The 130633-nt window shown below is 50.2% G+C and overlaps 4 protein-coding genes across 14 annotated transcripts in view; 3 read left to right on the top strand and 1 right to left on the bottom strand.

Moving 5' to 3' along the window:
• The first annotated feature begins 9926 nt into the window (after positions 1-9926).
• RPS14 (ribosomal protein S14) lies at positions 9927-17248 on the top strand. Its single transcript, XM_075009530.1, has 5 exons — positions 9927-10071; positions 12747-12897; positions 14327-14488; positions 15479-15555; positions 17138-17248. The coding sequence occupies exons 2-5, from the start codon at positions 12749-12751 to the stop codon at positions 17203-17205; spliced, it is 456 nt and encodes a 151-aa protein (XP_074865631.1). The 5' UTR covers positions 9927-10071; positions 12747-12748; the 3' UTR covers positions 17206-17248.
• Positions 17249-26657: 9409 nt separating this feature from the next.
• Positions 26658-41588, top strand: CD74 (CD74 molecule). Its single transcript, XM_075009823.1, has 9 exons — positions 26658-26929; positions 32470-32645; positions 33698-33789; positions 34865-34927; positions 35273-35368; positions 35841-35931; positions 37909-38097; positions 39365-39439; positions 40139-41588. Exons 1-9 carry the CDS (start codon positions 26844-26846, stop codon positions 40147-40149), a joined length of 879 nt encoding a protein of 292 aa, XP_074865924.1. The 5' UTR covers positions 26658-26843; the 3' UTR covers positions 40150-41588.
• A 1779-nt stretch (positions 41589-43367) lies between these two features.
• On the bottom strand, positions 43368-81424 carry TCOF1 (treacle ribosome biogenesis factor 1). Of its 10 annotated transcripts, XM_075009898.1 has the most exons (19): positions 81219-81424; positions 80416-80471; positions 76376-76503; positions 74948-75051; positions 73898-73976; positions 73616-73798; positions 72415-72509; positions 71314-71580; positions 70320-70580; positions 64260-64434; positions 62328-62464; positions 60657-60854; positions 59679-59931; positions 59311-59396; positions 57811-58030; positions 55564-56091; positions 53767-53879; positions 52977-53016; positions 43368-43961 (listed from the first exon to the last, which is right to left on the bottom strand). In XM_075009898.1, exons 1-18 carry the CDS (start codon positions 81327-81329, stop codon positions 52981-52983), a joined length of 3030 nt encoding a protein of 1009 aa, XP_074865999.1. In that variant the 5' UTR covers positions 81330-81424; the 3' UTR covers positions 43368-43961; positions 52977-52980. The 10 variants fall into 10 exon arrangements, with proteins under 10 accessions (XP_074865999.1, XP_074865991.1, XP_074865994.1 ...); XM_075009890.1 differs by having other exon boundaries at positions 73616-73976; XM_075009893.1 differs by having other exon boundaries at positions 52977-53013; positions 73616-73976.
• A 41202-nt stretch (positions 81425-122626) lies between these two features.
• ARSI (arylsulfatase family member I) overlaps positions 122627-130633 on the top strand; it is an 11353-nt gene continuing 3346 nt past the window's right edge. Inside the window, exons 1-2 of one of the 2 annotated variants that reach the window (XM_075009842.1) lie at positions 122627-123756; positions 126685-130633. The exon at positions 126685-130633 is cut by the window's right edge and continues 3346 nt beyond it. In XM_075009842.1, coding sequence (XP_074865943.1) covers positions 123437-123756; positions 126685-128086 — 1722 coding nt within the window. In that variant the 5' untranslated portion in view covers positions 122627-123436 and the 3' untranslated portion in view covers positions 128087-130633. Of the gene's footprint in view, positions 123757-126517; positions 126561-126684 lie in introns of those variants that run through there. The other variant, XM_075009843.1, reaches the window with a different exon arrangement.

The following is a 130633-nucleotide window of genomic DNA, read 5'->3' as shown; positions in this document are numbered from 1 at the left end:
GTTTTAAGATCCTTCCCTGCTCTGCGTCTTCTCTCTTTGCGGATGATGCTGTGTGGGGGCCCACTGCCATCAAGCAATTCAGGAGGGCTCCCAGCATATGAACTCATGATGATTTAGGGGTAGACCTCTTCCAGCTGAGAGACAGCACAAAGGACATGAGCTCCCCCTGGCCCACAGCCAGTTGCCATAGCTAGGGCTCAAGCTCCTGGCCCCATGGTAGTTTCCCAACCCCTGTGCTGCGGCAGAGCAAGCAGGGGGCTCCGGCTCCCAGCCCCACACTGCAGTGGGGCTGGCAGAGGCTCCTGCTCCTAGGCCCACAGCAGCCTCCTGGTCCCCGCACAGCTGCGGAGCCAGTGGGGTCCCTGGCAGCCCCACAGCTGGGAGCTGGCTGGGGTGTGGAGCCCTGACAGCAGCTCCAGACATGGGAACCCGAGATGAGAGGTGATAGGGACCCCACAGCCCCGTGGCTGTGAGCCAGCTAAGGTGCAGAGCCCTGCTGGCAGCCCCAGCTGTGGGATCCCGGCTGGGGGAAACATGAGGGAGGAGCTGCCAGTTTGCAGTATCAGCACATACTGCCACAAAAGAGCCCTGGGAATTAAACAATAGCAGTACAAATTGAACCCTTCTAATCCAGCACTCTCTTGTCTGGCAACACCCCTGGTCCGGCATGATTTTAGTTAATGGATGACCACTTACCAGTGGTGTGGTCAAGTTTCGCACAGTCCCATAAAGGTAGTCCACAACCATCAGTCCTGGCTTTCAGTGTTCTGTGTTATTTAGCTGTAATTTACTCCTACATATCTTCTAAATGGCCAGTAAGCAGGAGATGTCTTGGTGATGCTGCTAGACAATACTGACCTCCCGTGATTCATCAAATTATCTGGTTTGGCACTGGTCACGCACCAAGGGTGCCAGAGTAGAGAGGTTCAACCTGTAGTATGAGCGAACCATAACAGGGGCCAAAAAATTAATTTCTTTCTGTAAGCTTTTGAACCCTTCTATAGCAGAATTTTAATCCTCTACTCAGTTCTACAGGCTGAGATCCCCTACTCCGTTCTCTTTTGTGAAGAGACACACAACAGTCTATAGGAAAGTTTGCATTTTCTATTATTGTTTTTCCATAATATGCACTGGACCATGGATGATTTCTCTGAACGTTAAATTGGATGAGATCTCAGAGCTGTTCCCAAGGCCTGTATAAACTAGTGATTTCACATCTCAAGGGTGCTGTGCCTTACAGCTACATGGAGGTAACCTTGATTTTGCACAGCAGTCAATGGGTATGAAATACCTCCTTCTAGTGGCTGGTCTACGTAAAAAGAAAAGCTCCTAATGCTTCTACTAGCTACCCTTTAACTCAAGTGGTAAAGATCCTAGGCCTTAAGGATTCATGGTCCTGGGCTCTCCCCACTGACTGACAGTGAGTGGGTATGAGTCTCTTATGGGAAAAAAACAAGGACTCCTGGGGCAACTTAAAGATCAATAGATTTATTCACACACAAGCTTTCAGGGACAAAAACCTGCCTGTTAGGCTTTAAGGTGCCACAGGACTCCTCGCTTTTTTTTGTGGATACAAACACAGCTACCCCTCCAGCTCTCATTTTAAGGGACCTATCAAGTGTTCCCTGTAAGCTGAGTACTTGGGCAGCCACCCAGGAGAGATTTAGGTGCCACCCAGCTGATTACCAGAGTGCCCATGGCCAGCAGCATGGGTTTCTAATGGCCGTGCACGTCTGCACATCCCTTGATGCATGTAAAGTTTATTCCACACATGGACGGAAAAAATTAGAGGGGACGCTGGACCCCACCCGCTTGTTTGTTTTTGCATATCCCTGACAACGTGGTGCAACTCGCCACCCTTGATTTTAAAACCAGTAAATACCATTTTAAACATTCAACTGAACCTTATGCTAGTTGCAGTATATAATTGAGGGCAGCAGAGTCGCAGGCAGGCCCCACCTACCCCGTGGATTCGCTCAAGAATTATCCAGGTAAGGCTTGGAGGAACCAAAAGAACCATAACGAATTTAATGAGCCATTCACAGTTTCAGTGTAATGCCTGTGTGTACTTAGCCATGCATGGCTTAATCTCTGAGACAAGCATGTGCTACTGGCAGGATCAACCATGTAGCCGCACTCCCTCATGAGGAGGAGAGTGGTGGAGCGGGGGGAACTGGCGGCAAGGGAATGGGGGCACCCCATATTCAACAGACCCCACCAGCCTCCCCCCTGTGGGGAAGGCACAGGGGCCCCTGGTGCAGTGAGAGGAGGACTGACAGGTATGGAGAAGCCCCTCGAGATTGCGGGGGGGGTGATGGAAGGGTCGCCGGGGGCCTAGAGACACCCACCCTCCTGACTTCCCTGGGCTTTTCACTTGGAAGCCACCTGAGAGGGATGGCAGAAGAGATGGAGTGAGCCTCTGAAGAGAGCCTCCCATCCCCACACTTTCCCAGGTGGCCTGGGTAACACCCAGGTACAGGCCACAGAAGAGAGTCGGGAACAGAGAGAGATGTGGTGCAGGAGGCCTTGGCGAGACCCCTGCTCACCTGCAAATCACCTCCCTTACAGCCTTAATTCCTCTCTCTCCATTCCGCGGTGCACTCAGGACAGTCCTGGCAGACTCACAGCCCAGTGCTACAGAGTGACACTGAGGAATGAGTATGGGAGCCAGGGGCAGGCAGACGCCTGCCCCTCCTTGAGCTCTCCTTCTTCTTTCCCACCGTTGCACCTTTTTCCCCCATGTTGCCTTTTTGAGGCATGGTGGCCTCACGGCCTTTCCAGGCAACCTGCTGGAGAAGACAGCGACCCGGACTTGGGAGGAAAGCGAGGGTAGGGTTACCATATAAAAGAGAGGACACCCCTAAGCAGGAGTGTGTCTGTATCAGTATCTACTAACTCATGTGGCATTAATGTGCTCTAGCAGGGCTATTTTTCTGGCAGAATGCCCCAGAATGGCACTCTGCCCCCTTTTCCCTCCTGCCGCCATTTTTAAAAGGCAGCTGGGCAGCTCTGAGCCACATGTGGCCCTTTAAGCCATTTGTGGCTCCCTGCCTGCTGTGCAGCATCAGTGTAAATGGGGCATTATCCTACCCGAAGCTCCCCAGGAGCAAGGGAGAGCGGGAGGAACAGTGCCCCCTCCCACAGGGCATGCCGCAGGGCCTGACTGGGTAGCCGCCACGTCACTCAGCAGGCAGAGCCATCCCCAGGGCTCAGAACGTAGCCAGTGGCACAGTGGGGAGGCAGTCATGTGGGTAGAAGTGTGGCCCAGGATGCTGAGGCAGGGGGAGTTCGGCCCCGCAGATGAACGCCTGGCGGGGGGGACCAGGAGGTGCTGGGCAAGCAGTGCCCACCAGGTTACCCAGCCTTTGTTTGCTTGCAGGAGGCAAGAAGCCTGTGTCTGGCACTGCTCTTCCCACTGCTGCACAGCATGGACTTTGGCTACCATGTCAGCGAACAGCTGGACTCCTTCCTGCAGGAGCAACACTGGAGGTTCCCCTCCATCACCGCCCTGCACAGCCTTGGATGCTCCACAGCAGGTAGGAGGTGGCCAGCCCAGCCCCAGGGGTGCCCGAAGTCCCGGCAGGAGGGGTGGAGAGGTGTGAAGTATATGCGGAGTTATTAACAGTGGTTTGTAACCTATCCTTTAAATCCACTTTGGTACCAAATGACTGGAAGACGGCCAATATAACACCAATATTTAAAAAAGGCTCTAGAGGAGATCCTGGCAATTATAGACCGATAAGTTTAACATCAGTACCAGGCAAATTAGTAGAAACACTAGTAAAGAGTAAAATTGCAAGGCACATAGAAGAGCACGAATTGTTGGGCAAAAGTCAGCATGGTTTCTGCAGAGGGAAGTCGTGTCTGTCTAATCTATTAGAATTCTTTGAAGGGGTTAATAAACATGCGGACAAGGGGCACCCAGTGGACATAATATACCTAGATTTCCAGAAAGCCTTTGACACGGTCCCACACCAAAGGCTTTTATGTAAATTAGGTGGTCATGGGATAGGAGGAAAGGTCCTTTCATGGATCGGGAATTGGTTAAAAGACAGAAAACAAAGGGTTGGAATAAATGGTAAATTTTCACAATGGAGGGGGGTAACTAGTGGTGTTCCCCAGGGGTCAGTCCTGGGACCGATCCTGTTCAACTTGTTCATCAATGATCTAGAAAATGAGGTAAGCAGTGAGGTGGCAAAGTTTGCAGATGACACCAAGTTGTTCAGGACAGTCAAAAGCAAAAGGGATTGTGAAGAACTACAAAACGATCTCAGCAAACTGAGTGATTGGGCAGCAAAATGGCAAATGAAATTTAATGTGGGTAAGTGTAAGGTAATGCATGTTGGAAAAAATAACCCAAATTACACGTACTACATGATGGGGTCAAATTTAGCTACGACAGATCAGGAAAGGGATCTTGGAGTTATAGTGGATAGTTCTCTGAAGACATCCACGCAGTGTGCAGCGGCAGTTAGTAAGGCAAATAGGATGTTAGGAATTATTAAAAAAGGGATCGATAATAAGACAAAAGATATCATACTTCCCCTATATAAAACTATGGTACGCCCACATCTCGAGTACTGCGTGCAGATGTGGTCTCCTCACCTCAAAAAAGATATATTGGCATTAGAAAAGGTTCAGAAAAGGGCGACTAAGATGATTAGGGGCTTGGAAAGGGTCCCATATGGGGAGAGGCTAGAGAGACTGGGACTTTTCAGTTTGGAAAAAAGGCGATTGAGGGGCGATATGATAGAGGTATATAAAATCATGAATGGTGTGGAGAAAGTGAATATAGAAAAATTATTTACCTTTTCCCATAATACAAGAACTAGGGGACACCAAATGAAATTGATGGGTAGTAGGTTCAAAACTAATAAAAGGAAATTTTTCTTCACACAGCGCACAGTCAACCTGTGGAACTCCTTGCCCGAGGAGGCTGTGAAGGCCAGGACTCTATTAGGGTTTAAAAAAGAGCTTGATAAATTTTTGCAGGTCAGGTCCATAAATGGCTATTAGCCAGGGATAAAGTATGGTGCCCTAGCCTTCATAACAAGGGCAGGAGATGGATGGCAGGAGATAAATCACTTGTCTTCTGTTCTCCTTCTCTGGGGCACCTGGCATTGGCCACCGTCGGCAGATGGGATGCTGGGCTTGATGGACCTTTGGTCTGACCCAGTATGGCCATTCTTATGTTCTTATGTTCTTATGTTCTTATGCTGAGCAGCCGAAACCACCCCTCACGCTGCATGTGGAGATGAGATCCATAGTTTCCTTGTTACCCTCCGAGGATACATCCCAGCAGACTGCCCCTCACCCAGGGACTTCTAGCCAAACACAGCCTCCTGAACTCTGCGCCTGGTGCCTAGGAGCTGCTGATTTGGTATCTGACACCTGCGCGACATTTACAGACAGTTCCCATATCAAAGGGTAGCAGCAAGCTTTGTCCATGTAATATGTCCTATAGTGGATGTAAAAACCCTGTGTAACACTAACCCTCAAACTCCTTGGGAAAACATAGCTAGTTATAGTCTGAAGTTTCCCCCTTTGTTTAGCTTAATTTATCTTTTAGATTTTAACACTTTCTAAGAGACATAGAGATGTTTTATTTTTATTTTAGTATAGATTTTTATTAAAGAAATGTAAAAACTCAGTTTAATAAGGACAGAGCACACTGACATTTCTGTATGTCTTGTGAAGTGTTATGAAATGAAATTTTTGTACAATACTTTTCCCTTGATCAAGGAACAATCAAATAATTATAAGAAATGCAGTATAGAGATGAGGAATTACATTCTTGAGAAACATCTGTTCACATAATCCTGATTAATCTGTTTTTGCTTAAGCAATGGCAATTATAACAATGGTCAAATTTATGATTGTATTCCAGATAAAGCTGCATCTTTATTAGCATATTAGCATGGAGTGCTATAGTAGATAAGGTTGCTCCTTCGAGTAGGATGAAAAATAAATGTGTAGGGAATGTGGCAGAAGGAATGCAGTGCTGCTGAAGGCTGGGAAGAATGAGTCTCCCAGAGGTCATCTGCATGAGAATGCAAAAGGTGTGCATGTGTGATACCTTTTCAGGCAAAGCCTAATGGGTAGCAAGTAAGCCATGAGATTTGGTCTATTGTAAACATGTAGTTGTAAAATCACAATTTAAGCTGACACTTAATGTGGGAGTTGTGAGATCTCACCAATGCTCTGGGTTGTTGTGGGGGACAGGGCAGTCGCCTTAGCTGTGTAAGACATTGATTACACAGGGCTCCCTGGTTTAAAGTATTGTGAGGGAAGCAAGGGGAGGGGTACTGGTTGAGTCAGCTTGCTGAGTGCCTTGGCCCTATAGCTATAAGCCTGGCTTAACTAACCCTCCCCACCTGTTAAAAGATAGAACTGGATACTAGGGTGTTTGTGAAACCCCACACTAGAGATACCAAGAGCTGAAATCAGAGTGGTAGCTGAGGCCACACAGAGCTGAAATCACTAGGTTCTGCCTTAGGGCAGTCCCAAGCAGTGGGGTTAGGACCGGCGGACAACAGCAGGACCAGTGGGTGGCCAGTAGGAGCGGTGGCGGACGACGGCTGGTGACAGCAAGGGGAGGCTACAGACAAGTGGACAGCTAGTATTGCCCTGGTGATGTATCTGTGGGCTTTAAGTTTAGGACTGCACCACAGAGGGTACACCCTGTAACTGTGTGTGTGTGGAAAAGGGCCAAGAGCCCCAGCAAGAGACTGGGTTCTACTGCATATAGGGATGGTATCTGGGTAAAAGGGGTTTTGTCTCTTCTGTGCTGAGATATACTGCATCTGTCGCTGTAACCTTGGGGTAGGTTACGGTCATTAAACAAGCCATTTCTATCTCAGACTCCGTGCTTGCGAGGCGGGGGGAGAACCGCCTTACAGGCACCCAGCACGGGGGTAAAATTGTCCCAGGCCACTGGGTGGGGGCTCGAGCCGGTTGATTGTATCCTTGATAGGAAAACCCCACAAGAGTTGAACCCGGCCCTTCTGGCAGGCATCTGGCGTTAACAAAAGGGTTACAAATGTAAATGTGTGACTTCACATTTTGCAAATACAACAGTACTTGTCTGAAAGAGAATTTGATTTGGATTGGCATAGTCTGGCAGATGCTTTCACAGTTAATACCAATGATGATTGATATCTAGACAAAAGAGAAGAGCCTGAACTTAGAGGCTACGTCTACACTGGCCCCTTCCTTTTGAAAGGGGCATGCAAAACTGGCAGATCAAAAATACAAATGAGGAACCGGTTTGCATAGTCAATGCATCAGTTACATAAGTACAGCCACTCGCCCATCGAGAAGTGCTGTTTTCAAAAGCCAAAACAGCCATTTAGATGGGGTTCCTTTGAAAGGAAGCCCCACTTTCAAAAGCACCCTTTTTCCTAATTTTTTTCAGAAGAAGAGTGCTTTCCATAGGAGGGCTTCCTTTTGAAGGAACCCCCTCTACATGGCTGTTTTGGCTTTCGAAAACAGCACTTCTAAAAGGGCAGGTCGCTGTCATTGTGCAAATCACCTCCTTTGCATTTTCAAACAGCCATTTTTGCATGCCCCTTTCAAAAAGAAGGAGCCAGTATAGACACAGCCAAAACATCAAATTCTCTTTCAGACAAGTACTTCACAAGGGGCGGGGGTAAAAGCACTGGAATGAATTACTTACAGAGGTGGGAAAACCTCAGTCCTTAAGAGATTTTAAGGCAGGGCTTGACGAAGCCTTGGCTGGAATAATTTAGTTGGGGTTGGGCCTGCTTTGAGTAGGGGGTTGGATTAGTGACCTCCTGGGGTCTCCTCCATCCCTCATATTCTGTGATATTGCAAGTCCCTTTCAATTCTGAAGACTGAACTCCCTTCTAAACTCCCTGGTCTGTGTACATAGATGCACCCTGGCAAGATCTCAGGATGCTCTGCAGGATGCTCTGCTGTGGTGCTACAGCTAAATACTGCATGATCTGGCCTGCTGTAGCACCATAGCGTAGGTGCTTCTGTCACTGATGAGAGTGTTTTTTTTCTCCCCGGTGCCACCATTTTTAAAAGGTGGCTGGGCAGCTCACAGCCATTTGTGGCTCTTTAAGGAGCTCCCACCACTCACACCTCCAGCTCCTTGCCGACTGTGCTGAAAGAGCAGGACTCAATTTAATCAGTTTAACAGCCAGCAGGAGGTGCCAGCAGGAGGTGGGGGTTAAGCCTGGGGGTGGTTTGGGGCTGTAGGGGGGTTAAGCCTGGGGTGGGCAGTTTGAGGCTGCAGTGGGTGGGGTTAAGCCTGGGGCAGTTTGGAGCTGCAGGGAGAAGGTAAGCCTGGGGGCTGGTGTGGGAGCGGTGGTTTGGGGCTTGAGTTCCAGCCCCTTTTTTCCCCTAGATAAAAGCATTGTGTTATAGTATCTTAGACTGAGCTGTTGATCAACGGATCTCATCTTCTATGATACCACTGGCTGAATGACTAAACCAATCCTTCATCAGCAGAGCCAAATATAAATGTCAACATAATAAAACACCAACTGTGGGTGCTGTACATTCTTTTCAGATCCTATGCTTTTCCCACAGTGCCTGGATATGTCAACTCTCAAACCAGTTAAGAGCACGTATAATGGTTTGAAGCCAGGACAATCTGTCCTGCACTAGAATTTCCAGATTGCTGGGAGATGTGATGCATGACTTCATATTGGCCTTGAAGATGTCTTTATAGTGCTTATACTTATACAAACCGCAAACTAACACGGCTACCTCTCTGTTACTTGCCACCAATAGAGTACTTTCCATGAGCAAGCTGGCCATAGAAGACCATCTTTGGTATCCCTGAATCATCCATCCTCAGATCTACAAGTTAAACCTTCCAAAACCAGAATTTTATTGTCTGACAACATCATCTGGAAGGACTATGGATGTTACTGGACCAGAGACCCTGGGCTGGGATGTACTAAGGAGAGCCCAGTCGCCTTGGGCAGGGGAGCATCCCTCCCCAAAAGGCGATAGCTCTCTAGAGCTGGCCTCTGCAGGGCCAGGGCTGCACCAGGTGCCCTCAGGGCTAGGACCATGCAGGCAACCTGGCTGGAGCTGCTCAGCAACCCACAGAGCCAGGAGTGCACCAGGCACCCAGCAGGGGCCAGGACCATACCAGAAGCCCAGCCGGGGCTGCACCAGGAACCCACAAGGCCAGACTATGTTGGCAGCCCGGCTGAGGCTGCACAAAGCACCTGCAAGTTGGGGCTGTGCCAGCAACCTGGCCGGTCCAGAGCCAGCCTCTGGGCTAGGGCTGGGGCAGCCCTGGCCTGGGCTAGAGCTGATCTCTGTAGGGCCCAGGCCATGCCTACAGTTCTGGGACCACAGCAGCAGCTCAGTCAGGGCAAAGCTGGCATCTGCTTGTCCGGGGTTGGGCCACGTCCAGCACGGGGCTAGAACCAGCCTCCGCAGCTGGCAGCCAGAGGGGACCGAGCCGGTGTCAGCCCAGCAGGAAGTAAGGGGTCCCCAGGGCTGGAGGAGCGGGCAGCAGACTGGGTGGCTGGGCACGGCACCTCCTTTCACAGCGCGCGCTGGGAGACGCTGACACGGCCACGCTCACTCCCGGGGGAGTCCACTGGGCGGGGGGGGCTGACGCGCCAGCCACAGGATCCCACCCCGCCCTGACAGGCACCAGCCGACCGGAAGTCACACAGGGGCGGAGCCAAGGGGGACACAACCCTGCGCTCACCGCAAAGCACGCAGCCATCAGGCCGGGCACCTGCGCCATCGCTGTGAGGGGCAAGGAGGCCTGCCAGTAGCGTGCCGCCATCTTTGTGCGGGGCAACTGTCGTGTTCCCTCGGGCGCCGCCATCTTTGTGCGGGGCACCCGGCGCCTGGACGGAGTGGAGCGCGGCATTAACCGCTACATCGCGAAGCGCCCACGACTCACAACGCTCGCCGCGCGGGTGGGATTTTTAACACACCCGTCTCGCACCGGTGGAAGTCCAGGGGGGCGCTCGTGGCCCCCTTCCCTGAGGTAGCACTTCCGGTGAATCTGACCTCTGCCCCCGTGACCTCTGCCTCTTCCTTTCCGGCTTGGGCGCCCGAAGAGACGCGCAAGTAGGTGGTCGGGCTCGGGGTTGGTGTTATCCGCTTCCATCCTCCTGCCGTCGGCTCCGCTGCGGCCTGTGGTGCCTGCAGCCCGCCGGCACGGGCCCTTCCTTACTGATAGGGAGCGGCTGCCTGGTGGCTGGGGAGGAGGGCGGGGAAAGGGGCACTAGGCCGCGAGGAAGCCGGCGGCTGGAGTGGCCGAGCCGACCGGCGGGTGCCGGGGAGCTGGAGTGGCTGAGCCGCTTGGCGGTTTGGGGTGCGGGAGACAAGGGCCGGTAAGGGATGGGGTATTTATGTTTCGCCGCTATTGTGCCACGGGTCAGTCTAGTGCTGGCTCCCGAACCGCTCCGGGGCAGTGTCTCCGTACTTGGCAGGAGACTGGGGATGGAGGCGGGCTGGGGAGCTGTTTCCTAGAGGGAAGAAGCTCGGAGGCACGTCTCCATGAAGCATGATAGGTGAGGGAATCCGTCCCTTGTGTGATTTGGGGTATGCGGCTTGTGTGGTGCGGTAGGGGCAGTGAGTCCTGGACTCAGAGGAGACTCGAGGAGTACAGGTATCCTTCAGTGAAGCACGTAAGTAATTTCCAAGCACCTCAGTCACTCACATGTTCGTTCACGGTTAGAATCCCGAGTTTGCAGGGAGGAGAGAGTATCACAGTAATGTGTAAGTAACACATTTTGAAACTCCACTAATAAGCATTAAACAGTTGATTGATCAAACAGCTCTGCTAAACCCAATTACAGTTTCGTTTTTCTTTAAGTGCCTGGAGGAGGGGGAATAAATCTGTCCAGGAAGAAATACTGCAGAAAGGGATTTAGGGATCATAGTGGACCACAAGCTAAATATGAGTCAATAATTTGATGCTGTTGTAAAAAAGCAAACGTGATTCTGGAATGCTTTAAGAGGAGTGTTGAGAGGAAGGCAAAGGAAGTCATTCTTCTGCTCTACTCAGCACTCATTAGGCCTCAATTGGAGTATTGTCCAGTTCTGGGTACCACATTTCAAGAACGATTTGGAGACAGGCCACAGAAGAGCAACAAGCATGGTAAAAAGTCTGGAGAACTTGAGCTATGAGGGAAGACTGAAAGAACTGGGCTGATTTAGTTTAGAAATGAGAAGACTTAGAGGGGATATGACAGTGGTTTTCAAGTATCTAAAAGAGAGTTACAGAGGGGAGGGACAATAATTGTTCTCCTTGGCCTCTGAGGATAGGACATGGAGCAATGGGCTTAAAGTGCAGCATAGGATGTTTAGGTTTGACATTAGGAAAATCTTCCTAACCGTCAGGTTGGTTAAAAACTGGAGAAACTACCTAAAGAGGTTGTGGCAACTCAATCAGTGAAGTTATTTAAGAGCAAGCTAGATAAACATCTAGCGGGGTGGTCTAGATAGTGCTTGATTCTGTTGTGAGGGCCCAGGACTGGACTCTGACCTCTCAGAGGTGCCTTCCATTTCTAGTATTCTGTGAAATCAGAAGTGCTGTCTTTAGGCACAGATACCTGTGCCAAATTAACATTATAGGTAGCTAAAGCCAGATTTGTCTCTGCTGTAAATTCATATATTAATAGGTTTTCACCATGAAAAGTCTTGGTCTTTTGAATCTAATCTCCCCTAATATATATTAGGGATAGACAACAATTATTTCTACATTTAGTTAAAACTTAAGGAGATCTCAATTAATAAACTAAGTTTTATACCAATTTTAGGCATCGGAGAGCTGCTATTCAGAGAATAAATGGGTTAGTCTTAACACATCAGGGTCACATCAGACAGGACACCTGGCTCCAGGTTGTTGTTTTTTTTTTTTTTTAAATAGTGCCCACAAAGCTATGCTTCTTAATGAAACATCACACTTACTGAAGGTGAAAGTAGCTTAGTGCTGTACTGCTCACATCCCAGGTTCCCAAAGTGGTCTGTTGATTGGTCACATAATGCTAGTGTTCATTTCATCTCCATTCGCTGAAAATACGAAATAATGTTTTTCAATGAAAGCAGTTTCTGCAGCGGCTATAGATACTTGATTGTAAATGGGAGAGGAGACGGTGGCTCATAAAGTTGCAAAGGGGAGAGGAGGTGACCATGAGGCAATTTGCCCCACACAACAACAAAAAATTCTGCCATGTTGCTTGGTTGCCTAGGATAGTTGCAAGTTTTCTGTTAGCACAGAGAATTTCCTGCACCCCCTATGATTGTTCTGCCTTTAGAAAAGGTAGTGGAGATGCTGCTGATAAACACAGGACCAGGAGTCAGATTCCTAAATTCTATTCCTGGCTGAGCTTCCAGTTCTTTAACTGTAGGCAGGTCAGAAGTATCACTGCTTTAACTTACCACTCTGTTTACAGAATAATGCCATACAAATCTGAGAACCCCCTGAAATTGCTTCTGGTAGAGAGGTTGAGTGACAGATGATAAAGTCAGTCTGATCTCCAGGTTGTTTAATAGACTAAAATATTCTTCTGAAGGGTTAAGCGAGACAGTTTTACTGATGAATGGGTTGCTTGGTCCTCTTCAGTTGTTGATTTAAGTATCTTTATAAAGCAACTTCTGATTCTTAGGAATACAAAGGACTAGAGGTACATAGGGTGCTTTGTAACTTGAGGGGGGAAAATCATCTTTATGGCTTCTGCTCATGACAGCATATGTGCATGCTCCTCCATCATTCACACTCTTATTTCCCCTTTTAGAAATGGCACCACGTAAGGGGAAGGAGAAGAAGGAAGAGCAGGTCATCAGCTTGGGACCTCAGGTTGCCGAAGGAGAAAACGTGTTTGGTGTCTGCCATATCTTTGCTTCCTTCAATGATACTTTTGTCCATGTAACTGATCTATCTGGCAAGTGAGTACTGAGTGTTGGTACATATTAATATTATACAAGGCTCTATAGTACTTATGTTCTCTTGGTATCCTCCTTGCAGGTTTTTAAAATTGGAATTGGGCATGTGTGACAGCTATACAGGTAGCTAAAGCCAGATTTGTGTCAGCTGTAAATTCATATATTAGTAGGTTTTCACCATGAAGAGTCGTGGTCTTTTGAATCTAATCTCCCCTAATATACATTGGGGTAGACAGCAATTAGTTCTACATTTAGTTAAACTTAAGGAAACCTAAATTAATAAACTAAGTTTTATACCAATTTTCGACATAAGAGCGCTGCTACACAGAGAATACAAGTTTTCACTCACCTTTATCTGAATTGTAATTTAAGGATTAAGTCTGCACAGTGTCTGGGGGTAAGTATATCACATAGATTTACGTATTGAACTTGCTGAGTTACTGTCTGTCTGAATCTTCTAGGCTGTGACTACAGGAGAGGATTGTACTGCTTTAATTGAAATTGTAGTTAAACTAGAAGAAAAATCCATACAGGACACCTTGTTTTGATTTGAGTGGCTTATTTCAGTATCGCTTAAGGAAGCAGCTTAAGCTAAATTGATGCAAGTTGCTCTTGACCTGAACTGTGCGTGGCTTTGCATCCTAATCTTCTGAGCAGATGGCAGTCTAATACTCAGAGGAGTCAAAGGGGGCATGTATCTGAAGCTTCTAATGGAGTTGCTCATGAAAAGACAGATGAGCATGCCATCACATAAAATGTCCAATGTACTGAAATGATTGCTTAGAAAAAGATGCATTAGTATTGGTACCGAACAAAAAAACATAACTGTAAACAGGAAAGCTCTTTCGAAAAGCTATCCTCTAGTTCAGCCACAGGACATTGGACACCTGTTACTCTGTAAACTTATTTGACACTCAGCTGACACAATACAAAAGACTTGTAACAGGGCTTTTAAATGAAACGTATTGGGCTAAGTATAGTTTTATTGAGATATGTGTAACGGCTGCATGGTTAGTCAAACCTGTGTTAAAGGCTCTGTGGAGATGCTTGTTTTGGATTAGCGTTAAGTCCATTAGGAACACCACAAACCAGAATAAAATACTGTTTAAACACCATAAATGCCTACACAGGCTTGTGCCCCTGTTTTAACAAGTTCTGTTAGTAATATATACATTTAACCAGTGCAAACTCTGTATGTGAAAAGGACCTTGTTTCCTTCAGAAGCGACTTTAGAGAAAGTAAGACAGATTCATATTCACGGTTGTCACATGGCAACTTCTGAACTGGTTAATACAAGAAATGAAATTTTGTGTTTTGAATCACCTGCCTCAAGGCCTGTGGGCTGTGATCAGGCTTTTTCCTGAGTATTGCTTTTGGCTGTGTACAAAGTAGTATTCAAAGAAGTATTGTTGTTTTTTTTTCCGCCCCCCAGAGAAACCATCTGCCGAGTGACTGGTGGTATGAAGGTGAAGGCCGACAGAGACGAGTCTTCCCCCTATGCTGCTATGTTGGCAGCCCAGGATGTTGCCCAGAGGTGCAAGGAGCTGGGCATCACTGCCCTTCACATCAAGCTGCGAGCTACAGGTGGAAATAGGTGCGTGTGGCAAGCTCTGCTTTGACGTACATGAGTGTTGTGTACTGTGAGGTAGAGCTTGGGGCCTGTTGGTGACAGAATGCTAGGTTATGCTCATCAGGTGGCCTAGAGTGAAATCGTCTTGCAGCTTTCACACAATCTCATTTCAGTTCTTGCTATCAGTTTTAATTTGGATGAGCAACTGTTCTTCTACAGTACTGCTATTGAGTGCAGCAGTGAGTTAACCTGTCTCTTAGGTACACTCTAGCATTATTTTGTTCCATGCATCTTTGCAAACTTAGTGCATTTTTGTGTGTAGGTGGGGCTTGCTGTTACGAGTAACAACTCTGTGTTTAGAGGTGTACATTTTCAGTTTTTCAAACAAGTGAAAGCCCTGGTCCGCTCACGCATGGCACTATTATTCACGTGGCTAACATTTGTTCAGTGCAGCTCTGACCTGAAGGAGCCATGGTTTTAATGGCCTGTGTTTTAATTATGTTAAGAATCAGCTTCATTAGAAAAATATTGTTCTTTGTGTAGTAATGACGTTATCTTGTGAATTCATTTATAATTAGATGAATACCTGGCAAAGATGGGTTGCAGAATGTGTTTTTCCTAAAATAGGTCTGTACTGCTTTTCAACAGGCTTATAGGAGTCTTGCTTCTTGATGTTCTTGAAAAGGAATCCCCTTGTATCTGTGTAATGGCAGGAAAGATATTTGACAGTCAACATTGTTAACATCTTTTCTGTTCCATTGTCAGGGTGTAGCTATCATGTAAATTCAGAATTGCATCACGCTGTATTCTGCTGTTACTGTTTTTCCACGTAAATGAGACCAAAATTAGGGGAGATTCAGCATTGTCAAATTCTAGATCAAGGGTAAAATGATATAAGTTCTGTGACTTGAAATCTTAATATTTCAGCCAGTCTTTCCTTTCGCACTGTGTGTGTTTAGCTATTTGGTGAACACTTCTCTGATTGGATCTGTTGCCTGGTTTTGTTTTTTCCAGGACCAAGACTCCTGGACCTGGTGCCCAATCAGCCCTCCGAGCTCTGGCTCGTTCCGGAATGAAGATTGGGCGTATTGGTAAGCGTGGCGTGCACATGGGGTATTTTAGATAAATAATGGGAAATGAATACAGGTTGTACCTCCCTGGTTTGGCGTCCTCAAAATCTGACTGGTCCCAAACCGGGGAAGCTGATGGACCAGGGGAGGTCAGTGCAGGCCTCTCTGCTGCTAGCTGCAGGACTCTGCTCTGGGGCAGCAGAGGAACTGGCATTGATTTTGCAGGAATGTGGAGGAGGGTGCTAAGGGAGGTGAGGGAAGGTGACTGGAGCCCTGGAGTGCAGCCCTGCAGCTTGCTGGGCTGTGCTCCTGGCCCCTGTCTGTGAGGCTCAGCCACTCTTCCTTTTCCCCCAAGCATCCCCTTCTCTGCTCCTCTCTCCCCCTCCCTGACCATTGCAAATGAGCTGTTTGTGGTGCTCCGGAAGCTCTGGGATGCAGGGGAAGGAGTAGCTGAGTGAAGGGCCTGGCTTTTCCCACTGAGTGCTCCAGCCTGGGACCATCCATGGGCCACAGATGTTGCTGGACTATGCAAGTTCAGACTATAGAGGTCAAACCTGTACCAGTCCATTGCTTCAAAAACCTTGTCACTAAGAACTCTGCACAGATGCGTCCATTGTTGTTTAATACCCTGAGCTACATGAAGGCCAGGTCCTAGAGAACCCAACCTTGACCATCAGACTTAATTGCAATCCACCTGGTTGCTTGTGCTTTTTTGCCTGAGGGTGCTGAGTTTCTTCTAATTTGATGTGTATGTGCCTAGAGGAACTGGAGCACAGTCAAACTGAGAACTCTGCAAGTAGCATGAGTGTTGCGTGTGGGATAAGGGTTGGTAGCTAACCACAAGTTATATGCACTCAACTGCACTTGTGTAGCAGAGAATTGATGGGCCTCTGGTTTAGAGTCACTGACTCTGCGGTAGCTGGAAATTCACTGGCTGTTATTTACTGGGGTGTGGGAGTCCCAAAAGCTGCTGCCCCAAAATGCCTTCCTAGTCCTCAAAGAAACACATGGAAGGACTATGATGTACCTTTCAGGCAGTGGCTGCTTGTTGCTGCTGTGGAATTCAGGTAACCTGCAGTCTGTTGCTTTCCTGTGATGCTTCATTTCAGTGTGGACTTACCATAGTCCAAATGCTACCATTGTGCAAACCTGCCACACACACTAGTCAACAGGCAAGTGAAATATTGTACCTCCTGCACATCATTTCCCAGGCTGCCTCTGAGAGGAAGTGAGGTGGGGGATTTGAGGGGGATATTCTCCTTGGAAGAAGACTGGGGTTTTGCGTGAGGAGAGGTGGCCACTGGGAAGTAGATGTTGCTTTGGCATGATAATGCTCCTTGTGTACTCAGAGCAGAATAAAAAGTTTTTGTCTTTTGTACCAAATTCTCTTATTTTTAAAGGTCCTGCTAAGGGGTGGTCACTGTGAGAGGATAAACTGTTAGCGTGTGAAGCCAATGCAGTTCTTCACTGCTGAGGTGTGGGATGTGCAAGGAGTTAGGTGTTTCAGTTATCTAAGAGTTGGTGGGTCCATTTTCTGTATGTCGGAAAGCTGTTTGAAGCAATCTGCAACCATGAATGGTAATGTGTGACTTTCTTTCCACAGAGGACGTGACCCCCATCCCCTCCGATAGCACTCGCAGAAAGGGTGGTCGCCGTGGTCGTCGTCTGTAGACAGTGTCTGGGTTTTGTTTCATCATTAAACCTTTTGAAGAAATTTCTCTTTCCATTGTGATCTTTTAACACAAGCTATGCTCAAGAGGCTAGTGTTCTGTGTCTTGTGTCCTTTGGTTATCATTTGAAAGCCCCATGGCTGTAATTCATTGTTTTCATGGAAATGTTCAGAAGTCTGAATTATATGCACAGATAGGTTTCCTGTTTGTTTGTAGGGCTCCTGTTAACACAGCTACACTAGGGGAGCCATATTTTTGTGTAAATGTGAGCAGTTTAAAAGCACTCTTAAAATTACAGCCTCCCCCCCGCCCAACAATCTAAGGCATGTTACACTGCCAGTTACATTTCCTTCGTAATTTTGTGCTCCCTACTGTAATACTTACTCTTCACTAATTCCTACCATGATTGTATTGAATATGCTAAATGTATATCCCAGGTACCTGGCAAGGGAGGTATAAAAACAGAGAATACAAATGCCTGCTGTCTGAGACTGGGGAGCCCCACTCCATGTGGAAAAGTGATACTTTTTTTTTTTTTTTGCATAGCTCTGTATTTTAAGCTTGAAGATAATCTTCCTAAAATCATCAAAGTCATGCTGCTTTGTTCTACCAGTGTTATGGTGATTCCAAAATGGTTTTTGATACTCTGGTGACTTTTGTCCTTGTATGTGCTGTAATGCAGGAACCCTAGTATCACACTGCCATTTATTCCTGTTGCCTTTATTTTATGCTATCCTAAGCATGCTGCAGGTTGTTGTTGAAGAGTCAGGGAGACAATGGGTGTGTTGCAGGGATCTAGTGGGTTTGACATGTTGATGTACCAGTTGGAACTTTTCAGTTCCGAAGAGACAGTTACAGCCTCTAATACTGTGTAAACGATGTCTCCTTTTCCTCCCTCTCAAGCAGGTGTAGACTCAGATTTGAAGGAGCTGGGTTTGAATTTAAAGTTCTTAGCAAATCTTAACAATAACTTCATTCGCTACTGAACAGACACTTCCTGTTTTTTGCCACCAGCATTTACAGAAAAACATATTAACCTGCTGAAATGATCAGCAGTGAAGTAGCATCGCAATTTTAAAGTTTCATTAGACTTGAGACTCAATGCCTCAGTTAAAAAAAAAAAAAGGGTCAGTTTGTGAGTCTGAGCGCTGTAGTTGAAAGTTTTCCTTCTGAAGTACTAATAGCAATCAACTTGAGTAGCTGAGGCTCGTGTTATGCGAGTTCCTACATCAGCAGTGGGCAACCTAGGTCAGTGAGTGGCCCCGCTTCATCTCAGTGGTGCACAAGATTGTCGCAGGTGATATGGTCTTCCAGGGTAGGGGAGATTTGCTAACTGGTTTTGTGTACCCTGAAGAGGCGTCTGCAACCGAAATAGAGAGAAGAGCTGTTTTTTTCAAATTCAGTTACAAAATCAATACAGTAAACCCTCGATTTAGTGGAACCTGATAAAACAGACTTTGGAAGCAATGGGTGCTGTCTGAGCCCCCCAGCCCTCCCTCCCAAATAAATGTCGGAGACTCACCAGAGTTGTTGCCAGGGCTGGAGGAGCTGCAGGAATGACTGAGGCTGCAGGGGTTGGGGCCAGAGGAGCCGGGGCAAGGGGGCTCTGGCAGGGCTCAGGAGCTCTCCTCCCTCAGCCCTGTGTGGGTGTAGCATGTTGCCATCTGGCCACCGCTGCCTGCAATGGCACTGAGCAGCAGCCATGGTGTCAAAGGCTGCTGCCTGCTGGCAGCCTGGGGACAGACAGGCTCCAACTTCTCGGAGGCAGGGGCTGGAGGAGCTGCAGGGCTGAGAGCTGCAGGAGGTGGAAGGAGCCGGGCCGGCATTCAGCTTCTCTCCTGGTAATTGGGAGAGGGAGATGGAGGTGTGAGGGGAAGAATGGGGCAGGAGTTGGGAAGGGAAGAAGGGGGCAGAGGACAGGAGTGAGTGATGGACTGGAAGGGTCAGTGCATCATCATACAGTAGAACCATTTGGCTGTAACGGACTTTCGGCATTAACGTACACCCCTTCCCTGCATTAGTCCATTAAATCGAGGGTTTACTGTACTTCCAGAGCTGCAATGCATCTGAATACGACAGTCCTTAATAAGTAAAATCAAACTAATTTTCACCACCCCTATTTTAAGAACAGGGCACACACAATTATTTGTATCGGTTAGAAAGTTAAGCTACCTCTATGTCCCAGCTTTACGTGCCTCAAATCCCAAATCCTCTCTCTTATCCCCAAGCTTTACCCCACATCCCACAAACCGCTCCCTGCCCCCAGATTTAACCCCTTCAGCCCCAGGATGTACCTGCCTCAGCCAATGAGCTCTGCGCACTGTTGCTGCTCCCCACCTTTCCTCTGCTGCTCTCCCCTGCCACCTCCTGCTTGTAGCTGCGCCACTCTGGCAGGGCAGGCTCAGATGCCCCTCTCCTCTGGCTCTCCTGCAGACATCTCCCTCACGTGGAGCAGGTCCCTGCTGGCTTCCTCTTCTGGGGCTCCTAGCCTTGATGGCTTCCCCCAGGGTGCACTTGGTTGCTCAGCTGCTCCGGAGGCTTTTGCCGCTTAAACAAAAAACCTAAATTCTGTTTGAGCGGCAGCAGCTTCCAGAGCTGCAAGCGGAGTCAGTGGTGGCAGCGCTCGGAGCCTCATGTGGCTTCTTAGAGAGCCACGTCCAGCTCCAGAGCCACAGGTTGTCAACCCCAACCTAGAATTTGCAGGGTGTGCCGACTGACCCATAGCAGCACTTCGACTGGATGGAAAGGGAGTGGATGGCTCTCATGGCAGTCAGCGCACACCTCACTTCGCTTGCTTTACATGTGTGTCCCCTTGGTAATACTGGTTTGGAAAAAAGTCTGTGAGGAGGGAAACCAAAAGAATCTGACAACCCTGTAGCGGGGGAACAGCAAATGTTCTGTGAGTTGCACATAGAACCCCCATTGGCCACACGTGGCAGCAGGTTGCCCACCACTACCCTATCTATTGTAGATATGTTTGAAAATTGTGTGATGATCTCAGGGGCCCTTACCCGTGATCCAGGCCTGCCTTTGAATCTTTATCTTTTGAAAGTGAATGTAGAAAGATGGAGCTGCTTTCACATATGCCCTTGCCAGTTTTGGCTCTAAAATCAACAGTCTCCTTCAGGGTTTGTCTGTGGCCTCTCCCCTTTCTTTGGTTACTGGAGAGGACCATTGGCTGCAGGCAAACATGTTTTGTTCAGTTCTCAAATTGAACCCCATTGCCAACTAATCGGTTAGGGTGTAATTCTCAGTCCGAACCAGCATAGCCAACACCTTGACTCCCACTCTCTGCATGTCTCTTTATGCTGCAGGGACTGAGACTTAGTTGTCGGAGACGCTTGGAACTGAAGCCACAGCAGGCTTTTATATTTGTTACTAGCCTCTTCAAAACTAGTTCCCACTCTGCTGCTTGCAAACCTTTCGTCTTGATTTTGTGGAGACATGCCTGGTTTGGGAATTATTTGCTTACATGGCACTTTATCTAGTCCAGCCTTTTTTCTGTGGATTGTTACTTTAATAGCTAATGTTCTTGGAATTTCCCTTTGCATGAAACATCGCTTGTACAGATACTAGCGTCTTTCTGACAGGCCCGACTGTCTCATTTGTAGTTTTATTTGTATTGTTGTTAAACTTAAAGGCTTTTAGAAATAAAGGTTTTGTCTTGTTTTTTTTTAGAGGGTTTTATTTGTAGGAGCAATGACTAATTGGCAGCATTTGAAGTTCACAAACTGATTTCTGCTGTTGGGAACCAGCCAAGAAATAAAGCCAAACATTGGCCCTGTTCTAGCCAGTGAGAAATGAGGCCTGGCTTGAGGTCAGACGTTACCAGGCAAACGGGGCTTCAGAAAGAACAGATCAGTAGATGTGTTCAAAGGAAGTTCAGAGAGCTGGGTGTGTTACAGCGTGAAAGAGAAAACGGTATAAGCCAATTAATATTTCAAACAGCCTAAGCTTGCTGCCATTACTGAAGTGAGACAGTCTATTGGAATCTTCATTCCTATTGGGTGATAGTCCCTTCTTGGGGGAAAAACAACAATCCCACCCACATACATTGCGACAGATGGATGCTGGGCTTTGGAATTTAAATACATATGATATGCAGCTGTTCTGAAATTCACTGTGCAAATTTTTTCCCCCTTTTTTCAATCATTTCCATATGCCAGTTAGTGAGAAACTGTTCCCAGCTGACAAAGCATTACTGCTATTTGGAATGAGAGGTTCTGTGAAGTGTCTTAATAAGGCATGGTTAAGACTCTCGGATTCTTCAGTGATCCGGTTGGCCCCTTCATTCTACTGCCAAAGATGTGTTGGATTTTAAGTGTGCTTTTTATTTGGATACTCAAACTTTTGGAGCTAAATGAGTGTGTCTGATGGGGTCTGGCAGTTTGTTTCTAATGAGTTATTCAGTGCACGTACACAGCAACATGAAAGGTGAGTAGGAATTGTTGCCATTTAATAACTGGGGGACCAAAGTCATGAGATGCTTAAAGCCACTTGCCTGTAATGACTTGGGGTGTCATTGTAGTGTCAATCTTAAACTGAATCCAAATATCTTGAGTTAGAGTTGGTAGGATGTGCTGCTTGGTGCAGTCTCTGGTGTCAAGTGGTTAAATGCAGTGTGTTGATAATCATCCTTGTTTTTCCTGTAGTAAGACGTGAGAGAGATTTCAAAGGAGCCCAGTCCCTGAGTTGAATGTATGTTTTGGGGTATGTTGTTTTGACTTGTTGACTTGAGTTGCATGTCAAGCCAGCCATGACGTAGCTACCAGCACGTGCTTCAAAGTGCGGGTGGGGCTCAGCTGAGAGCGTGCATCCTTTGTGGCAGTCACTGCAATCCTAAGAGTAGAGCTTGCTTTTTCTTCCGTTTACTGATGGTAAATGGGAGTACTCCAGCACAGCAGGGTCTCAGTGGTATTGTTATTTATTACCTGAATCCCCAAGTCAGAGGTCAGCTCTGCCCTTTGTGCCAGGTGCTCCAATGACAGTTTTTTCTCCAGAACTCCCAAGTCTACAGCTAAATAATGAGGGGCCAACTGGCAGTGGTGTGCCTTGGTTCTGCCTCAGTCCTCGCAAAGGGAGAATTCCCATTCTCTTGCATGTGTCTGGGTGAGCAAAGAACTTAGTATTTGGCTTCATAAGCATGACTCTTCAGAAAGGAAGTCAGAACTTGGCCTGGCCTGCAAAATATTTCCTTGTGGGGATATGGGCCAAGAAGCACTTATAACTGCATCTGCAATAGGAGAGACCGCACATCTCGCATGTCACGTGTCAGACACTCCTGCCTTTCACTGTCCTTGTGCCCTCTGGTTCCACTCACACCTTGAGTTAATAGTATTGGGACAGGGAATTCTGTTCGTAGCCTGGTCTCTTGTGCTGCCTTGGCACTGCAACTAGCTATTCCGAGGACAGCTTTCATTTTCCGGCATGACCAGGGTCCGCCTGCCACAGAACTATAGAAACCCCAGTGAGTGGAAGCAACTCATGAGGAAGAGGAACCGAGATTCATGGGGTTCTTGTTTCTGTAAAAATGTTGAGCAGAAATCTGGGCTGCTCCTAACTGGATGTCTGGTCCCTGAAATGGCGATTGGTAGGCAAGGCCATCCATGACTCTGGGAGCACGAGCTTTACCTTGAGGGCAACCAGGCCTGGTCTTAAGGCAAGCAGACCAAGGCAGTTGCCTTGGGCCCTATGCCTGCAGGACCACACACTCCCGCCAGCCAGGCCCTGCTGTCAGTGTCCCGCCGTGGACCCTGCAAGCTCTTTGATCAGACGTGATGACAACTAGTCCCCTCAGCAGTAATCAGATGATACCTGCAGCTGAGAAGAAGTGAGGTGACTACACAGCCTGAGGAGAACTCTGGAAAACATGTTGGCTCTACCTACAGTAGTAGCAATATCCCCATCTATGGCCCTGTCAAAATTTACAGGCTGAACAGCCTTAGGGCCTGGGTCTTTTTACACAGGAGACCTGTGTGACACAGCAAAATCTGTGGCGATACAGTAGGTGTCACCAAAGCACCATGTTATGGGCATGATGGAGTGCAACTGTGGGTGAGGCGTTTGGTCTTGAGGTGTAAATTAGAAGTAAAGATCCCCAAACCATAGAATGGCTATTAACTCTGTCCTCCTGCCTCCCTAAATTTCCCCCTTGTGTCAGTTGGGCACAATTCCAAACACGTCATTGGCAGCAGAAGCCGTGCAAGCAGTGTGAAGAATTCTTCTGTCTGAGGAAGACACACAAAATGAGCTCCTGCTCCACACAGATGTTTGGGGATTCAACCCCCCAGTTCAGTTATCATTACTGGCCATTCTTGCTTCCGCCGCAAACTCTTCTCTGCCTGCAATCCTGAGTCCTCTTGTCCCTCATTAGCTGCTGTCTGACGTGGCACCTTGGACTTTTAGTGCCACTCTGAGTGGGACTGACTCCTTAGCTGCTATCTTCCACCTTCCGGATAGCTGCATGTCATAGGTGGGTGAAGTGGACTCACTCCATCCCGTATCTCTGAGGTGCCATGTGCTTTCATAATTGCAGAGGGGCAGCCGTGTTAGTCTGTAGTTTCACAAAGAACAAGCAGCCCTGTAGCACATTAGAGACCCACAAAAGCTCATGACTGAACAAATTTATTCATCTCTGAGGTGCTCCAGGACTGCTCATTGTGTGTATGCCTTACTGTTCATTCCTGCTGGAATTGCACTTAAAAGTAAACCTGTCATCATGTCGAATTTCTGGATATATGGCTTTGCCAAGGCTGATTAAATGCTGATATCTTGGGTACCTAACTGCTTGGCTAGATTCCTCTGTGCCTTTTGTCCAAAAACTCCTGACAGCCAGGGAGTTCAATGGTTTCCCCACTTCTCTTGGGGAAGTGTAAAGAGCTTCTTTAGTCAATGTAAAGTCCTCTCTAAGGGGTGTCTCATGAATGGGTTTGACAATAATGATGAATTGAAATCTTCTGATGAAGGCTGTTGTAGAAGCACAAAATATTATAATCAGTGTAAATTAAAATAAAACTGACAATGCAACATTGTGAGGGAGATTTTAAATGCTCAGTGTAATTGCTCCTTCAGCAGCTAGTAGTCAGCACCCATACACATATGGCATATTTTCTTCTTATTCCTTAATTCTAGAGACCTGCCTTCACAACCTACAAAATGCATTTGCCCCAAACTTTGGGGAAGTTTGGATTTTGATCCAAGCTCTGCAGTGCAGGTCCTTTTCCATATTTAATGTGCCCAAGTAATGATTTCTGAGAGGATTATAAAAGAATGTCTTGGCTTTCATGTAGCTGAAATCATATAAATATTCTTACTGTAATGTTTTGATTTAATTTTCTACGTTTTTAGAAAGGCTCCAGTTATTCTTATTTGAATGTATAATCCCTGTATAAATACCACTGCATTGTTCAGAGCCTGAGACTCACTCATACAATAGTTGTATTGCCATATCTCAGTTTTTTAAAAAGTTAATAGAAAATACTGTTCTGCATGTACAGAAAACACAGCTTAGAAACACGGATAATTTAGGATTCAGTGTTGTTAAGACTGATTTAAATGAGTAATCCTTACTCCCACGACCAGTTCTATCAGCTTCTGGGGAACTTCGCATGTATGGCGTGCTTATCCCTGTGAGTAAGGGTTTGCAGAATTGGGCTCTGACCAAATCAAACCTTTTCAGACAAATTTATTTCTGGTCCAGATGCTCAGCACCGACCTGTTTCCATAGCTGGTCTGGGGAGCTCCAGGGTGCTTTCCGCACTTCCTCAAGTCATTTTTGTCATTTGTAATTTCTGATCCTAAATCTCAGGCAAACTGAAGTCTGGAAAAGAAGCTGTTTTAAGTGATATGGTTGCAAAAAGATATTTGTACCCAGCATTCCCTGTAAGCCGTGCAGTTGTGTGGCCTTTCAGGACAGATTCAGATTCTGCCCAGCTGAATAGCAGAGTGCCCAGAGCTGGGCTTTTGGGTTTTTTTTTTTTTCTTGGTGGTACACATTTGCACATGCCTCAGCGCACACACAATTATTCATTCTGCATGTGGATGGACAAGATTAGAGGGAAGGTTGCTTGTACAGCTTTAAATATTTTTCCCCACCTTTGGCAGACAGAAATGTTTGCCAAAAAGAACACTGCTGGCAGCAAACCTGGGAGGCTTGCCCCTAAGGTTAGCATTTATTTTAAAAGTACTTATTTGAAAAGTAAAACCCTTTCCCCCTTAAGTAAAAAGTGACTAGCATGTCTAGTCCAACCTAATCATATGTAACTGATCTCAAGAGTGACAGGGTATAGCTTTGGTCCGGGGCTGTTTGCATTCCCCCAGTAACCATTTGGCAGGTGATAGGATGAAAATAAGTAGAAGCTAAGGGCCATATCCTCTGCTGGTGAAACAGCACAATGTCACTGGAGTGATACCAGTTTACACAGGCTGAGGGTATGATCCTCAAACAGGGTCATCCTTAGGCTGTAAGGGGCCTTACACAGTATTGTTAAAGGCGTTCCCGTATGCCCAAGGGCAGCTGGGGGGTGATTTATTAGAGATGTGATTTTTTTTCTTGTCAGCAACATGCTAATGAGATATTTTTAAGCTGAGGTCCTGTTGACTGACGCAGTAAATTCAGAACTTGACAGAATATACCTGAGCTTGACAAATGCCTGTTAAATGGTTTCATTAGCACTTAAAGGGCTCTCACAGGTTCAGTGTGCTGCTAATAGCTCTGGCAGGCTTTGTCACTTAATTAGATCCTCTCCAGAGAAAGGAGAGTCACAGAACAGGGGTAGGAAGAGGCACAAGGGTGGACGTTCAGATCCTGTGGTGCCCCAAATTCTCTGGTGCCCTATGGATCTGTGTATTCTGCAAATGGGAAGGGACGGCCCTATCCCCAAAAGTTAGTCTACCTCAACTGCTCGTGCAGGGCCCTCACTCTGTAGCTGAAAAGGCAAAGGCCACCCTGCAGCCATTGCAAATGTATGTGTCTGTGTTAAGTATTGCAGGGTTCACAATTTGTCCTGCTTTCAGGCCAGACCTCTGGCTTCAAAACTGCACTGGGAGAGGGAACTGTTGGCTCTTTCCTCTCAAATGGCTTCTTGCAACACATGCTAACTTGTTACCCTAAACAATCTGTTCCACCTTGTATTTAGCTGGGACATTGGGAGCACCTTTCCCAGAGCCAGAGGAGAGCTTTGTGTCACTTGAAAACTCTCTCTCACCTCCAGACAAAGAGATCCCCGACCCCTTGTCCCTCTTATATTTCCCTTGCGGATTTTGTATTATGAACAGGGAGAGCTCTGTGGCATTTCATCAGCTCACACAACTCTGCAATGAGGACTGTGAATTCAAAGTCTTGCCTAGAAACAAGTGATGCCCTCCGAGTGGCCAATAGGATTATTCCTAATGCCACCTCTGAAACCTTAGCCCAGGCCGATCACAGTCTGTGGCTGGATTGGGGGTGGGCAGGCTTTGGTGGGGTATTTCCAACCACTGATATTCTGTAACTTTCACTTCCTAGTTTTCATATTTCGAGAAGGTTCAAAGGAACAGGATCTAGTTTCCTTTGCAGAATCAGGTTAGAGCCAGTGCTAGGTGCAGGCGGAGCCCAGAACATCGCTGGCTGCAGAGCAGAGAGGGAAAGAAAGAGGCACCATGGAAGATGAAGACAACCGAGACCTGATCTCCACCCATGAGCGACCCTCTGAAGGTGTCACAGCCCCAGACTCCAGAGCACAGCGGTATTTCTCTTCTGGGTTTCTGATCGCCTTGTAGAGGTGTATGTCTTTGGGGTGGAGAAGCAGGGTGGGCTTTTGAAGCAGGAGAAGAAATGTGGGCTCAGCTAATGGGTGGAAGGGGTGATTGATTAAGGAAAGCCTGAGCTGATGCAGGTGAGCTCTTTAGTGATTGACTTGACCAGACTCCCAAGCAGGGCTTGAATGTTGAACTGAGTCCTGAGGTGGGGCTTGTGGCCTTATTTTCAGAGGTGGGTGAGTACAGAAAGACCAGCATTAGAGCCCAGCTGTGCGACCTCTTGTGAGGTGTGTGCAAAAATCTCCCACTCCGCTGGAGGAGCTTTATACCCACCCGGGGGATTGGGAAGCCATCTGCCCTTCCTTGCCCCATGCGGAACAACTCACGCTGGAATCTTTGGCCCTATTTGTGAATTGGCCCTGTGGTAACCAAAGCCTGACATGGAAATGGTGCTGAGCTATTTCTTACCCTTGGCTGGTGGCATCTGTGCCCTCTTTAGCCAGGTTCATCCTCTCCCTGGAATGTCCCAGTTGGAATGCGCTGTTCAGACGTGAGTCTGTGTGGTCCACAGGTTCTTCTCCTTGTTTGACCAGCATGTGCCTTAAACACCTGTGCAGGTGACGTGGCCACGTCACCCCTGTCTGTGGTGTGCGCACAGATGGTGGGACAGATCTGAACTGTGGGCTATGTTTTTAAATCAGTGACTTTATTCGCTGCCCTCGGCTCCTCCTTTCTGGAAACATTCCCCTAGAGAACATGATCTAGGTGCGTATGTCCCAGAGCTTGGGCAATGCAACTGTGAGGTGTGCCCCATCTTCTGCTCAGAGTGCCGCTGAGGCTGTTGTTTACTATCCAGGGTTTCCGGAATTCCTCTGCGCCTGAATCACTGGTGGGCTCAAACTTCCTGAGAGATACGGACCCTCGTCCCGGCTGTATCCCCCTCTGTCCCTAGCATTTGTGCCAGTCTATCGGACTCCCTATTGGAAAGGCTTTGAGAAGGAAGGGCTTTCAACTCTGGTTATCGGCTGCATTTGTACAAATCAGTCACCATTCCTTTAGCACCAGGAAATGCTCTATTGGGTGACAGCCAGTCTGTCTCCCCAGGCCCGACCCAAGAGCCACAGCCAATGAGAAATCAGATGTGTAATGAGATCAGGAGTTGCCAGGCAGGATGGTTTGCAGGTTGCTCAGATCAGGAGCATAGGACTGACATAGTGCTGCTCCTGCCTCTGATGAAGAGGGTCTTTGCCCACGAAAGCTTATGCTCCAAAATATCTGGTAGTTTATAAGGCGCCACAGGAGTTCTTGTTGTTTTTGAAGATACAGACTGACAGGGCTGTCTCTCTGATACTTTTTACAATGCAGAATAGTAACAGAGAGAAAGCCGTGCTAGTCTATATACTATCAAAACAAAAACCAGTCCGGTAGCTCTTTAAAGACTAACAAAATAGTTTGTTAGGTGAGCTTTCGTGGGACAGACCCACCTGTTCAGCCCATAGCCAGACCAGAACAGACTCAGTATTTAAGGCACAGAGAACCAAAAACAGTAATCGAGGTTGACAAATCCGAAAAATATTATCAAGGTGAGCAAATCAGAGAGCACAGGGCAGAAGAGTGGGGGGAGTTAAGAATTAGATAAAGCTAAATATGCAAAAGAGCTCCTATAGTGAGCTAGAAAATTCCCATCTGGGTTCAAACCACGTGTTAATGAGTCGAGGCTGCTGAATTCTCTTTTATATTCAAATTCGACACATTAACGCGTGGTTTGAACCGGGATGGGAATTTTCTAGCTCATTATAGGGGCTTTTTTGCACACTTGGCTTTATCCAATTCTTGACTCCCCCCACCCTTCTGCCCCTGTGCTCTCTGATTTGCTCACCTTGATGATAATTTTTGGATTTGTCAACCTTGATTACTGTTTTTGGTTCTCTGTGCCTTAAATATTGAGTCTGTTCTGGTCTGGCTATGGTCTGAAGAAGTGGGTCTGTCCCACAAAAGCTCATCACCTAATAAATTATTTTGTTAGTCTTTAAAGTGCTACTGGACTGCTTTTTTGTTTTTACACTGCAGTGTGTGTGTCTGTCACAGAGAGAGGGTGCTCACAAATTGTGTGGTCTCCAAGCGATGGGCCTGATCCCATGCACCCTCCCTGCTCTGAGTAGCCCTTACTTATGCGAGTAGTTCCATTGATGCCAGTGGGGCTGCTCCCTGTGAGTTCACAGGACCTGCTCCAGCAGTGAAAGTGTCTGTCTTACACAAAGCTTTTTGGAATATTTATGCTGCGCTTTGATTTCTCAGTGCCTCAGGCCCATCAGCAATTTGCAGGTCTTGTCAGCTCGTTACCAAACGAGGGCCACTCGAATCCCTAGCAGATCAATCTAGCAGCCTTTCCAAAACACACTCCCCCGCCTCCCAGCGTCGGGGAGGAATGAGGGCTGTGTGCAAAAATAAAAAAAAAAAAAAGGTTGTCTGCAGAACTTGGCACTTCTTTCTGATAGGTGACCTCATCAGTTGCAAGGCAGAAGTGTGATCAGGAGTCTCTTGAAAGAGAGATGTAATTCTGGTTGCTGATGAAATCTGAGTGGGGCAAGCTGAACGTTAAGCGGAACCAATCCCCAGCTACATACGCAGCTTACCTGCTGCTATCAGTGGGAATTGTGCATGCCTAGCTAAGGACAGAGCAGGCCGTGTGCGGTAGGACACCACGCCCACCTCTGGTGTTTAGCATATTCCCTTCTGGGATGGGTTTGTTTCTGGACAGCTTTTCAGTCCATTAGTCTCCTAATTATTTCCCTTGCTAGATAATGCGGATATGCTCCCTATGTGAAAATTTCACCAGGGAGAGAAAGAAAATAGGAGTGTGTGTAAGAGCACATCAGAGTCTCTCTAAAAAGGGATATTTTATTAGTGTTTTTCAAAGCTGGGCATATAGGTTAGGCCACTGCAACTGTCAGTAAGTGTGTGAAATGAACTTGAAAAAGAACTATAATCAGTGACTATGGCTGTGTCTACACTTAGGAAGAACTTCGAAATGGCCATGCTAATGACCAAATCGAAGAATACTAATGAGGCGCTGAAATGAATATTCAGCGCCTCATTAGCATGCCACCAGCCACGGCACTTCGAAAGTGCTGCATTTCGCTTGCGCTTGACTCTTCTACCCCGGGGGTCCTTTTCAAAAGGACCCTGCAAACATCAAAATCCCCTTATTCCTTGTTCAGCTGATAGGATTAAGGAGATTTCAGTGTTTGCAGGGTCCTTTCGAAAAGGACCCCTGTGTAGACGAACCACGTGCAAGCGAAACGCGGCACTTTTGAAGTGCTGTGGCCAGCAGCATGCTAATCAGGCACTGAATATTCATTTCAGCACCTCATTAGTATTCTTCAATTTGGCCATTTGCATGGCAATTTTGAAGTTTTTCCCAAGTGTAGACATAGCCGATGTGTTTGGGAGAAAACAGGAAAAAGGAGAGATGAACGCAAAGCAAGAAGTGTAGCAGTGTGATGAGAGTACTTTATCCATTCCTGTACCCTAAAACAGAAATAGTCTTTGCAGACAATCCAATAGTTCTTTGTTGACCAGTAATCGCTATATTCCTTTGTCCTCATGAACAAAGCTGTGACCATTACTCAGGAGTTCCACTCTTTTTTGTTCAGTTTTGAATCTGATTTTCCAGAGTCTCCGAATGACACATGCATTTTCAATTGTGATGCCTGACAACTCTTTTCTCTCTCTCAAGCACGCCACATGCCATAAATGTGCTGTGGGAACAATAGGAGCAGTTGCATGACCAGTTTTCTCCAGATTTTCTTATGCCAAATAGTGGCTGCTGCCTATGTATCTGCTCCAATACCCACTGGGAGCAGTGGGAGTTTAACCCTTAGCTTCAGCGGGCGTTGGATCATACCCTAACATGAGAGAATGTGGAAAATCTGGAGGCAAAAAGCATTTAACAATTGTGTACATACACTACCCTAACCCTACATGCTCACAACTGTACCAGGTATTGCTTTGGCCCCTCTTCATCACCTTACTCCATGTGAACTCTCTCAAGAGTTCTTTTCCTTCCCAGCCCTGGATGGTTGATGTTTTTTTTCCCCAGTGGCCAGCCCACTGCACTCCTACCCCAATAAGCATTCATGCACTTTCTCTCTCTCTCTCTCTCTCACTCACTCACTCTCACACACACACACACACACACACACACACTCTTTGCCTTTCAGAAAACTGGAAGGAGGATCCCTGAGCTCTTGCATTGCCGCTGTGTGACAAACGACATCTGTGAGAGCTTTTGGTCTGTGAAATCATCTCCCAAGGAAAGCCTTGGAAATTCCCATGCTCATGCCGATTCAGTGTACAGTAAACTCTTGCATATCCAGCATTCTGTCATCTGGAGCTCTCAAATAACTGGCATTTTAACCACAAGTAAATTTTAGTTACCTTTTCCATAAGTATAGTGAAAGTAACTACAAATAAATACAGCAGTTACAGTATGACGGTGTCTACACTTGCATTCCTCTTTAGAAAGAAGAATGCAAATAAGGGGAAGAGAAAATGCAAATGAGGTGCATATTTACATATCTGGCACCTCATTTTCATATTCTTCTTTCGAAAGAACTTCTTTTGAAAGAAGAAAAACAGTGTAGCCGCAGCTCTTTCGAAAGTAAACCCTATGTTTGAAAGAATCCTTCCCTTTTATTATGGGAAAAAGGGTTCTTTTGAAGATGGGATTTACTTTGAAAGAGCTGCGTCTGCACTGTTTCTTCTTTCGAAACAAGAATATGCAAATGAGATATGTAAATATGCACCTTATTTACATTTTCAATTTCCCTTATTTGCATGACTCTTTTGAAAGACCAATACAAATGTAGACACAGCCTATTAGTTTACAATGTACAATACTACTGTTGTTGGTACATAAAGTACTTGGCATACATTTTTGTTTATTTCTTAATATCTTATTTTGTTTTTCTTTAGTGTTACGGATTACTAGGTACACCTTTCTATTATCCAGCATATTTGAATATCCAGCAGCCTCCTGGTCCTGGGGCTGCTGAATATGAGTTTCCTGTCATTTGGAAGTTGCATTGGAAATGCAGCTGATCTATCCAATCTAATCCAAATCTCCATGGCCTTAATGTGGGGACGACAATGGAGGAGTGACAGCTGCTCTCTGATGGGCTGGAACTTGACATGGCAGAATACATGGGGACTGAGGATGGGCTGTCCTGACAACAATCACTTTAGCACCAAAGAAAAGGACCAAAATGACACCCTCCACTGCTCATGCTGATGCACATCTCCTGGGAGAGCATGAGAACAAACTCTCAAACTCTGCTGTTCCACAGCGCTCTCTGCTGGAAGGTGCTCACATGCAACGGTGGTGTGGGTGGGGTAAGAGCCCCTGGAGAAGAGCAGGTCTGCTTACAGTACCAGTGTACTGTTCCCCAAGAGGCCGATGACTCGTGCAGGTATCTGCAGCTCATGTTTGCCATGCCCTAGCCTCCCCCTCTCTTCTGTCTTGCAGGAATCCCTGCAGCCATGTAGCCGTTTACTCTGCTGTCTCCATCCTGGTGGCCCTGCTGATTGTCGGCCAGGCCGTCACTGTCTACTTCGTGTATCAGCAGAACGGCCAGATCACCAAGCTGACCAAGACTTCCCAGACTCTGCAGCTGGAGGCTCTGAGCCGGAAACTCCCCCAAAGTGAGTAGTTCCCCAGCACGATTGCTCTGTCTGGACACAAGCCTAGGCCGGTTGGGTGACGTGATGGCTGGACTTCGCAGTCCCAGAGCCACAGTACCCCTGGTTCCCTTGGCCAGTGGAGATCAGCACCCCAGAAAGATGGAGGAAAGAGTTCTGGGGAGAGCTACTGGAATCTTGCTCCCCTCCCGGAGGTGGTGGTTTCATGCCATCTTAGCCTGCTGAGTCTCTTTGTGTTTCCTTCCCCCTCACTTCGGTGCAGAGAGGGGGAAGTGAAGCTTATAGTAGTGAACCTTTGATCAGTTTGGAGGCCATGTGAGCACTGCTTTGTCCTTGCACCTGTTTGTTCTGTTGCTCAGCAGCGTGTGGGAGAAGGGTGCCTGGGGTGTTACTCCTGCCCATTGTGCTGGAGCTCTGGGTAGAACCTAGTTGAGACACCAGTACCTACCAAGGAACCATTTACCACCTCTGCCCCTAACGTTAGGGTCTGGGAAACTATCTGGAGCACTGGCCACAGCGTCAGCGACTCATGGTAGGGCTACCATGTCCTGCCCAGCCTGGTACGACTAAAGACCATGTGGCTTTGGCTCTTCAGCTCCTTGTCCTGCAGAGGAAGTGTTTCCAAGCCTGGGTGGACAGAATCACCCTAGCTCTGCTGCAACTAGCCTGCTAAAAATAGGAGCATGAACACATGCCTCCTAGAGGTGGAAGGGACCTTGAGAGGTCATCTAGTCAAGCCTCCTGCCCTTGTAGCAGGCCCAAGCACCACCCCAACATCTATTTGCCCCAATCTCTAAATGGCCCCCTGAAGGATTGAACTCATAATGCTGAGTTTAGTAGGCCAATGCGCAAACCATTAAGCTATCCCTCCCCCCATATCTTGTTGCATATCCCATGTGTTCTGGGCTTTCTCTATGTGCTGATTCACCTTAAGCTAAAACTCAGGGACCCTGATGCTGATTGGACTCGTGCTGATGGAGACGCTGGCCCTAGAATGGACTTTGGGGTCTATTCCTCTCTCTCGCCTTTATTTTATATCACCCGTTCCGCTGCAGGTGCCAAGCCAGTTTCCAAGATGAGGATGGCAAAGTTCAGCATGCCCATGGTCATGAGGGAGCTGCCACTCGCCCCGAAGGTGGACATGACGGTAAGAGATGTTCCCCGGATCTCTATGCATGTGGCTTGGCACGCTGCTCTGGCAGCAGTTTTGAAGTCTCTTGGGGAACATTTCACGTGGTTTCTTCTGAGCCTCGTGTCAGAGCTGCTCTGTGGTCAGCAGTGAGAGAAGCAGAAAGCAGCCCCAGCCAGCCTGGCTGTGACACCTCAGCCAGAGCCTGGCAGTGCATCCTTTTCTTTCACAGTGTGGGCTTCTGTCCTGTGGCTGGGTCTCCTGGTGCTGGTTCCTGGCTCCCAGCTCCTAGGGGTCCCCCCAGTTCTTTGATCCTCTGCCAATGGAAACTTGCCCATTTGTATAGGGATTGGGACCATCAGCTCTGCCACTGACAGAGGGTGAAAGTTCTGTGTCCCGTTCCCCGGCCTGTTGATCCCCTAGAACAAGCAGTGGAGCCTTGTTCTTTCTCTGGAGTGTGTTGCACTGTGGGTGGAGTTTGTGTTCTGAGCCTCTCTCGGACGCTAAGTGAGAAAGGGCTGGGAAAGTGGAGCTGTAGGAGGTGGCCAGCTTTGTACTTCCCCAAGCACAGCTGTTCTTCTTCTGTGTGCCATAGACAGGGCAGGGTTCCCGCTAATTTCTTCCGTCCATGGGGAGAGTAAATTTTATTCTGTGCACCAAGGGCTGTGAAGATGTGCACCACAAATGGAAACACACACTGCTGGCTGCTGTCAGCTGTGGGCGTTCTGCTAATCAGCTGAGCGGCCCCAGAATCTCTCCTGGGTGACCGCCCTAGAGCTCAGCTTACAGGGAGCTCTGATCACAGGCTCTGAGAAAGGTTCTCCTTCCCGGGGGTGTTGGGTATGTCCAGGAATTTGCCTGCCCTGGGGTGAAGGAAAAATTCTGCTGAAGGTTCTTGTGGCGCAGCGTTCACCCTCCCCAGCCCGGCTGCTTGGTAGCCAAGCGACTCCATAGTTGCAAAAAGAGCCCCCCACCCACTGACTGGGTCCTGCCCCGCCCATTCCAGTTAAAGGCCATGTGGTTTAAGTCTCTGGCTCGTTGGCTCCTCGTCCTGACCATCCCAACCCCACTTGTCTCTCTGTCCCCCTTCTAGCCCTTGGAGGACACAGCTATGCTTAGCAACAACACCGAGGATCAAGTCAAACACCTGCTGCTGGTAAGAGCCTCCTTGCTGGCCCTGTGGCGGCCTCTGTCACGCTCGTGTCAGCCACACTCCGATACAGTCAGGCCCCAGATGGCACAGACCCGCTTCCTGTCAGCCCCCTTCGCCTGTGGGGTCCCCAAGATGGTGGCAGATGGATTATAAGCAGACATTGGATTAGGAGCAGCCCTGCTTTTCTCTCTCTGTCCCTTCAACAGCTGCTCTCAGTACCACCCACCAGTGGCTCAGCCATCCCTTGCTCCCCAGGAGCTGGCTTGAGCCAGGGCAGGTGAGTTGTCTCTGGCAGCTAAGTGTCAGCTTGCTGTTAACGCTGTCCTATCCCCTTTGGCTCCCCGGCAGCGGGCAGACCCCAGCAAGATGTTTCCTGAGTTAAAAAAGAACCTGGCAGAGAATCTGAACCTACTGAAGAGGACCATGACGGCCCAGGACTGGCAGGTCAGTGCTCTTGGCAGGTCCCGTGGCTAGTGGACTTGCTGCAGCTCCATCTCCTCCTGTGCACCCTGCCCCGCTCCGGGGAGTGGCTGGAATGGGGCTGGTGCGGGAGTGGGACTCTCCTGTGGGGAGGACAGCTGCACTCCACCAGAAAGCACAGCCGCAACCAGGTGCCATTGCGGTTGTGTTCATAGAACACTAGAGCTGGAAGGGACCGCGAGGGGTCACCAGGTCCAGTCCCCTGCCCCCACAGCAGAACCAAACGTGACCAGTTTTGCTTGGGAGGCTGGGGGTTTCCAGGGGTGCCCAGATCTCAAGCTCGTGACTTTATGCTGCAGATGTGAGAGCACAAAAGCAGGGCGGCCTCCGGTGTCACCCTGGTCAGATGGGGGAAGAGGGGCTGTGCCCATTGGGGCATTTGTTTTGGCTGGGTGCATTTTATTAATGCCGCCTTCCCCTGGTTGGTTTCTTGCAGTCGTTTGAATCCTGGCTGCACAAGTGGCTGCTGTTTGAAATGGCCAAAAAACCTCAAACTGTGCAGCCTACTGAGATCCCGGCGGACGAAGGTATGAGGGTGATGGGTCAGTGAACGCCTTTAGGTTAGGAGTGGGCCTCAGGCAGTAAGTGGGCCCGTGCTCTCCTGGGTTGCAAGGCTCAGACCTTGTTGGAGGCAGTGGAAGCACATACCCTATTGCAAAGGCTTTGCTCGTCGATAGCTAGGAATTGGTTCTTTCTCCCCTTCAAACCCTGAGTTTTGCCATACTTGCTGTCCCCAGCGCATCCTTGATGCTACCCATTACAGCTGCTGCTTCGGTCCTGAGGGCCTTTTGGGGCCCACTGGCCTGAGGAGTTGAGATACGCCAGGGAAAATCCCCCCGGAACAAGGGTTGAGCTTTGCTGGAGGCAGTACAAGTCCTGGTATGAGGGACCCGCTTGCCCAGATCCCAGAGGCCGTGTGTGCTGTGGGCCTGCTGGGTTTCCAAAACTGCCTCCCTGCTGGGAGCTGAGTGGGCCCAGGCCAATTGCCGCCTTCAGAAAAGCTGGGAGTAGATCAGTTGACATTTTGGCTCCCCACAAAGCCATGCGGTGGGCCTGGGGAGGCTGCCTGCCTGGAATTCTGCCCACTGACTCTGTCACAACAGAAGCAAAGCTCATTCCGCTTCCAGGATGGTGCGACCTTGGTGGGCCCACGCCAGGTGTCTACAAAGAGCAAATCCCGACTGCTGCAGCCAAACGGGGCCTCCTCATGGAAGAGCCCAGCGCCCCGAGCAAGCCCCACCCCAGCAATGCTGTGCCTGTGGCAAGATCCTAGGGGCTGGGGGGCTGACAGCTTCTGTGCGCCCCAGCTCCAAGTCCCCAGGAGGGACAGTGCCTCAAGCACAAGGGCTGGGGACAGAGCAGCCAGCTCACCGTGGAGTGTGACACCCCTGCCCCAGCATTCAGAGCCACACGGAGCATGTGATGCAGCACTCTGGCACAGTGCTCTGGCAGTGATCTAAAGGGCCGTGGGCTCCAGCAGTCACTGCTGCTCCCTTTCATAGGCTCGGCGAACACTAGAACTGGAAGGGACCTTGAGAGGTTGTCGGGTCCAGTCCCCGGCCCTCACGGCAGGACCAGGCACCATCTAGACGATCCCTGAGAGGTGTCTGTCTAACCTGCTCTGACATATCTCCAGTGATGGAGATTCCACAGCCTCCCTGGGCAATTTCTTCCAGTGTTTACCCAACCTGACAGTAAGCCCATTGCTTCTTGTCAGATCCTCAGAGGCCAAGGAGAACAATCTTTCTCCCTCCTAACACTCTTTTAGGTACTTGAAACTTGAATGTTCCTGTTTCTAAACCAAACAAGCCCAGTTCCTTCAGCCTTCCCTCATAGCTCCTGTTCTTTAGACCTTTAATCGTTCTTGTTGCTCTTCTCTGGACCCTTTCGAGTTTTTCCACATCGTTATTGAAATGTGGTGCCCACAACTGGACATAGTACTCCAATTGTGGCCTAATCAGTGCAGAAAGCTGCCCCCCCACAACTCCCCACCAGCAGTTGGTAGGCCTGCCTATGGGGAATAGACAGGAACCCATTTTAAAACAAGGCCGTAAAGCCATCTAATCCAATACCGCCATGGATTGGATGCAGAGGTGACACCAGTTTTCCCAAGCTACTTCCAAGTTCCTCATCCAGCTGCTGTTGTATGAAGGGCTCCAAGCCTGGACTTCCAAGCCACCAGCAGACTCGTCTCCACTCAGCAGCAGCCCATCACACTTTATCGTGAGGCTAAACGGGTTTCCTGGCAGCAGTCCCAATAAAGCGGTTGCCCCACTGAAGTCAGTCTGTTTTTGCACAATGGTACAAGGCCCCGTCCCTTCCCCCGGTCCTCCTGAGGTGGTGCTAATGGGACGGCCCAGTGCTCAGACGTCCTTTCTACGATGTGTCCCACGGCCTCTTCCCTGCTCATGTGAGCAAGCAATTGATAAGACCCCAGCGAAGGTCAAGGGGGAGGGGAACCAATAAAATACACTCATGGGTCTTTCCTGTGCTTGTTGCTTTAGTGCAATCTCAGTGCCAGGCGGAGTCCAGTGTTAGTGGCATCTACCCGGGTCGGTTCCGCCCGCAGTGTGACGAAAAGGGTGACTATCTTCCCAAGCAGTGCCATGCCAGCACCGGCTACTGTTGGTGTGTCTACAAAAATGGCACCAAGGTGGAAGGCACTGAGACCCGTGGAAAGCTGGACTGCCCTGGTAGGAACTTTTTTCCCATTGGCCGGGAAGGGGAGAGGAGAACATGTGCCTGCAGACACTGCCTGAGATCTCATGTGTTTGAGCTCAGCTGTGCCTGGGAGCGCTGTGTGTTGTCAGTGAAGGGCCGTTCGTCTGGCTTGTGAGTGACTAATCCTAGGCACGCTGAATTCACAGCAGTGTGTGCATTGGGAAACAGGGTTCAGAGTGCTGCTGACCCTGATCCTGAGAACTCCTGAGCAAGTTCCAGGGTCATGGAAGTCAGGGGGCCTGTTTTTAGCTATGCTGGGCACCCACAACTCCAGTGGCACCAAGGAGAACTGGAACTCCTCAGCAACTGACCCTGTGGGAGATGAGGCTGTTCACCACCAACCAGCAGGTGCTCCAGCACCTGGCAGGATCAGACACTTGGTCATCAATAGGGAGAAGAATCCAGATAACACCATAGGAAGTGTATAAGGGTTATCATATTTGACCTTTCAAAAAAGAGGAGACCCCTGACAGGGAGTGTATCTACATCAGTATCTACCAGCTCAGGCTGTGATGTAGACACGCTCCCTCTCAAGGGTGTCCTCTTGTTCTATACAGGAGCCCTAGAAATGTGGCCGTTTCGGAGCACACGTAAGGTGGAAGATCATAGATGTGAGCTAGCGATAAGAGGGGGAGCATGTCCTGCCTGTGTCTGCCCAGAGCTGGCTGAAGAACGGTGTACCAGCAAAGGGAACGGTTCCCAGAGGTCTCACTACTCCACACCATTGGTTCCCCGCCACGGGGCACCATTATGTTGTTACCATCTTTTCTGAGTGGAGCCCTCTGAAAATGTAGGACTGGGAGATTCTGCCCCGTTGGCTCAGTCACACCAGGCAGCTGTCACCACCCCAACCCACCCGTTGCGTGTCGAGGAGCCAGAGCAGTAGGACTCTCTCAGCTGTGTGCAGACACCAGTTTGGGCCCCACAAGACCTTCCCTGAAGAAATGCGGGGTCTTTTACCTCAGTCAGGGGTCTGAATCCGTGAGTTGCCCATTTTCATCCCACTGCTGGGCATTGCCGCTGAGGGTTTGAGCCCAAATACAGCATGATGTGTTTGGGCAGGTTCCAACATGACTATGCACCTATCACAATGATCCAGGCAAATATTGGTGTGATTCGAAGGGACTAGCCTTGGCACAGGTTAGCACCAAGTGTCCTAGGTGTGCCGGTAGCCGAGACGGCTGTGCCTGTCTCAGGCATGCTGTAAACAGCCCAATCTCTTGCTGTGTCTTGCTGCAGTCACTCCAGCTGGTGTGGACGCTGAGGAGTTCTTGTACTCGGGTGTGGATCTGCTGAAGCTGGATTCTGGGAAAGGTAAGAGCCGGAGGCAGACAAGGATTGGGGCCGGGAGGCAAAGCTGACAGCAAGGTGATGGGGAGGGTTGGCTGGAAGGTGACGACAAATCTCGTAATTAGAATCCTGGGCCCAGTGGCCTGGTGACACACTGTGTGAATAAGCTGTGCCGATGAAGGATCTTTGTTGTTTGGGCTAGAGTGGGATTTTGGTGTATCCCCACCCCTCTCGAGCTAATGGCCCCCAAATGAAGGGCACAAAAACACATAGCACAGGCAGCTAACCGTAGTGTGGACTCTTTCAAATGGACTGTGCGCTTTGCCCCAGTCAGCCTGGAAGCTCCCTCATCACCCTGCAGTAAATCAGTGCTGCTGTAACGCCTGGTAGATCTGGACTGGGGGGTAACTCCCAGAAGCAGGGAGGCAAAGGCCTTGGAGCAGGAATAGGAGCAGCCAGGAAAAGGCCTGTTTTGTATTTTTATTTTGTTGCGGTGCAGGCGCTTTATAGCTGGCACCAGTGTTCAGGCCCAGGGGTGTGGATTCTGGTGGGGGTGAAATCTACTCCTCACCTGTCATATCACATCCTCTCCTGGCAGTCCAGGTGGAGCAGTGCCTCCCTGGGACAGTGATTGGAGCAGAACAAAGGATACAGCCGGGTGCAGCAAGCATTACTTCCTGGCTTTGGGATTAGTTAATTTCCTCTCTTCTTCCTCTACCCTAGATGCCAAGTAGAAGAGGACTCAGAGGCCTGCCACCCGCTCTCTCCACCTGCAGAGTCACGGCTCACATTCTAGCTTGATTTCACTCGTGCTTTTATATTGCTTTCCTGCATTACAGCCACAGTTCAGGCATTTATTAATATTTCTCGCCCTAGCAGGCGATCCAAATGGCTAGCTTATGTGTTTTTGTCTGCCGAACCCAGTGCCTCTAAGATGTGTGCAACAGAATAGGAGGAGGAATTTTGGTGGAGAAAGGATGCAGTGGCCTCTGGACACCATCCCGAAGAACTATTTGACTGCGTAAAGCATAATCAGGCCACATTAGCAGCTGCATGTAAAACCACAGGTGTCTGAATAGAGATGGAGTTTGCCTAGCACCTGTAATATCAGCATTGGCCAATGGGAAGAGGAGAACCAGGTCCAACACATGGTCAAGTTCAATTAATTAGCTCAGTGGTTTATTTTTTGTTTTTTTTTTTAATTAGACACGCTGGATATGATCCTTTCCTCCCTTACAGCAGTGTAACTCCATTGACTTCAGCTGAGTTATTTCAGATTTACACCCAAGAATGTGATGAGAATCAGGCCCCACGTTTGCATATAAATGGTTCTCGAACCACAGTCTGTGCCTGAGCAGCCACTGGTGCAACCATGTCTCCTTGTGCCAAGAAAAAGAAATGGGTACATGGGAATGGCGGGGTGGTGTTTGTCCAGAAGGCCCTGACTGCTGCATTACTGAACGGTAATGCTGGCAGAGGACTGTATCTGTCCAAAGTGACCGAACCTCCCCCCAACTCTTAAATGGCTATTCAGTGCTGAAAAGTAACTCAGGCCTTTCTCATTTCCTAAAGGCCCAAGCTGTTTGCAGGCAGCATCCCACTCCATGAGCTACACAAAATTCCTGCTGAGATGGGCAAGGATGTTCAGCCTCCTAACACTCCCCTTCCCCCAGTTGCTTGAGCAATGCTTTGGGCTTCATTAAAGTGTTAAGAGCTCTTTCCTCGTTTGAGACCCTGGCTAGCAGCTGGTCTGAAGCACCTCCTGGGCCATGGGTCACCTGGGGCGGGGTGAGGAAAATCCAAGCAAGACAGCTGTAGGCAAAGTTAGAGATCACTTGTGCTAAGAAATAGGGGAAGGGCTTCTCCTTGGAGTGAACAGCTATTAAATGTGGCAGCAATGACCTCTGATCTTAAAACCAAGTTAAGGGGGCTGCAGAGGAGCACTAGAATAGTAAGAGCTGCAGGCTTCTGTTCTTTAATCAACAGGCAAATAGGTTTATATGGCTGTATTTCCCCTCTCCTGCATAACCCTGGTATTTAGTAGGGTCTTTAACAGGTAACAGAATAGCTAATCTTGGAACTAGACTTTTGAATGTTGGTGATACAGCATAACCAAACTCACAAGGCAGGTGATTTTTAAATAAACTTTTGAATTATAATGACTGCTACTAAATGTTGCCTAGTAGGTTTTTACACCACCATTTCCCTGACAGTCCAGGCTCTTGTTAAAGGAGTTAGCAAATCAGATGTAATTCAAAATAAGTCTCTAGTGTCTCTGTTGTACTGCCTGGTTGACCTTGCATAGGTATGTATATATGCCTATCTACCCCTGGTTTTCCATGGCCTCCAACCCCCAGTGATGATGTGCTACTCACTGCAGGCATGCTGAGCAGGGTTCCCTCCATTTTGCCATCCAGGGTAGAGTAAATTTTGTTGTACTGAGGCATGCATGGATGTGCACCACACAGAGACACAGGCTGCTGGCTGTGGGCACTCGCTCATCAGCTGGGGGACTGCCCCCTGTTCAGCTCACAGGGAACAGTGGTATGGAGTCCCAGCCCATCCATTTAAAGGGAAACCCCTTCTCCTACAGCTAAACTTCCCCACAGACAGAGCAGTGCTGTTCATGCCTCTATTTTCCACAGGTACCAGGGGCTAGTGCTTTCTGGGAGGGAACAAAGAGGGGAGGAAGCCACAGGCAGGAACCACTTATCTCCCCTCCCCCAGCACAGGTGGGGGTGAGCCTTTTCCACTGGTTCAGCTCTTCTTGACCCCCAGGCTGGGCCCATCCCTCCTTTTTTCCCCTGTAGCTTTCAAACACCCATGGGATTCATTTTGCAGCTGGAGACCATTCACTTTAAATGCACAGCCCAGTGAAACGAGGGACAAGGCAGCTGGAGGCTGGTAAGGGCTGAAGAGTTTATGGAGCAGCGCTACCCCCATGGGAAGGATGTTTTCACAGAGCACTCAGCACCCTGGGACACCCCTGTAGCCAGCAGTGCTGAGGGATGAGAGAAATTAGGGAAAATCCCTGACACATGCTGGCTGGGACCAGCCACCACCTTGAGGATTTGCATGTTCACCTACAAAACTTAGTGCACAAGCAAAGGCTGAGACATTCCCGATCCAACCCCTCAGTCCTTCCCTAGAGAGCCCACCTCCTGCTGTGAAGAGGGGCTCTTAAAGCCTCATCTCTGCTGTCTGTAGCTGTGAAGCTGAGGCTTCCCAAGGCACTGGGTTCCACAAAGTCAGTCTGGACCCAAGTTACTTACAAACTCTTCATGCTGGCCAGATCCGTGATCAGGAGCTTGTAATCCCTGGCCATGGGCTGCTTCTGAGCCTTTCCCCTCCAGCTCCCATTAAGCCTGCCTGGCCCCAGAGCCTTTCCTTGTCCTCTAAGACAGCACCTTTCCATCATAGATGCACACACTACCTCTTCCTGCACATAGGGCCTAAGGCTCCTGCACTGCCCAAGCAGGAAGATGGCCCCTACCTGGCCATTTCTAATAGCTCAGGCCCCAGCCCATCCTCAGCCCTTGTCCTCACAACACAAGAGGCCCGTTCCCACCTCAGACTGATATTCTAAAGACAACAAGGCAGGTTATGGGCTGCAGCCAGGCCAGCAGGGTGTATGGGAAATAGAAAAGCCTTGCCTTTAACTGGACACATAAGCATGTGCATGCCCGCCCCCCATTAACATGAGCTAAGAAAGCCTCAGTTCATCACCATGAAGACAAGGCCTCACTGTGGTTCAGTCAGATGGAGGGATGAGACCTAAAGCCAGTCCCTCCCACCCTGCCCAGCTAAGCCTTCCTTGCTTTGAACCATTAGTGAAACACCCCAGCTCTGCTTCCAGGAGCAGCTAACTCCTTCCAGCTGTAAGCCTCTCCTCCACACAGTTGCTTCCCCCCTTAAGCACGCTGCCCTCCCTGGAACCCAGGCAGGAACACACTTCCACTCAAAATCAGTTTTATTTGTGTGTTCCATCAAAACCATAACCCCAAGAACACAGCCCAGGCCAACACGGCCATGCACAGACCGCAGCTGAACCTGGCTTCGGAAGAGACCTAGGAGGTAACACCCATCAACCCTGGTTTTAAAGTTATATTATAAAGTGAACCCAAGAGCTGTTAGGTCAGTAGCAAAAAGACAGACGCTGCGATCACAGAAAGATTGGAAGTTTCTCTTAAAAAATATAGCTCTGGAGAGAGATCGCTGCATATCACTTGAGAGGACACATCATGCTGCACTCCCTCCGGCCAGGGGCTGCTCCATTTCCTGCTCATGTTGTCCCCCCTTTGGTTACAGTGCAATGGCTAGGGGCTTTCAGGAGGAAGCAATATACACTTAAGTCCATTCCCTGCCAAGGGGCACTGGCCGATGAGACAGCAAAGTACACAGCCAGGCTCTAAAAGTCACAGTTAAAAGAAAGTTATAAATTAAGATTTTTAGGAGTATTTTTTTTTCTTAGAAAAAAAAGTTGTAATCAGCCTTCTGAGGAGCTTCAGGGGCCACTGGTTTGTTGTTGGTAGTCTGAGGTGCTGCTCTGTAGGGGAAACAAAATGGTTAGTTATTTCTAGAAACAGCCTCCTGCAGGCCCCATGGGGTTTTGCTAACTCTCCTCAGCAAGAGCCCCACTTCACAACAGCAGGGGAACTGCTTTTACACCTCTCCTGCCTCAACTTTGGCTTATTAATTCTAGTTCTGTCACCTACAGCCAGCCAGGACAAATTTGCCTCCCTGGCACTTGTACCCAAAGTTCTGGATACCAGATTCTCACCCCTAGGTCTCAAGTGGGGAGGTGGGGAGGGGGGCGTGTACAGGGACCCTTGGAACTACAAGGTCTTCCAGGTACCTGCCTAGTTTTACAACAGGCTACATAAAAACACTAGTAAAGTTGGCACAATATAGTTCATTCAGATGATGATTTGCTTCTCCTGCTTCATGTGCCTTATACTGAAATGTAAGTAAAATATTTCTATTCCAATTCACTCATTTGATAAGATGGCAGAAAGCCAGCAAGTTCTCAGGAGTAGTCTGGGACATTTCTGTAAGTAGTTTGTATGTGAGGAATAACTTGGTGGGATGCAAAACAAACTGACTCCTGGAAAGGGGACAGTAGTCTAGAAAGGTTGAACAGCACTTGCTTCAGGACCTCAGATTACCTTAGACTATGTTTCTTGTTGTAGGAATAGCAGATCTGGGTGTCGAAAAAGCCTGTTGTTACACCTCCCCCCTCCTGTCTCAATGAATGCCTGTGAGATGGCTTTCCCTCCCACCCTCTCCTGGAATGCGTGTTGAGATGAATGAGCAGCACCCAGCTAAAGAGAGCATCTGGGACCCAGATCAGGCAGTAATCACATGCCCCAGACAGGGACGCCACCTGAAGTGGGGTTTGACCAACCGAACAAGGCCAAATGAGCTCCAGCCCCAGACCAGAAGGAGCAGGTCCTTCACTGTGGGAAGCTTACCTCAGAGAGCCCAACCATCCCTACTGCTGTGCCTGTCCTGGGAGTGTGAATATGAGTGTAAATATGACCCCCTTCCTGGAGCTGAGTTAGCAGCCTAGTAAGCGTGCTGCTTTCTGCCAGACTGTGGTAGGTTATCAGTTTACCCTAAGCTTAGTAGCTGGCCCCATTCCAGACAACATTTCTCAGCTGGTGGTAGGTGTAGCTGAGAAACACCGGGCTAGAGCAGGGGTCCTCCAACCTCTGAATGCATTTAAGGGCCCAAGGCAAGAGCATCAGATTGGAGCATGAGCTAGGCACCTCCACTCCCAGCAGCCCCATTCACGTGCCTGGGACCCAGGCCGTACAGCAGGGAGTAAAGATCCCCAAAGGTCCGTGGCAATGAGGGGGTGAGAAAACGCCACTGACGGGCAAGCAAGAGAAGCCAAGGAACAAAGGTGTGAGGGGAGCTGGGGGCAGAGACCAAAGATGGTTGAGTAGGGCCATTAACACCAGGGGTGCAGAGGCCTGACTACAGAGACAGAGCATGGGCAGCTGGGGGAGTGACGGACCCAAATGCTGCCTACAGCAGTGCTAGTGGTTGGGGGAAGTGCCCTTTTGGCTGGCACCAGGGCCAGGCCACTGGCTTTAAGAGAAGCTCCACCCTGCTAGCCAATCTGAGCCCTTGGATTGGTTGTCTGGCCCCTGTGCCTTCCTTCAGGGGCCGAACAGCCTATCAGAGTGATCCAAGCTGGAGCCGCTCTCAGCAGGGAGCAAAGGGCACAGCCCAGCACCTGCGCGGAGTGGGCAGGGTGGAGGGAGGAGGGTAAAACAGATCAAACGAGGAACAAAAATCACCATATAGTCAACCCCCAGCCCCACCACCTCCACCAGCCCACCTCGCCCAGTCCCTCGAGGCCAGCAGGGCTGGGACCGGCTGGTGACAATTCAGAACCAGCTGGAAGGTTCTGGGGCGGGTGGTTAAGCCGAGGGGCTGGTGCCTGGCCAGCCAGCCAATCGGGAGACACGTTCCTAGGTCCCGGCTCTACTGCTGCCTCTGGGGCCAAAACCGTTAAGGCTCGGGGAGCTCTGCCTCTGGTACTGGGAACCATGGCCAAGAGGCGAGTTCTTCACAGAAGACTGATGGGGCATCACCAGCTGTCCCAGCCCCAGTGCTGCTCTGTGGCTGTTTCTACACCAGCCACTTCCTCTGAAAGTGGCATGGTAATACATGGCCTGAAATATGCTAATGAGGCACAAATGCAAATTCCCTATGCCTCATTAGCATACGGTCACATGATTTGGAGTCCAGAAGACAGTTCTTCCGGACTCCGAAACGCCATTTTGAAGCACGGCCCTGGGGAAGCTTCCAGAAGGAAGTCCTTCTAGACGCCCCTTCCCGAAAATTTTTGGGAAGGGGCCTCTGGAAAGAAGTTACTCACCGTAGTAACGGTGGTTCTTCGAGATGTGTCCCCGTGGGTGCTCCACAATAGGTGACGGCTTGGCCGGCGCCGCAGATTGGATCTTCCAAGCAGTTTCTGCCGGACCGCGCATGCGCCGGCGCGCGCCGCTCCCTGGCGCGCTCCTGGCCATGTGCGCGATCCGGTCCCCGCCAGTTCCTCGACCAACCGCCTCGGGTGCCCCTGCAAAACACTAACAGAGATCCGAAGCGGGGAGGATGGGCGGGAAGTGGAGCACCCACGGGGACACATCTCGAAGAACCACCGTTACTACGGTGAGTAACTTCTCTTTCTTCTTCGAGTGTCCCCGTGGGTGCTCCACAATAGGTGACTGCCCAGCAGTAACCCAAGATAGGTGGTGGGTAATCGGATTAAGTGCAGCTGGTCCCCGAGAGGACTGCTGCGGAGAGACGGGTATCCTCTTGGAATACCCTGTGAAGGGCGTAATGTTTGGCGAAGGTGTCGTAGGATGACCAGGTCGCCGCTCTGCAAATGTCTTTCAATGCAACGCCCTTGAAAAAGGCTGTTGATGCTGCCACCGCCCTGGTGGAATGAGCCCTGGGAGTGGCCGACAAAGGAGTCTTTTTGAGCTCGTAGCACATTTTTTTATGCAGGATACAATGTGCTTTGAAATTCTCTGCGATGAGAGACCTTCTCCTTTTGATTTGGGAGCGAGGGAGACTAGGAGTCTATCCGTTTTCCGGAAGGACTTGGTCCTGTCTACGTAGAAGGCTAGCGCCCTCCTCACGTCCAGGAGGTGTAGGCGCGCCTCTTCGCTGGAGGTATGAGGCTTTGGATAAAACGAGGGTAGAACAATAGGTTCATTGATGTGAAACTCGGAAGAAACTTTGGGAACAAAGGCTGGATGCAGCCGTATGGTTACCGCCTCCTTGGAAAAGACAGTGCAGGGTGGCGTTGCCATGACTGCCGCAAGCTCGCTCACCCGACGAGCCGACGTAATTGCAAGAAGAAAGGTCGTCTTTATTGTAAGGAGGCGAAGGGGAACCGTGGCCAAGGGCTCGAACGGTGGTCCCATGAGTGTGGTAAGCACCAGGTCCAAGCTCCACGAGGGGGGAAATCGGTTTCCGAGGGGGGTAGAGGTTTACCAACCCTTTGAGGAACCTGGTAACCATAGGGTGGGCGAACACCATGTGCCCCCCATCCTCATGTCTGAACGCCGAGATGGCGGCAAGGTGGACCTTTAACGAGGATAGCGAGAGTCCTGCTCTCTTGAGGTCCAGTAAATACTCTAGAATTGTAGGTATAGGCACTGAAAGGGGGGGCCAGCTGCTTGGTAGAACACCAAGCCATGAAGCGAGTCCATTTTTGTTTGTAGGTTTTCCTAGTGGAAGTCCTCCTGCTACTTTCTAGGACTTGCTGTACTTCCACTGTGCATGTGCTCTCTAGGGAGCTGAGCCATGGATTAGCCACGCTTGCAGTCGCAGGCTTTGGGGGTGCGGATGCACTATGGACCCCTGGGCTTGCGTAAGCAGATCCAGCGCCACCGGAAGAGGCATCGGTGGGCGGTCCGACATGCGCAGGAGTAGGAGGAACCATTGTTGGCGATCCCACGTTGGGACTATCAGGATCATCCGAGCCTTTTCTCTCCTGGCTTTTTGCAGAACCTTGTGGATCAGCACTGCGGGGGGAAACGCATAAAGCAGGGGGCCTCCCCACGGGATCGCGAACGCATCCCCCAGGGATCCCCGGCCCAGCCCTGCTCTGGAGGAGAATCGTGGGCACTGTTTGTTGTGCTGAGTGGCAAACAGATCTATTTGGGGAAACCCCCATGCGTGGAAAATCGGCCGTAGTAGATCGGGACGGATCTGCCACTCGTGAGTGAGCGCAAAACGCCTGCTCGACTGGTCTGCCTTCACGTTGTGCGCGCCCGGCAAGTATGAGGCTCTCAGGATTATATCGTGGGCGATGCACCAGTTCCATAGGCGGATTGCTTCCGCGCATAAGGTATGGGATCGAGCTCCTCCTTGCCTGTTTATGTAAAACATGGTGGAGGTATTGTCCGTACTGATCCCGACGACTTTGCCTTGTATACGGTCTCGAAAGTGTTTGCAGGCGTTGAACACTGCTCTGAGCTCTAGAACATTGATATGTAGAGACTGTTCCGTGGGTGACCACAGTCCTTGAGCCACCTCTTCGCCCATGTGCGCTCCCCACCCTATGAGGGAGGCATCCGTAGTGAGGAAAACCGATATTTGCGGCTGATGGAAGGGTACCCCTGTTAGCAAGTTCCCGGGGTTTACCACCATTGCAGGGATTCGCACACCCCAGGTGAGGGCGACACCACCCTGTGAACGGTGTGTACTGCCGGCTTGTATACACTTGCCAGCCAGTGTTGCATGCTGCGCATGTGCAACCTGGCGTTCTGTACCACAAACGTCGTCGCTGCCATGTGGCCCAGCAGCTGCAAGCACGTCAAGACCGGCACTGTAGGGCTGAAGGTGATGACCTGCACGAGGGAACCGATGGCTCGAAAGCGAGCCTCTGGTAGGTATACTCTCGCCGAGACCGAGTTTATGCGAGCCCCTATGAACTCTATGTCCTGTGAGGGGTCTATCTTTGATTTTGCCAGATTGATAACCAGGCCAAGTGAGGAGAACGTGTTTGCTGTGACGCGTATCATGCGGAGGACCTCCCTTTTCGAGGTCCCTTTGAGCAGGCAGTCGTCCAGATACGGGAAGATAAACACCCCGTCTGTGCAGGTAGGCTGACACCACTGCCAAGGTCTTGGTGAAGACTCTGGGGGCCGAGGAAAGGCCAAACGGTAGGACCTTGTATTGGAAGTGTTCGTTGCCCACCGTGAACCGGAGAAAATGCCGGTGAGCCGGATGGATGGTTATGTGGAAGTACGCGTCTTGTAGATCGAGGGCTGCGAACCAGTCTCCATCGTCCAGTGCTGTAAGGATGGAGGCAATCGTGATCATCCGAAAACGTTGCTTGCGTAGATACCTGTTGAGGCCACGAAGGTCTAAGATGGGCCTCCAGCCTCCTGTCTTTTTCTCCGTCAGGAAATACCGAGAGTAGAACCCTTTCCCTTGCAGTTGCTCCGGCACCTTCTCCACCGCCCCTAAGAACTCGAGGTGGGCCACCTCCTGCCTGAGCCTGGCTACATGGGAGGCCTCCTGAGGGTGGGGCTTGGGCGGGGGTCGCGGCGGTGGGAGCGACTGGAAGGGGATGGCGTACCCCGTGGCTATGATCTCCAGCACTCATTTGTCTGTGGTGATCCTTTGCCACTGGTCGTAGAATGGTCGGAGGCGATGGTGAAAAAGCCGTTTCGGATGATCTTGTGCAATGGTGGTGATGGCGCAGCCCTGGATCTGTATGTCAAACTTGTGGCCTTTGGCCCCGCCCCGAGGACGGACAGCCCTGTTGTGAGCGTTGCCTGGGGGTTCTGTACTGCTGGTGCTGCTGATGCCGCCCTTGCTCGTAACCCCTGTGATACTGGGGGCGCTGTTGCTGGTACTGGTACCGCCTTTGCTGTGGGTAGTACCTTTTCTTTGATTATGGAGGGGTGTAAATCCCCAGGGTCCTGAGTGTGGCTCTTGAATCTTTACTGGAATGAAGGACCGAGTCAGTTGATTCAGCGAACAGCTTCTGCAAGTCGAAGGGAAGGTCGACTATCTTCGCTTGCAGATCTCTCGGTATACCCGAGGTCTGGAGCCAGGACTCCCGTCGCATCACCACTGCAGTTGCTGTGGAACGTGCTGCCGTGTCCGCAACATCCAAAGCAATCTGGACTTCCATCCTCGCAGCCGTGTAGCCCTCTTGCACTATGGCCTTGAGGACCGGCTTTTTGTCCTCTGGAAGCGAGTCCATGAGGGAAGTTAATCTGGCATAGTTGTCAAAATTATGGTTCGCCAAGTGCGCTGCGTAATTTGCCATGCGCAACATTAAGGTGGAGGAGGAGTAGACCTTTCTGCCGAACAGCTCTAGCTTCTTGGCATCTCTGTCCGTTCCCCCTGTTTTAAATTGAGATGTTTTTAGTCTTTGTTGCGAGGACTCCACCACCAAGGAGTTTGGCTGGGGGTGGCTAAACAAGAACTCCATGCCCTTCGCCGGCACGAAGTATTTCTTATCCGCTTTCTTTTGAACAGGCGGAATAGTTGCAGGGGTCTGCCATATGGTAGTGGCGGACTCCAAGATCGCTTCATCAAGCGGTATTGCTACTCTGGAGGAGGCCGGGGAGCTCAAATTTTTAAGGAGCTTATGATGTTTCTCTTGCACTTGTGCTGTCTGGATGCCTTGCGTGAAAGCTACCCTCTTAAACAGCTCCTGAAACTGAGATCGTCCTTAGGATGGACGTCCCCTAAGGCCGTGGCCTCATCCGGGGAGGAAAACGAGGAACCGCTGGGGTACATTTCTTTGGACCCTTCCGGTTCTTGATGGTGATAGTGCGCCCTCTCGCTGGAGGTATGCGAGGGAAAATCTCGTGGGTCTACGGCCAGTCCCCCCTGGGACGTTTGAGTCTCTGTCCCCGATCGCGATTGCCCTCGGGGGTACGAGGTAGTATGTGGGGATCTTTCCCTGGTAGATTGCCGATGGTGTCCATGCCCCGCGTGGTAGGGACGACCATGGCAGTATAGGCACTGTTCCTGGGAAGGTGACCTTGACCATTCCCTTTGCACGTACCCTGTGTGTCTGGGAGAGGGGGGATCGTCGAGACACTGGAGAGAGCGATTTTGCATAATAGTCCAGCGTTTCAAATCCCAGGAAGGGTGAGGGTGGTGCCAGCCATGGGGAGGCTGATTGCAGGAAAGGAGAAGGGGGCTCCGGGTAGGCTAGGGGGGACCCCTGCCTTCTGGTTGGAGTCTGCAACATGAGCGGAGGGCTGTGAGAAAAGAGCTCCACAGCCCTGTCTGGAGAGGGGCTGCAGTGCCTCCTCTTGTGTGCAGCCTTTCCCCTCCCTAAGGGAGGTAACTCCGCCCCCTGATGGGCGGGGGATCCCGGCCCCGTCAGCACCATGCTAGGCACGCTCGAAGGCGGTGCCGCACGTGCGGAGTGCTTCTGTGCCTGCAGGCTACGTGCCTGCGCGCTCTGCACCGCCGGTTCCCCGGGGGTCGGTGCCGCTGCCTGCGGTGCCGCCGGTACCGGTGCTTGCTTAGCCGCCGCCCTGCCTGCGGTGCGGGGCGGCTGGCTGATCATCGGAGGCTGAGCCGCTTCCACGTGGCTCTCCGTGCCGCCGCCGATCAGCTGTTGCTGCGGCTGGGGGCTGCTTGCTCCTCCCGTCCCGCTCACCGTTGCTGCCGGCAGGGATCGGGTTGGAGAAACTCTCCTCCGTTTTTGCGCTGATGGAGTGAGGGAGGCAGCTTTCCTTCTAAGGGCCCCGGAGGGTCCCTCCTGCTGCGGCCGCTCCGGCACGTCTGGCTGGAGGGCCTTGTCAAGAAGCAGCAGTTTAATCCTCATCTCCCTGTCTCTCCGTGCTCTTGTTGTTAATTTTGCACAGAAGGCACATTTTTGTGCCACATGGGACTCCCCCAGGCACCTTATGCAGAGACTGTGCCCATCGGACACTGGCATCGCCTCTCGGCAGGACTCACATTTTTTAAAGCCTGAGGAAGACATTGTTGGTGAGTCTTTGAGTTTGTTTATGGGTACTTAGCACCCTCTTTGTGCTGTTTCCCTGTCCGATGGCCTGCCTCCGCAGGAGGGCTGATGGCCCTAGCTCCCGGCCTCCGGCGCTTGTTACTGGGACTGGCTTGAGCTGTCCCTCCGAAGCTTGTTTGTTGTTTGTTTGTTTTTTTTTCCACAAAACAACAACCGGCTACTTATGGTAGCCTAAATAACTGAAAACTTTAAAGAGAAAACAATTAAAGTCGCTGAATACGCTATGTGGCTTTAGCCTAGTCAGATTCCGTCTGCAGCCGACGGCGGTTGAGAGGAACTGGCGGGGACCGGATTGTGCACATGGCCAGGAGCGCGCCAGGGAGCGGCGCGCGCCGGCGCATGCGCGGTCCGGCAGAAACTGCTTGGAAGATCCGATCTGCAGCGCCGGCCAAGCCGTCACCTATTGTGGAGCACCCATGGGGACACTCGAAGAAGAAGACTGACTTCCTTCCAGAAGACACTCGGGGGGCCACGCTTCTAAAACAGCATTTTGGAGTCCAGAAGAACAGTTCTCCTGACTCCAAATCACATGACTGTATGCTAATGAGGCATGGGGAATTTGCATCCATGCCTCATTAGCATATTTTGGGCCATGTATTACCATGCCACTTTCAGAGAAACTGGCCTGTGTAGAAACGGCCTGTGGGTCCAGTTATGAGGCAGGCTCTGTGGTGACCTGTTCCAGGGGCTCCCTGAAAACCAGTCACGTACATCAGGGGACATGGTCCCATCTCACTCTTCTCCCAGTGAAACCATGGGGGCTTGGGCAGGTCCTCCGGTGGAAGGACTGAGCCTGGGAGGGCAATTCCCCCCCGCCACAACTTCCTTCATATGCACAGGCTTGGCACATCTCCCCCAAGACCGAGGGGCGCTGAATTAGGGGTGCTGGGTCAATGGCTCTCAGCAACCCCCATGTACAAACTCTTCCAGCTCTCTGGCATGTACACGCCTGTTGCTTGTGAGAGGCAGTGCGTTAGACAGTCAGCTGCCACCAATCAGAGCCTCGTCATGGCATCCCCATGGCTCACGTACCTTCTCACAAGGATCCCTGGAGCTCAGCCTCTTTCTTCTTCTAGGGTGAAAAGAACATCCATGAACCCCTGAATGACCTGGGCCCAGCAGAGCCAGTGCTGTAGCACGTAATGACTGCTGGAGGTGTCCCTGCCAGCTCCACAGAAACAATCTGGTGGCCTAGCTCAGTTTTCCCGTTGTCCAGAGGCATGGCTCCCACAGCTTCTCCTCTCTTCCCCACTCCCTTGCTCTCCCCCTCATAACTTCACTGCCATCCCCCCAGAGCACAGAGTTCGTAGCCGCGTGACTCACTGCTCTCTGCAAAGCGACTGCAGAGCCTGCTGGGATGTGCAGCCAGGGATTCCCTCCCACACTCCCCCAGCGCAATCTCTGCTGGGGAGAGGGGAGAGCCCCTGCAGCAAAGCTCTTCCTCCGCAGGAGCAGGGTGGCATAGAGTGCTACCCCCAGGGAGCTGTGGCAGGAGCGAGTGGGTGGGTTGCTAGGAGTTAAACACAGCCAGGGAAAACCTGTCACCTCCACTATGCCAATTGCTGGCCCCTCCCAGCCCCTGCCTACCCTGTGCAGATCAGGGCTTGTCCGAATCAAACCTAGGCCTGTCCATCCTTCCCTTCCCCACTCTGACTCGGCCAAGCCTCGAAGGGAGCAGGTCCAGGGTGCGGCCTGGTGCTGCTGCAGAGATCCCAAGGGCCACAGATGCTGACTGTTCTGCACTCAGGGGACCGGCTCACTAAGGCCAAGAAGGAAGCCAACCCTCTTCCAAACTGCTTCAGGGTCCCTCACCCCCCCACACCTTTTTCTTTTTCTTTTTCTTTTTGTGGGCAGGAGCAGACCCGTCTGCGCTCGGCTCCGCTCCGGAGGCAGCCTTCTTGCTCTTCTTCTTCTTGTCTTTCAGCGTCTTCTTCTCTGGGGGAGGAAAAGGGGACAGAACATGTCAGAAGGGACAGGCCAGATGCCCTGGAGAAGCGGAGAAGAGCAAGGCAAGGGCCGTCTCTGAGCCGTGGGCTCTGCCCATGCTTGCAGCTGCCCTCTCCCGTCAGGCTGGCCACAGTGGGAGTGAAAGCACAGCCCTCCTAGGGGCCCACCCACGACCCCGGGGCACTTGGACAGGAAAGTGGCACACCCCATCCGAGCCCACGCCACGCCAGAGATACAGGCATCGTGTGGGCTGCAGACTGAGGGAGCAGGTTAATAGTTCAGCCCAGTCGCAGAGCAGGACAGGGCAGGGCCCAACCATGTGGTGTCACTGTAGCAAGCTGGGGCTTGTCGAGCTGGGGATGTGAAAGGGGGAGGCAGGAAAGTCGGGCTGGGGTGGGGGCGGACACTGGTGTACAGTGCAACAGAATTAAGAAACTGAAGAGCGATGTAAACAAAACCCCCTTTTTGCAGCCCCACAAAGCCCACCCCGGCCAGCTGGTCCCTCTACCCCACACTGTGGTGCCCAACCCCTCCCCCAGGCGGGGAGCTGGAATCCTGCACACTGGACACCCCAGGAGATCCTGCTCTGTACCCAGCTCCCTTTCCCACTGGCACCCCAGTCTGCAATCACATGCTCTGCCACCGTGGGAAGCTGCAGGGCCTGGCAGGGAGGCAGCGTCTGAGCCAGGGTGGGGCAAGCACTGAGCTCGTGACTGGAAGTGGCAAACAGCAGCCCAGCTCTGTTCTCTCCCGTGCCCACCCGGCAGCGCTAACGGCACCGAGTCAGCGCCAGAGCTCGCCGTGGCAGAATGTCACGGCAACGCGCCACCAGGCAGGGCACGTGGCACTGGCAGGGGTGGAAGTGAAAGCGACTGCGCATTGCAGAGCCCTTCGAACACAGGGAACAGGCTCGTCACAGAGCTGCCACTTTCCAGCTGCATGGAGGAGGAGAACACCCGCTTGTGTACCACGCCCGATGCGTTTCCAACTCAGGAAGCTCGTGCAGAGCACCACTGCACAGCTCCCTGGCTAACCCCTCCTGCCTGGCAGGGAGCTCCAGCCTCCTTGCGTCTTAGAACGTGACTGGGTGGTGCCTGTCCAGAACCCCCTGGGAACTGGCACTGCCAGCCAGCTCAGCTTCAGCCCATTAGGGACAGGAGGGCAGACGCGAAGCCGTCTGCAGAGTAGATCAGCACTCCCCAGAGCTGGTAACAGCTCGCCCCTTGGGCTCGTCAGGTTAGGGCATAGCCTGTGCTGGGCCACCGACTGGCTGCTGCCACTTGAAAGGAAGGGAGGGGCCCCTGAATGATGGGCCAGGCATCAGGGCACTTCTGGAGCAGAGGCAGAAGCAGACAAATTGCCCTTCCAAGTGTTGCTGCAACAGAGCAGCACTGAAGCCCTGCATATGGATACATGCCCAATGCATACATGGGGCAGACAGGCAGGCCGCAGAAAGGAGTGGAGCCACCTATCAACTGACTCAGCTTCATGTTTATTCACTTGCTTAACAGCTCAACCCTGGCCTGGCCTGGCCGGCAGCATCCGAGGCACACTAGCCCTTAGGAGGCAGGCCCCGCATTACCCACAAAGGGATCCGGCAGCTGCGAGCGGCGTCTGCCTGGCTAGAGAGGAGCGGGGGCAGCTGAAAGAGGAGCCGCGTGCAAACTCTTACTTTTACCAGATTTCTTCTTTTTCTCCTTGCTGCTTCCCACTTTGCTTTTTTTCTTTTTGGGCGCCTCGAGGCTGCTTTTCAGCTTCTTCAGCTTGGGCTCTGTCACGCCCGCAGCTCCCACTGCCGCCAGCTTCCTCTTCAGGGAGGATTTCTGCTTCTTGTTCTCTTTGTCCCCCCCCTTGGGTGTTTTCACCGCTTTCAGAGCCTTGGCTGAAGCCACAGTCGTTTTCTTTGTCTTTTTCTCCTTCTTGCCTCCCTCCGGCTCTCCTGGTGTGGGCCCGGCCAGAGCCTTGGCAGCAGTGGTCGTCTCGTCTTCACTCTCACTCGCCGAGCTCTCCTTCGCTGATGGTGCTATGGACAGCAGGGTGTAGGCTGACAGCGGCCCCGGAGCGCCCTTTGAACTGGCGTCATTCTGAGCCAGAGGCAGGCCTGCCTTTACTAGCAAGGCCTTGCCTCCCGCTTTCCCCACCATAGCGCCTTTGCCGGAGGCCACTTTCACTTCTGCTCCAGGAGAGGGCAACTTGCTCCCTATAAAACCATTCAAAAAAGAGGGGATTTAGGGAGGAGATTTAGTTGCAGCCCAAGCAACTCCAGGGAAGCAGACACACCTCCAATGCCCACCCCCAGCCAACGTGATTTGCAGGTATTCATGTCGTACAGAACTAGAAATATGCCAGGGTATTGCGAAAAGCCTCTGGAAGGATTCATGTAGGAAGTGTATTAATTCAGGAGACAAAAGCCAGGTCTGGGCTACAAATGAAGTCCAAAGGGCTAGTAAGAATGGCTGAACTGGCTCAGACCAGATGCTGCAGAGGGAAGCAAGAGAACAGAACAGGGCATTCTGGTGTCCAGTGTGTGGCCCAGAGCAAACCCAAGCCATTGGAGAACGTTAAGTCTCTACTTGAGGGGGGCCCAGACCAGGAGCACTGGCAGGCTCTGCAGGTGCCTAGACAGAACTAGGGTGGGCAGCTTGCACAGTGACTGCATCAAAGCAATGCTCTGAAGTCCCTTGATTTTATGTGCATGATGTGAACAGATCCTAGGTCACAGTGGTCCCTTGCAGATGCCTAGACCAATCGCCACCCCACTCTGTAGAGAGGGGCCAGATCAAATCCAACCGATCTTTAGGTTTTATCTCAGCCCGTCTCTTACAACCATTCACTGGCGGTGGGGAGGAAGGTTTTAAACCACTCATTCTGTTTCCATCATCCAGCCCAACAGCTCTGTTCTCTAGTGTTTCCCGGGGGCCTGCCCTCACCATTTCCCAATGGCACACAACGGGGACAGCTCCACAGATGACGTAGCAGGGAGGGGTTTTGCTGGCAGCGTGCAAACAAGTTATTTTTAAATTGGCATTCGTGGAGCACTGATACATTTTTCCAATTGAAAATGGTTCCCGGAGAAGTGTGGCACGTCTGAAGACAGGTTAGAGAGCTCCCATGGCTATTTGGTCTTTGGCTTTAGAAAGAAGTTTGGTCACAGTCACTAGATGCATTAGTGATACTTCAGGATTCAGAACGACCAGGCACATGGGCAAGGCCTGCAGAACTGAAGAGCTTGCCATGTCCAGCAGGGGGACGCAGAGCGTGACTGCAATGGAGGACAACATGGCCTTCTGATTCACCCTGTTCCCACCGCCTCAAGACTTCAGAGATGGAGAGGACTTATCAGGTCACCTACTCCAGCCCCTGCTAATGCAGCTCTGTCCCCCACCACTTCCCTCAGGAACGTCTCAGGAGTCGGGAGCCCTAATAGGGGTGTCTACAAAGCAGAGTTATTTCAAAATAACCGCCATTATTTGTGAGCGTCTACACAACACACCCGTTACTTCAAAATCAGTTTGAAACAGCAATGGGTCATGTTGAATTGTGAACCTCACAGATGAGGCATAGCACCTATTGCAAAATAGCTATTTCGGGACAGGGGCTGTGTAGACCAGGAATAGGGGTGATTTTGAAATAGGATATTCCAGAACAGCTGATTTGGAAATAATTCTGCTGGGTAGACATGGTATCTTGAAACAGACCTCCTGGAAGCAGGGCTTCCAGGGGCTCTAATCAGAAAGGGGCTCTGTTGTGTGTACACACACCATCTCAGAATAAGTTTTGCTTATTCCGGGGCTTCCCTGTAGACCCATTGTTCTGGAATAACTCTGGAATTGGCTATTCCGGAATAACCTTGCTGTTTAGACATACCCGCAGAGTGCACCTTTAGGAGCGGTTTGTGAGCTAGACTCCTAGGACTCACCTGCCTTCTGGTTGGCTGGCGACTTCTCGGTGTCTGTGTCGGAGTCACTGCTGTCGCTCGCCGAGACGTCTGGCAGCGCTGCTTTCCTAGGTTTCACGAGGGCACTGGCAGTGGCTGCTGCTTTTCTACGGCCGGGTTTGGGTATGGTCAAGGAAGCAGGTTTCTGGGCTTGGGGCCCTGCTGGGGCCTTAGGAAGACCTTGATAACCTGTGAGAAGGGACTGAACAGCACACGCACGCTGAGCGACAGACAGCCACTGGGGCCAGGCCGACTTGCCTCCACCCAGGGCAGTTTAACTGCTACTCCCACTGCCCCTTGAGCAGCCCACCACATTGGCAGGCTCCCCTCAGCTATCCTCTGTGATTTGGGGCCACTGGGGAGCCAGAGGCAAAGTGCATCTGCAAACACAAGGCACGGGGAGGCCAGGGGTGTGTCGTGAGCCTATAGAAATTCTGCCTCTACCCCTCTACTAGCCTCCCTCCTGTACCCCACACCTGACCAGCTCTCTGCAAGTGGCCACAGCAGCATGCAGAGCAGTGGGCCACAAGATTGTCAAAACCAAGACGGTCACCTGGGAGATGGTGGTTTTGCTCACCACACTCATGCACCTAAATTTGCAGGGTGCACCGACTGACCCATAGCAGGGCTCCGATTGGATGCAGGGGGAGCACACAGCTCTCAGCCAGTCAATCCGCACACCCTTCACTTCAGGTGCCCTAGCTTTGATCACATCTCACTTTAGTATTCTCAGTAGGGAAAAATCTACCTGGATGGAAATCTGACAACCCATGTGTGAACAAGGGTAGACAGAACATCTTCCCGGCTCCAGAGAGAACCCGGCTCCAGAGAGAACCCAACGGGCTGCGGGGAGACCCCAGTGCCGTACAGCCAGGTGGTGAGGCGCAGTACCCGGAACAAACCCCCACCAGGCAACGAGCTTATGTATACAGCTGTTTGACGAATTTATGACCTATGCTGTAATCCTCGCTGTGTGTTGGTTTCTTTGTTCTCTCCCTGGTAAGCATGCTGAGGGGACAGACTTAGTGAGACCTGTTCTCTCCCTGGTAAGCATGTTGACTTAGTGCATTACAGATGTACTGTGCTCCCTAAACATTACTAATACGGGGGGGCGGGGGGGGTTAATGGCTCAGATAGGGGTTTTGTTACAAGACAGACATTGCTGCTACAAGGGCGAGTTTCCCTTGTTTAACTATTTCAGTACGGCAGGGCTGCAGGTTCCTGTGTGTGGTTATTTGACGGACACGACAGCACAGCACCAACGCTGTGATCTGCCCGTCCACTTGGTGGGGGGAGCTCCAAAAACCCGGACGTGTCTTGGCTCCTCCAAAGCCCCCCCACAGCTGTATGAGTGGGAGCAGCTCTAAGAATCTGTGGCACCAGCCATTCACCCCAGTGCTGCATCTAGCCCAGTGCCTGTGCTGTCTTACGGCCCAAGGAGCAAGGCAACAGACCCAGCCTGCTGGGCACAGGGCCCCTCACCTGTGAGGGCTGCTGGTCTTCCTCACTGGACTCTGAGGAGGAGCTCTCGGCCTCCTTCGCTGCTCCCTGCTTCTGGGGCACCCCTGCTGGAGAAGCAAAGAGCCAGTGAAGACTGGTGCACACCAGCACAGCCCAGAGCACACCTGAACTGGGAGTGCCTCTCTGGGTGTGTCTGCTAGATACGGGCTGTCCTGGGGCTCCCGAGACCCTGCTGCCTCTTGTCGCTCACAGCCTCGTGTATTAGTGACACTGCCCCACTGGCTAAGCCAGCCCCAAAGGTCCAGTGCACAGCGAATCTTTGTTCCTCACACTGCTCGCTGGCAGCCCTCAACCACTACCGGACATCCCCGCCACACAGCGCGTCTCACCAGGCTTTAGGGGCTGCTTGACCGTTTCCTCCTCTTCCTCCTCGCTGTCCGAGGAACTGCTACTTTCCGGGCTCGGCCCTTTGGCAGGCAGGACGGGCAAAACCGGGCGCTGGGTGCTCCCGCCTGCAGCCTGAAGTCCTGCTTTTCCTGCAATGGGACCTCTGCCCTTGACCGAAAGGCTCTGCAACCTGGGAGCACTGGCTTGCACACCCTTCCCTGCAGGGGTAGTGGCTTTACCTGAGGCAGCCCCTTGCTGCAAGCAGGAAGGAACAAACATTAGACACAGTGGGGGGAGTGGGAGCCATTTCTCAGACCAGACAGCGAACCCGAGAATAGGGGGCTCTCATGGCGAGGTCCTCCTTGATCTGGGGCCTATTTCCCACCAGCCCCCAGCCCTGTCACCTCACAGACTCCGTTTTCCCATGGGCACGAGGAGGAAATGCTCCTGGCCTCACATGGGTGCTGAGGAAGCTGTGCCAACTCTGTAAAAAAGGAGTGAGGACCCTCAAGTCCAAGATGCTGCCAGACTGCAGTTTCCTCTGCAGAATGCCTGGGGGCATAGCTAGTTAGGGCAGCTGCTTGAAACCAGGGCACAGAGGGAGAGGGAGAGAGGGCCAGGTCACCCCAGAGCTTTCGTGTAAAGAGGTGCAGGGGAAGATACAGTGGATCACTGACTCTGGAGCCATGATCTGGCAGGCAGCAGGAGAGAACTGCAGGGAACTCCTGACAGCTTTCAGCACTGCACCTGTACCAGGAAGCAGCTGGAAGGAGTGGGAGAACTGCAGTCTGCCTAGTCAAGGCGACAGGGGATTTCTATTCTGCATTACCAGACCCGTGCTAAGCTGGTGTTAAAAATAGCGCTGCGAGCCCCAGCCAGCCTCGGGAGGTCACTCCACCAGACCTACAGGCTTCAGGCTCCCGCAGCCCTGCCAGTGCCTAGCTCTTCCCGCAGAGCTGCACGTCGTCTGCACTTTTCACCTGTCCTGCAGGCAGCTCGTCGTCCTCGCTCTCGGAGGAACTCGAACTTGAGCTCTCAGACACTGCGGCAGCAGCTGCCTTCCCGGGGCTGATGGCTACTCTGTGTGTCCCTGTCCCAGTGGGCGGCGTGAGCTTTGCTGCGCTGGCTGTTGTGTCCGGAGGTTTCGGGGCAAGGACAAGTTTTGCTGGGGTTGGTTGCTAAACCAGAAAAAAAAAAAAAAAAAAAAAAAGACAGGAGGAAAGTCAGGGCGGCAGAGAGACTTTTCAACAAACAGCACTAGAGGGTAAGAGGGCACCACCCTGTATCTGGCTGTTCCAAACCCCAGTATTAGCCCCCTGCACCAGAGCCGAGGTCCTGGGAAGCCCATGGAATTGGATCCCACTTTGCAGGGGGGACAATGAGTAACCAAGTCAGTCTCTTGCTCTGATCCCAGGCTGAAAGGGGGCATCAGACATATGGGGACAGAAATAGACTCCAGCCTCCTGGAAATGCACATTCAGCATGGCCCAGGCTAACACCTCCCCAAGCGGCCAATGGGGGCTGACAGGACAGCCACCAAAGCAGCACTGTGCGCCAGCGAGGCCGACCACTGGCTGAAGCAAGTGAATACAAAGGGAGGAGGGCAGTGATCAATTTCTTGGTGTTAGGAACAAGCTTGTCTAGGTGAGAGGCCTGCCCCGCCCGTCCCTGCAGACACCCAAGGCTCTGCACAGGATCACGTTTCTCACATATGGCATCTGGTGACAGATGCTACTGGAGGGCTGTAGCTCCATTTAAACATTTTCAGACAGGATTTAAGAGCTCAAAACTCAAGTGACTGCTTTTAAGGACATCTGAAGTATCAACCCCACAAGAGCCCTGGGGCCGGCTGGGGAGCATGTTACCTTCAACTCATCCGCCGCACAGGGCAAGCCTTTTCTTTCCCCAACTCCCTACCACAGGGCCGATGAGGCTGGTGCTTTGCACGGCCCAGACACTTATGGGAATAGGACTAAGAGCATCTCACTCCCCTCACGCAGGTCAGCCAGCAGGAGGCAGCAATTCAGGCCCTTGGGCCCCGATCTGAGATGGGGCCAGGCAGCTAGAGCTGACAGGCTGTGGGGCAGAGCAGCTCAGGGGGTGCTGCCTGGGGCAGAGGACCATGCACTGGCCCAAGGGATGTTAGAAAAGCCACTGAAGCTCTTCTTATTTATGGCAGCTTCTCCAGTGGAACGTGGGCCACCCTACAGCCCTGAGCAGCTGGACTACACAGACTGCTCCATCCAGCAAGTCCCTGCAGGACTGACACACATCTCCTGGGCTGGGGGAATTCTCCAATGGGAAGGGGGGGAATCTGGCTAATTTCCAGCTCCTTTATTCTGCAGGAACTGCAGAGAGAGAGCCAAGTTGCGGGGGTGAGGGCAGGAATTGCCTCTGTATCATTCTCACTTTCACAAGGGAGAGAGTCTCTCCACTGCTTCTACCTTCCCAGCCCCTCCCTGTTGGGTGGCAAGGTCCCTGTGACAGATGCTGCCCAGAGCCCAGCTTTGCCGCAGGAGCCGAGGAACTCTCAGCGCTCCAGACAGAGTTGAGTTAGTTGTCGTTCCTCTAAATGCCAGCGCTCAGAGAGGTCAGCCCAGCTGGGCTTCCTCCCCCTCGCCTGACGGCCGAGCAGTCTCTTTTCTAGTTACCTGTGGAGGGATTGACTCCTCCTCCGAGTCAGACTCCTCACTGCTCTCTGCTGCTGCTTGCACTTTTGGAAGAGATGCTGGCAGGGCCTGGGCCTTCTTGCTGCTCGTCAGCTGTGCCACCGCAGCGGTCTTCACTGCTGGAAGAGGTGCAAGAGAAACTGAGGGTTAGCGTGCACCACCCTGCACCTTGCGGCACACGTCACAAAGCCCAGCGATGGAGAACCAGCCTGGAGCACCTATTCTCTCCTAAGGCAATGCCACTGCAACCAGGGACATGGCTGGCCAAAGCCCCCTAAGAGAACAAAGGCAATGAAGGTTCATGCCCACAGAAGGGATGAGACAAGTCACTGGAAACAGCAAGAGCCAACCCGAATGGTCAGTCATCAATCCCCTGGAGCTGGTGGGTTCCCCTAGGCTGCCCCAGACTCTACTGGACACAGCCCACGGTTCCACTGCAGATCTGACAGGGCTCTGCCTCCTCCCTGTTTGACTCAGCTCTTGGGCTCTCCGGGCCTTCCAGCTGCCTACACACCTGCCGATTCTGGTGATGGGGCAGGGGGCAGGAGCAGATACGAGTCCGCTGAAGATGTGGCCAAGCCTCCCAGGTCGACCTCCTTTGAGTCCCACTCCCGATACACCCAGGCCCTCGTGCGACTGCATTCTGTAGCAGTTAACTGCCCCCCCTCGCTACAGGGCAGCTGCCAGGATCTCCTCCCTCTATCAGCCAGAGGGGGCCAATGACACATAGCAAAGCTTCCTTACCCCTTGCCGGTTTCTCACCCCCAGCCCTTCCTGCCAGAGGGAGCAAGAGGCCAGGAGTCCATTGCTAGGATGGTCAACAAATGGGTCACACCGACTGGCAGAGTCGGGGGGGGAGAGAAGAACAGCGGTGAAGCCACAACACCCTAAAGCCTCTGAAGCTGCAAAATTACTCGTTAGAGAGTTTCTCAAGGAGTTCAAAGACAAGGGACCATTCATTAACCTCAGCTGATGAGGGAGCATCTCGCCAGCTGGAAGGGAGAAGGGAAGGCTTGGATGAGAGCACAGGAACCAAGAGATCTGGGTTCGTTTCCAGGCTCTATCATAGCAGGCCTGTACCTCAGTTTCCCCACCTCAAGGAACGACGACGACAAAACTCTCCCAGGCTACACAGGGAGGGGTATGGCGTCATCCCTGACTATTCATGGGCAGCAGGTTTAAAGGAAGTGCTCCATCACACAAGGCACAGCGGAACTCCTTACCGGGGATGCTGCGACGGCCAAGACTATAACAGGGTTCAAAAAAAAAAAAAAGAACTAGATAAGTTCATGGAGAATAGCTCCATCAGTAGCTATTAGCCAGGGAGGGACAGGGGTGTTTCCCCGGCCATAGGTGGTCAGAAGCTGGAAGTGTGCGGCAGGGGAGGGATCACTTGATCACCTGTTCTTCCCATTCCGTCTGCGGCATCTGGCATTGGCCACTGTCAGAAGACAGGAGACCGGGCTGGATGGGCCTTTGGTCTGACCCAAGCTGGCCGTTTTTTGTTCTTGCTAGTAATCTCTCCTCCAGCCTTCCATTCCACCAGCCTCAAAGTTCTCACAGTTGCTATGCCAAGGCTCCTCCAGCTGCACATGCAAGTCAGCAGCTGACCCAGGCCAGCAACGCTAGAAGGAATTAACAACACCCCGCCCCCGACCCAAAAACACCACGTCTCGTGCCCGTTGAAAGGGCATGCTAGAAGTGGCAGAGGGCAGCAGGATGGACAGGCCTTGCTAACTTCAGCTTTGGAGCGACACGCGCAGGCTGCATCCCTGAGCGGTTCAGCATGTGCCTTGTGATGGTTCTTCCTGGGGCAGCCCTGTCTGTAGCACAGCAGTGGCTCACGCCAAAAGAAAACCCCCTCATGTTTGCAGGAGAGAGGCCCCATACACCAGCAGGAGGCTACAATCTTACCAGCATTAGGAGGCTGTGTTTGTGCTGCCTCTTCCTCCTCGCTGTCCGAAGACAAACTGCTCTCACTCTCTGAGTCCTGGCCCTTCAAGGCACTTGCAGCTGCTTTCACAGGGCTCACAGCTGTACCAACCGGGCAGGGCTTGGCACCAGAAGGAGCCTGAGACTGTGGCAATCTCTAAGAAAGAAAACAAAAAGCCACCAAACCCATGATGTTTATTTTCAGTAAATTCAGTGCCAGAGTCGGGGTTCATTCCTGCCCCCCGGACGCTGAGGGTTTCATTTCAAAATGCTGCTTCTGTCCCTAGACAGAATGTCACACATTTGGAGAGGACCATTTTGGAAGCCAGCAGGACGCAGAAGATGTCCACAGCAGACAGAGGGCCTGCACGGCAGCTCGGACAAGGCGGCAGGAAACAGAACAGCCAACCAGGAAACTGGAGTCAACAACCCATGTCTTTCAAAGAGGGCCAAGGGATCTTATATGACAGGGGGTCAGCACCTCATTATCACACCTCACCAGACAATGGTGCCTCCAGCAGCCCACGCTCATCATCATAAAGGGAAGACAAAGGTTCAGGTTTGATTTGGAAGAGAACGCCACCTACAGACACCCTACTCCTGCCATCTGCAGGTGCTGGGTCAGGGATGGGAAATCAGGAATAGTGGTGGGCCACGTGAGTGGCTCTCCTTCACCTCAATGCGTCTTAGCAGCCCTCAGGGGTTCCATGTGCTTCACCCCTACGTCCCCCTCCCCACACCTCTTGTGCACTGGGGCACCACGTTTACCTGCTCTTCCACCTGTGTCTGAAAGCTGGAACATTGCAAACAGCTGATTCTGCCAGCTGATTCGCAGCATTCCAGCTCTGGGAGGAGTGGGGAGAAGTGGGGATGAAAGTGAGATTCAGGTACTGGGATGGAGGGGGAGGCTTAGGAAACCATGGAGCTCTGGTGCCTTGGTGGCAGCAGTGGGGCCGCAGGCTTGCTCACCTCCGAGGTAGACAGGTGTTCCCTGGAGGCTCTTCCTTTGAATATGGACCAGCTGACCCTGCTGGCTGGTGAAGTTTGCAGGACTCAGAGCACAAGATGAAACCCCTGCAAGAGTCACTCCTCACAGGAGCTGCCCCCTGGACACCACTTCAGACAGGATGTTACCATGAAAGGGAGACAGGCTTGCACTGTTCCTGGGAAGCCCATTGCCCTGAACGTGAGGCACATGGACAAGTGAACTGCTAAATAAGAAGCTGCGCAACTCAAACACAGAGCTTGGGTTGCAACGTTGAACAGCAGCTGCCAGTGTGTTGATTTCTGAGACTCAAGGCAGCATGTGAGCCACATCTCAGAGTCTTCTGCAGCTGCTGAGTCAACGCAAGGAGGTCCTAGTTATTTTGGCACTTGAAAAGATATTCTAGCTATGATCTTTTGACTGCCCCAAGCGGCATGGTGAGAGCTTCCATGTTCCTCTCATTCACTGGCTGCCTGCAGAGGCTGCTAGAGAGGAACAAGTGCTGCTTGAAGGGAGTTTGGGAGACTCCCCTGCCTGCATAGGTTCTTCCATGTTGGTGACGCTCTACACCTGCTCACAGAGCTGCTCGGCTGTATCCAACCCCTGCCTGCTTATCACACGCTGGCCTGAATGCTCCTGCACCAATTTGTGCTGCCAGAGCAACGGGCCACCTAGCCCACAGTCCTGCCTTGCAGCAGACAGTTCAGATGGAAGGAACAGAGCAGGGCAGTTACGGAGTGAGCCATCCAGAAGTCCACCCCCTGCTCCCGGCAGGCAGATGTTCAAGGACACCAGGTTTACCAGACAGAGCGCACCAAACCTGCCGGTGACTATGACCCACTTTCTGGCAGCATCCCACAGACTGGGAGCCAGTACCAAAGCTATTCTCAGGGAAGTCAAAGAGTGACCGCAGCTTCACCATGAACGGCCAATCCCCTAGCACACAGGGCGGCAACCAGAAGAGTCATTTTTTCCAATTCAAGAGCTGCAATGGACGTGCATACGAGACGGTCCTTAGTAAATAACATCACAGCACACTTTTTGTAACCCTTATTTTAAGAACTGCGCACACACGATTCATAATGTGATGTGCGTTTACTGCAGGATGTTCACATACTTTGTGCGCTCTGTTTCCTCACACTTTACATGCATGTTCATACCACTGTCTTCCTGACTTTTACTCCTGAACCTTATTTCCCTCTGCAAGACACTAGGGAGAGTTATCCAATGGTTTGAGATCACATACTGTCTACTCTTTAGACATGACTTGTTCATTTTTGGGTTTTTAGACAGCCACCATTTACCAAAAATAATCCTTTTCTTTTTAAAATTATTCTGCAGTTACAGTGTTGGGAGCCACAAAGAAATCCTTAAAGAGCTGCAGGTTGCAGAGCCCTGCCCTAGCATGCATTCCCTTTACCCTGTGTGCTGAACTTGGTATATGGGCTCTCCCTCTCTTTCCATGCCCTGACTCAACTAGGCCATCATTGCTGTTCTGACAGCCCATGGGGCAGCTGCTGCCTTCCAGTGGCCAAGAGCCCCAGGTTTGCAGCTTCATGAGACAGAAGACAACGCTGCCTCTGGGGCAGCATTTAAACCCCTAGCTGCTGAACAGATGACAAACAAACTGGACTCAGTTTTGGTTTGGATAAAGTGCGCAGTCTCCGAGAGAGAGGCCGGCTTCTAAAAACATTATCTGAAACAGATGCAGAAATTTAAATGAGTCACCTACTTCGGAGCACTCCAGACTCCCTCCCGCTCATGCCAGCACTTGGGGGGACGGGGGGTGGGGGTGGGGGGGAAATGCTGGATCCAATCTAAGTCACTTGCCTCCAACTTCCTACTGGCGGGAAGGGCTCTTGCTCACGTTCCCAGAGTAAAGCCCACATAGAACATGAGGATGTACTGAATAACTCAAGCACCCACAAAACAGAGAGCAGCACGACGACACCAGGTAAGACCATGGCCCTGTGCAGAGGGAAGCCGCTGGACACCCAAGTCTGCCCTGCAACCAGCAGTTGATCCATCTCCTCTCTTCCCACACAGGCTTCATTTCCCTAAAAGGCAGTGGTGTCATTTCTACAGGGCCACCATGTCTTGGGGAAGAAGCCATGCTGGGACTCACCCTGAATTGTGCCTGGCTGTAAGACGCCTCCAGGAGGGCAGCACAGAACGGACCTGGGGTCAGAATGTTTTATAGCCCCAGGAGAAGGGGAAGAGGAAGACAGTGGCAGATGCCAATACTTGGCATAAATCCATAGGATGGTAGACGTATAACTAGTGTGTTCATTTATGTGCGTTCTCTCCCCGCCCCCCCGCCCCACAATGGCAGGGGCACACCTGAAATAAACTACCTCCCTCCTCTCTGCTCTTCAGTTTATTTGCATAATGCAGCGACTCAGAAAGTGAACATGTTCCCCAGAAGTCGCATCAGTCCCACACCAGCTGTTGCCTACCACGCACACCAGCAAAGAGTGTGGTAAGTCGCACGTGTCAAGATCAATAAGAACAGACTCCCAGCTCAAGGATCTGAGCCCTGCACAGAGTAGTCACACTTTGCCCCCCAGAAGGGTCTAGGTGGAATGCCACCTCATCGCCAAGTCCTGGTAAACGTTCACAGCCACATCCATTAAATAAGCCATGTCTCCATTCTGGGTGCTGACGGGAGAGGCAGATTTGCTGCACTTCTGAAGTTTCTAGAGCAGGGCTTTCACCCCTCAAGACCCAGAACATCAGGCAGGACATTGCTGGCCCTACTGCCCCAGGCTGGTTCGGAGAGTTGGAAAGAAGCAGGAGCCCGTCCTATCTTCAAGGTCAGTCTGGTTTGTGTCCCACTTGCAGGGCAAACCAACCAGAAACCTCATCCCTCACCCGCTTGCAAACGAATTTCTTTGACGAAATCCTACATTTTCAGCAGTAAACATACTAATTAAGCAGTTTGATGTAGGCAGGATGTTAGTTTTAATTGTGCTAATCTGCCCCCAACAGGGAAAGCTGAAGCAGCATGCAAATCTTTGTACCTGTCTGGATCTTGCTTAGAAGAGATGGGAAGCTACAGGATCCAGGATGTCCAGAGTTAAACCTATGGCCTGGTGCTTCATGTTCCCCACCCGCCCAGAGACATTCCAACATCAGAATCAGATTATGGCCACAAATGGGCATAACATTAAATGCCAACTTTCACCCTGAGTCCTTGGAGGCTGGCATCATAAAAAAAACCAGCCCATTTTGATTACAGCCTTTTGCGGCTGCAGCAGCCACTAGGTGGGAGTCCCAAAGTTGCAAACAGTGGCTGAAGGAGACATTAAAACCTTCAGCAAGTGAGACAGCTCTGCCTCAAGTAGGGCATTCTCTTCAACCAAAGACACTGGGGGGAAAACACTCATTCTTCACACAGTACGAGAAGGGTGAAGTCTGAGTGCTCTTACACAAATTCTTCACACAGCATAAATTCCACACCTTCGTTTAGAACCGGAATTGCTGGTTGAATGGCAGTGGAGGGAGGCTGAGAGAGAGACTGGGACAGTGCCAGCCACTCTGAGATGGTCCTCCAGCCAGCAGACCAGAAGAGTTCACTGTAACAGCCAACAGGCAGAGCTCAGACACCCACTCATCCACACCACATCGGCACACAGAGGAAAAAACTCTCAGATGCAGGAGGGAACGAGGTCACAGTCTTGCACGCACTGACAGACTGAGCCCTGTGGGGGGGCCGTCTTCAGGAACAACGTACAAGCGCCCATAGCCAAAACACCACGGACACGCCTACCCATAATGAATTCCACGGGCTGTGCTCACTGCCAGATTAATCACGAGCAACTGAGGCTATGTCTACACAGGGGAGGGTCAATGGGAGAGGAGTACAGGGGTCAACTATGACCAATGGGTCATTTTTGCATCCCCAGCCTAGAAACATGAAATCAAACCCCAGCAGATGGGCCCTGAGTAGGTCGTGGCAGTGTAGATGTAGCCTGAGAAATGCATAACCACTCTGTGTGGCTTCATGCCTGGCTAAACACTCAGCACGACCCTCGACCCCCCTGCAAGCCATGGCAGTTTTGCCATCAGTTTCGATGTGGGTCAGTTCTGGACGATGTCCACATGCACACAGGACACAAGCCCAGGCAGGTTGTAGCCCTACTTGTATCTATTCTGGGACCTAGGTCCCAAGTGCCAGTGGAAAGGAAGCAAGAGGGGAAGGCTGCGACCAGGCACAATTCACCCCACCGGCCAGCATGAGCATTTGGAGGGAAGGAAACGAACCATTTCACTCCGGAGTTCTCCATGTGCAGTTTACACTGGTTTGGCTCCTCACACCACCGAGGAAGGGGAGAGGTTGTAAGCCAAGTGATTCTACCCTACACCCTTAACCCGCCCCAAGCCTTGGCTTGTATTTTACTACACTGTTTTGTAATGACTTGGGTCTGCTCTTATTGGCAGCAGCCAGTTCTTTGGCAAAGCAAAAGTAGTTCTACAAAGGAGCCAGAAAACACAGTAACTGGAAACTGCTGGTCTGCAAAGGAGGTCGTCAACCAGGGAGCCAACAAATGTGAAAACAAATCATGGGAGTTCTGCAAAGCAAAGGTGGGGACACCATGCACAAGCCTGAGATTTCAAGCATCAGAAAGACTTAACATCTTAGTACAGGGCCATGGATGTTGCTGGACCAGAAAGCCCTGGTGGCTGGGAGCAGGCACCAGCCGAGTCCCATGGCTGCACTGGGCAGCTGTAGCTGGGGCAGAAAGCTGGTGGGGGCCAGGAAGTCACCGGGGCTGGGGCCAAGCCAGCTGGGAAGCCTGTCCGAAGCCCTGGCTGAGGAGCCACAAATGTGGCTGGAATGCCACGGCCAGGGGCTAGCAGCCACAGACAGGCCACTGCAGCTGCAGTGGCCAGGAGCAGGCGGTATGGTGGGTTTATGGAGTACAGGTTGCACTTCTTCCGGTCCAGCAAATTCCCTGGTCTGGGACCACTCAGGCAGTACACAGGCTAACAACAGCCGACCACTAGTACAGCCATCACCAGCACCTGAGAAACCAGCCAGGGCAATAATCACAAACCTTCTGGCTTATTGGCACCGGGGGAGCCTCATCCTCACTTCCCGACGAGTCGCTGCTCTCTGAACTCTCTTCTGCCTTTGCAGTGGTTCTAGGCGTTCCAGGCCCCATGCTAGCCTGGCTGGGCACAGCTAGTTTTGAGAGCTGCTTTCGCGGAGCTGGTATTGAGGCTTTCGCTGGAGCCGCCCTGGCGGCCAGAGGAGTGGCTGGTGCACTTTTCAGCAGTGTCGCCGTGGCCTGGGGAGCTTTTGCAGATGGGTCCGTCTACAGCCAAGGGACGGAAACAGAATAAACCATGGCTAGGGGAGGGGAACTCGCCCCCTTCTGTTTTAACCTAGGAAGATGCAAGACATAGCTTACGACTGTAAAAGAAAATGCTATGGCTGGAAGGGTGATAACGCCAAGAGAGGGTGGGTGACAAGCACGGCAAGTCAGGCGTGCCCCGATCTGTCCTCCTGGCAGAAATCAGCTGGGACGAGGGAGCAGACAAAGAAATTCTTCTATAGTCTGCTGCGTAACTGGTCCCTGCTATACCACCGTGGAGGGGAGAAAAGGCTGCCTGCTCCACAAGGACACAAACAGCTGCTTCACATGCATCACAGCACAGAACGAAGGGAGCAAAGGCCCAAAGCTCCCCACCTAGGCACAAAAGCAGCAGCTGCCAGGTGGCACTAGAGTTTCCTAATGCTAAATGTTGCAGATTCTACACTTGGCTCTGAATCCTCATCTGTCCATGGGCCATGAGAGGAAAGGGAAACCCTGCTCCTCTCTTGGGCAGGGCTGGGGGAGAAGTGCGTTTGGTTTTATTTAAACCCCCACCCCACATGAAGCTTTGGCATGTTGAAATCAACACACATTTCACCTGGTCGCTGACAATGGGCAGCGGAAACAATCCGGCACTGCCAACTCTCCTGCAGTGCACCTTGCTTCTCTCACTTGGTTCTCATTCTGGCATCACTGCGCCTTGGTACAGGTGTGAGGGATGACAGTGACCCACCTGCGCAGCTGACCTGGCTTCCTCATCTTCGCTGTCCGAGTCGCTGCTGCTCTCAGAAGTGTCCTGCGCCTTTGCGCTCCCAGCAGCCTTTGCAGGAGCAGTCACCTTTGCAACGCCTGATTTGCCCTGGGTTGGTGTTTCTGTGGTTCGTTTCCATGGAGCTGGGGTGCCCACTTTCCCTGGGGACCTCTTGGTAAGCACTGGAGTGGCTGGAGCACTTTTCACTGGTGTTGCGTTGATCGGCACTGCTCTCCCAGCTGGTTTTGTCTGGAGGAAAGAGAAGAGACCCACTGGTGAGAATGCGGGACATCAGTGCAAAGGACGCTGGGGGAGGAAACTGAAAGGAAGCCGGAGGGGGATGAGGTTAGCTCAGTGGACAGGCCTGGGTCCACGGGTGGGATGAGTGACATACGAAGCTGCCCCCACACTGCAACAAGCTGGGCTGCACTTCTTGTAACCCTGTGCAAGGCTCTTGGGCTGGGGAGCAACAGGTGGTTTTCTAGCAGGCTACTTTAATGCTGAGATGGTGGTTTGTGGACATCCCTTTAATCAGCACAACAGGCCGTGTATTCTGGGTTCTCAACATCCCACACATCTGCCCTGACTACTTTCTACAGGTCAGAGAGGCTCAGGGTTTGCACATCCCTGTGCGGGAGAGGGATCCGAACTTTCCCTTTCCAGCCACAGAGGCTGGGGGTTGCTGTCGGTCGGGGTGGAAGGGAGAGGCCTTGTTTCCGCAGTGCACTGGCCTCACTAAACTGTTTCTAATCCCCACCCGGGGTGCCAATAGCCCCAACAGACCCCTGGGAAAGGGGTGGGGAGCTGGCTCTGTGCTCCTGGAAGAAGCGGGGCCTCAGGCAGCAGGCCCCCAGCGCCACTAAACGCTCCAGTGGTGATTTAAAAGGGCCGGGGTTTTTGGGCCCTTTACAATCACCAGGACCTGGGGCACCTGTCCCCCCCCTTGTCAGCAGGCCTGTCCCCATCCCCCTAGCAATCTGAGAAAGGGTCTCCACACTGCTAGGCCCTGGCAGATCAGCACAGGCAGTGGTTGCGATGGGAAACCCTCAGAGCATTCAGAGGAACCGCTTGGGAGGTCAATACCTGGAGCACTGGGGTTTCTAATTCCTCTTCAGAGGAAGTGTCACCACTCGAGCCCTCACTGCTCTGCTCGGCCTTTCCAGCTGGTGGCTTTAGCGCTGAAACACCAGAGAGGAGACCTCACTCACCCTGCACTCTCTTGTCGAGTCCACGCAGGCAGCCCTAGTCAGGCAGTCATTAGGTTATGGGAGCCACAGGGGACAGGCAACAGCCATGTCGCACAGGGGCGGGGCCCTATGACACTGCTAAGATCTGAGGTGCCTACTGAGCACCTCAAAATGGTTCCGGTCACATATTTAAAATTAACACCCCCACACTTCCCTTAGGAGACCCTCCCTCAAGGAGGGCCAGTCATCCAAAGTCCCTGCTTGGAGAGCGAGTGCTGTGCGATCACATGTCTACACCCCTCATGCCAGGACCAGCTCCCAAGCAAGGAGCCTCTCCCTCTGCCCCTCCCCGCACCCCATCCCAACTCACACGCCAATGAGGAGCCAAGAGGGTTTTTAACAACTATATTTTTCCTTCCCACCCTTCACCCTCAGAACAACCGACGGAATTTCCCCTCCAAACCTCACCGAACAGCCACTTCTGGCTTGAGACATTTTCAGCGCATTCAGAGTAAAGCCGTAGGGTGGTATCGTCCCAAGGCCCTGCCACATCAGCTCTCCACTGAACGAGACCCTTCACTGCAGGGTTTGCTAGCGGACACCGGATCTAATCTGCTGTTGCCTGCAAGCCAAGTGCTTGGGCAGCCTCCCAGGACAGGTTCAGGTTTTGCCCAGCTGATTAACAGAGCGCCCCCCAGCCACCCACAGTGGGCAGCATGTATTTCTCTTGGTGGTGCCACCTACACATGCCTTCGCGCATATTATAACGTTTATTCTGCCCATGGATAAAAAAGTGCGAGGGAACCCTGATCCCCATGTACTTCTCTATAATCCCAGATCCAAGCACACTCTTCCTTAACACAGCCTGATCTGGACACTGCATGTTGTTCCCTGTTCTGCCACATCTCTACAGGCAGCAGTTTATGACTCTGATGGTTATCCAACGGGAGAGCCAAAGCCATGAGGCCTGAGGCATTCCTAGGAATGTAATTCAGACCAGACATACTGTAAAGCCCAAACAGAGACGTACGTCTCAGACCAGCACAACAGCTAGGTGGTGGCTGTGGAAACGCATCCCAAGCTCACGGGTCTCTCACCCGATTTGGGACCTGGGAGCTTGCCTGCTGGCCTCTTCTCCCCTTCCTCATTCTCCGACGAATTGCTGCTTTCGGAGCTCTCTGCTGCCTTTGCGGTTACTGCTCCTACTGCTTTGCTTTGCCCGACTTTGGCCCGAGTTGCTGCAGCAGTTCCTGGCCTACCGGCAGGAGCTTTCTTCTGCCCTGCTTTGACCAGAGTTGAAGAGGCAGCTGGAACAGCAGGCATGAGCTTGTTGGAGGCGGCTTTGCTCTTTCCTGCCCCAGCAGCAGCTGCCAGCTTACCTGAAGTAGCATTGGCTTTGTTGTGGGCAACATGTGGCAGAGAATTGGCAGCTTTGCTACTGGCAGCAGCGGGTCTCACCTGGAGGAAAAACAAACAAAGCAGTCACTTTTGAGATGGCCCTTTGTCCTCTTCATGGAATCAAGAGCCAGATTTTAGGAACCACCCCCCCAGACAGCGCTGATGGGCTCTGAACTGTTAACGCTCTCCGAAGCTGATGCTGTCTTTGCATTTAAACACAGGCACCTGGAGACACGGTCCTGCGGACGCACCACCACCAGAGGTGGAAAAACGACCCAAAACGTTACTTGAGTAAAAGTGCAGCTGCTTTCACTTCTGGGCATTTGATGTATAGGCACGTGCACTTTTACTCAAGTAATTTCCCAAAGGGGCACTGCTGACTTGTACTTAAGTACACCCCCCAAAGCAGCTGCTCTTACTCAAGTAACTTTGGGGGTACTTTTCACACCCTGCCCACCAGGGACTTGAAGCGACTCACACCAGCCACATAGCTGGTCTTCAGAGAACACTTCTCCAGGACACCAGCAACCCAAGCAGGGTTTTCCTAGGCCCAATGCCCAAAATCAGGCTGAAGAGGATTTATTTAATGAGGCTTTTGTTTTTCTATCCCTGAAATGAGAACCTAATTAGCATAAGGCATGTGTGAGATAGTAATTTTGTGCTCCTTTAGCCTCCCCCTTTCCCCAGCAGGGTCACCTCTAAAGAAGCCTGGTGTCTCTTAACTCCTCCAAGTGAATGAACAACAAACCCTTCCCATGGAACAGATGTGACCTCCACAGGGAGGTTGCTTTTTAGGGCACCGTACTCACAGCAGCCTCAGGCCTGCCGGCAGCAGAAGAGGAGGGTGTCCGTACCATCCACCTGGCAAACCCGCCCAGAGCAGCAGCACTCCCTGGTATAGCATCCAAAGCCATTTTTTGCCCTTCTAATGGTCACACTAGGGATTGTGACAGAACACCCAGCCCCAGCCAGCATTGCTATAACTCTAATGCAGCCCTGGGGGCGTGGCACAGGGACAAGCGTCACTTTACCTCCTTTGTTTCCTTTCCAGCCACCGCCTCCTCTTCGGAAGAGGAGTCTTCGTCCTCGCTGCTCTCTGCCTGCACTGTGGAGTTACTCACAACAGGGGCACCTGCTGCCACACAGACAGGAAAGATACAACATGCAGAGACTCCAAACGCAGGGCTCTCTCCCACCCACTGGGCACAAAGGCAGCTGATGATGCAGAATCCGGTTCCACGCCCTGCCCCAGTGCTGGAGGAAAGAGCTCACGGCTCCATCACCGAGGGCTCTTCCCCTCCCACCAGTCTCCGAGCAAAGAGCGGAGTTCTCTGGACTTGAGAGAATGTGTGTGGTGGACTTGGAGCAGAGATCTAAGACTGTTGTGGACACTGCACAAACTGCAGCATATGAGTCTACGAATACCAAGGCACCGTAACGGTCTAAGAGGCCTCGTGTGGCCTGGGAGAAACGTGCGCCCCTCAGCCAAATCAAGTTACTTAGCTTGTCTGAAACCACCACCACCACCACACAGCATTGCAGACGCAATTTAACACACGCAGCGAGTTTAGCATAGGTTAGAATTCAGTGGGTTTTGTCTGGCTAAGGTTTTCGAAGGCAGTAATTGCACTGAGTTTGGTAAGTGGATCTAACCTCTGCCTGTAAACACTAGGCCAGAGCAAGGGTGAGCGAACTTTTCACATCGGGCATCACTTTTCATCCCTGCAGTTAGTAGGCCCTGCCCCACAACCTGTCTAATGCAACCCAAACCAATGGATAGTTCAGTGATGTTCACATGAACACACGCACCCTTTCAGCAGGTGTAAGAAAATGAGTCCGTAGAACAAACACCTTTGTTAAATCAGTGTATCAACGTGAATACTCAGACGCAGAAAGAGTAACATATGTCAATGAGATGGATGAGCCTGAGACCCAGCAGCCAGTCATGCTGTGCCCCTCCTTATGAAGTTTCATGCCCCCACCCCGCCCGGCAGCAGAAGAGCTCACCTCCTCCATGAGCCCTGGCTGAGATCACATGGGTAAGCTTTTTAAAAAAAAAAGAATTCCCCACAGGCCTGCTGCTTGTGACTGCAGCTAATCCTGAGTTTTCAGGCTACCTGCCCCAAGCTCCTCGCCCATGAGTGAGGCTCAAATGGGAAACCACCGCGCCTCCCAACAGCTACATTCAACTGCAGAGGTGGAAAAACGGAGGCACAAAGGCAAAAATTACTTGTTGCTCAGGGTCACCCAGAAAGCCAGCAGAAGAGCTGGCAATAAGACGCTGATCTCCTCACCCCAGTCTGTGGCTCTAACCACTAGGCAACACCACAATGAGCTGCGTAATAACAGCCGTGAGCCATATATTATCTACCTAGCAGAGCATTAGCTGCACCAGGTGCCTAGTAGCCCTCTCTGTTGGCATTCCAAAGGGCCTGCTCTTGGCAATGAAAGGCTCTTACCTGTCACAGCTTTTGTCTCCTCTTCTGAGCTTTCGGAGCTGCTCTTGGGATCAGGAACTCTGATCTTTTTTGTTGGAACGCCTCTCTCCAAGTCGCTCGCCTTTCGTTTCTTGGCATTTGGGGGAGTCCTGTAGGACAGATAATGGTGTTAACAACAGAAACAGCCTCAAAGAGCAAAAACACTTACCAGTTCACCCAGGCTTGCTCCTCCAGGGTCAGAAAAGGAACCACCATTGCTCTGAAATAAATGCAGGTGGCTGACTCTGGAATGACTTCAGGTAATCTGAAGAGTATTCTCCATAATCCTGCTCAGCCAAACCCCAGATGCAACATCTCACAGGAATGTGAAGAGGAGACATATTTATTCCATCTGTACAGGGCAGGGCCAGTAGTCAGAGTCAGGAAATTTAGCCTCAAGTATTTGGAAAAATGCTGCTTTTTTCCCCCCCACGAGAGTCAAATGATTAATACATTCTGATGTAGTGCTTTTCCTCAGCAGGTCTCCAAGCACTTTATGAAGGCAGTCAGCATCATTATGCCTATTTTACTGATGGGGAGACTGAGGCACAGAGAAAGAGTAGCTGCTTGAACAAGATTACTCAATTGGTCAATGGCAGAACCAGGAATAAAACCCAAAAATCCTGAGCTCCAGTCCAGTGCTCTCTTTAATGTACTGAAAGAGAAGAGAAGCAAACTTTTTACACCAGGACCCACTTTTTGTCCCTACGATTAGCAGGGACCCCCTAACTTGCCTAATGTAGCCCAAAGTGATGGAAATTTCAGTTATGTCCCTATGAACCCCACACCCCCTTCCAGCACATGCAAGAAAATAACTATGAAGAACATAAAAACCTTCATCAGGATATAAATGTGAATGCACAGACATAAAAACAGTAACATGTCAACATTTTCAATGAGACAGATGAGCCTAAGACCCAGCAGCTGATTGTGCTGTGCCCCCCTTACAAAATTTCATGCCCCCCCCACTCTCGTCTGACCTGCCCATTACATTTTAGTTACTCTTATATTGAGCCCAATAACTTTAAATCCTTTTTTTTTTTTAAATAACGAGCCTGATATCTACATCAGGTGCACTCTAATTACTTTGAGAGCAACAAGAAGTCTTGTGGCACCTTAGACTAACAGATATTTCGGAGCATAAGCGTTCGTGGGAAAAGACCCACTTCACCAGATGCATCTAATGAAGCAGGTCTTTGCCCACGAACACTTATGCTCCGAAATATCTGTTAGTCTAAGGTGCCACAAGACTTCTTGATGTTCTCAAAGCTACAGACTAACACAGCTACCTCTCTGATACTCTAATTACTGACAGCACAGCAAGGTTGGTTTGGGGTATGACACTGCTGTGACCTTCCTACGCAGGCAAAAGCTCGAGCCTGGACTCATTTACCACTACTTAACCCTTGTACCCCACATGGAGCACAAGTCATCTACAAGTCTCCTCCACTTCACTCCTTCTGGGGACAAAGCTTCTAGCTGATTCCAGGAGTACCCCAGTTGCTGTCCTTCAGTCTCAGTTGATCTTCTCTATGTTGTCCAAGGACGTCTTTTGCGTGTTCCATGTGAGACCTTGACGAACTCTACTGGTGACGGTTTTCTGAGAGTGGCCCACCCTCTCCAACTTTTGACTCTTGATTTTAACATCCATTGGCTCTTGTCCTGCTCTGTTCCAAAGCTCCTCATCTGTGACAAAGTCTTGCCATTTGATGTGAAGGATGTACCTCAGGCCTCTGTTTACGAATGTCTGTAGCTTGCAAGTTGAAGAATTTTTAGTACACCAGGTTTCACATCCATACAACAGCTCACTCTTCACATTTGTGTTGAAGATCTGCAGATTCATCTTCACAGATATTATTTGTGATCTCCACATGGGATGGAGAGTCTAGACTCATTTACACCAGCATAAATACATTTGTCAGTCTAGCTTTCGTTGGTCACCTACCGGCTATAAGCTGTACCAGCACCAAAAGATGGATTTGCCAGTATAATGCATCTTCACTAGAAGGATTTTGCCAGGATAGCTATACTGATGCACCTTTTAAGTGTGAACTATGCTGCAGAGCCATTCTATTACACCCAGAAGCCAACAGTTAGTCTTGAAATCTTATTAACATACAGGGTAAAAATATAGCTCAGAAGGCTGCTGAAAAATCAGTTTTTTCTCCCACATTCATTGACAAGTGAGAATACTTGAGAAATTGTGTGAAACTTAAGAACGGCCATACTGGGTCAGACCAAAGGTTCATCTAGCCCAGTGTACTGTCCTCCAATAGTAGCCAATACAAGGTGCCCTGAAGGGAGTACACAGAACTCGTAATCATCAAGTGATCCCACCCATTGCCCATTCCCAGCTGCTGAGGATACCAACCCTGCCCATCTTGGCTAACAGCCACAAATGGGCCTATCCTTCATCAATTTACCTAGCACTTTTTTGATTCCTGTTAAAATCCTGACCTTCACAGCATCCCCTGGCAAGGAGCTCTACAGATTGCACAGGGCTTTGGGTATGTACCATGCTATGAACACTCAGCATCCTCACTACACAGTGATCCCCAAAGTACCCCCCAATGAGTTTTATTTACGTACCATTCTGCCTATCTGTCTATTAACTTTCATTGCCAGGCTCACTTGGGTACCTTGATTTAATTCAACAACTGAACTGCTCTGCTTTTGCCCAAGGCACAAATTCAGCCCCAAGCAAAGAATATTTTTTGCCACTTAAATGAAGCCTCTCTGGCTCATAAAGGAGAGTATTAAAAGGCTCCAAAGAAAGTCCCATCCCATTCTTTTCAGACAGAAGTATAATAGCTATACGGCAGTGGATGCAAAGGGGCATGCTGGGAGGGCATTAAGATGGGTCAAAATAAGCATCATTGCAAAAAGATATAAAGTTGTTCCAAGAACAAGAACTTCTCTTATGATATTTTAGCTGAGTGCAGTATCTGACAGACAAACACCATGACAGGTCCCTGCCCGGAGTAGTTTAGGCTCTAGACTAGACATAACAAAAAAGGAAGACAATAAACAAAGTGTGTGTTTCAGTTACATGAAAGGGGTAGTATAATAGGTTAACATTACACGTGCATTTTTTAAAATTTAAAATAAATTCATGTAACATAGCCATGGCTGTGGAGTACCTAGAGTAATTTGTACCATTATACATCAAGACAGTAAAGTAGTAGCCCAGAGAATAAAATATCAGCCCCACTGTTGCATCAATTAGCTTTTTACATCAAGTTGTAGAGTTTCTAATGATCAGCCCATAAATATGAAAGGAAGGAGATCAGAGATACACACAGCAAGAGTGAGGAGAGGGCTAAGGACTGTCAGGATACACTGTATTTCATTGTGTGATGCTATGGATACAATGAAACCTACGCACTATTCTCTGGGAATATTAGTACAATCTTTTAAACAGCTTCTCTACTAGGCCATTTCCGCTGTAATGATTCAGGGCAGATCGACTTTTGTAGGATCAGGGCCTCACTGGCTGATTTTTTCCCCATCCCTCTAATGTTATCATAAATCCAATTTAAACTCACGTGCATCTGGAGCGTCACCTTTCCTTGGTCTGTATTGCAGCACTTGGAAAATGTGTTGCTACCATGAAGGTTCCAATGCTGCACGCACGCGCACACACACGCACACACACCAATAGCTTATTCACACAATTGCCCCTAACATCAACAGGAAACCAGGGGGAACACACTTAGCCCCCTTCTCCCAACACTGACTCTCTCTCTCTCTCTCTCACACACACACACCACACACCAAGAATAGCATCCAGCGCTTAACGTAATAAGCATACAGCCAGCCTCTGGGCTGAGCATTTCCATTCCACACAGAAGTGAGGCTTGGTTCCTAAGGTGACCATCTTGAAACTTGTGGGAATATTTCTAGATTGGCTCACTCCAATGCCCATGAATGTATTCGCGCAATGATGCCTGGTTAATTCTATAAGGAGAGGGAGAAACGACCTGCATTCCACGTCACATCCATTCCCTCCCAGTGAGGCTTACTGTTGCCAGTGGGTAAAGATGTCTTCAAGAGAGGTCAACTGCGCAGGAAACTCTTTCTGTAGAAGAAGAAAGGAAAGAATTGGCATTCCACATTATCAGGAAGAACCCCTTCCCCCACCCCCTCATGCGCACACATTATGCACCCCAAAGTAACATCATAGTGCATGACAGGTACGAGCCAGCAGTGTTTTTAAATAGAGTGTCTCTCTAGCATTGGCATGTCGAGAGTAGCTTCATATGCTGGTACTGCAGGGCCACCTGCTCATGGCCTCAGATATGCCCAGCCCTTGGGGCGGTCATGCCCTGGCCTCAAGTGATGGCACTGCAGGGTTATCTACCCACATGGGAGGGGAAGCATTGCAGGGTTACCTGCCTACTGGAAGGTAGCCCTAGTCTCAAGCGGGGGTGCTGCAGGGTTACCTGCCCTGTCCTTGGGGCAGCCCTGCCCTGGTATCCATGCAGGGTTACCTGCCCACATGCTGGGTGTGTGTGTGGGCAGGGGGCTGGTACTGCGGGGTTACCGGCCCACGTGCACGCAAGGGAGGCACCGCGGTGTTACCGGCACACGTGCACGCAGGGTGGGGCGGGGCCCTGGAGGAGTTACCTGCCACGTGGGCGTGGGAGGAAGTATTGCAGGGGTAGCGGCCTACTTGCAAACAAGGGAGGCACTACGGAGTTACCGGCCCTGACCACGTGGGAGGGGGTGCGCTGGGAGGCTTCCTGCCCACGTGCAGACCACAGGAGCCCCGGGGGGGAGGGTTACCGGCCCACGTGCGGGCGGGGGAGGAAGACCCGGGGGTTACCTGGCCCAGCTGCAGCTGCAGCTCCCGCGCCGCCTTGACGTAGCCGGCGCGCAGCAGGTGCTGGTGGATGAGGACCAGCAGCTGCCGCTGGCCCCGGCCCGCCGCTGCCATGACGCTCCCGCCCGGCCCGCGTCCACCTACGGCCCCTGGCGCGCCGCCCGCGCGCTGCCGCCCCGGCTCTGCAGCGGCCAGGCCAGGCGCCCCATGCGGCGGCCCCGTGCCCTTTGACCGGGCCCCACGCGTCGGGCTTCCGCTTCCCCCCGCGCGGCCCGCCGGGAAGTGTAGTCGGGGGCGGAGCTGGGGGCGGGGTCTGCCCCAGGCTCCTTCCTCCGCGAACGGGCTGGTCCCCAGGGCGAGACGCGCGTGCCGGTGGGGTGCCCGGGCCGGAGGGGAGGGCCCCATAGGAACGGCCACACGGGACCCGAGCAAAGGTCCGTCCAGCGCCTGGTCTGTCCCCGGGCAGTGGCCAGTGCCGGTGCCCCGGCGTGAACAGTCACAGAGCGGGACGCGTGCGCGTCTGTGTCCTGGCACGGCCAACAGCGTCCTGGGGCGCTTCCCAGGCTCACGCAGCGTGTTAGGGGCTGAGCTCTGCGGCGTGGGGCAGACCCACTGCTTCAGGTCTGGGGATAGCTGGGAGGCGGAGGCGCCGCACCCAGTACGTTACTTTGGTCCTCTTTAAGCGCCACAGGGCTGCTGGTGTGTTTTAGGCCGTCACTGAGCGATCCGTCTGCTGTCATCCATTCTCAGCCTCTGACAGACAGACAGGCTGGGGACACCGCTCCCACCCGTCCTGGCTAATAGCCACTGATGGGCCCAGCCACCGTGAACGTATCTAGCTTTCTTCTGAACCCTGTTAAAATCCTGGTCTTCACAATCTCCTCTGGCCAGGAGTTCCTTGTGCTGCGTGAAGAAAAACTCCCTTTTGTTGCTTTTTACACCTGCTACCCATTAATTTCGTTGGGTGACCCCTAGCTCTTATGGGAACAAGTAAATAACTTTTTCACTTTTCCCACACCTGTCATGCTTTATAGAGCTCGATCGCATCCACCCTTAGTCTCCTTTTTCCTAAGCTAAAAAGTCCCCGTCTTTTTAATCTTTCTGTTTGGCACTCGTTCCAAACCCCTCATCGTTTTTGTTGCCCTTTTCTGAACCAGAGGCAGTGGGAAAAAAGAAAATTAGCATTTCAGGGCATTTGTTTGGGGGACAATAATAATCACATAAATTTATGTTGTGCCTCCCATCACAAAGAATTCCCAAACACTTGCAAATAGTGGGTCTGATGTAAGGCTTGTGTTGCAGCCAGTGTTCCCTGTAAGCTGTGGGCTCTGGCGGCCACTCAGGAGAGACTCTAATGCCACCCAGCTGATCAGCTGAGTGCCCATGGCTAGGTCTTGGTGGCTACTGGTGCTGTACATTTACACGTCTTGGTGCACAGAAAAAATTCTGCACATGCATGGAAAAGCTTAGAGGGAACATTAGGAAATGGAAATGGCTTCAGTGGATCAGGCCTATAGGTAGAATGCTGCTAAATGCAGCCACTTTCTGGGGTGGAAGGTTTAAACAGAGCCTGTAAATAGGAGAGAGTCCTGAGGCACCTTAAAGCTTGGTTTTTGTGAAGCTACAGACTGACATGGCTACCCCTCTGAGCTTATAAGTAGGGCCATTTATCCATCTTCTAAGTCAATGAGAGAACATTAACAGGGAGATCTTAGGGACAGCACTGACATACTACTTTCCTAAACGATGTTTGAAAAGCAGACAGTTTTCTCCTAAATAGTAACAGATACTGTACGCTGACATTTTGGCCACAAACATGAGTTCCACTCTTGTGAAAAGTGCTCTGGGGTAGTTAATAGCTGTCAGAAACTCTGTTTAAGAGCTCACCAGCACTACTACCAACCTCATGCAATACAAAAACTCATGACTCAGGCTCCAAAATCATAAGATCCCCTTAAAAATCATAAGTTTTTCAATATCAAACATTTTAAAATTCTATTTACTTGTGTTTTGGATTCTGAGGAGTCTGTGGATCAGATTTGTACAATTTCATCCAGTGGCATGGGAACATTTTAAAGCATGGCCGTACAGATATCCAACCTCCATAGCCCTGTCCATCCCCAACCCCAGCTGAGGCCTGCAGCAGACTCCTCAGCGCACAGGGCACCAGCAGCCGAGACCTGCATCTCTTGTTTTCATGTCTATACCTTTATCTGCAGCCATGTGGGCTAAAAACACTTTTGAACCTGAAGGAAAGTTAAGAGTATGGCATAATCCTATGACTCCAGGAACTAAGTCACTGAGAGGTAGCCATGTTAGTCTGTATCTCCACAAAACAAAAGAACAGTCCTGCAACACTTTAAAGACTAACAAAATAATTTATGAGGCAATGAGCTTTCATGGGGCAGACCCACTTCTTCAGCTATGGGTCTGTTCCCAGATCTGAAGAAGTGGATCTGTCCAATGAAAGCTCATCACCTAATAAATCATTTTCTCAGTCTTTAAAGTGCTACAGGACTGCTTTTTTGTTTTGTTCAGGAGCTAAGATAAACCCAGATTTCATGAGGCCTAAAACACATGCACAGGTGCATGGAACCCAGCATAGCAACCTCAGAGTAGACCCAATAGCCAGTTTGACTGCTTTTGTGCTGAGTGAGCATTCGTCTGCATTGGGGAGCGTACATTTGTGCTTTTTTTTATTTTCCTTAAAAAAGCAATCCTAGGACACAAAGTAACAGAGTGAATGGGACAGGATGGACAACTTAGTAACCACACAAACACACAAAAATCCACTTTCTCCAGGGTGCAGGAAAAAGCTGGCCATGGTCACTATGGCAGAGGGGTGGTTATATTTTTGGAAGGTTTCATAAGTGCCTCCATCACTCTTACTCAAACACAGACCCTTTCTTTGTATTAATTGAAGAAATTAATATAACACTGGCTGGGTTCCAGCTGGCTTCGGTGCTAACTCTCCCCAACTACCACCACCACCACCATCACCTGAGGTAATAAAGGTGGCAGCTTTGCAGTAACAGACTGGCTAGTTTCAGTGCATGACCCGTAGATGGATCATTGACCAACAATATGAATAGGTCCAGAGCATTTTGGTGAGTGGGTCGGAGCCCTGGACTGAGCTGCTTAGCTGGAGAAATTTAATTGTGATAGAATTCAAACAGCCCTTTGTTAGATGCTTTAAAATCACTTGTAATGCTGCAAGTTGCTTTATTGTCAGCAAGTGAGAGGCTGAAGTCCTGATTCTCCATCTATACTTGCTCTGGGGCAAATCAAGAGTGACTCCATGAAAGTCAGTTCAGTGTACAAATGGAAATGAGATCAGAACAGGACCCAGAGACTTAACTGGGACACTGTCTTGTATATTTAGATATAGACTTCGACCTACTTTGGCACAGTCCCATCTGGAAGGTTGTTATACCTCCAGGAATCTTTCTTTTTGCTTTGCCTCCCACCCCACCCCCCTTCAGCCCAATCTAACATTGCAAATGTTGGGAAGTAGTTTTTAGAAAACTGATCCAGACTTTGCATGAGTCACATAGCAAAATGCAGTGTCCATATTTTGGACAGAGATTACATTAGGAGGCTCTTGTGCTGACAAGCACCTGCCCCCTTCAAAAAGTTTTTGGTTTTTTCAAAGATCTGTTTGAAAGCAGAATCCACAGGCAGATCTTGCCCACTAGTCCAGAGGTTAATAATCTGTTGAACAGGAGACTCTACACCCCTGAGCACTTTCCATCTCTGAAACTCTTTACAATCATTCTCATGGCTCCTCTGGGAGATATGTGAATAAAGTATTATTACAGAGGGGAAAACAGACAGGAGGGTTAAGGCCCAGATCCCCAAACAGGACTGTGTGCAGGGTGAGGTGTGAACACCCCCCACCATGTGAGTTTCTCTCCTTTCCTCCCTGTTGCACTGTGTCCTGGGGAGGTGGTGAGGCATGAAGCCCATGGCAATCTGGGAGCTGTAGTTCCTTGGTCTGCACCCTGCCTAGAGAGCTGGCCCTGGAGCAGAGAAGGGACTACATTTCCCAGCATGCCCATTGGCCACTAGCAACAGGAAAAGGACGGGGATGCGATAATAGTTTTTCACTTATGATATTACAGTAAGATCCCAGAAGGTAATTTCTATACAATCTTTATTACTGTAAATTTTTTGTACAACAAAATCATTTTACTAATCAATTGTTTTCATTAACCTTTCTTATGCACACTTATTGCATGACTATTTTGAACTCCTTTGTATTTAAAAAAATCACTCTCCACTTTACAAAAAAGCAACACTCCTTCATAAATTCTTGCATACGGACCTGTCAAAGGTATTTAGTGCCCAACTCCTGGGACATCACCGACTAGCTCTAACGGTGTGTCTACACTTGCATTCCTCTTTCGAATGAAGCTCTTTCGAAATTAGAAGATGCAAATGAGGTGCTGAGTATGCAAATTTGCACCTCATTTGCATTTTCAATTTACCTAATTTGCATACCTCTTTCAAAAGAGGAATGGAAGTGTAGATGCACACTAAGTCAGGAAGCAAGTGCTGGGCAATCTACAGCCTGCAGGCAACAGGTGGCCCATTAGGGTTCTATGTGGAACCCAGGGGAAGGGTTGCTGGATTCTGCTGGTTCCCGTCTACATAGGTATGTTTTTCCCTACCATTGTTACTAAAGCGACACACATAAAACATTGCCAAATGAAATGAGGGGTGTGCTGATTGCACACAAACTGACTGAGAGTCGTGTGCTCCCCCTGCATCGATTCAAAGCGCTGCTACAGTTCAGTGGGCACACACCGCAAAGTCTAGTTATGCCAGCGCAGTTAATTAAACTACCCTATCTTGAGGGCCTGTCTTGCTTACGACAGTCTTGTGGCCTACTCAGATGAAGGAGGGTCACTCATGTGGCCCATTCACTAGCCTTGGTTGCCCATCGCTAGTATAGAAGTTCAAAAAACCTCACGGTCAGGATTTCAGGCATTTGTAGATTTTGCAGAAGTGTTTCATTCCCATTTCAGTGCCTAATGCTATTTGCCAAAGCACCTCAGGGATATAGGAGAATAAGTGCCAAAGTTAATGGGAGCTGTGTGCCTAAATCCTATAGGTGCTTTTGCAAATCTGCCCCCTTGTGGCTAGAGCTGTGGTTAGCTTGGTGGAGTCCCAGCTTACACTGTTCTGACCCCTAGAAAGATGAGTCATTTCGGGATTTGACTTGTGCTCTCTCTATTCACTCCATCTCTTTAACACGACTGAGAATTCCCACACAGGCTGAAGCTGTGTTAGATGGCCGTGTCATAGATGAGGCTGAACCTAGTTGGAATATTAACAGAGCTTTTCAAGCAGCTTGAGCTACACAAATAACAAGAAATCCTTTGGAACCTTAGAGACTTAACGTATTTATTAGGCAATGAGCTTTTGTGGGTAAAATCCACTTCCTCAGATGAAGAGGCAGAGGAAAGTCAGAATCCAGGGTTCACATAGCAGGGTCCTTTGGGTCACCATGGGTAGCAGAGCTGCTGGCCTGTCCATCCCAGTTGTTTGAGGAGTGAGGTTGGAGGAGTCCAAAGAGTGGGTTAGTTCCTGCTGGCCTTACTCACACAAACCGTCCCATTGACTGCAGTGGCAATGTTTGCAGGAGGAAGCAGGATTTGGCTTTGAGCCTCCTTTGCACCAATTAGAAGGAAAGTGGCTGAAATAGGGTAAATCCTAACAGCTGCAAAATGGAAAGCATGGGAATTAAATTGGCCTGGAGGCTTGGGGACAGATGGAAAGATGGCCATAAAGCCACTCGGGACTGCTGGCCAGGCAGGACAAACCCTGTGCAGTCAGACGGGGAGCACATCCCTATAAAACTGGCTTTCAAATGACAACTAATTGCTCGTGATTCCTGCAGAGCGAGCAACACTTTGTGGGTTTGCTGTGGTTCAGGGTCACTTAAGTCCAATGCCTCTCATGCTTGAGGCATGAATAGCTGTCCAGGAACCGCTGGGCAAAGGCACGTTGCAGCAACGTTACTCCCATTTTAAACAAGTGTAGCTGAAGAGTTTTGTTCTTGCCCCACAGATACAGGCCAGGAAGGTATTTGAGTCGTTTGGTAAACATGGCAAATAATAAATAGAGCTATTCAGCAAACAGCTGCACAATTATAAATAGGAAAATCTGTCTCAACCCAAACCCCAGTGAGGGGGGAAAAAAACCCATCAACAACATGCAGTTATTAGAAGGTGAATTTTTTCTTGCATTTTTGACAGGAGTTGAAACTAGTTTGCCCACACTTTATTTTTAGGAAGGTAAAATGTCCCCGGTGGGTTAAAAAAGTGAAACTTTTAGATATGTAAGTGCTGTGCCAGGACACTGACTCATGAAGAGATTACAGGAAGCTGTTTAGAATCCAGATGGGGTAAAGCCATATTAGTTTAATAGCCAGCTCAGTCTGCTAATGTCCAAACAGCCCCGCTTGTGTTTACAGCCCTGCGAGCTGCGTGCTTTGCTCATTGTGTAAAACTCCCCCACTCTGACTCCATTATGAATGCCTCCACTTGTGTCCAGCCCAAGGCAGTGTTCACCAGGGCGAGCAGGGTTCAGGAGAACGTAAGCAGACTTTTTTGCAAATATGGAAACTGACACCTCTGAGAGATGGTTGTGACAGGCATTCTGTAGTGGGACCCCATGGCCTGCGGGGACAAATGTTCTCCATAATTTTTCTGTCCATGCGCAGAATAAATGTTATGTACACTGAGGCATGTGCAGATGTGAACCACCAGCAGCAACACATGCTGTCAGCTGTGGATGCTCTGCTAGCTGCTGGGTGGCATTTGAATCCAGAGCATGCCCAAGCACTCAGCTTATTTGGAACACTGCTGGGGACACTTTCCTTCCATCCTTTATATGGGCTTTGCTCCAGGCTGTTTGGGGATTTTTATTTGGCCAGGTGCAGATTTCTGATATTAGCCATTTACAAAAGTGAGATGTGCATCTTAGCCCTGGGTCTGAGCCGTGAAATTATTCAGATCAGCCTTGTAAATCCCCTCCCCTCAAATTTGGGAGTATTTGGATCATGGGGGGATGCTTCTATCCATGGAGACAGTGACAGTTGCAAAATCAAGATCTGATTCAATGGCACGCAGAGATTTTAATGTCCTTATTAAGGTCTGCTGGAGTGGCATGAAGATGACAGCTCAGGCTGAAGATCTGGCCTCATGCTTTCTACTAGGTCTTACACAGTATCGAGTGTCAGCACTTACTGACAATTAATGATTAATTTCAGCCTTCCCATCCCCCAAAGAACCCTAGAAACTGTACTCAAGGACCACATCATTTTTGAACCGGCAGGACTGCAGGGGTTCATTGCTCAAAAGGACAAGACCCTGTGTGCCTTCTACGGTGCTCCATAGCTGCTGGCCTTGGAATGATCTGGAGGGAGAGCTTGTGAGCAGCTGAGAAAGGAACTTCAGTGTCAGGGACAGAATTTTATCCCCTGCGTGGAGGCATTTACTGCACTTCTCTTCAGCATGGGAGAATAGAATTTGGCCCTAACTACGGCTGCCATTCTTGGTTGGATGCATTCCAGGACGTTTCAGCATATGACATAATCTTTAATTAAAGAATAATTCTTAGAAACTCCAGGATAATCCTGAAAGGCTGGCAACCCCAGTGGCCCATGGCACAATGCAATGGTTTGAGACCCACGGTGAAGTGCAGCCTTATTTAAGCTGGAGCAGCAAGGGGCATCTTGGCAGGCAGTAGGTCCTTAGCATGCCCCAGCTCAGAAAGGCAACCACCATTAACATGCCTACTCTTACCAAATTACTAGAGAGCATTAATGACCGGAAGTGGTTAGGCCAGCCTCTGAAAGGTGATCTCTCAGCAGGGGCCCATGCACCATGCTGCAGCATCGATCTAATGCTGGCTGAGATAGAAGAGTGCCAGGGAGCAAATTACCAGTGCTGCTGCCTGAAAGCACCTGTTGCTGGTGTTTCTGCTGCCCACATGCTGACCCAGCCTCCCCCAGCTCAGCTTGGGAGCGCTGGCAGCACCTGGCTGCAGGCACAGCTACTTTCTAGCCCTGCAAAAAGGGCTTGAGTGCAGGTCCAGCAAAGCACTTGTAGTGGCGTGGCTGCCCTGCTTTGGTGTGGGAGGGCTGAGAACCGCCTCAGAGCCCCTGCACAGAGCCCAGCCAATGGGGAAAAGGCTTGTGAAGAGCCAATCAGGAAAGGGCTTCCTGGAGCAGCCCAGATATAAAGGGATGCTTAGCAGTGCAGTGCTCAATGGTCTCTTCCCTGGAAGGCTGGGGAAGGTTTGGCTACTTAGAACAGGGCAGGGAATGAAGGCCTAGCTGGGGAAGGCACATCCTGCCTGCCCCTTCTGCAACCTCTCCTGGGAAGCCAAGCACAGCTCCCATCCTAGGTTACTGCCCCCATCTCAGTGGGTGGTTAGGCCCCACCCTTCCCAGCCAGCCACAAAGTCTGGTGGCCAGAGGGACAGTCTGCCGCACCATGGCTCCCGTCCTCCCTGGGCAGCTGTGCTGTGGCCTTCTCCCTTCCAGGAAGCAAGTTCTGGGAAGGTGGTGGCTGCTCTGGTTGACGTTACCTGCTGCCCATGCTGACGGGTAGACTGTGGGCTGAAGTGGGCCGCTAGAGCAGGTGCCAGGACTGAGAATGGGGAGAAGAGAGTTGGGGGCACAGCCGGATGGCTGTGCCTTGCAGAGCATGCTGTGATTCAAGAGCATTGTGGGTCCAGACCTTGAAGAAAGTGGAGACTGCGGAACAGACAAAGGGTGAGACCTCTGTCCAAAAAGCAGGGCACTCAGCTGCCAAGCTAACGCCCAGAACAACCAGCAGGAGGCGCCATGGTGGTGAGTCATCCTCCCCGTTACATCACTGAAGCTGATGCTCTACATAGAGGGCAGCAGTCCCTACCCTGGGTACCAAGAGTGGTACATGAGGCAATTTTCATTGGCACGTAAGGTGGGAGCTCAGCCCTGCCCTCTCCTCCGCCATGCGGTCGTGAGCTTGCTCAAAGCCTGTGGATGGTGTCCCTAGCCTCTGTCTGCAAGAGACTGGGAACGGGCGACAGGGAATCGATCACTTGATGATTACCTCTTCTGTTCATTCCCTCTGGGACACCTGGCGTTGGCCACTGTCAGAAGACAGGATACTGGGCTTGATGGGCCTATGGTCTGACCCACAGTGGATGTTCTTATGATTAACAAAAGACCAGCTAATGCTACCAACCATCACCTCGACGGTAAGGCTCTGCATCTGAATGTATTTGGTAATGAAGCTGTTGTAAGTAGGACTAATAGTGACTTTAAAAAGTATCACCAGCACTCTGACCATACGTACAGCCAAAAGGTCAAATTTCAGCACTCTGCCTCGGAAAGGTTGCTGACTCCTGCTGTACGTGTTAAACAAGTGATCAGCCCCATTGGAATTATTCACCTGCATAAAGTGAAGCCCCTCCAGTGTCGACACAACAACAGGTGGGGAAAGATGTTGCTCTTTAGTCCTGTCCGTGATGTCGCATTCTGATCTTTCTCGCCATTCCTGGTCTTTCTATCAACCCTCTCCCTATAAAACAGCTTCTAGTGTCCAAGGTTATTGCCTGGCTGGTTCGGAACACACAGTGGCCACACCATCTTTGTACACAACCCCTGTATCTCACTTTGGGCTGTGCTTTTTAACTACTGGGGACTATCTTGAGTATAAACTACACCCCACCAGGACCCCCAGATCCACTCTGGTGCATTGGTGAGCAAGAGGCTGGTGTGGCTGGACAGCTCCATCCTCCCTGATAACCAGCATGGAGGCTGGAACCCACCAAGCTTCCTTGGGGAGCAGATTCGTCTACTTTTCCCTGGGACGCACAACAGGCAGTAGCTGGGTGAGTGTTGCCCCTGGCTGCCCCTGGCCAGTGTGCCTGAGAAGCAGTCCTTTAAGATTAGCTACAGGAGGGAGTGTGGGCTTGCTAAGTCTGATGCTGCACCTGGCAGCCTGCCACACATGAAACCTTTTGCCAGCCATATATACACCCCTCCTCTGAATTACTGTTAGCTCCAGGCACAGCCACCAGTAAACTAAGCATTTGGGCGGTCGCCCCAGAGAGATCCAAATGCTGCCTGGCTGATTAGCAGAGCACCCACAGCTGGTAGTGTGTGTGTGTGTCTACGGTGGTGCACAGCTGCACTCACCTCGGGGCAAATAACAAAATTTATTCTGAACAAGGATGGAAAAAAATTAAGGGAACATCAGCCACTGCATGCTCCAAACAGCTAATGGGTGGATGAGGAGCAGAGCGGCAAGGCGCTGCACCTACAGGTGGTGATGGCAGAGAGCAGAAGCTGGGATGAGCAGAGGGGCGGGGAGGGGGACAGGGAAAATGAAGCCTCGGGGTAAAGGGAAGCAGGTGAGAAAACAGCTGGGGAAAACCCAGGGAGGGAGAGAACTGAGCTGAGGGAGTAAGGGGCCATGGGGCGAGAGAAGCGGGGGAGAACGTCATGGGAAGAGCTAGTGGAGAGGAAAAGGCGAGAGAGAGGCCCTATCGCTGCACAGGAGAGATGGACAAGGAAGAGATTTTAATGCCCACAGAGACGGAGGAGCTGGCAGAGAAGCAGAGAGAATAGGAGATGCACTTTATTCACACCCCTCTGTGGTACAGTACTCTTCTGGCTGGTGTCCCACAGCTCCATATGTTTGGGGAAGGGGGACTGCAGAGTGCTGTTGCTGTGGGGGGCTGAGTCACGGCTGAGAAGATCTGTATTTTTAGACAACAGACCTAGGTGTGTGCAGCCAGGGGAGGGCTCCGGGGAGCCGTAGAATTGCAATTCTAATAGGCGCATTTTCCAAGCCAGTATTTCATGGGAATCCTTCCCCCAGCCCCTTTGTCTGCTAATGTGCAACAGATGGGAGGAAATGACATGCAACGGGCAGCTGAGAACGCGGAGTGAGCTGTCTAATCGTTGGGGGTACAGAGAGTGATATTCCAGCCCTGCCTTGTCAGACAATTTGTGTGTCTGCCGTTTTGCAGACATAATTGGGGCAATTTAGCTGTCTAAATAGCCGATTTGCAAGTGCAAATTGGTACTCTGCTCGGAGGGTCACGTAACACTGAATCGTTCTGCATGCAGTTAGGCAGTCAAAATGGAGGCCGCACAAGGTTACTGGTAGCAAAACCAGTGGCTAACTTTTAAATAGCTGGTCCATAATGCCCGTGTGTAGTGTTCCCTGCAAGCTGTGCGATTGTGTGGCCACTCGGTCGAGACTCCACCGCTGCCCAGCAGATTAGCAGAGCACCCATGGCAAGGCTTTTTGGTTCTATGGATGGTGCACATTTGCACATGCCTCAGTGCATATAAAATTATTCCACACATGGGAGAAAGAAATCTGCACATGGATGGAAAAGATCTGCAGAACATTGCCTGTGTGTGTTATGTACTAAATTAAATCCCAGAGTTCCAATTATCTGATTTCCTCACTGGGCACCAAAATTTGATCCCGACAAGCAACCAGATTTCAGTCAAATGATTCCAGGGCTGCACAAATCTTCCGGCAGCATCCAGCAGAAACTTGGCAGCTCCAGTGAGCGGTGAGCTGCCTCTGCGTCTACTAGTTCCTTGGCCCCTGTGTGGAAACTGCCCTTTGGTGCCAAGGATGCGGGTGGTTTTTGTGATGTGGGCACCTGTCTGCTGGCTCTGCCTGAGTGCTTCAGGTCATTCCATGTAAGCCACCAGACAGCCATCAAACAGCATTGGCTCAGTTGCTACCAGCCTGTAGCCAGATGTGAATCAGTAACCTCGCAGTTAAAAAACTCCATATCCCTTTACTAAAACCATGAACTCCTCCAGTCTCATTAGTTACATACTAATTAACCGTGGAAAAAACACTTTCCCTCTAGGCCTGCTGAATATAAAGCACTCTTTTAAATGAGCTGGCTGAGAGTGGGGATTTGAAAACTAAAACTAACCAAAGACGTGACATTAAAATGCAGCTGCCATAGGCCTGTTTTTAATAATCTGTATTAGAAATAATCTGTCTCTATCCACACACAGATGACTGCACGTCTCACTCATGTAGATTACTTAGTACAGGCAACGAAAGGTTAGCAGAATTAAGCTGTTTAATTTTTCATTATTTGACACTCTAATGTATGTTGTGCCTCTGTTGCCAGATTGTGAGTTGTTATTATTATTATTGTTGTTATTAATTACCCTAAATCCCACCCTCCTCTGCTTTCACCAGTGCTCTAGCTCAGAGCCAGCTTTGTAAGTGTGTCCTCATTAAAGGGGTTGGCAGCTTTGCTGACAAGCTCAGGCCAACACCAATAGTTAAAACAGCACTCTGGTGTTTGTGCAGATTGCGGCAGCTCCGTGGCGAGGGAAGTGAGAAGGGTCACCCAAAGGGCCAGTGTTCACAGTCGAGAAGTGCATTTCCTGGAGCGCTTACTTGGCTAATTCCAGTTCCATCCAAGGCTTTGCGGTGGGAAGGGACGTGGGCAAATCCAGCGGTCCCAGCAGGTGAGGGAGAAGGTGGAGGAGCGGGAGTCTGTGGCAGGCGCTTTGCAGAGGTAATTGATACTGCATTTGCCCCTTGCCGATGAAAGGCTGTGCTCATGCTCCGTGGCTGCAGGGGGCTCCTGCCCTCATCCCCACCATGGCTGTCTGGTGCAGTAGGGCAAGGAGCTCGCCATGTTCCACAGTGCAACTCCAGCAGCTTTCACAACACGTTGGCCACTTCCTGGTTTAGATTTTCAACTCTTTTTGCACCAGTGCAATTCCACAGAAGCTCCGCTGAAGCTAACAGACCTTGCAGGCAGGGTTGCCTCTAATTTTTTGTATCTATGGATGGAATACATTTTGTTCTGTGGCTGGAAGCGCATGCGCATGCGCCCCACCAATAGAAACACATATTGCCAGCTGTGGGCTCTCTGCCAGTCCCCTGGGTGGCACCTGAACCTCAACCAAGCGGCCGCGCAAGCCCTCAGCTTACAGGGAACGCTGCTCCTGGGGGCCAAGGTGGGATCCTTACGCAGACAGTGGCTCACGAGTTAGGATTATTGCTTTCCCTTTCTCCAATGAGAAGAAATAAGCCATGCTTGTTAAAGGGAGTCTGCAGGTAGAGACCGAGCTAGGGAATTTCAGTGCGTTCATATGTAGGGCCCATGGCACACAAGGTTGGTTTACTATTGATGTGGGTGAGAACAGGATCAGGCCTGGAGTATGCCTGGCCTGGCGCCCTTGGTATTTCATGTCATGAGCCAAGGACCAAGCAGAGGAATATGAGATCCGCCACTGGTCTGGAGATGCTTGTCCCTGCTTGGGGGTCCAGCTGTGACCCGTGACTGTTGCTATTGGAGGGTCTGCAGTAAGATCAGAGCTGCTCTGACACTGTTGGTGACTTTCTCCTTGCCCCCTTTCCCGGTCACTGCTGGTGACCAAAGCCCTTGGCAACAGAACAGATGCAAAATTGGCTTTGCTCCCATTGTCTGGCCACGGGCCTCATCTTTGACCTGCAGAAACCAGGTGTAGGTCAGAGAGGGCTGTTCATCCATCACGTTCCACGCAGCTTTGCTCGACTCCCCAGAGGCTGTCCACCAGGGTGAAGGCCAGTTTCTTTCTTTGAGGCCTGGATGGTTATCCACTAGGGACCAGGCAGTGATCACTGGCTCTCTTTGCCCAGGCCGCCCCGTCCCAGTGATCTTCGCATCGGAATACCAGCTGCCCCAGGCCATCCAGTTCTCGGTCAGCCTTTGATCATGGGTCCTCATCAGCCAAGTGGGTTTTGTGCCACCTGAAAATCACTTTTATCAAACAACCAGTACTCTTATCCTTACTGTTACAGGATGGTGGTTGTCATTCAGACAGATGGGCTGATTAAAGCTCTGCTTCTCCCTGAGCGGCTGGGAGAACTGCACTGATGCCAGGGTTCCCAGTAAGCTGAGCACCTGGGTGACCACCCAGGTGAAATTCATGTGCTGTCCAGCTGATTAGCAGAATGCCCACAGCCACAGGGGGCAGCATCTGTGTCTGCTGGTAGACAAGTATACAAACTGGTCAGTACCTTGCACTGCTTTTCCTTCAATTGTAATTTCACTTTGCTGTCTATTAGTAATGCGCATCAGCTACTGGTGGTACGTATCCCCGTATGCATTGGTGCACATAGCAAAATTTATTCCATGCACAGATAGAAAAATATTAGAGAGAACCCTGGCCAGTGCCAACCCTCACTCTGGATTCATTTGGAGGCAATTTTAGAAACCTCCCTAAGTAACAGGCTGAGAACACAGCTGTTGGGATGCTGGGCCATCTGGGCCAGAGGCTGCTCTGGGTGCCCCGTGTGGCATGGTGCCAGTCCCTCTTTATCATAGTACAAAGGGGCCACCATTGAATGGACTTATGGGTTCATAACCAAACTCATTGCATATGGTCCTTTTATTAGTTCTACATCTAACCATGGCTGTCACTGACTGGATGGAAGGTGCAGCTGAAAGGCCGGAGGACCCCAAAAATAAGCCAAAGGGGTTATGTAGTTGATGTGCAGACTGACCACTTACTGGGTTTGCTGGGCAGTGTTACTTCACCATCTCCCTACATTCAGCTGTGATCCACTTTCTGTGAGAATCAGATCCAGCCACATTCTTGGGCCCTGGTAATACCTTGCAGGTTCCGGTCATACAGAAGCAACATGTGCAAAGTGGTCAGCTCTGAGCAGCAGCAAAATGCAGACTCCTTGCTGCCCCAGCACCTCCAGCACCTCCCCGCTTGTTGGAGAAATGCAGAGTTAACTTTTAAAGGAGAGAAATGTTGCACTCTGTCCTCATTTGAGATTGCTTGGAAGAGATTCGGCAGTTGAAACAAAGCAGAAAGTCTCTTCCCTGGTTTTTCTGCGGCATCTCAGGATGGGGGGATTAGGGCATTCATAAAAGGCACTTGCACTCAGATTCTTTGCTTGTTTTGCTCAAGGGACATCGCAGTCATGGGATTTATTGCCTTTTGCCAACAAATGCAGCCAAACATTCCAGCAAATCTTATTCATAATTATCTGGGAAAATTAAGAAACCTTTGAAAGTCCCCAAAACTCTCCTGTAATTAATCCGTGGGTTTTATCTATGTCTCATTGAAACATGGACATACTTCAGAAGGGTTTTAGGACAACGGTGAATGACTCTGTCTGTTGAGCTGGGTTACTTGACAGACTTCTGAGGCAAGATTTCCCAGCTGAGGAATGTCAGTGCTTGGTGGGGTGAGGTGTGGGGCTGGCAGCTCCACAGCAACCTGAGCAGAGCAGAGGGTGGCAATTCTTAAAGGAACCAAATCCAAAGGAATGTTGAGCCATCTCACTGGCAAGGCCCAGGCTGGAGAGCATGTGGAGAGATCTGTCTCCTCTCTTGAGGAAGTTCCGTGAGTCAGTAGTAAGAACCTGGTAAGGATGCGTAAATTACTGTTGCCGATGCCCTGTGCAAGGTCTTTGCATAGCAAGAATATTTTATCCTCTAGGCATGTCCGTCCATCATCATCATCATCATCAAAACTGTGGGCTCAGTGCTCGTTGGTGTCTGATGCCTCTCACTATTCTTTTCCATCGTTCCCTGTCCAGTGCGGAGTGGCTTAGTTTCTGTACACTAGCTCCATACCAATCTACTATATCATCTACCCATTCTCTGTGGGGTCTATCTCTCCTGTTCAAACCATCCATTATGCCGAATACCAGGCTATTGATTTTTTGTTCATTGCTCATTCTGCAAATATGCCCAGATAGTTTTAGCTTCCGTTTTATAACCTTCTGCAGCAGGTTCTCTTTCAGCTGTATCTTTCTGTATAATTCCTCACTGGTGACCTTCTGCATCTATCCTATCCTCGGAATCTTTCGATAACAACTCTTTTGGAATGCCAATATTCTTCTTTTCAAATCTTTCGTTATCACCCCTGTCTCACATCCGTACAACATGCTGCTGAATACACACGTTTTCAAGACACTCGGCTTCATTCCTAAGCTAATCACTTTGCTTTTCCAGATCTTACCCACTGCCTTCAAACTCGCTCTTGCTTTTGCTATTCTAGTCACTATTTCCTTCTTACAGTCTAGATCATACGTTATGTTGCTCCCCAGATATGTGAACTTCTCTACATTTTCTAGTTCAATACTATCGACACTGATCTTCCTTCCTATTTCCTTATCTCCAAATACCATTGTTTTTGTTTTATCGATGTTCATAATCAGTCCGAACCACTTCCCTTTCTCACCTGCACTGTTTTTGCTAGCTTCTCCTCATCTTCCTCAATGACAATTGTATCATCCGCGAACCTCAGGTTGTTAATTCTTTCCCCGTGCACTGATTTCCCTTCTACCTCTTCCTTGATCTTGTCCATCACTCTCTCCAGATGCGTGATGAAGATATGTGGCATATCTTTCACTGCATTCACTGGAGGAGTCAGACAGGTTAGGAGGTCAGAGTAATGACATTCATGACTGGGTCATATTTAAGGACTGGACCTGGGATGTCTGGGTCTGAAAGTAGTCACATCCTACTTAACTTGCTTCCTTATCTGGTCCTGTTAGTGACAGGTAACCCCTCTACCCCGGTTATATAAACCCTAGATTTTGTTTTTCCCCTTCATTTTCATCTGAAGTGGGTTTTACAAATGAAAGCTCCTAACCTAATAAATTTGATAGTCTCTAAGGTGCCACAGGACTGCTTGTTATGGGGGTCTGAAAGCATTAACACCTGTTGCTTGAAATAAAGGGTGGAGAAACTTTAGCTCCAAGGCAGTATACAATACAAGACTCAAACCTCTATTCATGCAGTAGCCACAAGAGGGGGACAAAGAGCCACACTCTGTTAGCCTGGGTCTCCTACTTCACCACAATACTGTGCCCAAATATCAGCTCATCAGCACCTCGCCACACAACCTCCTAGGGGAGCGTTTCTGTGTTGTTTGAGCTTGTTGGATAACTGAGGAGTTTGGAAACCCCTCGTTGGAGGAATATCTCCGGGAGAGAACTCGCTGGAACCAGAATTCTTCTAGGTGAATCTTTAGGGCTTGTCTTTATCTGCCAAATCTGCTCTTTTGCCAACAGCGAAGAAGGATGAAAACTCCCAAAGATCCCTGCAGCAGTCAAAGAAAGAGACTTATTCTCAGCCCTGCCCCAGAACGGTGTAAAGTAACTGCTGTATTGCATGGCATTCAGTGAGAACAGACAAGAATAGTTAGGAAGTCTCCTTTGTTCTGATTGGGAGAATACTGTATTATGCGTGTCTGGGAAGGCCACCATACAGTGAAGGAAATGGTCGAAGTGAGTGCGGCGGGTGGCTACATTATGTGGACAATCAGCCTGGTCAGGGTCAATCTTATGGAGTTTGATTTCATGCGCCTAGTAGAGATGCATAAAATTGACCTATCTGGGGTTGGCAGTGAGCCCCGTTCTCCTCCATACCACCTGGAGTAAGGGAGGTCATCTGCAGAGTTCCTCCCATCTACCTCCCTCTGCGAAGACGGCCAGGTAAATTGATTGCAGATAAGTTGATTCTAGCTGTGCAATTGCCCTAGCTAGAATTGCGTATCTGCCATCGACTTACCTGCCTGATGTAGAACACGCTGGGAACTGGGAATTCGAATAATTCCGGTGTTTGGGGATACAAGCTCAGAGAAAAGTCCCCCAGGCTCACCAGTGGGAGGGAACAAGGAAAGGACACCCCAGTGGTGTCTAGGTCCTGCTGATATGGAGCCGATCTTTACCCACTGGCTATGTAATGTGGGATCTTGAGGGACGAGGTGGGTGAGACAACATCTTTTATTGGAGGTTGGTCCAATGTGGTCCCTCATCCACATGGCTCTAAAACCCTGGGGCTGAGATGGTTACAAGAACACCGCAAGCAGCACTGGATCTTGACTCGTTTACATAGGAAAGGCGGGTGGACACGGGCAGGTCCGGCAGCACTTTATTAGAGAAAAGAGGAGGGGGCGGCAGGGGGCTGGAACAATTTGTAGTGAGGCTGCTGAGAGTCATTGAACCAAACTGCAGACCTGCTATATAACGGAAACCCGTTCAAGCCAGGGGGTCCTGCAGCACCCCCAGACCCCCCACCCTAGTTCCAGCATCTATGGTCTGGGGATAAAAGCAGCTGGAGAAGAACAATCAGGATATACAGTGCTTGGAGTCCAGGACCTCATGAATTGTGTTTTCCTCACTTCCCCCAATCCAGCCGTGGTCCTGTCGTGTGTCTCTTTCTGGTTTGCTTTCTCTTGCGCCTCTCCCGCTGCGGCACCACACACTCTGCGGACACTGGCCGGGAAGAAAGAACTGTTGCCAGCTGAGGTTTATTATGCTGTACAATAGGGGACAGCACAGCGATTCTAAACAACAGCCGGAGGCGCCGTCCAAAGATTAAAGAGCTGGAGAAGTTTCCAGGACTAAGTTTCACTCCTCCTCCTCCTTTCCCAGGGGCCAGGCTGGTGGGTGTGGGCTTTGGAGGGATCTCCTGCCAGGGCGCCAGCCAGCTTTGTTATAGTGTCAGCTGTCACTGGGGTGAAAATGGACGAGTGCCACAAACGTTCACGGTTGTATGCAGGAGGCGCTGTCTTCACTGACAGGGTCACATAGTGTAGTAAGGGCACGCCTTGTGTGTATGCACATGTAGAAGGGTGCGTGTGTTCAGCTGGACCAACAGCACAGGGGCAAGACAGGAGGGGTGCCCAGCTCTGTGCCCCAGAAGGGGCGGGGGGGCTAGGGCAGTCAGCCATAGCACCCTCCCATTGTGCTGCCGCCCCCACCTTCACAGCCATGGTGGAGCAGCGCTGCTCTAGCTGTTCAAAGGGGCCCAGACCTGCCAAAATAGAAGCAGTGGTGGCCAGAGTTCCAGGCCCCTTGGAAATGCAGCTGCCCCCTTGTCCCCTGCTCTCGGCGGGCCTGCCTGTGTTGGGTGGGGAGGCGTTTGGTGTGGTGGTGGTCTCCGGGAAGGATGTGCTGTGCGCAGTTAGAGGAGGAGTGTGGGCGTGTGGGTACTCAGTGGGAGGTGTGTGGAGAGAGGCGTGGTGCAAATGGGAGAATAGGTGAGGCATTTGCCAGGCAGGAGAACCATTTCCGCACTGGAGGCTCCAGAGGTCACTCGTTCTTAGAACGTTAGTGGCAATTAGATGCTGTGCTTGGCGTCTTCTGCAACAGCTTCTGTTTAATTCAGCTGTCAAACAGCCTAAGTGAAGTGTCTGCAGATTTGCTACTTGCACTCCACTCGAGGCCTGCCCTGGTGTCCTACTGCGAGGGGGGTGTCCCGTTTTAAGCCCCTCACCCTGGAAAGATTCAGAATCCTTCCCTGCTCATGCCCTGGGCTGGGGCTGCTGCAGAGATTTCCCGTGGGAGGCTGAGAGCCCTTCAAGTGGCTCAGCCATGACCCCTGTGGGACAGTCTCCCCCCAGTGGACTGTCAAAGCACAGGGTCTTAGGGAAGCAGAGGTGTTCCTTCCCCTCTGGGCAGGAGGACTGGGTAAGGCTCATGGGATTATGGGGAATGATTTCATTTGTATTTACAGTAAACTCTTTCATATCCGTCATTCTATCACTGGAACAGTCAAATAACTGGCACTTTAAACATGAGTAAATTTTAGTTACATTTTCCGTGAGTCTAGTATAGTGAAAGTAAATATAAATAAATAAATACAGCAAATACAGTATAAGTTGGCAGTGTACAATACTACTCTTGTTGGTAGATAAAGTACTCTGCATACATTTTTGTTTCTTAATAGCTGTTCTTGGTTTTCTTCAGTGTTATGCATTGCTAGGTATACCGCTCTATTCAAAATGATTGATTCTCTGGCAACTGGTCCCAGGGCTGCTGGATATGAAAGATTTTACTGTACATACAGTAGAAGATCAATGTGTGAATGAATATTCACTCCCAAGTCCTGAGCCCAAACCTTGGATGTCTGAAAGCTTAGCAGCTGAGCAGTGAACCCCTGAATTGTCTAATAGTTAGGGAAAGCTGTGCCACTAAAACTTGCTCTGGGTCCAGCAAACAGTTTCCCTAATATCACAAAAAATCTCAACAAAATTGCACGTTGACTTTTTTGGCTGTTGAAATGCTTTGCTCTGCTACAATTAACAGAGTTAATGGCCAGGAGATTTTCAAGTTCTTGGACAGGGAGAGGCTGGTTTGGATGAGCATCTGGCAAGGAAAGCGTGGCGGGGACAGATTCCCGTTGCTGTAGTCAGCACATTTTATTAGCGAAAGCAGAATGCAGGCAGATGAAACGCTGCACGTTGGAGGAGGGCTGTACTTCCATATTTCCAGGAAGCAGATGCTGGTGAGGGGAGGTTTGGGAATCGGTGGGAGGAGGAAATGTTGGCAGGTTGGAAAGTCCGGGCAGAAGAGCCTGGGTCAGACTCAAGTCTGAAGCTTGAATGAGGCTAGTGAGTACAGGCTGTGGTTGTGAAGACTCTGCTCCCTCTGTGCTATTGCTGGCACTGCCAAAGAAGGAGGCAATGTACCAGAAAGGGCTGGAGCCTTCCATTCCAAATGGGCAGAAAGCAAATTCTTGTCACTCTTTGCAGGTGGGCATGGCACTGGATCACACCCAGAGGCAAGGGACTTACAAGGGATGCCTACAGGACTTGCCTCTGAATTTGCTTCCTGGTTCTCTCGCCACATTTGGGGCTGGGCATGAGGATGTTGTGTTCTCGCTCAACCCTGCTCAGGCTTGGAGCTGGGCCCTGTAACTGCAGCCATGATTAAACCCAAGTGTTGTGCACACAGGCCTAGCAGGGTTTCCCCAGACAGGGCAGTGAGTGCTGTGTCAGACTGAGCCAAGCGTCAGCCTCCTCTGCTCTTATCTGGAGCAGTCTGACAGGTACCCAGAGTACCTTGGCTGGCATGCACCTCACAAAACGCCCAGTCAGGGGGAGACAGTGGCAGCCAGCATGGCTGCTCTCTAAGGAGAGGGCTGTTCCCGACGATTCGTGCACACAGGAATGCACCCTGCATGGATCTCTCCCCTTTGCTCAATGGGTGTGGGTGCAGCTATCTGCATAGCACCGTTCGCCTTTGTTTCAGACCAAGGAAGTGTAAGGCTGATGGACTCAGCTCATCAGTTCCCTCCAGCTGACAGCCCAGGTTCGCCTTATGGAGTGCCTCTACTTTTCTGAGACCTGGGTAGGGAGGACTGCATTGGCAGAGGGTGGGATGTCTGCAGGGGAATGCACATTGTCCCCTCATCCAGGCGATGGCACTGTCAATCTGCTGTGTGAACAGACAGCAGACAGAGGGGCCCCTGGAGCATCCGCACAGCTCTTTTGTCAACAGATGCTGCCAAGAAAGGTGCTCTGCCTCGTGGGGGAGAGGCAGAAGGCTGTTGACAAAAGCACTGAATACATTGTTAGTGTGGATGCTCCATGAGCTTTGTTGACATAGGCTACATCTACACTAGGGAGTTAACTTAGGGATTTCTTGCGTAACTGGAATAGCTGAACTACCAGGTGTGGATACAAGTACTATAAAACCTATGTCCAAATCCACGTCTCCAGGCCTGGATCCCGTTGTTCCCCCACAATGCAGGTGATCAGCTGGGCCAAGAGCCAGAATGGTAGAGCAGCACTGCTGTGGATCGTCAAAGGCAGCCAGACTTCCAGGCTCCTTTAAACCACCAGCGCCTGCAGGAGATAAGCGTGTCATTTGGGAATTTAGCACTGATGCAGCCATGCCAGTTTCAGGATATTTGAGCGCCCAGATGGAGGTGAGCAATGACTGTTATTGCAGGGGTAAGCAAACTTTTTACGTCTGGCTCTGTTTTTTCTTTCCTACAATTAGCAGCCCACTGCCCCCCAGCCTGTCCAGTGTAATCCAAATGGACGGAAATTTTGGTTATGTTCAAATGAAAAAAAAATCTTTTTGGCACGTGTAAGAAAATCAGTCTGTAGAACGTAAAAACTTTCTTAATCGGTACAGAAATGTGAGTACACATGTATAAAACAGTAACATAGTTCAAAATTTTTAATGAGATGGATGAGCCTGAGACCCAGCAGCCAATCACGCTGCTCCCCCTTAGGAATTTCATGTGTCCCCCTCTTTGCGCGCCCCTATCTTACTGGACCAATCTCAGTTGGCAAGAGAGACCAAGCTCTGCTCTGTGTAAGCTTGAAAACTTGTCTCTCTCACCAGTAGAAGCTGGTCCAAGAAAAGATAGTACCTCACCCACCTTGTCTTTCTAATTTGGGAATTTATACAGCCATTTTTGCTTTCTGGCAGATACAAATCAATTTAACACTTTAAACCAAGTTTTTTTCTGCCCCACCCACAGTCACACTCTTCCAGCTAATGTTGTGGATTCTATATTCCCATGGGTCCCTGTGTGGGATAAACCAGAACCTATGCCTTCAATTATGTAATGGTATATATGAGATAGTAATATGGGTTATACCCTTCCATTTATAATTGTCGGAGGCATAATTGGCTTTTGCTTGCTAATTTTTTACCTTGTATAAAATGTCGGATTTGATGACCTATTATTAGCAAGTTTATGTCATCTCTGTATCACTGCAGATGATAATGAATCACCTTCTGCAGAAGTGATATAGGGGCTTTAAACCTGCCAACAATCAATCTTTAAACAGCGCACCAGACTTGGGTGGAGAAAACCCCAGATGATACAGCATGAACTGAAATGGGTTTGCAATGCTCCTACAGTTTGCTCTTGTGTAAAATGGGAATAATGACCCAGAGGTCCTTTGCAAAGCACTGTGAGATCGATGAATGAATGGTGCTGTGTAAGTGCAAGGGATTGTCGTTATATACCTGGAAAACAGATCCCACATCTGGAAAGTATCTTTCACTGTTGTGAGCCTCACTTGGGCCTGTTCCCAAGACACATAATGACAGCAAATACATGGAAAATCCCAAAGAGGACTCCCAGTTCATGCACACTGACTCAACTCCAGATCTACTCAGCAATGCTTTTGATCCTGCTTGAATCCATGTCTTAACACAGAGACATCGGGCTTCCCAGGGAAGTGTTTTAGCATGGAGAACTGCCATATGTCCAAGCCTTTCTGTACAGGCAGAAATGAGTGAGACAAATTGGAGTCCTGTAACTCACCCCAGTGCATCTGGAGAAGTACTTATTGAGTGTTCTAACAGCACAGTTTGGCACTGCTGCAGGCAGGTGTTGAAGAAGGGAAGCAGTCTGGAGTTATTTCCATCTTTAAGAAGCCCGTTCTTCTCCCTCTCCCCGAGAAAAGTGGCACCTGTGCCCGTGAAGTCACATTATTCACACCACCTTCCAACCGCCAGGATAAGTGTGCGATAAATCAACCAGTAGGCGTTATCCTTAATCTGAAATAAAAGCTCTTTTGTAGTGACTTTAACAGGCACACCTGGAAGGAGAACAAAACCGGGTCCCTCCCCACTGCCCAAGCTCACTTATATAGGTCCTGAGATTTCCCCAGGAGCTTCAAGACATGTGAAAGGGAACTGAAATTTCCAGCAACACACAATAGAACACACTGTCTGCTTGGCAGAGAGAGCTCCCTTGCTGACAGGCAACCACTCGATGGCATGGAATCAAGTTAGACTGGCAGGTCAGCTGGCCAAGGAGATCATCGAAGTGGCAGATATTGTACACACCTGCAGGAAAATGTAGAGGGACTAATGTCAATGGGGCCAGGAAATGTAAAGCACCATAAGCTAGTCCCCTTGGCTCAATGCAAGCAGAGACTTCTCTACGTGTTTCAATTACGCAACCGAAGTCAGAGTCCATCTTTGAAAAATTTGGCCCAGATGTCTGATTTGCTGCCCTCTCCCCAGAGAAATCCAGTCGGATCAGACAGAATTGCTTTGCCATTTGTACTGACATGTGGGGAAGGATCTCGCTGCGGCCATGGGCATTTGAGTTCCGGCAGAAGGAGGACTAGCGTTCTCAACCGCGCTGGCAGTGTGGCTCAGAAGTGGAGACATTCTGAAAGCAATCTATAGAATGCTTTCAGATAGAGCCAGCAGCTTTTTCCCACCTCCGTGTTTCTTGGTGTCTGCATTGCTTAGCAAAGCAGAGTGTGTAGCTAGCCTCCAGAGCTGATGAGTGCTTTGCAATTGACTTCAAAAGGCACCTTTCAATTCCCAGTTCTCTCTAGGATGCATCCATTTCATTCCCTATACCCGTTACCTACAAGCTGAAAGGGCCCCCATCCCATCAGCTAACCCATCGACTTAAATATGGTAGTCACAATCTAGGGGTAAGATTTAGGAAACAAGGAGTCTTGGTTTCAGTTCTTGAACAAACACTCCAAGAGAATGAAATCTCATTAACCCTTACACTTTGGTTCCTATGTAGAAGGGCAGCAAGGATTTTAGGAAAGCACCTGTAGTGGTCCACTCTGATCTGATCTAAGGCACCGTTTTGATTTTTAATGGAAGACATTTCCAAACATTCTCTTTCCTTTGCTTCTGCTCTGGTGGGAGCACTTTTGCTCTCCTGGGCTCCGCTACCTGCACGCTTCTCTTGTGGCGAGCGCTCTTTCCTTTCTAGAACTGCAGTTTTTATCTTTGCCAGACAGCCTATGGCTGGTGGCACTTTGCTAAATACGGTTTATCCTGATCTGTCTGTCCAGTTATGAGGTTGTTCCAGACTCTCATTTACTCCACATAAACCATTTCCCTGGATCTCTCTCATGTTGGAGGGTTTAGCTGCAAATGAAATATGTTTCCCCTGAAGAATTTCTCCTGGAGTTTTCCATGTGAGCAATGCACTCGAATGTGTTCTGCTAAATTCAGCTGATGGAAACTGGTTTTTGGGGGGGGGGGTGTTGGTGCATTTCTCCCTCAGGAACGAAGAATGCAGTCTCCAGACGTTAGTCCAGATTTCGTTGCTGGAAGGGTTCACCGCACAGAGGCCAAGTGATACTCCAGCAGTATTTGGGGGCTGACATTATGAATTGGCAGTACTAGTGGAATTATGCTCCACGACTCCACACCGGTGACCCTGGTCCCCACAAAGGATCTGGTGGGGGGGGTGGGGGGGTGGCTGTCTGTCTGTGTGATGTGCACCATGATGGGGCTGGACCTTCCTCCCATCCCTCCCAATGGGGGAGAAGTCATAAGAACATGAGAACGGCCATACTGGGTTACACGAAAGGTCCGTCCAGCCCAGTATCCTGTCTTCCAACAGTGGCCAATGCCAGGCTCCCCAGAGGACATGAACAGAACAGATAATCACATGATCCCTCCCCTTTGCCCATTTCCATATTCTGACAAATAGAGGCCAGGGACACCATTCCTGCTCTGCCTGGCTAACAGCCATTGATGGACCTATGCTCCACGGATATATCTAGTTATAGTCTTGGCCTCCACAACATCCTCTGGCGAGGAGTTGCACAGATGGACTGTGTTGTATGAAGAAGCACTTCCTTCTCTTCATTTTAAACCTGCTACTTATTAATTTCACTCAGTGATCCCTAGGTCTTGTGTTGTGGGAAGCAGCAAATAATTCTTTATTCACTCTTTCCACACCCGTCATGGATTTTTAAGTCTGGGAGCCTCAGAAAGGCTTCCATCTTTTTAGGCCCCACCGGCTGAGTCTGCTGTGGGATGGAGAGGCGGGCTGTAACTGAGGACTTCAGGATTTGGCCCTGGTGAGAACTCCACCTCTCTCTCTCTCTCTCTCTCCTTCCTTCTCCTCACTGCAAACGCGCTGGGCTTTCTGGGGCTCAGAAGAGACTTCAAAGAATCCTGTGTGCTGCTGTCACAACTCTTCTCCTTCTAGAAATGGAGAAGGATGAATAATATACCAGGCCCACCCACTCTCGCTTTAATCTCTCATGCGCCACAGAAATTAAGCTGTTCTTTTATAAGAAGGCAATTTGTGCTCCTGGCAACTTCTGTGGGGAAAGAGCTCTCATCACAGTAGTCAGGTTATTAATACCTTGTGTATTAAGTGATACAACTTTTGAGTTGGCTATTTGCATATTCTAAAATACTTCTTCACAAGTGAGCCATGGACCAGCGACCCTTCAAGATGGCTGCAGTTTGGCCCCTTTCTCCTTTCCTCATAGGCCGTCCACCCATCCAGGTGAGAGCCTTGAGAGGGAAGCGCTTATTGAAAAGAAGGAAAAGCCCTACAGTGCAGCTAGTTTGCTCGTTGCAGACTAATTGATGAGCAGGGTGTGATGGTAGCCATGGGGGGCAGGGGCGGGTCACATGTACTAGTGTCTAATCAAGCCTTCAGCTCACTGATCAGCGGGAGGCAGCTATTGACTGACAGAATGCTGAGGGGAAGGGAAGGGTGAGAAATTTAACCTGCCTGGAGTCACACACACACAAGCCTTTTTCTTCCTCAGGTCCAAGCCCTCTGTTCTCCTGCCTGAGAATATCAATGTTACTGGGAGCGTCTCCCAGCCACCACAGGGAAAGCAGAGCCCGGGGCCTCTTAGAAGGAGCAGGTGGTGTTGACCCATCCACAGGATGTTTTTCATGTGTAATCACAATCAGACCTGAAAACGAGAAGGCGCGTGAGTGGGGGTAGGTCTTCACTACGCAGAAGATTGACCCGATCAGGATCGATCTTCCGGGGCTCGATTTTGCATGCATAGTGGGGGACACATGAAATCGAACTATATTGGGTCAGCCATAGACCGGGGCACTCCTCAACATCGCGAGGAGTAAGGGAGGTTGAAGGGAGAAACTCTCCCTCGGGGAGGAAGGCCCAGTTTGTCGATTGTAGATAAGTCAATTCTTGCTACGCAAGTGCCGTAACTAGAATTGCATATCCGCAATCGACTTTAATATCTAGCATAGACCAGACCTTGGTCTCATTCCTTCCAATCTGATCCTCCTCCAGAACCTCCCGCTATCTATCAATACAACTGTCTGCTGCTGCCCATCACCATAGTATTGTAGTACCTTCTGCTGAGTCTCTAGCAGGCTTCATGGAGTCACTGGCACTTTTCTGGGCTAGAACTCCATTGGGGTAAGGTTTTGCTTGACTGGTTTTTTGGGACTAGAAGCGAGTGCTTATACTGGGAACATTACTTATGGCAGAAAGCCTTTCTCCAAGGGGAAGATTATGCATCACATCCTATGTTCTCTCGCTGCAGCTGGAGGAAGAAGCAGTGCAGATGGTGCAGTGTGTCCATCCCGAGTCAGGCGGTTCAGAACAGAGTTGCTCCATACCACCAGGGAGTCTGTACCGCCCTCTGCCCCAGCCTATCCTTCAATCTCTCTGTTCTAGAGACCAGCTGTCCACGATCAAGTTGTACAGGTCATGCAGGGGCCTTGCCACCTTTCTCCACCAAAGGGAAAACAAAGCCCACTCTTATCCCCAGAAATCCCCCCACCTACTGGCAGCAAAAGCTACCAGGGACACAAGGAAAACATGTTGTGGTGAAACAGCCTCCCGTTAATACATTACAGGTGCTAGCGTGGGCCCGAAGCAGACAGGTGTGTTTTTCTTTCTCTGAACCAGACTTGACTTACAAATAAACAGAAAGATCAGGTGATCCTTCTGCCTCTGCCGCCCCCCCCCGCGTGGTCCCCAAGCGAGAAAGCACTCCTTGTTTTAGGCCGGGGCACAAGCCAAACCGAGGGGGTTTGTTTTTACTCAATCCTTCATGCCTTGGCTGAGCCTGCAGTGAGCTGTAGACCTCAGCGTGAGGCAGAGCTTCTGGGATCTGCACAAGCTCCGGGCACTTCAGGTCTTCTGCCAGGCAAACCCAATGACTGCTTTTGGAGTGGTCCCACCTGGAAGGGAAGATGGAAGCTGGCAAAGGAAAGAGCTCTACGGGGCCTCAAGGCTGTTAAGCCAGAAGAAATGGGTGGGCTGGCCCCTTGGCTTCCCCAGGAGTAGGAAGAGAACTTGGTGCCCAGTTGGGATGTAAATCACATGGCAGCCGGAGAGAACTATACAGTGTATTGAAACACAGCTGAACATAAAGGGAGGCTTCTTCCTCCAGCCCAGAGAGAGAGAGAAATCTACTACACTAGGCAAGTGCCAAGCACTCAAGGTGGCACGTGTCCCATATGCAGTAATAATGTTCACATGCCGTTTAAGCCCTGGCTCTGTGGCTGGGCTGCCTGCTAGTGTCAATGTTACTTAAAAAAATTGCAGAAGAAGGGGAAAACCACTTAACATTGAGTCTCCCTCCCAGAACAAGGCTACAGAGGATGCTGGAGCGGAGGACCCAGATGGTGCAATAATGGAGTTGGCAGCACGTACCTTGTGTTGTAATGCAGGGAAGAGGTCTGAAAAGAGGGATGGGTGGACAACTGAGGGAAGAACATGAGCACATAACATGAACACATAGTGAGACTCATCCAAAGCCCTTCTGAAGTCAATGAACGGTGGCTCTGAGCCCTTCTAACTGTTGCAGAGGGAGGTGTCTGGTTTGTGCTTAGGGGGAAAAATTGCCACACTGGTGCTGGGAAGAACTGTTGTTTCCCACTCAGCCAGGGTGAGGCTGAAGATCACGCCAATGTTTTACATGCTTGGAGGAGTGAGAAGTTACTGTGTATCCCATGAATACTCATGTCAGGAAGAGTTAGAATACCCCAGAATCAATAAGCCCTTAGAGCCAAGTGTCAGGGTCACGGACTATGGAAGGCAATGCCAAGAACTAACCAGGCTAAAGGCTTAATTCCTTCCTTCCACCACCTTCAGACCTACTCCTCCAGCTCGAAGGGGATCCTGCAATCAACAGCAGCCACTCACTCCTTACTGGAAGGCTCACCTCTTTGTTCATAGAGCTTGGACAATGGGAGACACATGCCCTGAAACAGCTTTGATGATTAGAAAACCTGGTGAAACAACCAGAAGAACTTCTCCAGGGTTTCCTGTACAGTAGGTCCTCAACATTCATGAGGGCTCTGTGTTCAGAACCCTGATGAATATTGATTTTCATGAGTGGGGCTGGGGGGCACTCGGAGCCCTGGGAAACGGCGGCTCCCAGCACTCCCCACCTGTGGCTCCAGGGAAGAAGCAGGGGCTGGTGCTCTGGCCCCAGAGCCCTGGGGAAGCAGTGGCAGATGGCACAGAGCCCTGGGGAAGTGAGGCCATTTGCGAATGTGGCGCTCGCGAAGGTTGAGACCGTACTGTATTCAAAAGTTACACCAAATAGGAAAGGTTAAGATTCCGTCTTGAACCTCTGATCCATTCCTGGCCAGAACACAGGTTTTCCTCTCCATCTGTCTCGCCTAGTCATCTCCACAAGATCCTCCCAGGCACTGTTGTCTGAACACTTCCACCAAATCAGCTATGGGTAGAAACGCTAACAAGAAGACAAGCTGTCCTCCAGTCTCTCTGTAGAAACAGCAGCTCCCAGCGTGCTGCCTGCAGAATGGATGCATCTCAGGTCCGATACTGGAAACTTGGGTCCAAGTTAGAGTGAGAATGCAGAGCACTGAGGCCATGTGGAAAGCATCAGGCATGTGCAGAAAGCAGCAGAGCCAAACCCCCAGGCTCCTCTCCAGCTTGTCAGCTCTTCAAAGAAAATAAGCTGGTCATTAAGGAGAGAAGCTGAGCTGCAGTTTACCAAGGGAGGGGGTGGAGACAAATATTAAACAGAGGAACTGTAGCTGAGGGAATGAAATCTATCAATGTGAAGGAGGAAGAAAGAAAACAGACCAGAAAAAGAATATTTATAAGTCATACAGCGAAAGCAATTTGCAGACTAAATAAGATGTAACATCAGTGACCAAAAATGGAAGAAAAATTCCTCAGCATAAGAAAGGAAATATCCTTTATTTCAGGATTTTATTTTTCTAATGCTGGTGTGGCAGGGACAGGAGAATTGCCCCGCTTTGATTCTAACTGTGGCCAAGCCAAGTCTAACACATGTTAGCAGGCGCTGTGGTTTATATTAGAAAAGTGCTTTAGCATTGCTCGACGGCTTTTAAGTGCATTTTTATGAGGGCGATTTTTATTTTCAGTGGCACAAATGATATGCATGGGGCACAGGGCTTCAAAAAGGCCCAGCGAGTTCCAGAAAGGCATCCGGTAGCAGGAATGCTCGACTGAATTGATTTCTCATCTCGGGCAGATGGAAGCCTTCCAGCAGGGATGCAGATTGTGCTGTGACACCACTCAGTATAGAAAATGCATCACCCTTTCCTGCTTGAGTGTCTGACATCACGGGGTGCTGCTGTAACAATGATCATGCAAGCTTACTGATTATCCTCTCCCTGGCTTCAGCTCAATGAGAATGAGTCATGGTGGCCTGGAAGCCTCTGACTCTTCCACAGACACACAAACTGGTGCTGAGCCATATAATTTTGTCAGGCTTTTTGATCAGCCGTTTTACGATGGTCGCCATCAAAAACTCAGCATTGATTCATAGGCACCTGAGAAACCGCCATACTTCCCTTCCATGTTTTCACTTCAAATAGAAAGTCACATGGCATAGGGCAGTGCTGGATAGTAACAGGAGGCAAATGGAGATTCTTAATGTCTTCTACCAACTGTCGAGCAAGGGAACAAATACAATATTGTAGGTGACCCGCTGCAAGATGAATGTGGGGAGTAATCAACATGAACAGGACACAAACAACACACGAGCTCAGATCAAAAGCTTGTCTACAAGGTGGGTTACTGGCTGGTAAGTAACAGGGCACATCTACATTGCCTGGTAGATCAGCCCAGTTCAATTTTGTGCACCTAGTGGGGATGCTTGAAATCCAGCGATGAGAGATCAACGGTTGACCCCTGTACTCCTCAGTCTTGTAAGGAGTAATGGAAGTCAACAGGACAGTTTCTTCTGTTGACCGCCCTCAGCGAGAATGGCCAGATAAGTAGATTGTAGCTAAGTCAATTCCAGCTACGCAGTTGCTGTGCGGACAAGCCCTGATTCGCTAAAGGCCTGCGCCGAAGCTCACGGAGGAGTGATTCTTGCTGCGATCAGCGAAGAATGGATCCTGACCCAGCACTGCTAGATGAGTGCTTACAAATAATGACTCCACTTGGAAAAACTGGAGTTGGTTCACAAACGACAGACTGAGCAGGAAAGGGGCTACAGACAGAATGTCGATTACTGGAAACAAACACTCTCTCCATTTCGAGGACTGCTGGAGTTTTGGCCCATTATTTACACACCTTGTGAAAGTTAAAGCTTTTTTCTTTTTAATCACAAAATTGCTAACAAGAAATTTCTCGCTTTGAGTAGGAGATTGCCCCCAAGTGTCTGCCAGGAGGGAGTTTTTAGAGCCAAGTTCTAAACTCTTGAGTGGGGCCAGATACCCTGGAAATGCTAAGATCCCATTATGTACAGCACCAAGCACACATCCTCACCAGGAACATTCCACTTCCACACTATCATCACAGTGAATTTCATTGCACGGAGGTCTGAGAGTCTCTGCATGGATTTTGCTCCAGCCAACAGGCTCCCCTTACAATCCATACTATGTTTTTCTTTTCCAGAGTCGCCGAGGCTGTTACATCAAAAACCCAATAAAAAAAGAAAAATCACACGTTAGCTAGGGAGAACGGAAGCCCTTAAACATCTAAGGCAAGAAGAGCGAGACAAGCTACATTTGAGGCCCAGTCTAGACCCTGATGTCCTATTAGGTCAAAAGTCTTGCTGTGAAGAAGAACAAATGGGGCTTATTAAACTCCTTTCATATTTTCGTTGGGAGGGATGGGCAAAAAGGTGTGTGCCCAGGGAGGGCACGGGGCTGGGGGAGGAAAGGCAACCAGCAGCCCATGAAAACAGATTGTGCAATATTTTGCCCGACACAGAGCTCCCATTGAAAAACTCAGGAGTTCTGCTTTCAATAATCTTGCTGTTAATAATGCCCCATTGAGTCTGGAGAGAAAGGCAGTATTGAAACGTTAAGGGACTAGCTCCCCAAGAAGGGCTTGGTTAGAAAAAGGGGGTTTGATGCTTGGTTTTAAACATCACTTTGTGGCCCTTATGGTAAATCATGGGCTGCAAAAAATAGGTGTGTGTTAGGTCTGTGTGCGTTACCAGCTCGGAGCAGATTTTTTTTATCAGTCAAAAGACTAGTGCGGAGGGATTGCAGCTGGGGAAGGAAGGCAGGAAGAAAGTTGATATTTTCATTCTTGCCCCAGGTCATGTAACAATTTTTTTTTTTTTAAAGAAAGCTAATGTTCAAATCCTTGGTTGGAGAAATGGCTGAGCGTATGGAAGCATTGTGCCAACTATCAGAGGGGTAGCTGTGTTAGTCTGTATCTGCAGAAACAATGAGAAGGTGCCACAGGACTTCTCATTATTATTACGCCAACTGTGGAGCTGTGGTGAGACCTCTCCTAGAGCTAAGTCAAGTTTCATTGCTGCATAATTAATACAGCAGCAGAAGGATACCAAACATGCAGCTTCTGCCTAGCTTGCTAGGCTAAGAAATGTCATTTGGCTTTGTCTGAAATGTTGCTCCTGACCTTGCTTGGCTTCTCCCAGTGTGGGATTTGCCAGCCCCTCACTGCACGTACTTACCCCTGACTTGAAGGAAAGGCCAGATGGATGCCTACAGTTCCTGGTCCTGGACAGGGATTTTAATGACATGAGACCTGTACAATTGCCATAATGCAGGGGCAAGCCAGCTGAACTGGGGCATGTGATGGCTGGTGTGAGTGCCAATACCAGTGCTGTGCAGTAGTGAGGGAGGTGTTACGAGGAGCAATAGGAATGTGTGGTGGAAAAAGTCAAAGAAAAAGCCAATACAGTTTTGCTTGAGGACTCCAGGATTTGCTTAGCAGGTCTTTTAGCCTCTCTTCTTTCCTGCCAGCCTTTAAGGACCTTTGATGACCCCTGAATTCCCTCCCATTTGTCTCAGTCTTTCTGGTACTGAAGTCTCCAGTGCTGAATACATTATTCCCCTTGAAATCTCACTAGTGCCCAGCAGGATCTATCCTTATTCTGCCCTGTGATTAACTTCAATGGGAGCTCAAAATGGGTAAGGACTGCAGGACCTCATCCTAAATATGGCTAGCTTAGTTGCTGAAGCACTCACTAAGGACTTAGCCCAAAGCCCACTGAAATCAATACGACTCTTTCCATTCTATCGACAGTAGGTCGTAGGAAAAAGCGCCCCCTGGGTGATGGCACTAGGCAGATAAGATGGTAGTTTGGGGATAGTAATGAGGGTGTGACCAGAAGGGATGGGAGAAAGTTAAAGGATCACTTGTGCTAATTTCAGGGGAAGCTCAGAGAGGTCCCTGGTCTTTCCAGGGCAGCAGGGAAACATTTAAAACTCAATTGGACAGCATACCACACAACGCGTCAACACACATCACTCTTGCATTAGCAGGCAGGATGGACTATAAAGCCAAAAACAAAGTGGGTCTTTTTTTAAAACCTCTAAACTCTCTGAGACATAAATCACCCACTGAGTGGCGTTCACAGCTGGCAGAAACTCCCCCGATTCCGAAACACCAATATGTCATGAGTTGTTCACCATCTCGGAGGATGGGTGTTGCAATTACTGAAGCCCTGTGCCACTGCCCCAGTGAGCCAGATCCCGGCCTTTGGAGCAGCTGTGTACAGAACCCTCGTGAGCTGCATATAACAACTACTACTAAGGCTGCTGGGTAACTACAATCCCTCCCTCGCTCCAAGGACTGGGGTCTGTGGCTCCTCCTGGTTCTACCACCATTGAGGGCAACTGTGCACTAGTGTAAGATGCAAGCAATGGTTAGGCCTGCCCAGTGCCCTGGCTATAGGGCCAGCTTCTCTCTGGCTGAATGAGAATCAGGCAGCGGATCAGCCACAGAGTCCAAGAAAGTGACCCTGGCTTTTCTGAGGGATATAAGGCGGAAAGAAGATATGGGATACCTGACTTAAAATTGCCCATCCAAAGGGATTGTAAGGAGAGCAGAAGGATCCCCCAGTGAGCCATTTCATCCAAGGTACTCCACCAACACTCACCAATAGGAAAATCTGACGTATCTTCTAGTGAAGTCGACAGAGAACTGCTGGAAAATGCAGAGCATTTCCCATACCTTGGAAGTCATCTTCCCACTAAAGTCAACATTGATGTGGAAATCCAGCATCGTCTGAGCTGCGCCTGAGACAGAGAATCTTTGAGAACGGGGACATCTGTCCCAAGACGAGGCTCCTTGTATACCGTGCAGTGGTTGTTCCAGTCCTACTGTACACACGTGAAACCTGAACAACATATAAGCCTCACTGAACAATATTATCAATGCTGCCTCAGGAGAATCCTAAATATCTTGTGGGAGGACAGGCGCATGAACACTAGCCTCCTGCAAGAGTCAGCGTGACCAGCACTGAGGCTATTATCATCCATCAACAACTGCGTTGGACTAGTCATGCGGTTTGGCGGTTTGATCAGCGCCTCCCAAAACAGATTCTGTTTTCCAAGTTGGAGGAAGGACAGAGGAGCATTGGGGGCCAGAGGAAGTTATATAAGGACATGCTGAAGGCACACATGAAAAAGGGCAAAATCGGTGTTCGCACTTGGGACAACCTTGTCCAGGACCATCCCCAGTGGAGAGCAGTAATCTGTGAGAGGTCCAGCCTCCGTGCAGAAGGGGCGGAGGAGAAAAGAGTGGCAAAAACTGCCCTGCTCCCATCCAACAGCTACCAGCACCTGCCCCTTCTGTGATAAGACTCATTGCTCCAGAATCGGGCTGGTCAGCCATCAACGAACTCAGAAATAGGAGGGTGACATGAAGACGTCCTACTCCTTATCAAGTGACTGCCAGGAATACTTGGACACATCACAGATAGGAGTTCCCTGCCGCTCCGTCATTCATTACTGCCTGCAGAGAATGTGTATCAACTCTTGCATTTGGTGCCTATGGCTGGAACATAACCCACCCCAAAGCAGTGTCCATTCTTCCTGCCTCCAGCTATTGACTTTTTCCTCCTTTCTCCTTAGGGCCTGCAATACATGTGGACACTCTGTCCAGTGGTGGCTTTCCTTTCCCAAGACCTGTGATGCCTTCTCTCATCTCCCTGGGCATGTCTGCACTATGGAGTTATTCCAGTATTAATGTTCCAAAAGAAGCTATTCCAGAATAACACGTCTACACCACAGGGAGGCAAATAAGCAAAACTTATTCCAGCATAGCGTGTCCACACACAGTAGAACCTATTCTGGAGCAGAGCTCCTGGAAGCCCAGAAAAGTTGCAACCAGTGTTCTGTGTCTACACAGCAGCATTATTTCAGAATAAACTATTCTGGAATAGTTTATTTCAAAATAGCCCCATTCCCTGTCTTCACAACCACCTCTTCTGCATTATGTATTTTGGAAGAGGCACTCTTCCTCATGCAAGGAGGTTTTCCAAATTCAAAATAAGCTGCCTGCTATTTGGAAATTATTTCAAAAATGGGGGTTTTGCTGTGTAGACACTTGCAAAGCTTTTTCGGAATAGCAGCCATTGTTTCAAAGAAACTTTGCTGTGTCCTGGGCAGCCAATCATCTGCAGCTCTTTGAGTCTCTGGCCGTCTCGCTCCAGTTGTTGCTTCCCAGCCTGTGATCCCACTCCCATTCGTTGTGTGGAGAGGGTGAATAAAGAAAAGCTATTCACTTGTTCCTCTAATATCAGAACTAGAGGACACCAAATAAAATTAATGGGCAGCAGGTTTAAAACAAATAAAAGGAAGTTCTTCTTCACCCAGCGCACAGTCAACCTGTGGAACTCCTCGCCAGAGGAGGCTGTGAAGGCCAGGACTCCAAGAGAGTTCAAAGAAGAGCTAGATAAATTCATGGAGGTTAGGTCCATGAAAAGCTATTAGCCGGGGGTAGGAATGGTGTCCCTGGCCTCTATTTGTCAAAGGCTGGAGATGGATGGCAGGAGACAAGTTGCTTGACCATTGTCTCCGGTCCACCCCCTCTGGGGCACCTGGCACTGGCCACTGTCAGCAGACGGGATGCCGGGCTAGATGGACCTTTGGTCTGACCCAGTAATGGCCGTTCTTATGTACGTAATACTGCTGTGTTTCCGTCACTCCATGTTCCACTCTTCAATCTCCCCTCCCTCCATTCACTGCCTTCCTGCGCTGGTACCATGAGCGGTGAGCACAAAGAGGAGCAGAGGTCTCTTGTTATTTGCTTGCACTAGGGGTTAATAGCACGCTCTATGCTGCTTGGAGTTGTGCAACCCTTTTTGTTTGCCCCCTTGGTATCCGGCAGGATGTTGTTGTGTACAGATTTGCATCACTCCCGGTGATTGCATCCCTGATTCCTCCTGAAGCTCTGCCAACCTCCCTCAATCCTGGCCTTACTATTTCAGGACTTCCTTTCCCCACCCTCAATGCTGCTGTATCAAGGTGCCTCCCTCCTGACATACTCCAGCCTGCCCTCAGTTTAATCTCTCTGCTCCTCCTCACAGTCCCTTCCAACGAGGTCTGGCACTCCCTGTGCAGGCAGCACAGAGAAATCACTCCTTTCCAAGTCGTCTGCTTGCTGTTTTTTCCCTCTGCTGTTGAAAATGATGATCTGGTTGAGGGGGATGCCAGTGTTTAGCTGAATCACAACATTTGCCCTATCTTAAAACAATTACAATCACTGTTTGCAACCTGTGTCTGACAGATTCTAAATGGGAGGGTTTTCTGAAACCCAACTTCCCCTCTCCAGCAAAGAAAATAAACAAGAATAAAAAAAATAGACACGATTTGTATAGTGTATCTGGTGTTTGTGCAGAGGCAGGTAACTTAAAAAAAAAACAAACCCCAAACCCTATTCCCAGAGCAGTTTTGTGGTCAATAGTACAGATTGAACTTCTCTTGTCCGGCACCCTTGGGACCTGACTGGTTCCAGACGAGAAAATTTTCTGGATGACGGGAGGTCAATATTTTCTAGCACATTATTAACACTTCCACTGCTTACTGGGCTCTCAGAAGATATTTGGGGTAAATTACAGCTAGATAAGAGGACAGAACACTGAAAGCCAGGACTGGTGGCTGAGAACAAACTTCATGGGACCTTGGTAAACTTGGCCATCCCCATGACAAGTGGTCATCTGGCTAACTAAAATCATGCCGGATTAGAGTTTGCCAGACGAGGGAGTTCCGGATTAGAGAGGTTCAAACTGTACTAAGGCACGGACAAAGAAGAACATTAAGAAAAAACTCTTGTTAACATCCAGTTCTGTTATGAACAAAGAGAGTAAAACAGCATCATGGCTAAATGGCGAAAGAAAAGCTCGGAAGGGGAAAGCCCAGTATGTTTGTGTTTTTAGGAGATATTTACCAAAACCAGCAGCTATTGATTATTTAGAAAGTGCTGGAGTTAGACTTGGAAATAACTCCCAGCCTCTGTCTGGGCTAAAGATCTGAGTGTTTTACAAACACGAACATGTTTCCTCGGAGGTTGGGCAGCAGTGTTCCCTGTAAGCTGTGCACTGGTGCAGCCACTCAGGAGAGATTCAGATGCCACCCCGCTGATTAGCAGAGCACCCACAGCTAGGTGTTTTGTTTCTACTGGCGGTCCCTATTGGCACATGCCTCAGTGCACAGAAAAAAAATTTCAGCACCAGGATGGAAAAGCTTAGAAGGACCCTTGCGGGACAGGCCTCCCCATTTTTACAAATGGATCAAATGAGAGGTGGGGGATGCGAGTGACATGCCTGCAATGAAGCAACAAGTCAAAGCAAAAGAAAAACCAGAGCCCCAAAGTCCCGACTTCAACCCCCTTCTCTACTCACTGTATCACTCCACCACACTTCCCTCGGCATGTGTGGGTCTTTGCAAGTGAAAAGACACAAGGCATCTGTCCAGAAGATAAAGCTATCCATCACATCTGTGTATCTATCTTTGTTTCCTCTAGAGTACTGACCACCTTAGTATCTAATGGGTTACTAAACAGCAGATAACAGCTAATGTGGTCCAACATATTTAGATAGAAAGGTATGGTGTCTTGGCTAATGCAACAGAGTTGCTAGGGCAAGCACTGAGCTATTTTTCCCCCTTCCTTTAAATGTTCTGGGCTTGGGAAGACAGTTGAAAAATTCTCCCGGTGGTACAGGTGGGGTTCTCGGATTTTTTTGGGCATCACAGTCCCTAGGGTACATCCTTTTCCTCTTCCACTCTCAGTCCCATCAGGAAACTGCTGTGTGAAAAGCACCTGGATCAGACAACAGCTGTTGCATTTTCTTCCAAGTCCCCAACTTCCCAAAGTGAGATGCTTTCTGGAACCCTCTGAATCTTTCTTCCCACTTCTCTGGGGCAGCACCGGGGTCGTCCTGGGGGGCGAACAGTTACACGCTCTGGCTTGGGCAGTGTCGGGCAACCGGAGAACTTGTTGTGGGAGCCCCAGTGCCAGTCCTGGCTTCCCCCAACTGGAGGAGTGAGCGAGATGGCCAGAGAGCCAGTAGTGCTGAATAAATTCAGCCCAGCTGTTCCACTGAGTCAACAGAACTAAAAGAGCCTCACAGGGGACTAGTCCAAGAAGCTGAACTGACTGCATCTGCCGTGGCTGCCCTGAGGTCCTAAAGGCCGACGGCTCCCTTGAAAGCGCTGCTGCCTTGTGCTGCTTTTAACAGGCAGTGGCTCTTGAGCTTCCCAGACTCCTGGAACCCCATCCAGGGGCTATTTTGTTTTGCATGCTCCAGAGTTACACCTCACTTGCACAATCAGACATAAGAATACCAATGTGTCCCAGCACCGGCTTGCAGAAAAGTTGCTGACTTTCTCATCAATATCAGGGAATTACAAAACAAATCCATCAGAGCATAAATCCTGTATTTACATGTCAGTATATAGGACAGAGAGCCATATAAACAAGTCATTGTATGAAACTTCAGTTTTTATATGGATTTCCCCACAGGTGCTGGATGAAAGAATTTGCCAGATCAGAGGTCAATATTGTCTAGCACAGGGGTCTGCAACCTGTGGCTCCGGAGCCGCACTTATTTGTGGCTCCCAACACTGTAATTGCAAAATAAAAAAATTACCCCCCTCAATTATTTTTGATAAAAGGTGGCCATCTAAAAGCCCGAAAATGAACAACTCCAATCAAAACAGCAAACGATATGTGGTCTCGAAACATTGGCTATCTCCCCCTACAGTCCTCCAGAGAGAGAGAAGATTCAGGAGCGAAAGTCAGGAAGACATTGGTACAAACATACACATGTTAAGTGTGATGAAATAGAATATGTAATGTGTGATATGTCATATGTATATATGTATGTATGTAATATGTAAAAATGGCTCTTCTTGCGCTAGCAGCACTACCAACACTTCCTTTGCTTACTTGTCCCTTAGAAGGCATTTAGGGGTAAATTACAGCTAAATAACAGCACAGAAGGCTCACAAACAAAGCAAGCAGTCCTGTAGCACCTTAAAGACTAACAATTTTATGTATTAGGTAATGATCTCTTATGGGTAAGACCCACTTCATCAGATTGCGACTGAGCACCAGCACTGGGGGCTGGAAACAAACTTCATGGGACTACGGGAAACTTGGCCACACCTACGATAAGTGGTCATCTGGCTCATTAAAATTATGCCAGATTACAGATGTTGCCGGATGAGAGCGTCCCAGATTACAGAGGTTCAGCCTGTGGTGCTTTTCCTATTGTAAAACTAGGCAAATAGCTAGAGGAGTTGATGTACCCCCTTGAAGACGTCTAAGTACCCTTGGGTATTCATACTCCTGGCTGAGAACCACAGGCTGAGGGGGTGGAACTGGCAAGTGGGATCTGGGAGGGAGGTGGTGAGCCCCACTGCTCAGCCAATGTTCTGTAGCACAGATGCTCTTTTCTTTTCTTTTAGAGATTTGCAAAGAAGGGTAGAGTCACTCTCACATTCTAGAAATGTCCGGGGCCTAATTCTGGTATAACTCACCCCAGGTTAAATCAGAAGCGGTTCCCCTCCAGTCGCTGGTGTAAATCAGTGTAAATGAAATCAGAGTACCTCATCATTATGCATGTACCTATCTATATATAATTAAAGATGTCATGTCATGGAATTTGAGACAATCACCACCTCTTTTGAGCCAGAGAAACCCACACTGCAGCCTCCTCTCTGCTGAGGGAATGACAGCTCAGGGGCCCTGAACAAATGTTTGACTTTCCCAGGGTCCCTGGGCTCTCACTAGACAATAGCAAATATGTGCAACTGTTTTTTATCAGAACAACATATTCTGAATTCCCCATTTCAATCCAAATCCTTTCCATTACATTCAAGAGGAGAACATTCACGAGAGAAAGGTCAGCATGACTGCGCATCCGCCTGGAGGTGGTGATGGACAGAGCAGGAAAATGGTCCTTTTTGCTGACACACACCCGCGCCACTGGCCCACAAGAAGCTGTTGAAACGATGATAGTTATTCCTAAAATTGCTTTTCACTATTCTAAATTTAAATCCATAGGGGAACCACATCTATATACCTACTTCTACACAGAGCAAAACCTATGATTGACATCTACGTGAGGTACTGCAAATAGGACACCAAACTAGTTCTTGGCGATTGCTATAATCTTTTTGCTTTTAAGTAGCTCTGTTGGGAGAGACCTTCGGTCTAATACAAATCCTGCTCCTGACTTGCCATGTGACTTTGAACAAGATGTTTAACCACTCTCTGCCTCAGTTTTCCCATCTCTAAAAGGGGAATAACAGCATTAATTGTTTTGGAGTGTGCTTTGAGAGCTATAGCTGAAGAGTGCTGAGTGTAATTAAATATCCCTGTGTTGTTAATTATCCAGGATCTATAACTAATCACTGTCATTTCCCCTTGACAGGGGATTTTCAGCTATTATTATTATTGTTATTATTATTATTATTTTATTATTTTATTAATGCCTTTTTTGTAAAAAGAGAGGAGCCGGTACTCAGCCAGCTCGCCACCCCTCCAGTCAATCCCATGGCTGGGGCTGTTGAGGTGCTGGTACTCAGTACTGGCAATTGCCAGTACAAATAAAGCACTTATTTATTTATGTATTTATTTATTTAGTGGTATTACTGTAACACCTGGGTGAGCTCAACTGCTTGTCCATCCCCATTCCAGGCCTACTCTGTCACCACCTCTTATGTTGTGTGGACACATCTCTGCAAGGGTAAGAAAGGGAAAGCCGGGACAGGGTAGGGTGAGAGGGTGGAAAGGTTTTTCTGCAGTCTTAGGAATTTGCCCTGGAGTGACTCCAGAAGAACATATTTTTCTTGCCAGGGTTACTGGCAGGGATTGCCGGACAGGCCTACCAGGAGCTTTGATGCATCGGGAGAGTAAAACATCCTGTTTAAAACCGTCAGGTTCAGAAAAATGAAAATACTTCCAGGAATGTGGGCAAGAAACCTCTGTCTGCTGGTCGTGGATTAATTTCCTGTACACATCAGAGAAGGAGGCATCCACGCTGCAGCTACAGAGCAGGAGAACAGAACCAGTGTTAGGACCCTGAAGGGCTCTGGGCCTCCCAGCTCTTTTTCCTTGATTCAGTGACAGAGATGGGAGGGGCTGAAGTACAGGCTCCCCATAAACCTGGCTGCTTAGCCTGTCTCCTGGGCAGATGTTACAACTTTCTGCCCTGTCCTCCAGTCTGTTCAGGAGGGAACTTTCTCTTTTCCCCTCTGGCTCTGCTCTCACCTCACTTTCTTTGCAGGCTCAGCCAGCCTAAGCAGGAGCTTCCAAAGCTCTTTGTCCAGTTCTGGAAAAACTTGAGGGGTTCTTGAAGGAGCTCATTTAGAAGACAGAGAAGGGGGAAAAAGAAAAGCAAACAAAACAAAACGAAGGAGAACAATGGTGATCAGGTCTTGCCAAGAAATCTTTTCAGTGCAAACTGTGAAGAAGAGAGAACATGGCTCATCACCCTGGAGTAAGGAAGAGGACTCAGCACAGTGGGCTTGAGTTTTGCTTCCATCTTCCACTGAAGTTTACACAAGAAGATCACCTTCTGCTGAGGCAGAGCTCAGCAAGCCATCTGGCCAGCCCCGCGTTCCAACAGCTGAACGGGACACAAATCTTGTTCGGTCCCTCAGCCGGTTCTTGTGCGGTTGCATTAAAAACGGGAGACATTGCAGCATGTTTGGAAACTTAATCACATCACAGGGGAAATTAACTTTATGGTGCATGTGCCTTTGATTGGAGCCGATTATTTTCTTTTACTGAAAGCAGCCCTACAGCACTGAGTGGATTTAATTGCTCCTTTTTTTCTTTTAAAGAGAGAGAGGGAGGGAGCTGTTTCTATAAAACTTGCCCAAGGAATTTGAATCGACAAACCCTAGGGTGAGAGGGTGAGTTGTGATTGTTTTGGCGGAGAAGGAGATCTCCTGTTCTTCTGCTTCCGAGGAAGATGCTGGGACAATAACTTCCCCGGACGTCCGAGTGCTTGGTCCAGCATGGCTGTTTATGCTCTCACAGGTTTCTCACTAGTCAGCCTGCTTAGTTTTGGCTACTTGTCCTGGGACTGGATGAAGCCCAGTTTGGTGACAGATGTTTCCATAGACCCAATGGCAAAATCGGGCCCTCCTGCCTTCTCCAGACCCCCTCACATCATCTTCATTCTGACGGATGACCAGGGCTACCATGATATTGGGTACCATGATTCAGACATACAGACCCCAATGCTAGACAAGCTAGCAGCCGAAGGGGTTAAACTGGAGAATTATTACATCCAGCCCATCTGTACCCCATCCAGGAGCCAACTTATAACTGGCAGGTAAGACAGCAGCTGCACCTGTTCCCTGACCGGGGGAACTTAACAGTTTCTTTCCTTCTCTCCCGATCAGCTCACTCCACCTTACTGTGGGCAGGTAAATGACAAGGTGTTTATGGGATAGCTCACTGGAAAATACCCAGTTGTTGATAGATGGTGACAGTAAAACCCCGAGGATTTCCCTTGAGAAAGAATTGTTTTGTGTGGTGCAGGGGTCAGCAACCTTTCCAAGGCAGGGTGCTGAGATTTGACCTTTTGACCTGTATGTATGGTCCCAGTGCTGGTGATACTTTTTAAAGTCACTAACAGTCCTATTTACAACAGATTCTTTAACAAATAAATTATGATGCAGAGCTTTACCACTGAGGGGCTGGTTGGTAGCATGAGCTGGTCTTTTGCTAATCCCCAGGTGGCCTGGCTTTGCGCAAGCTCCCGACTGCATGGGGGAGGAGGATGGGGCTCAGCTCCTGCCTCGCGTGCTGATGAAAATTGGCTTGTGTGCCACTCTTGGCATCCGTGCTGGGGGTTGCTGACCCCTTGTGTATTGTATAATAAATTACTTAATACTTTGCACAGGGATCTTGAACCAACCTGACCCCTGTGTAAGCAGGCACAACTCCCGCTGAAGTCAATGGGCATTATGCCAGGGCTCAGGTTGGTCCTTTAGCCCTGGTTGGTCAGTGTTTTGGGCACTAGCCCAGAACTTAGGAGACAGGGGCTCATGCCCCTGCTCTGCCACACACTTGTGCGACTTTGGGCAAGTCATTTCGTCTCTCAGTGGCTCCGTTCCCTGCCTGCACAAGGGGGATTAAAAGCCCTGCTCTGTCCCACAGGGGTGTGTGAAGCTAAGTAACAAAGATTACGAGGTGTCCAGGTGCTGTGAGAATGTGGGTTTGGAAGAGTACCGAAGAGATATAGCATGACCGAGGGAACCGTGCACCTGTAACCCCAGAGACAGTGAGACCGCTGACAAGGGAGAGTGACATCTTTGCTCTACAACCTTGTCTCAGAGGCAGCTGGCCTTTAGCTCACCTGGTAGATGACAGAACCTTAGCCCCTAAGGCTGCAGGTTCAATCCTTCCTGCTGAGAGCTTGGATCTGTTGGTGTTACACATGCATCAGGCAGGGAATCAGGAGACAGAGAGGTTTATCCCTGACTGACTGTGTGAATGCTGGGCAAGTCACTTAAGCCAGAAGTTTTAAGGCAACTTCTGGTACGCAATCAACAGCACTAGCTGCTTTTAATGCTTATAGCCAGTACCTGCGGTTCAGGTGTCCCATCTGTAAATCAGTTCGATGGTGCATGTCCAGGACCGCAGAGCTAGGATGGCTAGGAAAAAAACAAATTAGCAGCTGGGTGAAAAGAGAACCTCCTTTCTCAGCACTCCAGAACACAGGGAGACAGCTGCAACCTTTGCAAAGCCGTGGGAAAGAAAGAGCAGGTATCTGCTTGGCCAGGGTGTTAAAGAGACTGTCCCTGGGGCTGGACATGATATGATCCTTTCTCCCCTTTTTACACTGACTCATGGGGTCATACAGTAGCATCACCCCTATGGTGTTTGCTAAGACCTTGGGGCAATAAGGGGCTTTCCTCTCCTCACATTAATAGCAGTATTTAATGCAGGGGTCAGCAACCTTTCCAAGACGGGCTGCTGAAGTTTGACTTTTTGACCTCTATGTATGGACTGAGTGCTGGTGATACTATTTAAAGTCACTAATAGTCCTACTTACAACAGCTTCATTAATACACAAATGAAGGTGCAGAGCTTTACCCTTGAGGTGGTGGTCGGTAGCATGAGCTGGTCTTTTGTTAATCCACAGGTGGCCTGGCTTTGAGCAAGCTCCCGGCTGCCTGGGGGAGGAGGGGCAGGGCTGAGCTCCCGCCTCGCGTGCTGATGGAAATTGACCCGCGTGCCTCTCCTGGCACCTGTGCCTGACCCCTGACTTAACGTATTTATAGCGCTTTTCCTATTCGCTTGGCTTTACAGTCAGTAATTGTTGGATCCTCAGTGCAGCTGTAAGGGAGGTATGTACAACCACCTGTACGCCTTTTCCTTGTTGAGGGTGTCAGCTGAGTCTCCACTGGGCCATGTGGTGCTTCCACTATAGGTGCATCTTGTGATGGCACATGGCTCTGTGTCTCTATGCCCATGGCGTCCAACGTGTTGGCCACTCGCCGCATGTGGCAGGTTGAGTGTGGCTGTATTTTCAGAATAATGTAGCTAGTTCACTATAGCAGGAGTCCCTCTAGCAGCTCCTGCTTCAGAACTGGTTGGACAGCATGGCTCTAGGGTATGCCACATGTCTCTGGGGAAACTATGGCAGGGCTCAGAGATCAGTATTCACTGTTTGCAGCACGCCTCATCTCAGTCTATAGGTGGGAGGAGCAGAGGCCATATGAGCGAATTTGGGAATGGGAGGAAAACACTAATGTTCCAAGGACAGGCAGCCTCCCGATGGACGCACGGCAAACTGCTAGGTTGTGCAAGCCTTACTCATCGTGTCGAGCCCTTGCTCCCCCAAGTAGCCCCACTGACCTCAACGGGATGACTCATGCAAGGAAGTGCTTGCCAACCCCTGTAAGGGTTGCACAATCTAGCTTTTTACTGATGAGCAGCCCAGGGGCCATCCTGCACTGCTGGCTGGAAGGACGTTTGCTGATCTGGTTCTGCACAGTGTGTTCCTGGATGGAAGATAAGGAACTTCTTGCTTCCCAGACGATAGTGGAGGCAGTGCATTTGGACTGAGCATGACGGACAGACATCTGTGGTTGGGATGCATGCTAAATAGGGGTCTACCATGTCAAAGTGAGTGTCAGGTGGTTGCCATCCTTAGTACCTGGGCAAGCTCTGCTGAGGAACAGAAGCTCCAAGTTTTTCCAGAGTAGATCTAATTTTGCTTTTTTTTTGTTGCTCTTCATTTCCCCTGCAGGTACCAGATCCACACAGGCCTTCAGCACTCCATTATCCGGCCCCGGCAGCCCAACTGCTTGCCCCTCGATCAGGTCACCCTGCCCCAAAAGCTGCAGGAAGCTGGCTACTCAACCCACATGGTGGGCAAGTGGCACTTGGGCTTCTACAAGAAGGAATGCCTGCCCACCCGGCGGGGCTTCGACACCTTTCTGGGCTCCCTGACCGGCAATGTGGATTACTACACCTATGACAACTGTGATGGACCTGGCATCTGCGGCTATGACCTGCACGAAGGGGAGAACGTCGCTTGGGACCAAAGCGGGAAGTACTCCACTTTCCTCTACACCCAGAGAGTGCGCAAGATCCTGGCCACCCATAACCCCAAGGAGCCCATCTTCATCTACTTGGCGTTCCAAGCTGTGCACACGCCCCTACAGTCCCCCAGAGAGTACCTCTACCGCTACCGCTCCATGGGCAACGTGGCTCGGCGCAAATATGCCGCGATGGTGACATGCATGGACGAGGCGGTGAGGAACATCACCTGGGCGCTCAAGAAGTACGGTTACTATGACAACAGTGTGATCGTGTTCTCCACGGACAACGGTGGGCAGACATTTTCCGGGGGAAGCAACTGGCCTCTGCGAGGCCGCAAGGGGACTTACTGGGAAGGTGGAGTCCGTGGCATCGGCTTTGTCCACAGCCCCCTGATCAAGCGCAAGCGCAGGACCAGCTGGGCCTTGGTCCACATAACAGACTGGTACCCGACGCTGGTGACCCTGGCTGGGGGCAACGTGTCTGCAGCCGAGGGCCTGGACGGGTACAATGTGTGGCCAGCCATCAGTGAGGGCAAGGAGTCCCCGCGCACGGAAATCCTACACAACATCGACCCCCTGTACAACCATGCCAAGCATGGCTCCTTGGAGGGCGGCTTTGGGATCTGGAACACAGCTGTGCAGGCCTCCATACGGGTGAGGGAATGGAAGCTTCTGACCGGCGACCCTGGCTACAGCGACTGGATCCCTCCTCAGATGTTCACCAACTTCCCCGGGAGCTGGTGGAACCTGGAGCGGCTGACGGACAGTGTGCGCAAATCCGTCTGGCTCTTCAACATCACGGCTGACCCCTATGAGCGCGACGACCTGTCGGACCAGCGCCCAGATGTGGTCAGAGCTCTCTTGAAGAGGCTGGTCCACTACAACCGGACTGCAATCCCGGTTCGGTACCCAGCCGAGAACCCCCGGGCCCACCCGGACTTCAACGGTGGTGCCTGGGGGCCGTGGGTCAGCGAGGAAGAAGCGGAAGATTGGGAGGGAGGCGACGGGCTGTTAAAAAATCAAAACAAGAAGAAGAAGTGCAAGATCTGCAAGCTGCGCTCCTTCTTCCGGAAACTGAACACCAGGCTGATGTCAAACCGCATCTGAGGGGGGCCCCGCAGAGCTCCAAACGCGGTCGCTCTAGGGGGGCCTTCCAGTTGGCCAGGACAATGGGAGGGAGAGAGGCAGATGGCCGCAGAGCAGCTGTCCACCCCCCCTTTTCCTCACACCAGTGGACATACACACAGCGCCAGTTATGCGTACAGGCCTGCGGTTCTCTTTCTCTCCAGACTCCCCAGATCGTGCTCCTCAGGGAGCACCCTGGAGGGATAGCCATCCAGTCAGTGAGGGGCAGGTGTCTAGGTGGTGAAGGAGCACGACAAGGGGTTCTGCAGTTCTGAGTAGCGTACATGACATCGGTCGCTGGTTATCGAGCTGTCCAGCCCGTTCCAGTGCAAATGAAACTTGTCCTAAGCGAGCAACCCACGAACCAGTTCCAGTGCCCCATCGACTGGAAGCCAGGCTTTAAAGGCCGCTCAGTCACAAGGTGCTCGGAGCCACGCAGGATGTTCTCAAGTGGCTCATAAGAGGAAGCTGGTGCGCTGCAGGCTGGTCTCAGGGCATTTTCTCCGGATTGTCCCGCTCTGTAAAATGTGCTGTGACTGTCACATCACAGGCTCCTTGGAAGCTGGTAGTAGGGAGGAGGCAATGGGCACTTGTTTTTAGGTTGATGATCCCTGGCTCAGAGACCAGGTGGAGCTGGGGACGGCCAGAGAATGCTGTCCCTAACGGAGACAGTGACAAAGAGACTGATCAGCGTGGCACTGCAATGAGACAGAGAGCTTGTGGGACTTACCCGTTTTAGTATAAGGCAAGCCCAGTTTGGGCTCATCTACTGTACACACTCATGCCAGTGCGCACACACAGACGTGTGTGGAATTCAGCGACACACCACCACCTAACCAGAATGGATTTGAAAGAGGGCAGCTCCCTGATTTTCAGCTCCCACAGTGTACTCTGCCTCATCACCACCTTCCTCTGACTGTGATACAGCAGAGCTGTCCTCGGCTGGTGCTTGCCTCCTGGCCTTGCTTTCCCATTGACGCCAACTCTGTAACAGATGACCAGATTCCTCCAGCGCGTGAGCTATTTCCCAGGCTGTGAGTGCATTCTCGGGGCTCCACAATGAGCCAAAGATGAACGCAGTGCAGCTGGGTGATGGGGAGAAAGGGAGGAATACAGACGTGGGATCTGTGCGTAGGAACACCGTGCTGGGCTGCAAACTGCAGGCCTGTCTTTCGTTTGTTCCCAGAGCAGTTCCTCACTCAACACGCTCCTGTGATGTGTTTGCACCAACACCTCACCCGCTGCTTCCCTGGTGGCTGAGGGAATCTCCATGCCTGCTCAGTCTTGCCAGCAAAGGAGGAGGGGAGAATTCCATACCACCTTCCTTCTTCGGGAGTTTAACTGCAGAGATCCTCTGAGGCCTGTCCTCTCTGAGCATGACTGCATGCCAGTGGTTGGTCCTCCCTGTCTGCTTCCTTTTATTGCTGACCTTTCTGTCTTGTGTGTTAGAGACAGAAAATGTGCATGTGCCCTGGCTGGGGGCTCGCTAGGAAGAAAGAAGGAAAATGGCTTTAAATGCATTTATAATCTGTGGTGCATTTTGGTTTAAACAATGCATTTTACATTTCTCTCCACAGGTTTCTTTTGGTGCAGGGTGTGTAGGCGATGGCCCTGCTGTGAAATCTGAACATAGTTATTTTTGTCTCGGGAAAAGGAGGCCTGTGAGAACTTGTCAGCTTTTGGATGAGCCGTGTGGGTTATTCATTCATTTTAAATCTGTCACTGAAGGATCTGACACCGGCAGCATTTGTGCTGAAGACAGTGTGGTGGGCTTTCCGGCTGATTCTGTATATGTGTGTGTGAGAAGAGAGACAAGGCAAGGCAAGGACACCTGTACTTTTACTGACATGGTTTGGAGGATAGCGATTTTATATAGAAAAGGGAAAAACCCAACAACAAGAGAAGGAGAAATGGGAAGCCACGTTACCTTGGAGATGGGCAAACATGAGAGCTTTAGCAACACCTAAAACCAGGGCATGAATTTCTCTCTCTCTGTGACACCCTGGCCTGTTGATGGGAAAGGCAGGGAGGGCAAAAGGGGCATTTGCCCCCCGGCCCAGCATTTCAAAGGGGCCTGGAACCCCAGACCCCTTTGAAAAGCCACAGCAGCACTGCTCTGGCTGCAAGCAGCTGTGAGGGATGGGAGGAGGAGGCCAGCTCTGCGGTCTAGGCAGCGCTAAGGGCGGATTGTTCTTGGCCCCGCCCCTTCTGCTCTTGGCCCTACTCCTTGCCAGGTGCAGAGCCAGGCTCCCCTGCCCAATTGCCCTGGGGACCGCAGCAGCTGGCAGCGCTGGTAGCAGCACCCATCACTGTGCCATGGTCCCGATCCTGCAAGTTGTTCCATGTGGACAGGCCTCACTGTGGGGTTCAGTGGAACCCATTGTGGGCTCCAGAAGCTGGCCAGGTGGAACGGTTTGTGGGATGAGCGCATATCGGAGCACTTGGCATAGTCTCCTATCAAACTCACAGACAGGGATTGCAGCTTCTCTCTCCTCATCCCCTGGCTGAGATGTGGGTCCTGATTCACTG

Source organism: Carettochelys insculpta, chromosome 15 (assembly GCF_033958435.1).
Source record: "Carettochelys insculpta isolate YL-2023 chromosome 15, ASM3395843v1, whole genome shotgun sequence".
Lineage (NCBI taxonomy): Eukaryota > Metazoa > Chordata > Testudines > Carettochelyidae > Carettochelys > Carettochelys insculpta.
Note: the sequence above shows the minus strand (reverse complement) of the source record. Positions and strands in the feature narration are given on the sequence as shown.

Coding starts and splice junctions, on each gene's coding strand:
- RPS14 (XM_075009530.1), top strand. CDS start 12,749: ATGGCACCACGTAAGGGGAAGGAGAAGAAGGAAGAGCAGGTCATCAGC. Junction 12,898..14,326: donor GTAACTGATCTATCTGGCAA/GTGAGTACTGAG, acceptor TCCGCCCCCCAG/AGAAACCATCTGCCGAGTGA. Junction 14,489..15,478: donor CGAGCTACAGGTGGAAATAG/GTGCGTGTGGCA, acceptor TGTTTTTTCCAG/GACCAAGACTCCTGGACCTG.
- CD74 (XM_075009823.1), top strand. CDS start 26,844: ATGGAAGATGAAGACAACCGAGACCTGATCTCCACCCATGAGCGACCC. Junction 32,646..33,697: donor GAGCCGGAAACTCCCCCAAA/GTGAGTAGTTCC, acceptor GTTCCGCTGCAG/GTGCCAAGCCAGTTTCCAAG. Junction 35,369..35,840: donor TGACGGCCCAGGACTGGCAG/GTCAGTGCTCTT, acceptor GGTTTCTTGCAG/TCGTTTGAATCCTGGCTGCA.
- TCOF1 (XM_075009890.1), bottom strand. CDS start 81,329: ATGGCAGCGGCGGGCCGGGGCCAGCGGCAGCTGCTGGTCCTCATCCAC. Junction 71,581..72,414: donor TAGAAACCCCAGTGCTCCAG/GTATTGACCTCC, acceptor TCTTTCCTCCAG/ACAAAACCAGCTGGGAGAGC. Junction 59,397..59,678: donor CAAGCAGCCCCTAAAGCCTG/GTGAGACGCGCT, acceptor TTGCTTCTCCAG/CAGGGGTGCCCCAGAAGCAG.